Source organism: Erythrolamprus reginae, chromosome 1, assembly GCF_031021105.1.
Source record: "Erythrolamprus reginae isolate rEryReg1 chromosome 1, rEryReg1.hap1, whole genome shotgun sequence".
Classification (NCBI taxonomy): Eukaryota; Metazoa; Chordata; class Lepidosauria; order Squamata; family Dipsadidae; genus Erythrolamprus; species Erythrolamprus reginae.
This window is the reverse complement of record NC_091950.1, coordinates 48,434,698-48,578,876: the sequence shown is the minus strand read 5'-3', so window position 1 is coordinate 48,578,876 and position 144,179 is coordinate 48,434,698. Positions and strand designations below refer to the sequence as shown.

General features: G+C 40.7%; 1 protein-coding gene and 2 long non-coding RNA genes across 4 annotated transcripts; 2 read left to right on the top strand and 1 right to left on the bottom strand.

The window, feature by feature from the left end:
* The first annotated feature begins 49,882 nt into the window (after positions 1 to 49,882).
* Positions 49,883 to 60,651, top strand: LOC139157039 (uncharacterized). The gene is made up of 3 exons (XR_011557410.1): positions 49,883 to 49,946; positions 51,551 to 51,615; positions 60,406 to 60,651. It is a non-coding gene; the product is annotated as an uncharacterized lncRNA (long non-coding RNA).
* Positions 60,110 to 61,216, bottom strand: LOC139157043 (uncharacterized). The gene is made up of 3 exons (XR_011557411.1): positions 61,186 to 61,216; positions 60,597 to 60,734; positions 60,110 to 60,184 (listed from the first exon to the last, which is right to left on the bottom strand). It is a non-coding gene; the product is annotated as an uncharacterized lncRNA (long non-coding RNA).
* Positions 61,217 to 62,467: 1,251 nt separating this feature from the next.
* Positions 62,468 to 108,521, top strand: TNFAIP2 (TNF alpha induced protein 2). 2 transcript variants are annotated; one of them, XM_070751735.1, is made up of 12 exons: positions 62,468 to 62,549; positions 76,396 to 76,765; positions 79,722 to 80,334; positions 82,448 to 82,562; positions 84,665 to 84,787; positions 88,291 to 88,391; positions 88,488 to 88,586; positions 91,305 to 91,431; positions 93,854 to 93,976; positions 98,432 to 98,587; positions 102,042 to 102,163; positions 104,488 to 108,521. In XM_070751735.1, the coding sequence occupies exons 2-12, from the start codon at positions 76,414 to 76,416 to the stop codon at positions 104,636 to 104,638; spliced, it is 2,082 nt and encodes a 693-aa protein (XP_070607836.1). In that variant the 5' UTR covers positions 62,468 to 62,549; positions 76,396 to 76,413; the 3' UTR covers positions 104,639 to 108,521. The 2 variants fall into 2 exon arrangements, with proteins under 2 accessions (XP_070607836.1, XP_070607828.1); XM_070751727.1 differs by lacking the exon at positions 62,468 to 62,549 and adding an exon at positions 66,936 to 67,284.
* Positions 108,522 to 144,179: the final 35,658 nt, after the last annotated feature.

Below are 144,179 nucleotides of genomic sequence, written 5' to 3'. Positions count from 1 at the left end.
AAACAATGGAAGATGAAATCCTAAATCACTGATAAAAAAAGTGTTAGATATTAGACTTTATTGCATGCGTGCACATGAGAGAGAATATTTTCCAGCTAAATTCACTTGTAGCGATCGAAACAGCTAGATGGAACCATAGTGTACAACAATCATATTGTGAAATTACAATATATTCTTGTGATTAACTTTGATTGTAAGGAATATATTCATAATTTAGTATAAAAACAATGTACAAGAAGATGTTAATACTATGAGTATAATGAACTGGGGGCTACAATATGTAATTAACCAACAATGTATGTTTGATAATGTTTCTTTAAGAGCAAGAGGAAGCCAGCAGCATTTATCTTGGGGAAGAATTATTGTAAAATTGCTGTGTGTAGAAAACTGTGTATTCTGCTCTCGGTTTGTATTTGTATATGATTGATTGATATGTCTGTGAATGACTTGGATTGTTAAATTAGACTTTCTCATCTTTACACTTTTGAAATGTACTGCAGACTGCACTATAGGTCAGATCAAATGATCCATGGTTATTCTATCTGGCACCAAATCAAACTGAAGAGCAAAGTATGGATTTGTGGGACTTCTTTCAAAGTATTGATTTGTTGGACTTCTTCATCCCTCAGTAAAATACTGAGAATAATATTGATTGCATTCAATGAAGATCTAATGGGACGATTCCTGTATTTGGCATACACTGAACAGAGAATATAGTCAGTTTAAAAAGAACAAAAGGAATAAAAATAACAATTCAATATATTATCAACTCAATTTCAGTTCAATTTCAGCAACTTTATGTTACATGGCTTCTGGCTTCTACATATATGCTCTCTTGATGTCAATCCTGTATTATTTATTTTTGCTTTCAATTTTTTGTTTCTACTGTTACCTCTTTTGGAAGATAAATATTACCCAAAAAATAAAATAAAATTAAAACACTGTATGCGTAAAAATATCCAGTATGTACATTTAGAGAAAATTTGTTTGAAAAGGACTACTTTTGATCCGGCTTTAAGAACAGTCTCTATGGAAACCATAGAAAACCATTTCTGTGAGGAAAAATGAAAGGTGGCTTAGAACACGAAAAATCTGCAAAAGAAATGCAAATGATAGAAGTACAGGTTAAGCCATTTCAGGAACAGAAAAATGTGCACTATATCACAGCATCCCATTAAAAGTAGCTTTGGCTCCTGTTTTTTTGTGGTTATTGTTGTTTTTGCTGTTGTTGTCGTCTGTGTCAGCTTCTTAAAAAAGGAAAAGCAAAAATAGATTTACTAATGAATAAAAAGAATTATTTTCCTTTGACAAGAGAATTGCATTAGTCTATGGAACTGCAGCTCATGAAAATGGGTTTTTTAATAAAATAGATTTGTTGGAAAAGGGGCTATATATATTCTATTGACAGTTGTGGACACATCACATCTCATCACCTACATTATCCATAGTTCTGTTTCAAACAGCATCTGCATATGCTGTACCATTGGATAAGATGGGAGTATTTTGCTCGCCCATCTGAAAAAATCATGCAGGTGTTCTCAAAACTGACATAGTGAGCTTCCCTCAATCAAGAAAAATCTTGTTCGGTCTTTTATTAAACGTAACTCCAATTCCATATTTAATTATTTTATTTTATTTTATTTTTTAAAATTTTATTTTATTTATTTATTTTTTATTTATTTTTTATTTTATTTTATTTTATTTTATATTTTATTTTATTTTATTTTATATTTTATTTTATTTTATTTTATTTTATTTATTTTATATTTATTCATTCATTTGGATTTCTATGCCACCCTTTTCTGCAAACCTGGGGCGGCTTACAAAAATAGAAGTAAAATACAAAATACAATGAGAGAAACCCAAACATAAAATTAATACTAAAACCCCAAGAATTATTTAAAACCAATCATTCATTATTCATTCTAATCACAGTTCTCCATTCATGTTATCACTGGCCGGAGTAAGCTGTTAATACTCAATGGCCCCAAGTCTGCCAGCAAAGGTGAGTTTTTAAAACCTTGTGAAAGGCCAGGACTCAGGAGGGTGAGGGCAGTGTGAATCTCGGGGGGGAGTTGATTCCAGGGGGCCGGGGCTGCCACAGAGAAGGCTCTTCCCCCAGACCCTACCAGATGACATTGCTTAGCTGATGGAACCTGGAGAAGGTTGACTCTGTGGGACCTAATCAGCACTAGCATACATGAGGGACACATGAGGTAGAAGATGGTCTTGATATTCATGAAATCTCAAAATGATGCACAATGCAGGAAAAACATTCTCCATAAGAATCTGACTTTGTACAATTACTATCATTATTGTAATTATCATCATCAACACCAACTACTAGATTATTATTGTCTACTACAAATCATTATTGTTATTATCATTATCACCTACTACTAGATAAAATTGGGAAATGTGGGTTAGACAGCATCACCACCAGATGGATTCAAAACTGACTAATCAACCGCACTCAATGTGTAGTGCTCATTGGAACGACATCTACATGGAGGGATGTATGCAGTATAGTATCCCAAGGCTCTGCTTTAGGCCCAGTACTCTTCAACATCTTCATCAATGACTTGGACAAGGTAGATAGATGGGGAACAGATTACATGAAAGTGGCAAGAATAGCCAACTCTCCAGAAGACAGGCACAAATACAGGATCTTGACAGACTTGAATATTGGGTGCTATCAAACAAAATGAAATTTAATGGTAAAAAAAGTAAGGTTTAGGCAAGAAAAACCAAACGCACAGGTACAGTATATGTGGTACCTTGCTCAATAGTAGTAGTCATGAGAGGGATCTTGGAGTCCTAGTGGACAACCATTTAACCATACCAGTAGTGTGCAGCAGCTGTTAAAAAAGCCAACACAGTTTTAAGCTGCATTAACAGAGGGATAGAATAAAGATCACATGAAGTGTTAATATCACTTGGTAAGGCCACACTTGGAATACTGCATTCAGTTTTGGTTGCCACAATGTAAAAAGGATGTTGAGATTTTAGAAACAGTGATCTGAAGAGCAACAAAAATGATTAGGGGACTAAAGGCTAAAACATACAAAGAACGGTTTCAGGAACTGGATATGTCTAGTTTAATGAAAAGAAGGACCAGGGGAGACATGATAGCAGTGTTCCAATATCTTCGGGTTGCCATTATCTCCAGAAGTTGTAAAATCTCCAACACTTGAAGTTTTTCAGAAGATGTTAGATAACCATTTGTCTGAAAATAGTGTAAGGTTTCCTGCCTAAGCAGGGGGTTGGATTAGAAGACCTCCATGGTCCCTTCCAAATCTGTTGTTGTTGTTAATTATTATTATAATGATGATGATAACTGTTTTAACCCTCAAAAATGATATTTACTTGGAACTCATCAATGTGCCTACTGAGTTTTCAAATGGCATTAACTTATTTGGGGTAGTAAAACCCAAAACTAATAATTAAGGCCTTCAAAATTATTTAAATTTGGTGAGGGAATTGTGTCTCATCCCAAACTAGCAATTGTTCTGTCAGGCTCTCTGGTAGAATCCTCCCAAAAATTCACAGGTACAAATTTCAGTCACACGCACGTTTGAAAATTCAAAACAATGTTCTTTATAATGAAAATTCACTTAAACCAAGCCCTCTTTTGGTATAGCAAAGAGCACTCGTCTCCAAACAAACTGGTAATTTGTACAAGTCCCTTATCAGTTCTGTGATACTGAGCTTGCAGCTGTGAGGCAATTCACAGTCCTTCTTCTTTCACAAAGTGAAACACACTTTGCTCTGGTTTAGTTTCGAAGCGGGGAAAAATCAGCACACAAAAAGTCAGTCAGTAAAGCAGTCACAAAACACAACGATCAGATAATCCTCCACAATGGCCAAACCCACAGGCTGCTATTTATAGCAACCTCACTAATTACCACAGCCCCACCCAACCACAGGTGGCCTCATTTTCTTTGATAATAATCTCTCAGTTGTTGTTGCCTATGCATCGCTCTCCACATGCGTGGCTGTATCGTTAACTCTTGTTCTGAATCCAAGGAGGAGCTAGATAATTGATCTCCTTCTGAGCTGTCTGCCACACTCTCCTCCTCCCTGTCACTCATGTCTTCTTGGTCAGAGGAGCCTTCATCAGCAGATTCCACCGGGGGCAAAACAGGCCTGCAGCATGTGGATGTCTCCCCCATATCCACAGTCCTTGGGGCAGGAGCTGGGCCAGAGCTAACCACAACAGCAATGTACCCAAAGTCACTCTTAAATAGGGTAGTTGGAAATAGCAGAAAGAACAAATCAACAAGTCATCCCAGAGAAAGCAATTCTTTATTGCCATATACAAACATGTCTATGTTTTTTGCTATCCACTTTCACTGAATGTGGTGAAAAGGAATTTGTTCTTAATGTTCCTTTCAAAAGAGAACATTTGTGAAATGGTCACGTGGGAAGAGTGTAGTGTTTGTGCATTTATTTATTTAAGAGGCAGCCAAGGGTTTCATGGGACTCTTCAGCATTTGTTCTGCCATCATTTCTTCAGCGTTCTGGCTTCCCACACTTTAGTTAAATTGCAAGAGAAGGCATCTTAATGGAACTCTCATTGGGCTTGTTCACCTGAAGAATGAAGTCAAGAGGCTTCAGAGTGATGAAAAAGTATATAATTGAAAGCAACACCAATAGCTACATCTTCAACCACCTTCAACAATACTCAATATCACCCCAAGCTCCGAAAAAAATTCTCAAGCATCTGAGAAATTTGGAAAGGAAGGAATTGCAAGTGGATGTACAGAAACTCCAGAGCAGATTTGCAAAGATATAGCTCTTTATTAGTAATATCTAACTGGACTTTCCCCAGGAGGTTCTTCAAATTAATTCTCTGGCTCTTCATGTTATTTAGAAAATAGGCTATAATTGCAGGAGATTTAGCTGAATTTTTAATATTGGTACTGAAAGAAGCACATTTAATCTGTTTACAAAGGATTTAGCCCTATATATTATGTAAGCAAATGTAAATAAGTTGGTTTTATCTGATTTAAAAAATAAATGTTAAAAACATTAAATGATAAAAATAATTATTAAATGAATACTTTTTGATCAATTCAGTTGCATTGAAAGATGATTACAATTCCAAGCAATAGAAATAATTTGGTGAGTTATTTTGCATGCCCAGAAGCAAAAAACAAGATGGCGGTAATGGCACCACCAAGAGGACCAGCTTGGGGGCGTGGCATGCCTGGGCCGCTGTCTGTTCTAGCAACCCGGATCGCCAATTTACTAACAGTTCTATAGAATCAATACAAACCAGTAGGAACCCACCTCTGCTATACAGCATTGCCAAATTATGCTAGATATAACTTATAACCATCATAACCAGGGCAGTTCCATAGTTTGGCATAATATGGTTGCATTATAAAGAGAGCATAACATTTAACAAAAATATAGTGTGGATGGAAGTAAAAAGTAAATTAAATTGTTATTTTTAATTCATTTAGAACTGATTAATTTTTAATAGATCCACTACATTTTAACTGAACCATTTTACTTGGCCTAAGTTAGCCGCAGGAAGATTTAGATGTAGTTGTTATCTTCAGCTTCTCATCTGAAATGAACTCAAAGAAAACTGGCAGAATAGAACACATTTCCAGAAGGCAAATGTTTGTCTTTGTTTTTTTTAAGGAAATAATTAGAAGACCATAATCATGATCCAACTGCAATTGAGAGCCACCTGTGACCTCTCTGGGATAGCAGGACAAAGTTGGATGGTCTGCTCCAGGTACCTAATAGTTCTTATTGATTTCCAGGTGACATCTAGGGAGTTTCCTAGCTTTCTGACAGGCAATGGGGTTCAGTGCCTGGTAAAGCATTGGCTACAAGGCTCAGTCACCTTCATGTGACTTTTAGGATGCCATACCTTTTGTCCATTAGGGATCTCTACAAAAAGAAGCACCAGAAACACATGGCACACCAATGAAGAAGAATGAAAAGTGAATCTGACCAAGAATGTTCCATGGCAATAAGGGGGATGGAGTGGACTCACTTCTCTTCTTTGATTGCATCAGTGGGATGGCATTTCATGGCTTTGATTAATTCCCTTTTAAAAATCATGGTAGAGCATACTATGGCTCACATATAAACTCGCATATAAACTTAGGAAACAGAGGCAGTCAAAAATAATTAAAAAACTAGAAGATAAAGATGGAACAATAAGATATGACACGGAAGGAAAAGCAGATATAGTACAAAATTTTTTCAAAGAATTATATAAAAAAGAAAATATTAGTGAAGATGATGTTTTCAAATATTTAGAACATGCTGAGTTACCACAATTAACAGAAGAGCAACAGGCAAACATGGAAGAACCAATAACAATGGAAGAACTCCTTACAATAATTAAAAAACAGAAAAATAACAAAGCCACTGGACCAGATGCCATACCGGCAGAATGGTATAAAATAGAAAATGAGACAATAAGAAATAATATGTTAGAAATTTTTAATGAATGTAGACTTGATGGTAAAATCCCTAAATCTTGGTCTGAATCTTTAATAACCTTAATTCATAAACCGGGTACAGCAATTGAAAAAATTAAAAATTATAGACCCATATCATTACTAAATGTAGATTATAAGATATTTACAGCAATATATGCAAACAGACTAAAAAAGGTTATAAATGGCATAATCCATCAAGACCAGAATGGTTTTTTAGCAGGTAGACAAATTAAAAATAATCTTAGAATGGTTATCAATACATTAGAATATTATGAGCAACATCCTGGGAAAACATTATCATTAATGTTCCTAGATGCTCAAAAAGCCTTTGATAACGTCAATTGGCTATTTATAAAAATGCAATTGAATAAAATGAGATTTGGTCCTAAATTTTCAAATTTAATAGATGCTATTTATTCAAAACAAACTACAAAAATTATATTAAATAATGAACAATTGGACACATTCGAAATAAATAAAGGAGTTCACCAAGGATGTCCAATATCACCTTTATTATTTATTATGTCTCTAGAAACCCTATTAATCAAAATAAGAGCAGATCCAAATATAAACGGTCTGACTGTTGGAAAGGAGACATACAAAGTCCAAGCCTTTGCAGACGATCTGACTTTCATAATTGAAGATCCGATAACAACAGTCCCAATATTAATTCAGACAATAGAACAATTTGGAAAGGTAGCAGGTCTAAAAAGAAATAAAAGTAAAACACAATTTATAACAAAAAATATGAGTAAAATACAAGAAAGCAAACTGGAACACATCTCTGGAATACAAGTAGTCAAAAAGGTTAAATATTTGGGAATATGGCTAACAGCAAAAACAATAACATTAAAAAATGATAATTATACAAAATTATTGGTGGAAATTAAAAAAGACTTAGAAATTTGGAATAACTTAAAAATATCCTTTTTGGGAAGAGTGGCCACAATTAAGATGAATATTTTGCCTAAAATCTTATTTTTGTTTCAGGTGATCCCAATAAATCCAGGGGGGAACTTTTTTAAAGATTTAACAAATATAGTTAAAAAACTTTTATGGCAAGGGAAAAAAGCAAGAATAAAGATAAATATGTTAGAAGATATTAAAGAAAGGGGAGGATTCGCACTCCCCAATTGGAAATTATACTATCAGCCTTAACGTGGATTAGAGATTGGATAAACTTAGAGGATAAAAGAACACTAAATTTAGAAGGATATGACCTTCTGCTTGGCTGGCATGCCTTTGTATGGTATGACAAAGATAAAAATCACTCATATTTTAAAAGACATACTTTAAGAAAATATTTATTAGAAGTTTGGAAAGATATTAAAAAAAATCACTTTTTAACTATCCCTGAATGGGTCGCCCCTTTAGAAGCAATAATACACCCCAAGTCCATAAAAGATATGAAAACAATAAGATATAAGGATTTATTAGATGATCAAATGAAATTAAAACCCAGGATTAAATTACAAGAGGAAGCGACAATCATTGATTGGTGGCATTACGCACAGATTCGGTCTAGATACCAGAAAGATAGCAGGCTCTATATTTTTAACAAGAATAAAAATTTATTAAGTAATTTAATTACTACTAATCAAACTAAAACAATAGGGAAAACCTACAAATATTTGATAGCACATAAAAAATATAGAGCTGACCTTAAAAGACAATATGATAAGCTGGTGCAGAAATATTGGAAAAGAAATAGATATACCGTATTTTTCGCTCTATAAGACGCACCTGCTGATAAGACGCACCTAGATTTTAGAGGAGGAAAATAGAAAAAAAATATTTTGAGCCAAAAAGGGGAGAGGAAGAGAGGAAGGAGTGAAAGAAGGGAGTGAGGGAGGAAAGAAGGGAGGAAGGAAAAGGAAAGCAAGAAATGGAGGGAGGAAAGGAAGGAAGGAAGGAAAGAAAGAAAGAAAGAAAGAAAGAGGGAAGGAACAGGAACAGAGGAAGGAAGCAAGGAAACTTATGAAAGGGGAGAGTAAGAGAGGAAGGACTGAAGGGAGGGAGGGAGGGAAGAAGGTAGGAAGGAGAAAGAAAAGAAGAAATAGAGGAAGGGAAGGTAAAAGAGAGAAAGAAAAAGCAAGAAAGAAAGCAAGAAAGAGAGAAAGAAAATGAAAGAGAAATAAAAATAGAGAGGGGGAATGAAAGAAATGGAAGGAGGGAAGGAAGGAGAGAAAGCAAGAGAAAGAAAGAAAGAAAGAGAAAGAAAAAAGAATGAAAGAGCAAGAGAGCAAGAGAGAAAAAGAAAGAAAGAAAGAAAGAAAGAAAGGCAACTTCAAAGAAAGGCTCACTGAGCATCTCTCACTCTCTCTCTTTCTATCCCTCTTTCTTTCTTTCTCTTCCTTTCTCTCTCTCCTCTTCCTTTATCTCCTCTCTCTCCCTCCCTCTCTTTCTCTCCCCCCTCTCTCCCCCTTTCCCTCTCTCTTTCTCTCTCTCCCTCTCTTGCTATCTCTCCCCCTCTCCCTCTCTCTTTCTCTCCCCCCTTTCCCTCTCTCTTTCTCTCTCTCCCTCTCTTGCTAGCTCTCCCCCCTCTCCCACTCTCTTTCTCCCTCTCCCTCTCTCTCCCCCTCTCTCTTTCTCTCTCTCCCCCCCTTTCTCTCCCTCTCTCTTTCTCACTATCTTGCTGTCTGTTGCTCTCACTCACTCTCGTTCTCCGTTCTTCTTAGCGGTGACGCGCGCACGCCCTGCCCGCCTCACCTTTGCCGAGAGCTCTCAGCAAGGGGTTGTAGGAGAGGCGGGGCCGGCGGCAAAGGCGATATTCAATGTCGGGGGAGAACGGGTGGTTGCACGCGTTCCCTATCTCCCTGCTAGCCCACTCGGAATATTCAAAATAAGAAAAACCTTCGCCGGCAAAGGCTTTTCTTATTTTGAATATTCCGAGTGGGCTAGCAGGGAGATAGGGAACGCGCCAGCCGCCCGTGCGCCCCCGACATTGAATATCGCCTTCGCCGGCCTCCGCTGACAAAAGCCTTTGCCGGCATTTCCTCTCGGCACAGCGGCGGGCGGAGAGAAGGAAGGGGGGGCAGCGGCGTCCCTCCTGGCCTTGGCGGGCCGCCCGACCCTCCCCACCTCCTGCAAACGCGGCGGGCGGCGGGGGGAGAGCGAGGAGCCGGTTCCGGCGGGCGCGGGGCTTGGCTGGCTGGCTGGCGTGGGGAGCGCCGCTGGTGGTGAGGAGGGAGACCCTCCTCCGGGAGGGAGGGGGCCAGGCAGCAGCTAGCCAGCCAGCCGGCGGGATGGCGCTTCGGAGTTCGCAGCCTCCCCCCCCCCACCCTGCCTGCATCTTCGCTCCATAAGACGAGGCTGATTTTTCTTCCTACTTTGGGAGGAAAAAAACTGCGTCTTATGGAGCGAAAAATACGGTAGATACATGGGAGAAAGTTTGGACTTATAATTGGAAAATAACAAAATCAGTGTCCCTAAAAGAAAATCAAATTAAAATGTTTTATACATGGCACCTCCCACCAAATAGGATAGCAAAAATGTTCCCCAAAACCTCCCCGATGTGTTGGAAATGTAAAAAAGAGATAGGATCTTATTATCACCAATGGTGGACATGCAGTAAAGCTAGAATGTATTGGAAGATGATAGAGAAAATAATAAAAGAAATAGTAAAGCAAGACGTAGAAATTACTCCGGAATTCTATTTATTAGGAATTACAAATCAGAGTTACAAGAAAGAAATTTTATATTTCATTATACATATTTTAACTGCGGCTAGGATTATATATGCGCAAAATTGGAAAGGGGAAAATATCCCCAAAGAAGAAGAAGTCATCACAAAAATACTAGACTGCGCTGAGATGGATATGATGACAAGATGCTTAAATGATCAAGAAGATACAAAATTCTATGAAACATGGAACAAAGTTTATATATGGATAAATAAGAAAAAAATAATAGAAAATTAAGATATAAATGTGTAACTGTTTTGGTAAGGATAAGATTTCTTTTGGTTATAGTAGTAGTGTTAGATAAACAAAGTTTGGTTTTAGAAATATAGTAGAATTAGGTTATATATTAAGAATTGTTATGAGAAGAATTCTTTTTTTAAGATGAAAAGCTTAACAAATCAATTTTTCTAATATTCAATTATATACTCAATTTAAAAAAAAGCGTAGTATAGCTATTGTCATTAATATATAGAGTACATTCATTGAAGTCTTGATTTCTTAGGAGAGAAATAGTGACTAGGGCACCATTCTGCCATGTTATCTCCTTTCTACCATATTAATTCTAAGGAATTACGCTAGATATCATGCTGTCTAGCTGGTCCTAAACTGTTTTTAACAACTTTCAAGGCCCATTTCAATTCTTCATCTTGATTAAATAAAGACATATTTTATAAAGCTTACAGTATTTTAAAAATTATTATGCCATTTAAGTATTCTCTTGTAATGTAGATTGTAAAACAATCTAATGTAGATTGTAAAACAAGTACTGTATTTTTCAGAGTATAAGAAGCACTAGAGTAGAAAACGCACCTTAGTTTTGGAGGAGGAAAACAAGGGGGAAAGGCCTCTGTCTCCCAGAAATTTGCTAAACAGTAAACAGCAGGGATGATATACAGTATACTATTTACTATGTATTTCTGTGCATGTATGCCTGATCCATAGAAATCGCAAATAATTTGGAGAAATGTAAATTATGGCAGTATATTAATCGCAGAAAGTTTTCTTAAATGTAATCACACTAACTCTTCCTAATTATTTAAATAGATCTACTCCAAACATGACTAAGTGAGGGTTAATAATTGTCTTAATACTAATAGTTAATACAAATATCTAATAATAAAACAGGATATTTCAGATTATACTTTTACAGATCTTTAAAATTGCTTTGGCTTTCTGGAAGTATTCTCTGCTATTTAAAAGAAGATACAATAGCACTGGGACTCTTCTGATCAAGCATTTATTTTAAAAAAACTTCTTCATTTTGTTCAGTTAATAATCAAGCAGTCTTTAAAAATAAGTCTAATAATTTGAACATTCTATAGGCATTTATAGTTATTGAGTTACCTCCTTGCAGCAAAAAACAAACAGCCAGTTTCAGCACAGTCTGATCCTTCCAGCAATTTGCCTCCTTGCAGCTTTAGTTTCACGTTCATTTTAGCATGTGGCTTGCCAGCAACTTCAATCAATCAGCTGTGTGTTGGGAGGCAGATAATCAGTGGCTTGTGCTAAGCAGGCTCTTCTGTTGTGTGCTGCGAGGAGGTAATTTGCTGGCAAGCAGAGACCAAAGAGTGGGGGTGGGTAATTGGGACTACATTCGATGTATAAGATGCACCCAAGTTTTCACTCTCTTTTGGGGGGAGGTAAAAAGGTGTATCTTACACTCCAACATATATGGTATGTACCAAAGCATATCAGTAGAAAACACTAAATGCACACAGAAGAGAGATTCCAACTTGAAATTAAACTACACATTTGCTTAACTTTGTGATCATTTTAAATGCCCTTTTATAAAGATAGAAAGGTTACACAATATTAAAAACACATTTCTTTCTATTTCAATAGATACTTAATTTTATTTCTTAATTATCCTGGATCATTACAGGGGAGGAAATAGCAGAAAGCAGACTCTCCCTTAACCTTGGTATGTTTATCTAGCGGCTCAACTCCCAGTGTTGTTCAGGTTCCTTGTATCTGACAGATCCAAGGCTTTTGATGGATCTTTTGAATCAGTCAAATTGGATATAGTTTAAAAAGAACAAAAGAACAAGGATGAACAGATAATATCATTCTTCCTGATGGTGGCTGGAATTCCTGATATACAGTAATCCATTTATATTCATGGATGATGACAAAAATATCTTTAAATTTGAGGCCTAAAGTGTCCTGCAAAAAATGCAATGTATATTGAAAGGCAGGTCTTCAGGTCACACTTACAAAAGAAGACTGAGAGTTAAAAATCTAAAGAGCAGGTTTTGTGACTTTGTTACATTGACTGAATCTTTGACCAAAGAACAAATTGTTTTGGTCATTAGAAAAAGTGAGATCAAGCCTATTTTATTATAAATATAAGTTCTTCCTAGAAAATGTTAACGATATCTATAGTGAAAGAGAAATAAGTGATAATGATATTCTGTACTAAGGAAACAAGTAAATAGATTCATTTTATGGATATAGTTTATGAGAAAAATGGAAGGCTGAACACCAATGATTAAACAAATTGTATTCAGAAAGAACATTATCACGTATATGAGTGAATTCTTAGCAGAACTGTAACAGCCAGGTTTTGGTTCATACCACTAGACAAAAAAAAGCACATGCTTATTGTCAATTTATTATACCAAATGCTGGTAGGTCTTTAAAAGTATGCCCTCTGGTTATTTTCAGCTTCTGTAGTATTTTTCACACTGTTAAACAAAAGACAGAAGGCATTCCAGGAATCATGGTGAGGTGGATGCCATAAAACGCCACAGAAGAACACAATCACTTATGTTACTAAATGTGTCATCGAGTATTATATTGAATGAAAAAAAATGTTTTAAACTTGAAGATCCAGAACTGGCTGACCAACCCCACTCAACGTGTAGTCCTCAATGGAACTGCATCTACATGGAGAGAAGTACGCACTGGAGTACCCCAAAACCTCTGTTTTAGGCCCAATACTCTTCAAAAATCTTCATCAATTATTAGGACAAGGAGATAGATGAAGAACTTATCAACTTTGCAGGCAACACCTAGCTGGCAGGAATAGCCAATACTCCACAAGATAGGCTTAAGATACAAAAGGATCTTGACAGACTTAGAAACATAGAAGACTGACGGCAGAAAAAGACCTCATGGTCCATCTAGTCTGCCCTTATACTATTTCCTGTATCTTAGGATGGATATATGTTTGTCCCAGGCATGTTTAAATTCAGTTACTGTGGATTTACCAACCACGTCTGCTGGAAGTTTGTTCCAAGGATCTACTACTCTTTCAGTAAAATAATATTTTCTCATGTTGCTTTTGATCTTTCCCCCAACTAACTTCAGATTGTGTCCCCTTGTTCTTGTGTTCACTTTCCTATTAAAAACACTTCCCTCCTGGACCTTATTTAACCCTTTAACATATTTAAATGTTTCGATCATGTCCCCCCTTTTCCTTCTGTCCTCCAGACTATACAGATTGAGTTCATTAAGTCTTTCCTGATACATTTTATGCTTAAGACCTTCCACCATTCTTGTAACCTGTCTTTGGACCCGTTCAATTTTGTCAATATCTTTTTCTAGGTGAGGTCTCCAGAACTGAACACAGTATTCCAAATGTGGTCTCACCAGTGCTCTATATAAGGGGATCACAATCTCCCTCTTCCTGCTTGTTATACCTCTAGCTATGCAGCCAAGCATCCTACTTGCTTTTCCTACCACCCGACCACACTGCTCACCCATTTTGAGACTGTCAGAAATCACTACCCCTAAATCCTTCTCTTCTGAAGTTTTTGCTAACAGAGAACTGCCAATGCAATACTCAGATTGAGGATTCCTTTTCCCCAAGTGCATTATTTTACATTTGGAAACATTAAACTGCAGTTTCCATTGCTTTGACCATTTATCTAGTAAAGCTAAATCATTTACCATATTACAGACTTGAACATTGGGCGCTGTCAAACCAAATGAAATTCAATGGTGAAAAAAGTAAGGTTCTACATTTTGATAAGAAAAACAAAATGCACAGGTTCAGTCTATGTGGTACTTTGCTCAATAGTAGTATCTGTGAGAGGGATCTTGTTGTCCTACTGGACAATCATTTAAATATAAGCCAGCAAGGTGCATGAGCTGCCAAAAAAGGCAACACAGTTCTAGGCTGCACTAACAGAGGGATAAAATCAATACCATGTGAAGTGTTAATACCATTTTATAAGGGTTTGGTAAGGTCACACTGAGAATACTGCATCCAGTTTTGGGCACCACGATGTAAAAAATAAAAGTTGAGACTCTGGAAAGTGTGCAGAGATGAGCAGCAAAGATGATTAGGGACTGGTGGCTAAAACATATAAAGAACAGTTGTTGCAATTGGGTAATGTAGTTTGATGAAAAGAAGCACTAGGGGTGACATGATAGGAGCGTTCTAATATCTCAGAGGTTGCCACAAAGAAGAAGGGGTCATCCTGTTCTCCAAAGCATCTGAAGGCAGGACAAGAAGCAATGGATGGAAACTAATCAAGGAGAGAAGCAACCTAGAACTAAATAGACATTTCCTGACAGAACAATTAATCAATGGGACAACTTGCCTCCAGAAATTGCAAAGGCTCCAATATTGGAAGTTTTTAAGAAGAGATTGGATACCATTGTCTGAAATGGTATAGGGCAGTGATGGTGAACCTATGGCATAGGTGCCACAGGGGCACGCAGAGCCATATCTGCTTGGACGTGAGCCATTGCCTTAACTCAGCAACAACATGCTGGTGTGTGCCCGCCAGCTGATTTTTGGGTCACACACAGGCTCTGGGAGGGCGTTTTTGGCTTCCAGATAACTTCTGGGGGGGGAGGACATTTTTACCCTCCCCCAAAGCCTTTGGAGCCTGGGAACGGTGAAAACACAAGCCTACTGGGCCCACCAGAAGTTGGGGAACAGGTCATTTCCGGCCTCCAGAGGGCCTCCAGGGAGCAGGGGAAGGGTTTTTTTACCTTCCCTGGGCATTGAATTTTGGGTGTGGCCACTCGCGCACGCGGGATAGCACATGCCCAGGATTGGGAAACAAGTGGAATGGCATGAAACACTGTTCCACCAGCGGAAATGGAGCTGCATGCGCAGCTCTGTCACTGCCGGCCACATAAGATTCAGCTTCTGCGCATATGCAGCAGCTGAATCTCACCACCCCAGCCAGCAGCAACAGCGCCCCCATTAGGTGGACTCAGAGATCGTGGTGCACATCTGGCGGGTGTGGGGCACAACTGCCACTGCTGATGATGTGGTCGGCCGGCAGCTGCGGGACTGGGTCCTGCGAGGCACAGTGGTGGTCAGTCCTGGCCAGATGCCACCAACGGGAAGAAATCCACCAGGAATGAGAGCAGAAAAGTGGGTGATGTGGGAGCAATGTCATCTCCCCGATGAGCTGCTCTCCTTCCTAGAGGATTTCTTCCTACTGGTGGCTCTCGGGCGGTATTGACCATTGCCGCTGCCAGCTGGCTACAGCAGCAGTGGCAGAGGCGCCCCAGTCAGTCCCTCCCAAGAGCCACAAGCAGGAAGAAATCCTCCAGGAAAGAGAGCAGCTCGTTGGAAAGACGACGCTTTCCCATGTCGCCCGCTTGCCGGAGTCTCCCCAATGAGCTGCTCTCGTTCCTGGAAGATTTCTTCCCACTGGTGGCTCCCAGCTGGGACTGACCGGGGCACCTCTGCCACTGCTGCTGCTACTGTAGCCGGCCAAGGACAGCAGTGGTCAATGCTGGCCAGAAGCCACCAGCTCATCAGGGAGACTCTGGCAAGCGGGCAACAGGGGCGATGGGGGAGTGACGTCGTTTCCCCAACAAGCTGCTCTTCCCCCTGGTGGCTCCCAGGCTGAACTGCTTCGGGCATGATTATGAGCATATGCAGGAAGCTGAAGGGTGGAGGGACGCATGTGCTCCCCCCAGAGGGTTCCTGCAGGGCCGCGAAAGGCTGCCCTTTACTGCGCATTCCTATACTTTTTTGGTACCTGAGGAAAAAAAGGTTCGCCATCACTGGTATAGGGTTCCCTGCCTAAGCAAGCAGTTGAGCAGAAGACCTCCAAGGTCCTTTCTGTTCTGTTCTGATTCAATTCGATTCGATTCAGTTCTATTCTATTCTATTCTATTCTAAAGACAAACAGTATTTGGATAAATATGAAAGAAAAATATTAAATCAATCTGTTCTGTCTGGGTCACTCCAGAAGCCAATACCAACCCAAAAAGAGAAACCAGACACACCGGTAAAAGGCAAAGGCAGTTTATAAAATTCAAGAAAAACACAGGTAACAGAAAATGTCCTTACAAACAGGAAAATGCTGTATCTTCAAATAAATCCACGAAGGCAAAAGTCCATGCAGCAATACAGGATTCTTGCTGCCAAGACGAGGCTGTAGATAGCAGACCTACACCTCCCACGGATCTTCCAAACTGCTGGGCCACAAGCCAAGAACAGAGACACTGAGAACAAAGCAGGACACCGTAACTCCAACTGATAACACTCCACATGGCTTCAAGGGCTTGCCTGCCTTTTAAACCCTGCTAAGGAGGACCACACCCAAGCCCAGCTGTTCCTAATTCAGTGCTGATAATACTTCTTTAATTGCTCCTTTCTCTGATCTGAACGTCTCTGGCGCATGTCAATGACGGCTTGTGCTTCATCACCTAATGACTCCAAGCTACTGGCTGGGGAGAGGCTCCCCCCCCGGGGCTCTCATGCTGTTCTCCTTCATCCCATTCCTGACTTTCCTCTCCCCTGTCCTACTGTTCAGCCCCCTGCTCTTCGCTGTCATCCGCCTCCGGGCATGGAGCCAGCAGAGACACAGCCGGTCCCTGAGCAGCCTCAGGCTGAACCACAACACAATCTAGGCCAAAATAAAGGTAGTTATAGTTATACCGAAACTAACATACAAGAAAGAGTTTCTGAAGACAATGGAAGCCATGAATCGTATCTTAAAATTCATTTCAGTCTTGGGTGTGCCCAAGGCACAAATCTGAGCATATTACTCTGCAATGATACTGTTGTGATTCCGTCTGAGGCCCCTCAGGGAACGGCTGATCCTCTGCCGGCTTCCTGCTCAAAGGGGGAGGATGAGGAACAGGAGGTTCAGGCAGACGGGGAGGAGGAATCTCAGGCTGAGGGAGAGGGAGGACAGCCAGAGTCCCCCGAGGGGGAGCTCTCCCCAGCAAGCAGCCTGGATTCCTTAGATGAAAATGCACAAGCAATCATCGATCTCTGGCAGAGAAGAGCAACACAACGAAGGGGACAATTAGCCAGGTACTTTCAGCACTAAAGAGGCAACAGCTGGGTTTGGGTGTGGTGCTCTCTGGAAAGGCTGAAAAGGCAGACCCACCCTTCCTGGCTTGTGGAGTATTATCTTTGGGAGTCCTGGGACCTGGCTGTGATCTTTGGCATCTTGGAATTCTGGTTTGTGACTTTGAATACTGAAACCTTGGGGGGAAAAGGTGTGGGTCTTATTCTCTACAGTGGTGGGTGTGCCAGCAAGAAGTCTGCTGTATTGTCTGGCCATCAGGACTCTGCTGTGAAGTCTCATAGCCTGCCTGTTGGGAAGAACAGGTTTTTCTCTGTGTTTATTTTTCAAACTATAAAGTGCTTTTGCTTTTACCAGCGTGTCTGGATGCTTTTTCCAGTTGGTGTTGAAGTCTGGGGGCACCCAGACAGAACAGATACCAACTGGCAGTGGACTTTAACAAAGGACAAGAATATTCAGATGCTATTCTGGGAAATAATTTGGCGTGACTGTGCCATCAGAAAAGAATAATAAATTACATGTATAAATAACTAAAATAAAATAACTAAAAAAGTTATTTTGTTATGAAAGAGAAAAGGGTGAGGAACTTGCTATTTATTAATATTTGAAATTATCAGCAATATGATTATATGGTGTTGCTGCATTTATTTACTTGTTTGTTTGTTTGTTTGTTTGTTTGTTTATTTGATTTTTATGCCGCCCTTCTCCTTAGACTCAGGGCGGCTTACAATATGTTAGCAATAGCACTTTTTAACAGAGCCAGCATATTGCCCCCATAATCCGGGTCCTCATTTTACCCACCTCGGAAGGCTGGAAGGCTGAGTCAACCTTGAGCCGGTGATGAGATTTGAACCACTGACCTACAGATCTACAGTCAGCTTCACTGGCCTGCAGTACAGCACTCTACCTGCTGCACCACACCGGCTCATATATATTTAGAGAATTTTCTGTTAATTCTGCCTTAGGCAGTCCAAATATTTGCTCCTACATCCTGTGTGAATAGTACCATAAGACATCAAGCAATATTGACACTTATGACCTAATTGGATATCTAGGAGTATCCTAACTTCTTTCCCCACAGTGATGCCCCCTTTGTATTTTTTTAAATATAAAATTATTACATATACGCAGTAATGGGCAGCCAAACTTTTTACTGCCATACTGTGAGTGTGGCTTATTTTGGGGGTGTGGCTTAATGGTCATGTGATTGGTTAGGAGTAGCTTGCCGGCCAAGTGACCAGATGGGAGTGGCTTGAACAATCATCATCGTTCAAGTGAACTGTTAAGTCCTTGACTTACAACCTTACCAGTGTCGCTCACTGGGGTGACAATTTGCTTCACGTTTCCCACGCTCTCCTTCCTGGGTCACACACACCCCCACCTCAGACTGGGTAGCTAAGCAAACGGGTGCTGCCAGAAACATAAATGCTGCCAACGCCGCTTCCACCCACACCTTCTGCTTGCACCTCAGGCAGGAGGTGGCCGCCTGAGGCTGGAGGGGAGCCGGGCAGGAGAGCTTGTCCGAGGCCAGGAAGGAGGAAAGAGGAAAAAAGCAAGGAGTGCAGACACAGCAGCAGCAGCAGGGGAAAAAAGGAGAGCCGAGCTGAGTCTGGTAATCCAGGAAGTGACTTCCGCCGATCAGCTGTAGCTGTGCATGCAGCTTCATTTCCACCCCATCCTACCTACTGCCCGTCCCAAGTCTTCGGAGAGGGGCGGCATACAAATCTAATAAATTATTATTATTATTATTATTATTATTATTATTATTATTATTATTATTATTATTATTATATGTTTGCACACTGGCCTTCAGATTTAATATTCTCATATCAAATTCTCATAATAATTCCAGGATTATGCTGTTTAAAATTGTTCTGTGTATATAAGGATGTTATGCTTGAAATTCCTTGTTCATATCAAAATAGCCTGGCAGAGAAAAGGCTGGCCAAGAATTTTTCTCTCTGATCCTTCCCTTCCAGTACTACAGCCCAATTCCTAATCAGTGCATGGATATCCTACTGCAAAAAAAAGGAAATAACACAAAGTCCTACAGTGGACTTTAAGATAATCTTTTTGCTGTAACAGATGGACTAAAGTAGAAAACCATGAATTATCTATACTTTAAAAAAAACAGTTCACTGGGCCTTATCCAACTGGTGCCATCTCACTCTGAAATTAGAGCAAGGACTGGTTTATAAATTTATAAGCACCATTGCTTCTATTCCCTAAACCCTCAAAAGTTGTTTAAATTTAATCTGAAATTGTCTTTGCTTCTACATAAAAACAAAAAACAGAAGTTACTGCATTCCCTTGAGTTGCTATAGGTCAGAGAACAAGACTGCTCCATACTCTTTACTTCTGATTTGAAATAATTGAAATAAAATAAATTATCTCCACCACACCTTCCCCATAGTTGCTTCATGTTGCATGCATAAAATGAATAGCTCCTTTTGCCCAATCAAGATGACGGTATCATCTCACAAAATGCAGAGGTGATCCTAAGGCACTGATGGCGAACCTATGGCACAGGTGCCACAGGTGGTACACGGAACCATATTTGCTGGCACGTGAGCCGTTGCCCTAGTTCAGCTCCAACATGCATGTGTGTGCTGGCCAGCTGATTTTTGGCTAGCACAGAGGCTCTGAGAGGGCATTTTTGGCTTCCAGAGAACCTCCGAAGAGATGGGGGTGGGAGTTTTAACACTCCTCCAGCTACAGGGAAGCCTTTGGAGCCTGGGGAAAGCAATACACAAGCCTACTGGGACCACCAGAAGTTTGGAAAGAGGCCATTTTGGGCCTCCAGAGGGCCTCTGGGGGGTGGGGAAAGGTGTTTTCGCCCTCCCCAGACATTGAATTATGGGTGTGGGCACATGGGCAATAGCGCACAAGCATTATTTATTTATTTTTATTTTATTTATTAGATTTGTATGCCGCCACTTTCCGTAGACTCTTTTGGCATGCTCTTTTGGCACCCGAGGAAAAATAGGTTTGCCATCACTGTCCTAAGGTATCAGCAACAAAAGACGCTGGAGGCCTGTCAGTGGAGAGACCATTGCCTCACTCATAGAAAGAAAACTTATTGGTGCTTGCTTTCTCAAAATAGATGGGATGGCTAAAAAAAGTAGAGAAATTTATAAAAATACCAGACCATCCTCAATATCAAACTGGAAGAAGGCATTGAAATCAGCAATAGAAGCTTTAATCTAGTTTCATTTCTAGGAGCTTTACACGCGAGGAGAGGCTATCATGCAGAAAAATATATTTTGATAGGTCTAATAACTTCCCTAGGAAGATATTTTGGGAGAAAGACAAACAGCATGATGGTCACCCCAGAAGTCTCAATGTTTTTGAGTAGGTGCAGAGTGCTACTGCAAGATGCTGCACAGCATTTATATAAACAATTAAAATTATTTATTAAAAAGCAATTACCACTGTGCATGCGAGAGAAGCTCATGTTGTTCATTACCTTATATTAGCTTCCAGAAGGGCAGTTGTGTTAAGCTGTTATAACAACATCAACCAAAAGTCTTTTGACATCTGAAACTTTCATTAGGTCTTGGAGATGAAAATCTACTTCTGTCGCTTTGTCTTTGACATAACAAAAGTCAATCTACCATGTTGAACAACAGATATTGCGAAGCTCAAAAACTGCATTTGAAGAATGAAAAAATATAGTTGCATATGTATATTTATTTACTTTATTTATTTATTGGATTTGCATGCCGCCCCTCTCCTTTGACTCAAGGTGGCTCACAATAAACATAGAATACATAATAAAACCATTTGATCCAATTAATAACAGTTAAAAAACTTTTTAAAACATTCCGAGTCTACGGAAAGGGGCGGCATATAAATCCAATAAATCTAATCTAATCTAATCCTAAAAACTACAAATATTCAATTATCATTCACTCAACCAATAATTTATTCTATACACGTTTGTTGGTCGTGGGGGAAAGATCTAGTGGCCCCAGGCCTGGCGGCAAAGATGCGTCTTCAAACTTTTTTGAAAGCAAGGAGGGTGGGGGTGCTGCAAATCTCTGGGGGGGAGCTGGTTCCAGAGGGATGGGGCCCCACAGAGAAGGCTCTTCCCCTAGGCCCTGTCAGCTGATATTGTCTGGTTGACAGGACCCTGAGAAGACCAACTCTGTGGGACCTCACCGGGGGCTGCGATTCATGCGGCAGAAGACAGTCTTGGAGATATGCATGCAAATATATATATGCATGCAAATAAATAAAAGCTAGATCTCCCATTATTGCATCATTTCAGAAGTTTTCCTTGTTATTTAGATTACATTTGTGGGACTTCTAGTAAACCTCTTCTTAGAAAAAACAACATTTCATATATAGGAAAGTAGACAAGATGTCTCTTTTAAAGCAATACTCATTTATTTATTTATTTTAAATCCTTTAAAGTTATTTTTAAAAGCCTCCCCATTTATTATACAAAATAATGTTTTAAAAATTAATTTAACTATTCACTAAATATGCAGGTATTTAGTGTACGTAATACAGCTTTGATTTTCTCTGTTACAAAGTATGATACATGTGATATCCATTCCTACATATTATTCCTGCATGTTCAGTATTCAGAAGGGATACAATCAGCTGTTGCCTTAGTTAAATCCTAAAACATAGCTGGGTATTAGTTGTCTGCTAATGGCATGAAAGGAACACACTACATTTTAAAAATACTCCATTCCTCTATCTAGCTATATGCCATATTCCTCATATCTTCACTTGTAGTCACTCCACATCTCTCTAGACTCCACATTTTCCCACCTCCTCAATATTAGTAACTCTAAACCAGGTTAAGAAAAGAGGGAGTGGCAGAATATTTCCCTTCCGTCCAGGAATGGTACTTCAAATGTTTGGGTTCCCTCTGCCCTGTTCTAAAAATACAATATAGGATAGGAATGTTCTCCAAGCAGCCAGTAGTTTGTCTTCAGACAATTTTCTTTCCTTAGTTTAATTTAGTAATTTAATTTAGTTTAGTTTAGTTTAGTTTAGTTTAGTTTAGTTTAGTTTAGTTTAGTTTAGTTTAGTTTAGTTTAGTTTAATTTAATTTAATTTAATTTAATTTAATTTAATTTAATTTAATTTAATTTAATTTAATTTAATTTAATTTAATTTAATTTAATTTAATTTAATTTAATTTAATTTAATTTAATTTAATTTAATTTAATTATTAGATTTGTATGCCGCCCCTCTCCAAAGACTCAGGGCGGCTCACAACAACAATAAATACAGTAAACAATGATACAAATCCAATTAATAAAAGTAGAATTCAAACCCCTTAATATTAAAAACAATCAATACAATACAGTCATACATTCTCAAGTGCTATGGTCAGAAGAGAGGGGGGAGTTAGTCCCCCCATGCCTGGTGGCATAGGTGAGTCTTTAACATCTTGCTGAAGATGGGGAGGGTGGGGGCAATTCGAATCTCTGGGGGGGAGTTGATTCCAGAGAGCTGGGACCGCCACAGAGAAGGTTCTTCCCCTAGATCCCACCAAACGACATTGTTTAGTCGAAGGAACCCGAAGAAGGCCAACTCTGTGGGACCTAATCGGCCGCTGGGATTCGTGCGGCAGAAGGCAGTCCTGTAAGTAATGTATGTATGCCACCATTACAGAGTTTGACTGGAAATATTATTTTTGGTTCGTTATAGCCTCCATAAAATGTACAACTTCCATTATTAACCTATAGATTATTTTAAACACGTTTCACTGAATAAGACATGGCTATTTATATGTTCTCATATAAACATAAAGCGGTGTTTGCAAATCACACTTAAAAAATAAATAAATTTATATTATGCCCATCTGACTATCAAGTGACTCTGGACAGCTTACAACATTATAAAAACAAGTATGTAAAAATATTAAACTTTAAACAATGCTATTCTAATGAAGTAATTTCATTCAATTATATTATTTTTATAATACAGGCAATCCTTGAGTTATGGCCATTTATTCAGCATCTGTTTGGACAGTGCTAAAGGAAGGAATTCAGGATTGCTCCTTGAAATTTGATAAGACTTTCTGATATGTTGTTTGGATAATGAAGGGAAAAAAATGGAAAGCACTGACATATATTATTTCAGTTCTTTGCTAAGTTGTTTTCCTTTAGCTTAAATTTCAAAATTAACATCATCTTATCATCACTTAATATTTTAACATCATTACTAATGTGATGCTGCCACTAGGTGGTGTGCTATTCCTACAAGTATCAAAATACAAAGAGAATGCTGCAGGGGGAAAAACTACTGTACACCCCTTTTCCTGAGAAGAAATCCAAGCTGGCAACAATATTTAGTTACTTTTCAATTTTAAAAGATCTGTTTTAAAATTTAAGCATGAGGAATACATCTTTATCTTATTATTCCAGTTCACTTTTGGCCATTTGCGCTTCCATTTTAGGATGTTTCACCTTTGGGATTACAAGATATTATTTTGAGAACTTACTAAGTGGAATGCAATGAAGAAGTACTCGCATTAATATTTGTCTACAATGAAGTTATATAATTGTGATACAAAAATCCAGATGACTGTTAAATGGCAGGAACCTACTGCAGTCGTACCTCTACGTAAGAATGCCGCTATTTACAAACTTTTCTAGTTAAGAACCAGCTGTTCAAGATTTTTTTGCCTCTTCTCAAGAATCATTTTCCACTTACAAACCTGAGCCTCCGAAACTGTAACTGGAAAAGGCAGGGAGAAGCCTCTGTGGGCCCTCTCTAGGAATCTCCTGGGAGGAAGCAGGGCCGGAAAAGGCGGGGAGAAGCCTCTGTGTGGCCTCTCTAGGAACCTCCTGGGAGGAAACAGGGCCTCCACCCTCCTTGTGGTTTCCCCAGCCACATGCATTATTTGCTTTTACATTGATTCCTATGGGGAAAATTGCTTCTTCTTACAAACTTTTCTACTTAAGAACCTGGTCACGGAACGAGTTAAGTTCATAAGTAGAGGTACCACTGTATTCATCTAAAGGTGAAACACAGACTGTGGAAAAGTTACACTGGACCTCAAGTATTTTGCAGTGTGTGCCTCTCCAGTCTTCCTCCATTCTCTGGGTCCTTGGTTTCCAAACGAGATGCAAAAGTTTCCACAATCTGTGTTGATTTGGGGAGCTATGTCATCTGCTGGTATTCATCCACTGTGCTTCATTAAGTCCAGGGTCAAGCCAGCTGTCTACCGGGAGATTTTGGAGTGCTCCATGCTTCCATCTGCACACAAGCTTTATGGGGATGGTGACTTAAGTTTTCTAGCAGGACTTGCTACCTTGCCCACATTGCCCAAAGCACCAAAACCTACTTCAATGACCATGGGATTACTGTCCTTGATTGGCCAGCAAACCCTCCTGACCTGAACCCCATAGAGAATCTATGGGGCATTCCCAAGAGAAAGATGAAAGACATGACACAGAACAACACAGAAGAGCTGAAGGCCGCTATTGAAGCATCCAGGTCTTCCATAACATCTCAACAGTGCCACAGGCTGATAGCGTCCCTGCCACGCTGCATTGAGGCAGTAATTGTTGCAAAATGGGCCCAAATGAAGTACTGAGTACATATGCATGCTTATACTTTTCAGAAGTCCGATATTGTTCTATGTCAATCCTTGTTTTATTGATCACATCTAATATTCTAATTTTCTGAGATTGTAGATTTGGGATTTTCATGAGCTGTGCCCCATAATCATCACAATTATGATAAATCACAGCTTGAACTATCTTTCCCTGCATGTTATGAATATCTCTCATATGTTAGTCTCACCTTTTAAATTACATTACTGAAATAAAGAAACTTTTGCACAATACTCTAATTTTTTGAGTTTCACCTGTAAATGTTTTGCACCCACATCAGGCAGTACTAATATTTTATCCATTGGTTAAGTAATTGAGCCAGACAATTAAAAAAATACTGGACCTTTAAATTACATTACTGTGCAATCATGTTAACACAAAAAAGGATGTAATGACCTCTAGTGGTTTACTCCAACTACAAGAACCTTCATTTTATGACCATTTGTTCAGCAACTGTTTGAAGTTACAATAACACTGAATGCATGGTGTTCATTCACCAGATCTCAGAGTTCTAGTTGTCTCAGCCCCACATCCATGATTATATGATTACAATTTGCAACCTTTCCTGCCAGTTTCTCAGAAAGGCAGTGGGGAAGCCAGCAGAAAAGGTAAGTCTCCCCTAACTGCAAACCTTTCCTCAATCATTCTGCACTTAATAATAACAACAGAGTTGGAAGGGACCTTGGAGGTCTTCTAGTCCAATCGCTTGCTTAGGCAGGAAACCCTACACTACTTCAGACAGATGGTTATCCAACATATCTTAAAAACTTCCAGTGTTGGAGCATTCACAACTTCTGGAGGCAAGCTGTTGCACTGATTAATTGTTCTAACTGTCAGGAAATTTCTCCTTAGTTCTAACTTGCTTCTCTCCTTGTTCAGCTTCCACCCATTGCTTCTTGTCCTACCCTCAGGTGCTTTGGAGAATAGGTTGATTCCTTCTTCTTTGTGGCAACCCCTGAGATATTGGAACACTGCTATCATGTCTCCCCTGGTCCTTCTTTTCATTAAATTAGCCATGACCAGTTCCTGCAACCATTCTTCATATGTTTTAGCCTCCAGTCCCCTAATTATTTTTGTTGCTCTTCTCTGCACTCTTTCTAGAGTCTCAACATCCTTTTTGCATTGTGGCAACCAAAACTGAATGCAGTATTCCAAGTGTGGCCTTACCAAAGCCTTATAAAATGGTATTAACACTTCGTGAGATCTTGATTCCATCCCTCTGTTAATGCAGCCTAGAACTGTGTTGGCTTTTTTGGCAGCTGCTGCACACTGCTGGCTCATATTTAAATGGGTGTCCACTAGGACTCCAAGATCCCTCTCACAGTTACTACACTTGTATTGCATCAATCTCTTATATGCCCCTCACACTCAATGCACATCCTCTCTAACCGTTGCCATTCATGCATCTTACCTCACTATCCCCACATCTCACTCAAAGACCGTTGCACTCCTCATGTACCCTGTCCAACCCTTACCTTAGTGGCACAGTGGTTAGAGTGCAGTACTGCAAGCTGCTTCTGCTGACTGCTGACTGTAGTTCACCCATTCAAATCCCACCAGGCTCAAGGCTGACTCAGCCATCCATTCTTCTGAGGTGGGTAAAAGGATGAGCCATATTGTTGGCGGCAATATGCTGATTCTGTAAACCGCTTAGAGAGGTCTGTAAAGCACTGTGAAGAGGTATATAAGTCTAAGAGCTATTGCTATAACCTCATACATACCTTTGCACCCTTCTGCATTCTTGCACAACCTTGCACATCCTTGTGCATGCTCCATGACCCTCAATGAAGACAGATTGCAGGAACTGGGCATGGATAGCCTAGAGAAAAGGAGGGCCAGAGGGGACATGATAGCCGTATATAGGTATATGAGGGGTTGCCACAGAGAGGAGGGGGCTACTCTATTCTCCAGAGCACCAGAGGGCCGGACGAGGAACAATGGCTGGAAGCTGACCAAGGAGAGATTCAACCTAGAAGTAAGGAAGAACTTCCTGACGGTCAGAGCGATCAACCAATGGAACAACCTGCCTGCGGAGGTTGTGAACTCCCCAACTCTGGACACTTTCAAGAGGAGATTGGACTGCCATTTGGCTGGGGTGCTATAGGATTCCTGCTCAGGGAGGGGATTGGACTTGATGACCTGTATGGTCCCTTCCAACTCTAACAATAAATGAATGAATGAATGAATGAATGAATGAATGAATGAATGAATGAATGAATGAACGAACGAACGAACGAACGAACGAACGAACAAACAAACAAACAAACAAACACACTGTTCTTAGCTCACACTTACATAGCAGGAGCCTGCTATGCCATCCTACCCACAAACCACCTGGGATTTGCAACTTACTGCCAGGGTTTCTGCTCATTTGGTTGTGGGAAGCAGACAGGAAGTTGCCTTCTGTAATCACTGTAGCATTCAGTTAGCAATGTCAACCAGGACTTACGTTTGCAACTCAGGATTGCAGGGAAATTGGGTGCAAGGGGGAAAAGGCTGTAAGCTAAATAGCTACACTGCAGGATGCTAAACAGGCACAGATTGAGGAGAGATAGCGAAATCATTCCAGACTTGCTGACTCCAGGTTGTAGTTTAACTAAGTTCAACCATAAAAGTCAGGCAATGAGGGGGGGATGAGATGGAAAAAAGGTAACTAATTAAGGAGAAACATAAAGAGAGAGCTAGGTTGGAAACATAAAAATTTCAACTTTTGGACAAGCAAGGGAAAAGATGAGAGACAAGGAAGAGCATTTGACACTACAATAGCAGAAGAGGGAGCCATCCTCCTTCCACTTCCCAAAATACTACTTGTAAGCAAGAGATGAAAGAAAGAGGTCATGATGTACCAGAGCAATTCTTGGCAATTGACTCAATTGCTTTGAAAAGCTAGAAGTTTCACATGTGATGAGAGGCTAAGAAGCACTTTGGAGAGGACCAAGATGCTGGGATGGGAGAAGCAAAGAATGGAATGGAGTAGAATAGAAGAGAAGAGAAGAGAACAGAACAGAACAGAACAGAATAGAATAGAATTTTTTATTAGCCAAGTGTGATTGGACACACAAGGAATTTGTCTTGGTGCACATGCTCTCTGTGTATATAAAAGAAAAGATAAATTTGTCAAGAATCATAAGGTACAATACTTAATGATAATCTGGGTACATATAAGAAATCAAATCATAATAGGTACCAGTCAATATAAATTGTAAGGATACAAGCCATAAAGTTATAGACATACAGTCATTGGTGGGAGGAGATGGGTGATGGGGACGATGAGAAGATTAGTAGTAGTGCAGACTTAGTAAATAGTGTGGTGAGTGGTCCACGTCTGGTTCAGCTGGTCATGGATTTCGAGGACCAGGAGATGGATAAGTACTGGCATTGTAGGCCAGTGTTCTTGTCACCTGAGTCTGAAAGTGATTGTGAAGGGGAGTTGGAGACTGTGGAACCACCAGAGACTGTAGAGCCGCCAGGTAGGGTATTGTCTGACTCAGAGGATGATGGGGACTTTGAGGATCTGTTAGATGCAAGATAAAGAGGATGAGAGCGAGACATGAATATCTCTCAAGAAGGGGTTCTTGGCATTAAATAGACATATGGGACATTTGGCCACACTTTGGCAATATATAAGGACAAACTGATGGGAAAGGGGGTGTGACAGACAACGTTCCCCATTATGGAGGAAGGTGCCTTGAGGCTGAGAGACTTCTACTTCCACAGACTTCGATTCTTGTATGTGGTATGAGCTGTTTAAATTTTGTAGACCAGTGGTTCTCAACCTTTCTAATGTCGCGACCCCTTAATACAATTCCTCATGTTGTGTTGACCCCCAACCATAGGCCTAGCACCCATTCTCCTAACAGAACTTTAAGCTGATTGGCAGGAAGGTCAGATGGATACCCCCCACGGTAAACACCTGGTTGGTTGGATTGTAGAAATATGTTCCAAGGCACCAGAATAGAAACTTTAGTTCCTAACACTATGGGAACTTTGTCTTTTCCCATGGTCATAGGTGACCCATAGGTGAAATAGTTATTTGACTCTCAAAGGGGTCCTGACCTCCAGGTTGAGAACCACTGCTCTAGACTGTGTAAAAACCAAAGAAACATCATTAGTGAAGATTTATGACTCTATCTGGCTGGATCCTGGACTATCCTTATCTCCTGGTAATTAGAGAATCTCGGCCAGCATGGAATGCTCTCTACATGGGGCTACCTTTGAAAAATGTTCGGAAACTTCAGATCGTGCAGAATGCAGCTGCGAGAGCAATCATGGGCTTTCCCAAATATGCCCATGTTACACCAACACTCCGCAATCTGCATTGGTTGCCGATCAGTTTCCGGTCACAATTCAAAGTGTTGGTTATGACCTATAAAGCCCTTCATGGCACCGGACCAGATTACCTCAGGGACCGCCTTCTGCTGCACGAATCCCAGCGACCAGTTAGGTCCCACAGAGTGGATCTTCTCCGGGTCCCGTCAACTAAGCAATGTCGCCTGGCAGGACCCAGGGGAAGAGCCTTCTCTGTGGCGGCCCCGGCCCTCTGGAACCAACTCTCCCCAGAGATTAGAACTGCCCCCACCCTCCTTGCCTTTCGTAAACAACTTAAAACCCACCTCTGCCGCCAGGCATGGGGGAATTGAGATCCTCTTTCCCCCTAGGCCTTTATAATTCTATGCATGGTATGTATGTATGTATGTTTGGTTTTTATATTAATTGATTTTTAATCATCAATACCAAATTACTATTGTACACTGTTTTATTGTCGCTGTTAGCCACCCCGAGTCTCTGGAGAGGGGCGGCATACAAATCCAATAAATAAATAAATAAATAAATAAATTCCTTGTGTTTGTTTGTTTGTTTGTTTGTTTGTTTGTTCGTTCGTTCGTTCGTTCATTCATTCATTCGATTTTTATGCCGCCCTTCTCCTTAGACTCAGGGCGGCTTACAACCTGTTAGCTATAGCACTTTTTAACAGAGCTAGGCTATTGTCCCCACAATCCGGGTCCTCATTTTACCCACCTCGGAAGGATGGAAGGCTGAGTCAACCTTGAGCCGGTGATGAGATTTGAACAGCTGATCTTCAGATCTACAGTCAGCTTCAGTGGCCTGCAGTACAGCACTCTACCTGCTGCGCCACCCCGGCTCCCTGTTAAACCTTGTATTGCAGAAATAGTGCAACCAATAGACTTTTGCCTATGGGTGCTTTTGAACCAACGTGTGTGGGGGGGTCTTTATTTCTGATAATTGATCCAGCCGGACAGAACAAATAGTTTGACAGTGTTGAGGGAATTTTTTGTTTAGCAGAGGGATGGCGTTTGGGGAAAAAACTATTCTTGTGTTTAGTTGTCTTGGTGTAGAGTGCTCTATATCGTCGTTTCGAGGATAGGAGTTGAAGCAGTTTGTGTCCAGGATATGAGGAAATATTTCCACAGATTTCTTTTTGACTCATGCAGTATACCGGCCCTCAAGGGAAGGCAGGTTGGTAACAATTGTTTTTTTCTGCAGTTTAGCCTCATAAAGAGAGCAACAAGCAGCCAGCTAAGGAGACTGGCAGAAACAGACTGAACCCACTTGGGGAATTCATTTGGGGGTGGAAGAAAAAGTTGGGCTTTGTGGTTGAGATGAGAAAAAAAATAAAACTTTGATTTTGGTTTTATTGATTAGATTTATGTGTTGTTCTAGAAATGGCTAGTTTATATAGTTATGGAACAGTAAAATGTTGAGGTTCAATCTTAATGCTTTATTCTATTGCAACAGAGGGAGCCAGGAGTCATCACCCCTTTTTTTGTTTTCTCCCTTCCCTTCTCCCTTTTCTTTCCCCTTTCCCTCCCCACTGTGTCCTACTATTTGCTTTTGTATTCTTGTATTTTATTCTATAATCTAATGAAATTGTGTTTTTTTTAAAAAAAATCCTTTGCACTTTACATTTCCTATGGCTCATTGACCTGCTCTTCTATTTGACTAACCACCCCTTATTTACATTTATATTTGTTTTTGCTTCTATAATATCATTGCCATCTGGTGCAAAAGGTTTCTATTTGTATAGAGAGGAAAAAATTGGGGATTCGAAGAATTCAGAACACCGGGAGCCATACAAATCTCTTTGTTAAGCAAGCATAAACTTGTAAATGCATGCATGAATAGAGATTTGTACTATTGCCTTGGTATTTGTCAATCACCCAAGTAATGACTGTTCTCAAAGGTGCTTTTTCTTTTTTCCAAAAAACTTCTCGGATGAAAAGTATGAGATTTGGCTTCTGCGCATGCACACCAAGTGAAATCTCATGCAAGGATGCTGTCACGCATGAGATTTTGCCAATTTTCAGTGGATTTTGCTTTGCGCATGATTGTGTGGCTGCATTTTGATCCAGATGTAGTCTCCGAATGCTCTTCAAGGGTAGCCCCATGTAGAGTGTGTTGCAATAGTCCAGGCATGAGGTGATGAGGGCATGAATGACTGTATGAAGAGCCTCCTGGTCTAGGTAGGGCAGCAACTGGTGCACAAGATGGACATGTGCAAAAGTCCCCCTAGCCCAGGGGAAGGCAAAGTTGGCTCTTCTATGACATGTGGACTTCAACTCCCAGAATTCCTGAGTTAGCATGGTAGGTTCAAGACTTCTGGGAGTTGAAGTCCACAAGTCATAGAAGAGCCAACTTTGCCTACCCCTGCCCTAGCCATACCTGAGAGATGTTGCTCTAACTTCAGTTGTGGATCTAGGAAGACCCCCAAGTTGCGGACCCTTTCTCCCCCCCAATACCAAAGATGGACAGGCGCATATGATCTTTTGGGGGGCAAAACCCACAACTACTCAGTCTTGTCAGGGTTGAGTTTGGGCCTGTTGACTCCCATCCAGACCCTTACGGCTTCCAGGCACTGGCACATCACACCCACTGCTTCACTGAATTGACATGGGGTAGAAATGTACACCTGAGTATAATCAGTGTACTATTGGTAACTCATCCAGTGCCATCGGATTATCTCATCCAGTGGTTTCATGTAGATGTTGAAAAGGGGAGGAGAGAGGACCGAACCCTGCAGCATCCCACAAAGGAGGGGCCTAGGGGTCGATCGCTGTCCTCCCACTAACACTGACTACGATCGACCGGAGAGATAGGAGGAGAACCACTGTAAAGTGATGCCTCCCATTCCCAATCCCTCCAGCAGTCACAGAAGAATGTTGTTGTGCCTGTTGTTGTTGTTGTTGTTGTTATTATTATTAAGAAACAAAAATAGATGAATATGCAGCAATGGCAAAACTAATTGTATACATATCATATCAGAAGTTCAACAAAATTTAAGCAGGAATGGCTCCCTTATATAGATAGCAAGGCAGACAGAGACATTTTGTACATAGCTTCCAAGAAAAGAAAAAAGAGTGTACTCAAACAACAGATGAAATTATTTATACACATGTAAGAAGAAATCTCTAATGGTAAATATTATAAATGTAGGATAAATAATTCAGTAGTAGTTATGGTTGGAAGAAAATTATGGAAGGGGATGGAAAATGTATTATCAAAATTCTTTTTCACAATGTTTTTACTTAAGTTCTACTTTTCATTTTGCCTTTTATATTTTTTGTATTTTTGTATCTTACTCTTTTGTTCTTTTTAAGCTTATGCTCTCTCTCTCTCTCTCACACACACACACACACACACACACACACACACACAAACACACATACAGATAAAACCAGGCAAAGCTTCAATCACACCATTATGGCCACTGTTATGGCCACCAATTACTTAAATAATTCTGATAAAGGGGAATGATTCCATGTACCTGTTATATTCATTTTTTTCATGTAAAAAAAATCTCCAGAGGTTGCTTTTCAAAGCATAGTTTTTCAATATACGGTCCATACTTGAACTTCCTTTCTACGCATTTTCTCAAACTATTTATTGTGAGCTTTCCTTGGTTATTGAAAGAGAAAGAGGAAGAAATAACGGGTGGGGTTAACTATAATAGTTTCACGTGTTGCATATGACCGGGTCAGCAAGTGACTTGGAGGAAGTAAGAGTTATCATGTGATCCAAGATTAAGATTAAATTTAAGAAAACAAATAAGATGGCTATTGCAGTACAAAAATATAAACTTTTGGATAGCAAAAGAATGATGTACCACATCAGAAACAATTAAAAAATATGACCAACCATTTTGTTTGTTTGTTTGTTTGTTTATGTATTTATGTGTGTATTTATTTATTTACTTACTTACTTACTTACTTACTTACTTACTTACTTACTTACTTACTTACTTACCTACTTACTTACTTATTTATTTAATAGGATTTTGTATGCCGCCCCTCTCCGGCTCACAGCATGTATAGAAAAACAAAAAACAATAATAGCAATCCAATTAATATGTTAAAACAATCTTTAAAATTCTAATTAAAAATAAAAAGGAAAAGGAAAAAAACCTATCAATATCATTCATTCAGCAATCAAACTAAAACATTCATTGGTCAGGGGGGAAGATCTAAGGAACCCCAAGCCTGGTGGCAGAGATGAGTTTTTAAACTCTTTCGGAAGGCGAGGAGGGTGGGGACAGTGCGAATCTCCGGAGGGAGTTGATTCCAGAGGGCCGGGGCCCCCACAGAGAAGGCTTTTCCCCTAGGTCCTGCCAGCCAATATTGTTTGGTCCACGGGACCCAAAGGAGACCAACTCTGTGGGACCTCACCGGTCGCTGGGATTCGTGCGGCAGAATGCGGTCTTGATAGTCTGGTCCTATGCCATGTAGGGCTTTATAGGTCATAACCAACAATTTGAATTGTGTCTGGAAACAGATTGGTAGCCAATGCAGCCCGCGGAGTGATGGTGAGATGTGAGCATTTCTTGGAAGGCCCAAGTCTGCTTGCGTGGCTGCATTTTGGGCAAGTTGAAGTTTCTGAACACTCTTCAAGGGTAGCCCCATGTAGAGAGCATTGCAGTAGTCCAACCTCGAGGTGATAAGAATCCTCCAATCCAAACCCACTTTAAACTGGAGGTGCAGAGTTGCCCATCAACAGTTTACAATTTCTCTATCTATTTATTATTACTGAACATCCAAAATATACTATGTATATATGCCATATGTGTACATACCTATTGCACACAGGCACACAAAAATATACATTACCTACTATATAAACTGTATGTGTATGTACACACACATGCACGCATGCACAGCTCTTCTAAAATTATACACATTGAACATCATTTACTGCAATAGGCCAGAGCCCAGAAGGGAAAAATAAAAAAAAATCAATTTTTTTTCTACTGGTTCTGCGTACCCGTAGGATCCCATCACTACTTGTAAACCCTGGTTGATGGCTTGGTGTTAAATATGAACCCAGCCCTTGTGGTTTATTCATTCACACCCAATGGTTCAAACAAGCCATAGTTTAGAAGGATACTGTATATCAAATTCCCTCCATTTTTTTTCCTTTAGTAGTTCAAGGCTCTGCAACAGTAGAACAAACCAGGAAATAAAGTAAATAAATATTTTTTCTGGGAAACATTGCAGTCCTTACCTTAATATTTCACGTTGCTTTTTAAGATATGGACTCTGTTTTTCTATGTATTTTTCCCTGAGCCAACTAAGCAAAATTACAAAAGTTAGATGCTTTTCTACCAGGAAATAATTTAGTACAGAACAATGTTTCCATTATTCTAAAACTTTTGTGCCTTAGTGTTAAAAAAAGAAGTATAACCTTTTGGTTGACATCCTACATTCTTCCTTCTTCGTGTGCGAGTCATGGTGATTTCCAAATGAGTTATGCAAGAAAGAAAGGAAAAACTGTTTGTTAGGGGATTCCTTGGCATTTGGCTTTTGGGATTCCTTTAGTGCTTTAACAACAATTGAGAAAATATACAATAATGTCGGAAGCCTCTCTATTGAATGGCTAGGATTTCCTAGCTTTTTGTAAGGATATAATCTGGATCAGCCACTGCACCAAGTGAATGTACTGGTAGGAAGGGAGAGGTCTTAGTGCCTTTGCCAGATATTTTTTCCCCCTGTTTTGTATTGTGCTATTATAAATCTTGGTATATAGCTATTTCAATACAATGATATTAATATATTGCAATTCAAGTATAGATATTCTGTTATTTACATACCTTAACCTGAGCAAATTTAGTGCTCAGATTACAGCATTGGTGTCTAGATTACTGTCATTAGCTGATGTAGTTGTAAAGTGACCACGTTGCTTAGTCACGATTTCCAAAACCACCCATCAAAATCTATGACTTGGGGCAGTTTATAAGTTTGAAGATATATTACAATTAAAATACAAAAACATTTTAAAACAGTAAAAATCATATCACCAGGACTGTAGGTTGTTAAGTGGAAAGTGGCAGGAGTGTGGTCGACACATAACTAGAAACATAGAAACATAGAAACATAGAAACATAGAAGACTGACGGCAGAAAAAGACCTCATGGTCCATCTAGTCTGCCCTTATACTATTTCCTGTATTTTATCTTACAATGGATATATGTTTATCCCAGGCATGTTTAAATTCAGTTACTGTGGATTTACTAACCACATCTGCTGGAAGTTTGTTCCAAGGATCTACTACTCTTTCAGTAAAATAATATTTTCTCATGTTGCTTTTGATCTTTCCCCCAACTAACTTCAGATTGTGTCCCCTTGTTCTTGTGTTCACTTTCCTATTAAAAGCACTTCCCTCCTGAACCTTATTTAACCCTTTAAGATATTTAAATTTTTCGATCATGTCCCCCCTTTTCCTTCTGTCCTCCAGACTATACAGATTGAGTTCATTAAGTCTTTCCTGATAGATTTTATGCTTAAGACCTTCCACCATTCTTGTAGCCCGTCTTTGGACCCGTTTGGACTAGTTGCTAGAGAGTGTGAGTGGGCCAGCAGAAGCAATGGGCTGGTGTGGGTGCATGCGCAGAAGCAAAAAAATTGCTGAAAATTGTCAAAATCTCGCATGCAAGAGCACCCTCGCATGAGATTTTTCTTGCTGCCCATGCGCAGAAGTCAAATCTCATGTGTGCATGCGCATACACATCTAAATTTCCACCCCCGGAAGCCTGATCCCAGCCATTCTGGCTGCAACCCATTACTGGTGCTACAGAGTATGAGAACCCCTTGTACTCTGTAGTAGGGCTTCTCAGGAGAAAACTTGCGAGAGTTACTTGCAACATTTCCTTCCAGCTTCCTCACTGACTTTGCTTGTGACAAGCTGACAGGAAAAGTTGCAAATAACTATCATGTGGCTGCAGGTCATAAGTGTGATCCAGTTGCCAAGCATGCAAATTGAAGTGATGTGAGTACAGAGATAGGTTCCTCCCCGTTTGGACTGGTTCACCCGAACCAGTAGCGACCTGCTGGTGATATCACAACGGCATCACAAAACCGGTTTGGTCGGTGCGGGTCCATGGGCACCACCATCTTTTTAGTTTGTTTTTCTTCTGAGCATGTGCAGAAACCAAGTTTCCAGCACTGTACATGCAGTCGCCATCTTGTTTTCAGCTCCTCTCCCCCCCCTGAATTTTTATTTATTTCTTTATTTGTTTTTCTTCTGAGCATACGCAGAAGCTGAGTTCCTGGCACCCTAATGTGGTCACCATCTTGGGGGGTTTTTTTGGGGGGGTTGGATTTTTTGTCATTGTGCATGCATGCACCAAGTGCATGTCACCACACAGCACAGGAGGAAGTGAACCAACAGCGAGGTAAGTTAGAACTCACCCCTGGTGAGGTACCATGACAGTCGGAGCTCTAAGAATTAGTTAGAAATACCACTTATTTAGCACTGTTCAAATCTTCAGGCTGGTGTTTCTGTCCTTGTTCTAAGGCGAACACTGCGAGACCTAAGCTGCCTTCCTTCTATAAATATTGGTGGCTGGGTGTGGTTTGATGGCTCAGCAATTGCCTGCTGTGTAGAAACTTCCTGGTGAGTCTGTGGGGTAACATCTGGGGTCGTTGATGTAGCTGAAATATGCTGATTAGTTAATGGTTGTTGATTAGGCGTGATATCCTGAGTAGTTGTAGCTTGCAGGCTACTTGATTGTTTTGCAATATGTGTTCTGAGTCTAGTTTCTGTTTTTATGGCTGGGTTACGTTTGAGGGCTGGTTTCCAGATGTCTGGTAGGCGGGAGGTATCATACCGCTTGTTCATATTTTGGGGATGTTTTTCTATCTCGATGGCTTCCATTATTATTCTTTTGCTGTAGTGTTCTGTTTTGGAAATTAATTTAGTACTGTCAAAATCAATTTCATGTCCTGTAGTTTTTAAATGTTGGAAAAGGGAGGAGGTTTTTTCTTTTTTCCTTAATGCATTCTTATGTTCTGCAACACATGCATTTACTCTCCTGTTAGTTTGTCCAATATATGTGGCTGGGCAGATTTTACACGGTATTTGATAAACTCCCTGGTTTTCTAGCTGGATATTGTCTTTCAGAAACACCAGCCTGAAGATGATGAGTGGGACCTCATCGAAACGTCACCAGAAATTTCCAAATCCTACACGGGAAGAAACCCGAATATACCAAGACCGTCATACCTGTACCCGTGAAAATGTACGAAAACAAATATATATATATATGGGGGGGTTTTTATGTCAGATCACCCTGGTATATTGATCGAATCCCAGTAAGGAAGGGTGTGGCTAGCTGATGAGGCCAGAACAAGGCCGAAATGGGACCATCCTAGTCTCCCTTAATTTTAAAATTCCAGCTAAAAACATTTGACATATATATATATATATATGTAGATTGTTCTGAGTTCGGGTTTTGCCCTGTGTAATATTTTGCACGTCTATGCAACGTTTCGGTGAAATCACATTCACCATCATCAGGCTGAAGTTCCAAGCTTCGTGCTGTTGTAATATATATATATGTTTGTTTTCGTAGATTTTCACGGGTATATGTGTGTAGATTGTTCTGAGTTCGGGTTTTGCCCCGTGTAATATTTTGAGTGTCTATGCGACGTTTCGGTGAAATCACATTCACTATCATCAGGCTGAAGTTATAAACTTCGTGCTGCTGTAAATATAGTTGGATTTAAATATCCATTATATTTACAGCAGCACGAAGTTTATAACTTCAGCTTATATATATATATATATATATATATATTCTACTTATATTAATTACAATTTAGAATATTCCTATTCTATACGATATGATTATTTGTTGTTGTTGTTTTCAGTCAGGGTTAAATATAACATTGGAAAGGGAGAGATGCCAGGCATTGTGATCTAACATTTTCTCTTTCCTTAATTACCTTTTGCCACATTTTTCTGATTCTGATTTTCAAGAGCACTTGTCGTATTTTATACTAAGCCCACATTTACTTTTCAGGGTAAACTTTAATTGTTCTGTATGGTTTATAGTTTATTGTTTATTAGATTTGTATGCCGCCCCTCTCTGAAGTCTTGGGGCGGCTCACAATGTAACAGTGATACAATACATTACAAATCCAATAGTAGAAAATTAAATCAATTTAAAAAACATTAATAACGTATTAAAATCCCTAACTATACAATCATACACATTCAACCTATGTTGTATGTACAGTGGTCCCTCGATTTTCGCGGGTTCGAACTTTGCGAAACGGCTATACCACGGTTTTTCAAAAATATTAATTAAAAAATATTTGCGGGATTTTTCCCTATACCACGGTTTTTCCCGCCCAATGATGTCATACCTCATCGCCAAACTTTCGTCCGCCTTTAATAAATATTTTCTTAAATAAACTTTAATAAATAAACATGGTGAGTAATAATCTAAATGGTTGCTAAGGGAATGAGAAATTGCAGTTTAGGGGTTTAAAGTGTTACGGGAAGGCTTGTGATACTGTTCATAGCCAAAAATAGTGTATTTACTTCCACATCTCTACTTCGCGGAAATTCGACTTTCGTGGGCAGTCTCGGAACACATCCCCCACGAAAATCGAGGGAACACTATATGTTCTGCCAGAAGGCAAAAGTCTAAAAAGATTGCAAGCAGGATAAGAAGAGTCATATATTATTAGTATAGCGCATTAGAAAAAGGTAGAGATTGTCCAGTTGTGTGAAAATCTAAGGGGCATCTCCATTTCCTAGCTGAGGGAGACAACATTGTCCAAAGACATCATTATCCATGGCTGGCATGACAGTACCTCAAGGCCCACAGAATGATGTTCCCTTCCCACCGAAGGTATTTATTTATCTACTCACATTTCCATGCTTTCAAAAAGGTGGCAGGAGCTAAGGCAAGAACGGGAACTTACCCTATCATGTGGTGCTTAGGTCTCAAACTGCCAACTTTCCAGTCCACAAGCCCAGCATCTTAACCACTAAGCCACTGTACATAGATACCAATAAAACTCAGATAGAAGTGGAATTAAGACACAAAGTGTAACTATCTCCCTAGACTGTATCATGAAGATATTTTCCAATATCTGACAATCTGCCTGTTATATCCTGCCCTGAGTCCTCGGAGAGGGGTGGGATATAAATCCAATAAGTGAAATGAAATGAAATATATGAAATAGTACGATATTAAAAGGATTTATATAACATAATTCAGATGTTTTAAAATACAGAGCTGAAGTTCAACATACGTAATGAACAGGATTGTTTTATTATTTTATTTTACTATTTTGCTTGCTTGTATTTAGGACTGATTATTTGTGTTTTGCTGTGTTATCCAGCTGAATTAATACTTGGTGGAAAGGCAGCTGTTGTGGTTAGCTCTGGCCCAGCTCCTGCTCCAAGGACTGTGGATGTGGGGGAGACATCCACATGCTGCAGGCCTGTTTTGCCCCTGGTGGAATCTGCTGATGAAGGCTCCTCTGACCAAGAAGACATGAGTGACAGGGAGGAGGAGAGTGTGGCAGACAGCTCAGAAGGAGATCAATTATCTAGCTCCTCCTTGGATTCAGAACAAGAGTTAATGATACAGCCACGCATGCGGAGAGCGATGCATAGGCAACAACAACTGAAAGATTATTATCAAAGAAAATGAGGCCACCTGTGGTTGGGTGGGGCTGTGGTGATTAGTGAGGCTGCTATAAATAGCAGCCTGTGGGTTTGGCCATTGTGGAGGATTATCTGATCGTTGTGTTTCGTGACTGTTTTACTGACTTTGACCTTTTCTGTGCTGATTTTTCCCCGCTTTGAAACTAAACCAGGGCAAAGTGTGTTTCACTTTGTGAAAGAAGAAGGACTGTGAATTACCTCACAGCTGCAAGCTAAGTATCATAGAACTGATAAGGGACTTGTACAAATTACCAGTATGTTTGGAGACAAGTGCTCTTTGGTATAACAAAAGAGGGCTTAGGTTAAGTGAATTTTCATTATAAAGAACATTGTTTTGAATTTTTAAACGTGTGTGTGTCTGAAATTGGTACCTGTGAATTTTTGGGAGGAGTCTACCAGAGAGCCCGACAGAACAGGCAGCATACGATTTTAGCATTTAATAAAAGTTGAGACTTTATTTCAGGTAATTCAGGTATTTTATTTCAGGTAATTAAATAGCTCCTATACTAAATAAATTGGGACTTAGAAAACCTAGAGCTACATCGCCTTCGATCTAATCTAAATGTAGTTCATAAAATCATTTACCGCAATGTCCTATCGGTCAATGAATATTTCAGCTTCAATCGCAACAACACACATGCACAAAATAGATTCAAACTCAATGTAAACCACTCAAAACTCAACTGCAGAAAATACAAGTTCAGCAACAGGGTGATCAATGCATGGAATGCACTACCTGACTCTGTGGTTTCTTTCCCAAACCCCAAAAACTTTAACCTTAGACTGTCTACAATCAACCTCACCCTATTCCTAAGAGATCTGTAAGGGGCATATATCAGCAGACCATCGTGCCTACTGTCCCTGCCCTACTGTCCTATTGTCCAAATTTACCTATACCTACGTGCTTTTGTTTATGTTTATATCATACCTATTATCTTGTACATGTTTAGATAGATAGATAGGTAGGTAGGTAGGTATGTAGGTAGGTAGGATGGTAGGTAGGTAGGTTGGTTGGTAGGTAGGTAGGTAGGATGGTAGGTTGGTAGGTAGATAGGTAGATAGATAGGTAAGTTTAAGTTTAAGTTTAATCAGATTTGTATGCCGCCCCTCTCCGCAGACTCGGGGCGGCTCACAGCAATAACAATACAATGTAAAACAAATCTAATATTTAAGTTAATTTAAAAAACACCACAAATTAAAACCAATCATACACACTAGCGTACCATGCATAAATTTTATAAGCCTAGGGGGAGGGAACATGTCAATTCCCCCATGCCTGACGACAGAGGTGGGTTTTAAGGAGCTTACGAGGGTGGGGGCAACTCTGACATTTGTCTTAATACAAGAACAGAGAAGAACACAGCTCCTGCACTCTCTTGCCACCTTTCCTGTTCACATGCAAGGGTGAAGGTGACTTCCTCCCTATTGTTGCTAGCATCTGTTTTGCCAGTTTTTATCATTATTTGATTAACAATATCCATTCTCCATGGCGTACTTATTTCATGTTATTTTTTTGGACAGGACAACTGGAGAAATAATTAAACCTTTCATTTTCATACGAGCTAAATGCCTGTGTTAAGGTTGTTATGATTCAGTGGAATTTCTGCCTTACTTGTTCCCATTGCTAGTTTCCCAGCTAATCTCTTCTTAGAAGCTGAAATGTTGTTGTTGCTACAGTCAAACCAGTTGCTAGAATGTCAAGGTCTTAACTTGTTTTCTTGTTAGACCCCATTGTCCTGGATAAGATAAAAGGAACGAGAACGACATAGGTGTTTAGTAAGGTATCTGTATTGCTAGACTTGGGTAAGTACAGAGTATTTAAAAGGAATTTCCCACCTTTTGCTATAATGAGTTATTAAGACAACATCTGCTCCCTCTCTACTCCTTTGTCAGCTTCCATAATCTCTCACAACTCTCCCACCTCTCAAGCTGGTGTGGTGTAGTAAGCATTATACTTAGGTCAAATATTCACTTTTAGATTTTAAAAATGTATACTGTATTCCATTTAGAGATATGTACTAAAATTAATAACCTCCCCCACCAGCATGCATTCAGACTCAAATTGTAAATTAATAGGTACAGAAATACTGAAAGCCAATGTGGTTATTTTCAATTTGTTAAACTATCTGTTTTCTCTTTATTTGGTTATCAAGGTCAAAGACTCCCTGCTTTCACTTTCTCCAGACTTCTTCCGGATACAGTATACATATAAATTGAGGCGTGGGCCCACAGTAAGCCATGTTGTCTATAATAGCCTTGTTGATCCCCTTATATAGAGTGCTGGTGAGACCACATTTGGAATACTGTATTCAGTTCTGGAGACCTCACCTACAAAAAGATGCTGACAAAATTGAACGGGCTACAAGAATGGTGGAAGGTCTTAAGCATAAAACATATCAGGAAAGACTTAATGAACTCAATCTGTATAGTCTGGAGCAGTGTTTCCCAACCTTTTTGGAGCCGCGGCACATTTTTCATATTTTCAAAATCCTGGGGAACATTGAGGGGGGGGGGGCTAAAAAAGTTTGGACAAAAAAAATCTCTCTTCCTCCCTTTCGCTCTATTTCTCTCTCCCTCCCTCTTTCTCTCTCTTCCTTCCTTTCTCTCTCCATCCCTCTTTCTTTCTCTCTTCCTTCCTTCCTCTCTTTCTGTCTCCTCCTTCCTCTCTCATCTCTCTTTCCTTCCTCTCCCTCCCTTTCTCTCTTTCCTTTCTCTCCCTTTCTGTCTATCCTTTCTATCTCTCACCCCTTCTCCCTCTTTCATTCCCTTTCTCTCTCATTCCTTTCTCTCCCTCTTTCCTTTCTATCTCTTTCTTTTTCTCCCTCCTTCATATCTTCTTTCTCTCCCCCCTTCCTCCCTCTTTTCTTTCTCCCCCTCCCTTTCTCTTCCTTTTTCTCTATCCTTTCTACCTCTTACTCTTTCTTTCTCTCCCTCCTTCATTCAATTTTCTCTCCCTCCCTTTCTCTCTCTTTCCTTTCTCTCCCTCCCTTATTCTCCCCTGGGGCTGCCTGTGCCTGCCCTGCACCACCCAACACGGACGGACAGCCCCCGGTCATCGGTTCGTCGCCCCCTCCCACACGGAGGGAGATCAGGCTGGCGAGGGCGGTAGATCTGCGTCCCCAGCCACTGGAGGGAAATCGGGCTGGCGGGGGCGGTGAATCCACCTCCCCAGCCGGGTGGAGGGAGATCGGGCTGGCGAGGGCGATGGATCCGCGTCCCCAGCCACGCGGAGGGAAATTGGGCAGGCGGGCGGGTGGCCGCGGCTCCCTGCGCGCCCCTGGAAAAGGGTGCACAGGAGGGCATTTTGGGGTGCTCTGGCGCAGGCGTGCCCAGCCTACAGGGAATGGTGCCCGGGGCCGCTGCAGCTGGCAGCCTCCCGTTCCTGCTGCCATTGCCCTCCCGCCGGGCCCGAAAGGACACTTGTTGCCGCCTCCACTGGGAAGCTCCAGCTGGGTTTCCGGTCTCAGAAGCTGAGCTTCACGGCACACCTGATGATGTCTCGCGGCACACCAGTGTGCCGCGGCACACCGGTTGAAAAACACTGGTCTGGAGGACAGAAGGAAAAGGGGGGACATGATCAAAACATTTAAATATGTTAAAGGGTTAAATAAGGTTCAGGAGGGAAGTGTTTTTAATAGGAAAGTGAACACAAGAACAAGGGGACACAATCTGAAGTTAGTTGGGGGAAAGATCAAATGCAATGTGAGGAAATATTATTTCACTGAAAGAGTAGTAGATCCTTGGAACAAACTTCCAGCAGACGTGGTTGGTAAATCCACAGTAACTGAATTTAAACATGCCTGGGATAAACATATATCCATCCTAAGATAAAACACAGGAAATAGTATAAGGGCAGATTAGATGGACCATGAGGTCTTTTTCTGCCGTCAGTCTTCTATGTTTCTATGTTTCTATGTTTCTATGTTTCTAATTTCTTTCTCCTGAAGAGACTGGTGCCTATTTGTACTTATTAATTGGGCTAAAGATTGACTCCTAACCATCTGCTTGAGCTAGTATTTCAACCAGAGATACAAGTGGACACCAGCATAAATACATCTGAGAAAGGCAGAGAAATGCATTAACAACGGAGTGAGAAATTTGTCAGAGTGGAGAAATTTAGATTGGACCCCTTTTGATAAAGTGCAACACATGCACAATACAACAAAAATCATTACACTATGGCTTCAAAAATGTAGACGTATGGTATACCTGTTAAGATACTAGACTGGCCTTAGAAGATGCAGGTCCATCCTCAGTCACAGCAGCTCACTGAGTGACACTGGGCTACAGTAATCACTTTCTCTCAGGCCAACTATCTCATAATAATGCTACTGTGGAAAATTGAGAGAGAAGGGCGCTGTTTATCTGGCCTTGTGCTCCTGAAGAAAATGTAAGTTGCAAATAAATAAATAAGTTGCAAAATAACTGGATTGAATCAAAATTCAAGCATTGATTGAATTCAGTATAATCTGTCAAAATAATAAAAAAATGAATTTATTTATTTATTTATTTATTGGATTTCTATGACGCCCCTCTCCGAAGACAAGTTGGGGAGGCTCACAACATGTAAAAAACAGTAAATTACAATAAAATTAATCCAATTAAATTAAAACTACGTGGTTAACTAAAATCTCTAATTGTATTAGAAATCAATTCCAGTCATTCATACAGCAATCATGCAATCGTTTGTTGGCCAGGGGCTAAGATCTAATCGGCCCAAGCCTGAAAACATAAATGAGTCTTAAGACTGTTACGAAAGGCGAGAAGGGTGAGGGCAGTACGGCTCTCCGGGGGGAGTTGATTCCAGAGGTCCAGAGCCCCCACAAAGAAGGCTCTTCCCCTAGGCCCCACCAAATAACATTGTCTAGTTCAGTGTTTTTCAACCAGTGTGCCGTGGCACACTAGTATGCCGTGAGACAGGGTCAGGTGTGCCGCGAAGCTCAGAGAGAAAGAAAGCAAGAGAGAGAGAAAGCAAGAGAGAAAGAAAGCAAGAGAGAGAGAAAGCAAGAGAGAGAAAGAGCGAGAGAGAGGGAAAGAGAACAAAAGAGGGAGAAAGCAAGAGAGAGGGAAAGGGAACAAGAGAAAGAAAGAGAGGGAGAGCAAGAGAGAGAGAGAAAGAGAGGGAGGGAAGGAGAGAGAGAGAGAAAGACATAGAGGGTCATAGGGAGGGAGAGAGAAAGATAGCAAAATAGAGAGGAAGGAAGGAAGAGAAAGAAAGAAGGATGGAGAGAGAGAGAAAGAAAGAGGAAGGAAGGGAGAGAAAGAGGAAGGGAGAAAGAAATAGAGCAAAGGGTAAGAAGAGAGAGAGATAATTTTTTTGTCCAAACTTTTTTTAGCCTCCCCCCCCCCCCGGCTCAATGTTCCCCAGGGTTTCGTAAATGTAAAAAATGTGCCGCGGCTCAAAAAAGGTTGAAAATCACTGGTCTAGTTGACGGGACCTAGAGAAGGCCAACTCTGTGGAACCTAACCGGTTGCTGGGATTCATGTGGCAGTAGGCGGTCCCCAGGGATGGGCTACTGCCCGGACAGGGGGGAACGGAGTGGGATAGTGAAAATGGAGCTCCATCCCAGAGCACCCAATTTGTACTGAAAGATGTTGAAAGAAAATACATAAGTCACGCCCACAGTGTGGTAGTAAAAATTTTGGTAGCCCTTCACTAGCAGTCCCGTAAGTAATCTGGCCCAATGCCATGTAGGCTTTGGTCATAGACAACACTTTGAATTGTGTCTGGAAACCAATTGGCAGCCAGTGCAGAGACATGGGCATGCCTGGGCAGACCCATGACCGCTCACGCGGCCACATTCTATACAATTTGCAGTTTCCGAACACTCTTCAAAGGTAGCCCCATGTAGAGTACAGTAGTCGAATCTCAAGGTGATGAAAAGTTTTTACTAGCTTCCATTAATTATTGCTGAATTCCATATAGTCCAACAGAATGAGTGTTTGTGGACACTTATTGCATAGTGATCATCCAAGGGAGTTTAAGGAAATAACAGTCATGGAGATTAATGTCAGGTTTGAACTAAACTGACAACCTTTTGTGAATGTTCTGTAAATTCCAAAAGATAAAGTTAAAGAAACATCAGTATGTTGTAATTTCACCTTTTGTGGCACACTGCAAAACATTAACTAACCTTCACATAGGAATTTATACAGACTGAAAGACTTTTTCTATTTTTCAAAGGAGGAAGTTGAATGAGCATGAGAGAAGTAGGGAAGAAAATCAAAGTTTTTGACCATAGTTCCTCCAAAGGTCAATGATTGTACTGTATATTCCTATTATTTCCTCTGAAATTGATTGATACATTTTGTGGTAGCTCCGAGTTCCTAAAACCTAAAAAGAATGGGTTTCTGCCCTGGGGACCACCAACTGAATATTGCTGAGATATAGAGAAAGAAGAACCAAAGTCACGAGGACTAATGAGTCCTATGACTTTGATCTGTGTCATTACTGCTAACAGTAGTTTACATGCAGGAAATAGTTAAAGTGAAAGAAAGGAAATCAAAGTTTATTAGTTACTCATTTGAAACGGATTTTTACTTTTTGTTTCAACATTTAAATAAACATTAAGTGAAATGTTGTACATATTAACAATACAGTGTTCCCTCGATTTCCGCGGGGGGATGTGTTCCGAGACCACCCGCGAAAGTCAAATTTCTGCGAAGTAGAAATGCGGAAGTAAATACACAATTTTTGGCTATGGACAGTATCACAAGCCATCCCTTAACACTTTAAACCCCTAAATTACCATTTCCCATTCCCTTAACAACCATTTACTCACCATTATTACTGGTACTCACCATTGAATAAGACACTTAGTGATCCTGATATTTATAAACATAATTATTTATTAACAATAATTGTTTTTTTTGTTATTTATTTGCAAAAATTATTGGCGATGACATATGACGTCATTGGGTGGGGAAAACCGTGGTATAGGCTATTCGCGAAGTTCGAACCCGCAAAAATCGAGGGAACACTGTATATTGCCATTCACTTTTATATGCAAAAGGGGCAGAACTTCAATTGCATGGTTGTGGCTGCAATCTTGCTTCTTCTTTTTTTAACACAAGCAGGGGTGGGTTACTGCTTGGACAGAGGGGAATGCAGTGTGGTAGCAAAAATGGAGCTCCACCCCAGGGCACCCAATTTGCACTGAAAGATGTTGAAAGAAAATGCAGAGCATCCTGCATAAGCCACCCCCACAGTGTGATAATAAAAGTTTTGGTAGCCCTTCACTGAACACAAGGTAAACACCATTGATTTTTGAAAAATCAGTTCATTTTCAAGAAACAACTAAGGAGAGAGGAGGCATTTAAAATCTTTCAAATTACTATACAAAGGAAGATCTAATCTCAGTTATGAACAGGCCAAAAGAGCCATGTATTCAGAGGCTATTCAAAAGCAATCAACCAGAAAGGCTAGTATAACTTTCTATAGCAGTGTTTCCCAACCTTGGCAACTTGAAGATATCTGGACTTCAACCCCCAGAATTCTGGGAGTTGAAGTCCAAATATCTTCAAGTTGCCAAGGTTGGGAAACATTGTTCTATAGCATCAAATAGACTGATGGGGCTGTCATTTCCACTTTCTTGGGCCAGCACACAAACAACAGAAAATACAGGGGGTGGACAAAGAAATGGAAATACCTTGCAGCTATTCCGTGGAATCCAGATTTATGAAGCTCCCTTGGAACAGTTTTAGTGTAAACTGGGTTCTGTACGTGTCTATTGAGCTCTGCAGTGATTTTAGGAGCTGCGGTCTTGCGATCCGCTCTAACAATTTGCTTTAGAGTCCGACGGTCTCTCTCAGACAACTTCGACTTTTGGCCAGACCTGTGCTTGGCTGAGGATGTTTTTCCCTTCTCTTTCAAAAACAGTCATTACTTTTGAAACACCAAACATTTGGGCACTTTCTGTTACACTAGCGCCTGCCATTCGAGCACCAACAATTTGGCCTCTTTGGAAGTCTGAGAGGTCTGCCATTTCTAGAAGGTTATAACCAATTTCCTTAAATTTCTGTTTTAAAAAAGGTAGTTTTAAAAAACGTATCAAATAACAGAATTTTTTAAAAAACATTAAAATATGTCAAATTTTGATTGATTTGAACATGTTCAAACATTATGATGCCAAAACGTCATGTGTTTCCATTTTTTTGTCCACCCCCTGTAGTTCTTTCTATTGTTATGGATTTTGTAAGTGGCTGGTCTAGTCATTTTCTTCCACTATATCAGTGATGGCGAACCTTTTTTTCCTTGGGTGCCAAAAGCGTGTGTGTGTGCTATCGGGCATACGCAAGTGCCCACACCCATAATTCAATGCAGGGGGAGTGTGAAAATAGCCTCCCCTGCCCCCCAGAAGCCTTTGGAGACCAGAAACAGCCTGTTTCCCAACTTCTGGTGGGCCCAATAGGCCCTTTTTTCACAGGGCAAAAACACCCTCCTGTATTCCCCTCAGAGACCCCTCAGAGGAAGCTGAAAACACCCTCCCAGAGCCAAAAATGTGAGCCAAAAATCAGCTGGCCAGTGTGTACACACACGTTGGAGCTGAGTTAGGACAACAGTTTCAATTGCCAATTTGTTTCTCTTTTTCATCCCAGTCAGGACACTAAAATGCCATGATGCTGAACCTATAGCACGTGTGCCAGATTGCGATTTGAATGAATGTGGTTTCATGATTTTATGACCTGGGTTTTCAGATTGGTTTTAAATTTTATAACTTCTTATAATTGGGCTTTGGAATTGTCTACTGTATTATTTTATATGTTGTGAGCTGCCCAGAGTCTTCAGAGAAGGGTGGCATATAATTCCAATAAACAAACAAACAAACAAATAAATGAATGAATGAATAAATAAATAATAGTCCCTTTAATTGCTTTCATAAGTCAGACTTGCCTTTCAGGCCTGTAAAAGAAAAGAACAGTCAATATATAAGAGTCAATGTGATGAGAACTGCTTTCTCCTGCAGAGACCAAAGAGGCAGCTCTCACTGACAATGACCACCCCTGGGATGTGGGTACAACAGAGGTGGGATTCAGCAGGTTCTGACCAGTTCTGGAGAACCGGTAGTAGAAATTTTGAGTAGTTCAGAGAACCATTAAATACCCCCTCTGACTTGCCCCACTGCCATCTATTCTCTGCCGAGTCCCGGCTGATCTGGAGGAAATGGGAATTTTGCAGTAACCTTCCCCTGGAATGGGGAGGTGATGGAGATTTTACAGTATCCTTCCCCTGCCATGCCCACCAAGCCACACCATGCCCACCAGGCCATGCCCACAGTACCGGTAGTAAAAAAAATTGAATCCCACCACTGGGGTGCAAGATATCTATGGAGCCGTGGTGGCTCATTGGTTTGAAAGCAGCATTGCTGGGTAAATTTGCCCAAAGCCTGGAGTTAGGTCATGACAGACTCAAGGTTGACTCAGTCTTCTATCCATCAATATTGATTGCTTCCTCATTGCTTATTTGACCCCCTATGACAATAATTAAGTGTTGTACCTCATGATTCTTGACAAATGTATATTTTCTCTTATGTGCAATGAGAGCATATGCACCAAAGACAAATTCCTTGTGTGTCCAATCACACTTGACCAATAAAGAATTCTACTCTGTTCTATACAATAAAATGAGGACCCAGATTGTTGGGGGCAATATGCCAACTCTGTAAACCACTTAGAGAGGGCTGTAAAGCACTGTGAAGTGATATATAAATCAAAGTGCTATTGCTATTGCTATCTCCATCCTCAAACCAGCTGTATCCAACCACGTGGAAGCCCTTTGCACATATTTGGTTCTAGCCAGTCATAATCATGGGACTTTACTGGTGAATTTAAAACCTGTCAGTGTTACAGCCTTTATAGCCTACTTCTTGATCTGTTAAACCTTACTGCTGCTTAATAATTAAGCACAAGTTAGCTTTGTAACATCATAGGTGAGCCTATGAAGTATCATGCAGGAATAGGAAGGTAGCAATGCTGCAGAAATAATGTTTGGAGGAGGGCTTGTGCTTGAAGGTGAGTTTAGTATGAGTGAGGCCAGAGACAGGACAGGATGTTGTAAATTTCCTGAAAGCCTTTCATTACATTCCTGGAATGTACATGATGGGAAACGGACTGTGTTTATGTTTTTTATGGATATCCAGATACTGTACTTCTGAGAAATCTGTGCTTTCGTTTATGGATTCTGCTGGGACAAGGACTTCTCTATGACAGAACGGTTTTCCTGTTTTTAGTTGAAACAACTTTCATTCATAAACTGCTTAGAAATTAACTTTCTTCAGGCATATTTTATTAAAATATTTTATCCGTAATATTGATCCAAGTTGGTTTCAATGAATATCAAATGAGGAAATGTACCACGTATAGTTTTGGACAAGCCCTGTTGAAACAGTAAACTACTATGTGTTTGGGTTAGGTTATGTTGTTTATGTTGTATGGTTTTATGTACATTTGGTTTTGTATATATGTATATTCTGTGTACTGTATGTTGTTTTTTCTTAAAAACTTATTCAATAAAAACCTATTTTATTTTATTTTTAGAAAACTACTAGGAATCATTTATGAAAAATATGAAAAAGGACAGATATATCTAATTTTACATTGAATAAGGGCAGCAAGATTGATATATGTGCAATATTTAAAAAATGAAAAAATTCAAACAGAAGAAGAAATAATAGAAAAAATATTGACATGTGCAGAAATGAATAGATTAACACTGGAACTGAAGGACAAGGGAGAAACAGAATGCTATGTAATATGGGATAAATTTTATCAATGAGCAGAAAAGAAAAACAGTCAAATAAGTTGACAGCAAGAAGGGGTGGACAGAGAAGCTTCAGACAAAATTAAATATTGCATATGTAAGATCAAAAAATCTAATGTTTTCTGAACAATTATGGTATTTATTGTTTTGTAAATATTATATTTTTGGGGACATAACATTTTCTTTATTTTTCTCCAACATACAATAAAAAACAGTGTATGCAATAAAAAACACAGAGTCGATGCCTAAAGTGATAATACATAATATTTCTTTTTTACATTAAACATTCAAAAAGAAAGACCAAATATCTTAAATTACACTTTTTACTAAAGTGATTTGCTCTTCTCTGTTATGTAAATCTCATATAAGGGAATGAAAAAAGAGGATGATCACAAAATGTCCAATGCTTTTAAATGTTTGTTAATCGTTTGTGTAAATAAAGAAACTTTATATATTTTTTTAAAAAGAAACAATGTGGCTTATTTCTAAATAAATATGCACCATTTCTCCAGTGAGTCAGTGCAGGTGGGAGTGATTCGAGACCAACTCCCTGGTTAGAATTAATTTAGTTAGAGTCTTTCATTTGAATTCTTGCTGGAGTGTAATATGAATAAGAATGTCAAAACGTACGTGTCTTTTTAATTATCATGAAAAGATGGCTTGGTTGCTGCATTTTCACTGTATCTATTTTGGTGTAGTATTTTAATAGAAATCTATGAATTGGAAATATATGGGAGTTTCTTTTTGTTAATGTCATATCCTTGGCTTCCTTGTTCCCTTTATAATCCAACTTCCCTTTCCGTCTGGTTCCATATTTATTAGTATTTATTTGTGTTTTATTGTTCCTTTCCTTTAGGACTACAAGGCAGCACTCCCTCTTCTAGTTTTCCTCACAACTATTGTGGGATATGTTGGGCTAAGGTACAATAATAATTATTATTATTATTATTTATTATTATTTATTAGATTTGTATGCCGCCCCTCTCCACAGACTCGGGGTGACTCACAATAACAATAAAACAATGTACAACAAATCTAATAATTTAAGAATCACTAAAAACCCCTTATTAAAAAGCAAACATACACACAAACATACCATGCATAAATTGTATAGGCCTGGGGAGATGTCTCAATTCTCCCATGCCTGATGGCAGAGGTGGGTTTTAAGGAGTTTACGTAAGGCAAGGAGGGTGGGAGCAGTTCTAATCTCTGGGGGGAGCTGGTTCTAGAGGGTAGGGGCTCTTCCCCTGGGTCCCATCAAACGACATTGTTTAGTCGACGGGACCCGGAGAAGGCCAACTCTGTGGAACCTAACCGGTCACTGGGATTCGTGTGGCAGAAGGTGGTCCTGGAGATATTCTGGTCCAATGCCATGAAGGGCTTTATAGGTCATAACCAACACTTTAAATTGTGACCGGAAACTGATCGGCAACCAATGCAGATTGCGGAGTATTGGTGTAACATGGGCATACCAAGGGAAGCCCATGATTGCTCTCACAGCTGTATTCTGCACGATCTGAAGTTTCCAACCATTTTTCAGAGGTAGCCCCATGAAGAGAGCATTACAGTAGCCTAACCTCGAGGTGATGAGGGCCTGATTGACTGTGAGCAGTGAGTCCCGGTCCAGATAGGGCCGCAACTGGTGCACCAAGTGAACTTGGGCAAACGCCCCCCTCACCACAATTGAAAGATGGTTCTCTAATGTGAGCTGTAGATCAAGGAGGATGCCCAAGTTGCAGACCCTCTCTGAGGGGGTCAATAATTCCCCCCCCCCAGGGTTATGGATGGACAGATGAAATTGTCCCTGAGAGGCAAAACCCACAGCCACTCCATCTTATCAGGGTTGAGTTTGAGTCTGTTGACACCCATCCAAACCCTAACAGCCTCCAGGTACCGGCACATCACTTCCACTGCTTTGTTGACTGGACATGAGGTGGAGATGTACAGCTGAGTATCATCAGCCTACTGATGATACCTCACCCCAAGCCCCTGGATGATCTCACCCAGCGGTTTCATGTAGATATTGAATAGCAGGGTGGAGAGGACCGACCCCTGAGGCATCCCACAAGGGAGTAACCTAGAAATCGACCTCTGACACCACCCCCCCACTAACACCGACTGTGACCGACCGGATAGGTAGGAGGAGAACCACTGGAGAACAGTGCCTCTCACTCCCAAACCCTCCAGCTGGCTCAGAAGGATACCATGGTCGATGGTATCGAAAGCCACTGAGAGGTCAAGAAGCACCAGGACAGAGGATAAACGCTTGTCGCGGACCCGCCAGAGATCATCCATCAATGCGACCAAAGCATTTTCTGTGCTGTAGCCGGGCCTGAATCCTGACTGCTGAGGACCTAGATAATCAGCTTCTTCCAAGGACCGCTGGAGCTTGAGCGCCACCACCTTCTCGACAACCATCCCCATAAAGGGAAGGTTGGAGACTGGACAATAGTTATTAAGTATGGCTGGGTCCAGGGAAGGCTTCTTGAGGAGGGGGCTCACAAGCGCCTCTTTATACGGTGTTGGAAAGGACCCCCTCCCCAAAGAAGCATTGACAATCTCCTGGACCCAGCTCCGTGTCACCTCCCTGCTGGCCGAGACCAGCCAGGAGGGACATGGATCCAGTAAGCAGGTGGCGGAACTCACAGCTCCAATGGCCTTGTCCAGTTCATCAGATGTCACCAGATCAAACTCTTCCCAGACAGGTGGACAAATACGGGCCCCAGTCACCTCGACTGACTCGTTGTCAGTCGACTCTGTCATCCAATTGGAGTCGAGGTCCGCCTGCATCCGAGCGATTTTATCAGCGAAAAACGTGTTAAAATCCTCGGCACTACTCTGTAAGGGCTCCCCAATTCCCCCCTGGTTAAGAAGGGAGGGGGTCACCCTAAACAGAGCAGCCGGGCAGGATTCCGCTGATGCAATCAAGGTGGTATGATACGCGCATCTTGCCGCCTTGAACGCCACTTTGTAAGTCTTAATAAAAGCTCTTACAAGTTTATTATTTATGATTAGCTAATCAACCAGGGAAATTCCATGATTGTGAATAAACTTAAACCTGGTTCCCAAATCTTAGTTTACTATCTTAACTGTCATTCTACACTGGTGCTTTATTGATCATCCTCCTGTCTTCTTCAATTAGCTATCATACCCTATATATTTCTTGGGTTCAGCCCTGTCCTTATTCTGGCCTGCCTCTAAATTACACTCCAGTTTCCTAACTGGCAATCTATCTTTCTTAGATTATCATCGTAGGTGTGGCCAGTGCATTATGTATCCTGCCCACAGGCCACGAGCTTGACATCCCTGCTCTCAGTAAACCACAGTGAACAAGCTTAGGTGGCCGGCTACCTAGGCTAAGGCAGTATGTTTTTACATTATCTTGGTGTCTGTAGATTTTCATACAACAAGCTTTGTTTCTCCAATCATTGGATTTCTTTGTTTCTCCAATCATTGGATATCCACTATGAGGATATTGACCCAGAATTCTTCAAATATGTGTTTTGAATCCAAAATCCAAGTAACATTTTGTTTGAAGAAGCAAACAAGAAGAAAATATTGTTTTTGTAATTTTATTGTTGTATTGACTTTTAAAATTAATGTCATTTCTAATACTTTTGAACACTATTATCCAAAAAAGACTGCATGAACTTTAGTTTTCTAGATATTATAAATCTAGTAGGTAATAGCAAATTAAAAACAATTTCTTATAGCAGAATTCATTGTAAAAGATATGTAATTTTACCAATTTCTACAGAAACCTTCATCAAAAAGAATAATGCTGTTAGGGTTTTATATATTCCAATTCCTTCCTAAGGAAATGGTTTATCTTCAATAACTTGTCTTAATAACTTATCAAGATCTCTCCCACTCACAAGTATGTAGTTGCACGAATATCACCATTCCTACTTTTTCTTGCTGTACTTTTAAAATGGTTAACAGGACATTACTTGTCTGCTAGGGACATTAGCGTGGATTTGATAGAATTCAATAAGAACTCTAGCCCTTCTGTAACTCAACCTTTCTGAACTCAAATAAGATTCCTTGGCCTTTCTGAATCAGCAGTTGATTTTGCCAGCTCTAAATTTAGTTATACACAACAGCACTTAGAACACAAGTCAAGCCTGAGCGGTTGTATAAACTATCTGAGAAAAAGTGTTTACATGTGGGTATTCAAAAACAAGTCAGGAAGTTACTAAGGAAGGGAAAATGTCACAATTTTAAAACAATGGTAAAATATTTCACAATTAAATTTCTCTCAAGGAAAACATATGGTTTATTTTGAAATGTATGGTGTAAAATACCACAGCCATTCAATTGAAAGGTAATAGCGATATAAAACAATTAAATTGATTTAAATATAATAACAAAATGCCCAGCTTTTGGAAATGCATGGTGCCCAAACATTTCTCTCTCAAAGTATCCATCCCAAATCATCTTCGTATCATATGTTAACTTATTGAATAAATTGAGATCATCCAAGGAGGATGAATCTTTTGAGATTTAGGTTAAATAAAAGTATTTAGCACATTATTAAACAATGGAATTTGAAATATGAAGATGTGGGGATCTTTAAAAAGATAAAGATTGCTTCCATTCCTAGATGCCTGGGATAAACATAGATCCATCCTAAAATAAAATACAAAAAATAGTCTAAGGGCAGACTAGATGGATCATGAGGTCTTTTTCTGCCGTCAGTCTTCTATGTTTCTATACAACCATGCTTATTGGCAATGACCCAGGAGTGGTTTGTCAGTGCTTTGTGAAATGTTTACACTTTCAGACTGTTGGAATTTCCCAGTAGGGGTTTTTTGGGTGTGTGCAATTACTCTTCTGGTCTTAGACCGTCTTACTCTGTTTCCCTTTTGAGGGGGTAATCAAGCATAGCAGGGGACTTAATTTCACCTGACTGGCTATTAATGTAGATAGTTTAAATCAGCGGTCTCCAATCTTGGCAACTTTAAGACTTGTGGACTTCAACTCCCAGAATTCTTCAGCCAGCAAAACTTGAGTTGAAGTCTACAAGTCTTAATGTTGCCAAGGTTGGAGACCCCTGGTTTAAATTATCTGGCCATTGTGGGAATCAGAATGGCTGAAACCAGAAGAAGGTTTGAATCTCTAGGGGGAGTTCTAATCTCTGGGGGGAGTTGATTGAATCTTAGTTGTTGCAGGAGTCAGTGGAAATAATCAACTCCTTGAGAATCGGAAGGTTTCAAACATTTGCAGATTGCATCTACTTCAATATTTTGATGACATTTTAGTCATATCCAAAACAAATCAAAGTCCTACTAAATTTTGAAGAATGTGATAGACAGTTGGCTGGTAAGGAGAGTTGCCTATTTCTTTCTCAGAGCTTCAGACATCTTTTGATAGTCTATAGCCATACTTCTTCTCTCCATACTGAGATACAATATGATGAGTGATGTGATAACAATACATAGCTCTATTGTGCACGTGGATAGGTGCTTTGATTTTATTGTTTTTCCTGAAGTTGCAGGAGTAAGGAGTAAGTTGCAGGAGTAAGGTCTATTTTATGGCTATGTATTGTCATATTTATTTATTTATTGCTTCAAAACAATAAGGTTTCCAGGAGGAAGGGAGGTGCGAGGGAGGGAGGGGGAGAGAGAGAGAGAGAATTATTTAAGGGAATTGTTTACTCTTACTTTGCTATCATAGAACCAGAGGTTGGCTGCTGCCAGTTAATTAATTAATAATAATAATTTATTAGATTTGTATGCCGCCCCTCTCCAAAGACTCAGGGCGGCTCACAACAATAGTGAACAATATATGACAAATCCAATAATTAAAAACTCTGTCTAAAAAACCCTTGTCATTAAACAATAACCACACAACCCAATCATACCATACATGACTTTTATTAGTAAGGGGATACATGAGTTATCCCCTTGCTAATTATGGGTTTTGAGAGACTTATGAAAGGAGAGGAGGGTGGAGGCAGTTCTAATCTCTGGGGGGAGTTGATTCCAGAGGGCCGGGGCCGCCACAGAGAAGGCTCTTCCCCTGGGTCCCACCAGATGACATTGTTTTGTCGACGGGACCCGGAGAAGGCCAACTCCGTGGAACCTGATCGTCCGCTGAGATTCGTGCAGCAGAAGACGGTCCCGAGGGTATTCTGGTCCGATGGCATGTACTTGTTATAATTCTACACAGTTTGGCAAATGGCAAATCCCACCACTAGCTGGCCCCACCCACAAGCATGCCAGACGTGCTCTCACCCATCACCGAGAACGCACCAATAAGATGGGCAACAGGCAGCCCTTCACTGAACTGATTCATGAAAGCAGATTGGTAGCAGAAAATTGGCTCACTGGGGCATACTGATTATAGTAGCAACAACACAAATGCTAAAATTCAGAAATTGGAGAATTGTGAAAGAGCTCAAATGGTTATCCATTATGATTCCACATCTGCTGTGCAATGTGAAATTGCAATTTTGCACAAGCAATGTCCCTTCAAAAAAGCATGACTAGTAAATGTACAACAAGTAGTAACTGTGAGGAGGGATCTTGGAGTCCTAGTGAACAACCATTTAATTATGAGCCAGCAGTGTGCAGCGGCTGCCAAAAAAGCCAACACAGTTCTATGCTGCATTAACAGAGGGATAGAATCAGGATCATGTGAAGTGTTAATACCACTTTATCAGGCCTTGGAAAGGCCACACTTGGAATACTGCATTCACTTTTGGTCACCACAATGTAAAAAGGATGTTGAGACTCCAGAAAGAGTACAGAGAAGAGCAACAAAGATGATTAGAGGACCAGAGGCTACAACATATGAAGAATGGATTCAGGACAATGGTGGGTTCCTACCAGTGCAGTCCAATGCACTGCTCTGGTAGTGGCCCACTGATTGCGCAATTCTGGCACAACAGCTCCAGTCTGTCCTTGGTGGTCCGTATGCATCACCCTCAGTTCTTTGTAATTTTCCACAATTTTCGGCTCCCTGAGTGTATGCAAAAGGGAAATTGTCCCTCTGCACATGTGCAGAAGCAAAATCACACTGAGAACGCATGAGAGAAAGTGTAGCAAGCACACGCACCCACAAAACATCACAATGCACACACAGAGCACCAATAGGAAAAGGTAAGGAACTCACCCGTGGGTATGTCAAGTTTAATGAAAAGAAGGACCAAGGGAGACATTGTAGCAGTGTTCCAATATCTCAGGGGCTACCACAAAGAAGAAGGAGTCAAGCTATTCTCCAAAGCATCTGGGGGGGTAGGACAAGAAGCAATGGGTGGAAACTAAACAAGGAGAGAAGCAACTTAGAACTGAGGATAAATTTTCCTGGCAGTTAGAACAATTAATCAGTGGAACAGCTTGCCTACAGAAGTTGTAAATGCTCCAACCCTGGAAGTTTTAAAGAAGATGTTGGATAACCATCTATCTGAAGTACTGTAGGGCAGTGTTTCCCAACCTTGGTAACTTGAAGATACTGTATTTGGATTTCAACTCCCAGAATTCCCCAGCCAGCATTTGCTGGCTGGGGAATTCTGGGAGTTGAAGTCCAAATATCTTCAAGTTGCCAAGGTTGGGAAACACTGCTGTAGGGTTTCCTGCCTAAGCAGGGGGTTTGACTAGAAAACTCCAAGGTCCCTTCCAATTCTGTTATTCTATTCTATTCTATTCTATCCTATTCTAAATGCAATGAGGAGTATCAAAATATGAAATTTCATTTGGACTATATATCAACTCATACCTTTAGTAGTTAGAGAAGAATATACTTCACTAGTATATTTGAGCTAAGGTTTGTTGTTTAAAAGGGGGCACAACAGCTCGGTAGTTAAAGACACTAATCTTGTCAATTGGAAAACTGACAGCCTGGGTTCAGACCTGAGCACCATGAGATGGAGTGAGCATCCATTACTTGCCTCAGCTCCTGTCCACCAAGCAGTCTGAAAGCATGCAAATGCAAGTAGATAAATAGGGACCACTTCAGTGGGAAGGTAATAGCGTTCCAAGTGCCTCAGCGTATAGTCATGTTGGCCACATGACCACAAAAATGTCTCTAGACAATGCTGGCTCTCTCAGCTAAGAAACAGAGATAAGCATCACCCCAAAGAGTCAGACACGACTGGACATATGATACTTTTACCTTTACCTTTTTGTTGTTGTTATGGTACATAACAGAGTTCAAGTGGTAAATATGGTAAAAATGGGGGGAGAAATTAAAGGCCTATACAAATGCAATTGTAATTACCATCATCTGATTTGCAAATAGAAAAGAAAGAAAAGAGAAAGAATTCCCACACCCTTAAAGCCAAAAATGGAGCAGTGATGTCTCATTGGGTGATTCTTTCATTATCTGATGCATTTTGGTCCATAATTTGAAAAACCTACTCTAATTCTTTGGGAGGCAGGCAAAGGGAAGTTAGATGACTGAGTCATCACGCATTTAACTGTTTAAATTTGCAGGCAGCAGTCCATGGGGATTTCAGAGAAGTGTCGTTTTTAATCCTGCCAAACACGTCCTTGTCACGGAGTTTTTATCCTTCCCTCTTGGCAGTTGGTGTCACACCCTCTGCAAACAGGGCAGTATTCAATGGATAAAGGATTCATATTGGTGGCATAGTTGTACACCGCTGATACATTTTATTTATTTTTATTTATTAATCAGATTTATATAGCTGCCTGAGTCACCAATGGTGGCTCGTTAACGTTTGTGAACTGCGTGAAAGTTGTGTTATTTCATTTTTAAATTAAATTTATTGGATGCTCATCTTACCACAAGATATGGATAATGTATGCTAAAAGTTTATGATAAAGCAATTATAGAAACTGCCATCCAAAGGTAAGCAAAGGAAAGAATTTTTAAAATCTAGAGTAGATACAAAGAAACAACCTTGAAAAAAATATGGTTGATGTTAGGAAAAAAATAACAATTTGGTACTAGAAGCAAATATCAATATTTTAGAGGTGTGTCACCCTTTGGGATTTTGCATTTGCATTTCTATTTTAAAAATGTGCAACTTTGATCTTCTTAAGCCATATAATTTCTATTGAGACATTAACTTTGTTTTTTAGCCTCTTGAATAATGTATTTTTTAAAGTTCCTTATCAAATAGTACTACTGATTCTTCATCTTTTTTTAGGAAGCAACAGATGTAAAAATAAATATATGAGAGGTGCTTCATTATCCAAACTATGTAACATCATCAGGACTAGCACTAATTATGTTACCTAGTTTGGTTAATGAAACATCTGCAAGAAAACAACCAAGCTCAGAGAGGACTAAGAATCCTTCATTTCAACTCTGAGCTACAATTATTATCCTTTATTTGTAAATAAAGCTTAACTTTACATTATTTTTAATTTACTCATGGGATTTCCCAGATAGGAAGGAATAATCCTTTGGAAAGTCTAATCTTTATTTTTAAAGTGCATAATCATTCCACTAGATAATCAAACATGATAAATTAACCTCAGGTCTGAAGGAACTTCATTCAGATTTCTTAATTGATTTGGATGCCCTTTGTAAAAAGAAAAAAAGAGAGAAGTCATAAGAAACAAACAGCTCAGGAACTGAAACTATAAAACACAATAAACTTTCTGTAACAGTTAAAAGTCTACTTAGCAAATGTGGAAACTGGAAATTTTAAAAGAACAATACCAAAAGTACAATTATCTTTGGAGAAGAAGAAATGCAATTGTGTAATGTTAAATAACAATTTAAGCCTTCTTCATTTCACAGGGTTCCTGCTTCTCACAGTCAGATCCACCCAATTGCCTTACAAAAGAGATTCTAAGAAAGTACGTGGACCTCTCCCTCTTGTCCAGTTTTTTTTTTTTTAACCACCCCATTGCTACATCCACATTTGGAACTGATCAGAAACAAAGAATTAATACTGCGATTCTTTTCAAGAAAAGTACAGGAAACCTTACCAAAGATCATGGCTTCAGGGCTTGATGCAAAATCCAGCTTCACTAAATGGCACGTTCAAACCCTCTCCTTTGATACAGTTTTGTTTCATAAATATTTCATAATTTAATGCAGGATCTGATTCCATGTACCGAGAAACTCTTTTTAAAAAAAAAAATATTTTTATTAAATTTCATAGACAAACATGACATACATAACATGCAACACTTAGTGGAGCTACAGTTGCTCCGCTTAGAGTAGAAGCCATCTTTATATTTAAGCATAGAAAAAATGAAAAGAAAAAATCTTGTCGTTGTTTAACACAGTCTATAAAATACTTTAAAATATCAATTATAAAGTGGTAAATAAGAACACATCTAAAATATTTAGCAACATATGTAAAAAATTTAAAATTCTAACTTAAATTGAGCTAAAATAAAAGGAAAAAAGGAAGAAAAAAAGACGAAAGAATAAGGGTAGAAGAAAAAAGGAGTTCACATTTATATTGTGAATAATCATCATCTACTACAATATAACTACTAAATGCTGATATATTTAAAGTAAAATAACAATAAAATTATCCATGTACTGAGAAACTCTTAACTGACCCACCAAGTAGAAACAGATGGGATAGTTGTGCAGGATTTGGCTTTTTCTAAAGAAGTGAACTAATGCCACTGTTATGCAAGACAATAAACATTTAGTTGCGACAGTCATGACAAGAATTTCTTTTCCAGGATTAGCTACATAGCAATAGCACTTAGACACACACCCCTTTAGAGTGCCGTACATCCCTCTCTATGCGGTTTACAGAGTCAGCATATTGCCCCCAACAATTTGTGTCCTCATTTTACCAATCTCAGATGGATGGAAGGCTGAGTCAACCCTGAGCCTGGTGAGATTTAAACTGGCAAATTGCAGACAGACGGCAGGCAGCAGAAGTAGCCTGCAGTACTGTACTGTGCCACTGTAGCTCATAAGGATCAAAACAACCTTTCCTAAGCCTGTTATTGTGCAGTTGTGCTGGACCGCAGTACTTATCATCTAGAGCTATTGAAGACACATGAATCATGGCGTCAGTCACCCAAACTATTTTGAGAAGTCCATGGCTGGAGATAGTTAAATAAGATTACTGCAACTTCTATCGATTTGCTAAATTCTAATAATTAACTTTCTCCATGTTGTGGTTGGCTCTGGCCCAGCTCCTGCCCCAGGGAATGGGGAGGTGGATGCAGGAGAAAATTCAACATGTCACAGGCCTGTGTTATTGCTGATAGAATCAGATCAGAGTTTAGTTTCCTCGGACGAAGAAGAAGGTGGGAGCGACTCGGCAGAGGAGGGCTTGGCACACAGCCAAGGCAGTCAATCTTCCTTATCTTCTATAGCTTCAGATGATGACATTTTGGATCCACGCAAGTGCAGAATTATGCGTAGAAGAGACCAAGTAAGAACATATTACAGGAAATAAGGGAGGCCACCTGTGTTTGGGTGGGGCTCCAGTAATTAGGGCTGCTGCTATAAAGAGCAGCATGTGGGTTTGGCCATTGTGGAAGAATATCTGTTGCAGTTTCGTCAGGAATCTTGTGTGCTGGACTTTGTTGCTTTTTGACGCCTTTGAAACCAAAGCAGAGCAGCGTGTGTGTGTGTCTCCCTTCGTTGGAAGAAGAAGGGGTGTGAAGTTTCTCCACAGCTGCTGGCTAAGTACTTAATGACTGCTTAAGGGACATTGTACAGATTTGGGAAGAGTGCTCTTTGCAATACAAAAAGAGTGCTTAGTTTATTTTGACTTTTGTGATAAAGAACATTGTTTTGAATTTTCAAACATGTGTGTGTCTGAAATTTGTATCCTTGAATTTTCGGGAGGCTCCTATCAGAGAGCCTGACAGAACACTCCATAGGAAGGAACTGAAAATTCCCCAAAATAGACTGCCAGATCCTTTTGACTGGAAATAATTATGCATGTTATTTTATTTAAGGTAAGGATCTTCATCGATAGTCACATAAATTGACATCAAACAGATGGGTGGCACTGTCAGTTCTGTCATTGCTGAAGTAGACAGTTCAGGAATAAGTTTTAGTTTGATGGAGAAGAGGGCATTAATTCTTTTCTTCTTGCCACATGGATCATGTGATTCCTCCCTTCTTTCCATCCCCACCTCCCATTCATATGGTAGCTGCATCAACCCCAGAGGCAAAGCTCCTCTTGGTATTATGGGACATTTATACTTAAGAGTAAAGATAAGGTTGGGGTACAGTTTTGATTAGATTTATGCTAGGCAAACAGCTTAAAGAATGACTTTTGACAAGGGCCCAGTGAACCTGTAAATGCACTGCTCAAAAAAATAAATAAAGAGAACACTTAAACAACAGAATATAATTCCAAGTAAATCAAACTTCTGTGAAATCAAACTGTCCACTTAGGAAGCAATCAATTTCACATGCTGTTGTGCAAATGGAATAATTGTGCAATTGAAATATTCCATGAGACTACTTCATTCATTCAGATCTAGGATGTGTTTTGAGTGTTCCCTTTATTTTTTTGAGCAGTATATAAGGACCAATATACTGAAGAAAAACCAATCCATGCTGGGATGCAATTAACTGATGGAGGGTATTTCTTTTTGCTTTGAGTCTACTATACAAAAGCAACTTTAAATTTCCATGCCAGACTGACCTAAATGTGTGGAAGTCATGACCAGGTGATTGTAGCTTCTTGAAGATCAACAGCAGACAAAAACTGGTAACTGAAACTTTTGTAAGTCAAGAACTTGCAATAGCACTTAGACTTATATAACACTTTACAGTGCTTCACAGCCCTCTCTAAGCGGGTTAGAGAGTCAGCATATTATCCCCAACAATTTGGGTTGCTCATTAGACTCACCTCGGAAGGATGGAAGACTGAGTCAATCTTGAGCCTGGTGAGATTTGAACTGCCAAATTGCAGGCAAACAGCAGAAGTAGCCTGCAAGTACTGCATTCTAATCACTGTGCCACTGCGGCTCATGCCTGTAGGCTTTCATACCATACATTCTCCTCTTAGAAACATAGAAACATAGAAGTCTGACGGCAGAAAAAGACCTCATGGTCCATCTAGTCTGCCCTTATACTATTTTCTGTATTTTATCTTAGGATGGATATATGTTTATCCCAGGCATGTTTAAATTCAGTTACTGTGGATTTATCTACCACGTCTGCTGGAAGTTTGTTCCAAGGATCTACTACTCTTTCAGTAAAATAATATTTTCTCATGTTGCTTTTGATCTTTCCCCCAACTAACTTCAGATTGTGTCCCCTTGTTCTTGTGTTCACTTTCCTATTAAAAACACTTCCCTCCTGGACTTTATTTAACCCTTATTTAACCCCTCTTGACCACACAAAGGAGTTTGAAAAGAATAATCTGTGTGCTCTACCATCTGGGACAGGGTTTTCTACCTGGTGGCCTGCAGGCTAGATATGTCCTGCGCAGGCCACTCCCACCCCAACTCCGCAAAGGGGGAAAACGTCACAAAACATCACGTGGCAGCAACGTGACGCCACAAGTTTGACACCCATAATCCAGATCTTTATATCCTTGATCTTAAATATTCTCTCGCATGATTGATAAAAATATATTGATTAGATATTATAAATAATAAGCCACTGTTCCTACAGGATAGGAGAGCATTTGAGGCATCCCACAATTATCTCTAATTGAATTCACTTAAATAGCTATGCAGTTGTTCACATTTTGTGGGAATTTCCATCACCACCCCCTAATTCATTCAACAGTGCATTAAGTAAAGTTGGAGCGCATGATATGATTCATAAGGATTTCTAATAATGTTGTGGGTACCGCAGATGAACAGAGCTTCAGCCTGTGAGTAAAAGAGGCAGGCAGGATCAAAGGGAACGGCAGCTGTCCTGTCTTATTCATAACCTTCATTATGTGCCAATAAATAGGAGGTGAAAAATAGCAAGGTGTCTCACCTCCAACTTCCTCCACCACTCTAATACTAGCCAGAAAATATGGAAGACACAAATTGATCTTTAGGACATAAATAAATCTGAACTTATTTTCTCATCTGAACTAGACCCACCCTTTTCTAAAAACACCACAGTAATTTATCCTTCTTCTATTGTCTTGGCTATAGTTCCCATTATCCTGAATTGGTAACAGGAAATAGTACACCCTGGAATGCAACCCATCTAGAGAGAATCAGGGCAAGGAAAGGCAATAAGAGACCTATGGTTTTAAAGTCAGCACAGTTCTAGTTACAAAGAATTTTGGCCTGCCATCCTGTTGATCACCTGTTGGTGGGTTTTTCATTCATTCATTCATTCATTCATTCATTCATTCATTCATTCATTCATTCTGCTGCCCAGTCCCTGGACTCAGGGCAGCTTACAACAGTAAGATAATAAAACAATATAATAATCAATTAAAACATTTCATAGTAATAAAAACCCTTAAATCTAATCACTACATTCATACTATCAGACATCCCAATCAATTCGTGTCTAAGCGGGAATATATCCTTCCACAGCTATATTGCCTAAGAAAGGAGAAGAAAGAATACTAAGGTTATTAGATGACAGAATTTAGTATTTATTGATAAAGGAGTATTTGTAGGTCAGGGTTGAAATGAGGGGTCCTGGGTCCCCTCCAAGTTAGGTTCTGTTCTTGCAGATGTTTCATTAACCAGACTAGTGCTTACTGATGGTGATGTTACCTAGTTTGTATAATGCAGTGTTTCTCAAATAGTGCGACGGGGCCCCCTGGGTATTGGAGCGATGCCAGAGGGCACGTGACCCCAGGAAATGTCCTTTTTTTGCTGCAGGGAATAGGGAGCTTTTTGCACTGAACAATAGCACACAGCACAGAGCAGCAGATATGAAGTACATATAACAAACCCTTAAGAGACATCATGGAAAAATATACTGCTCAAAAAAATAAAGGGAACACTTAAACAACACAATATAACTCCAAGTAAATCAAACTTCTATGAAATCAAACTGTCCACTTAGGAAGCAACACCGATGGACAATCAATTTCACCTGCTGTTGTGCACATCCAACTTTGTACAGAACAAAGTATTCAATGAGAATATTTCATTCATTCAGATCTAGAATGTGTTCTTTGAGTGTTCCCTTTATTTTTTGAGCACTATATTTAACAGGGATGAAAAGAAAGGAGGAGAGAGATGGAGATAATGAGACAAACGTAAGTCTCCCGAAAGTGGAAATATGACAAAGAGTATGCAATGTTTGGCTTCACTGTGTTTACTGGGTCTAAAAATATTGGCAGCGGACAGCATGAAGCCAAATAAATTAAGGTGTCACTTAAACACATTACACCACAATCATGCTGATAAGCCGCTTGAGTTTTTTCAGCAAAAACCTGCCTAATATTGCAAACAAACATCTGGGTGGGGAGATTGGGGGGGACACAAAATAGAAACATAGAAGATTGACGGCAGAAAAAGACCTCATGATCCATCTAGTCTGCCCTTATACTATTTCTTGTATTTTATCTTAGAATGGATATATGTTTATCCCAGGCATGTTTAAATTCAATTACTGTGGATTTACCAACTACGTCTGCTGAAAGTGTGTTCCAAGCATCTACTACTTTCAGCAAAATAATATTTTCTCACGTTACTTCTAATCTTTCCCCCAACTCACCTCAGATTGTGCCCCCTTTTCTTGTGTTTACTTCTTCCTGGGGAGGGGCTTAATAGAAAATAATTTAGAAACACTGGTATAATGTAACATTCGCAGGAAAACCACCCAGCTCAGAGAGCACCAAGGAGCCCCTCTAGTATTTTTTGGATGCCTGCTGCGGAAAGAAACGGGGTGGGGGAGGAGTTTGAATAGATCCTGTGGTTTTTATCTGAAAGGTTTGGTTTTCTGCAGAGGAAAACAACTGTATCTTTAGAAAATAACTGTATCTCTGACCAAGTACATCTTCAAGAGAAAACCACTCAGGATAGACACGTCATGGTCTTTCCAGCATGTGGCTACTGCCACTTTTTTTTAAAACCAAACCAATCAACCTACACTCCAAATCAGTTGGAGGTGCAAGCCTGCTACTCCTGCTTGGGGAGAAGTGAGTAAGCAAGGTTGAGTAGAAAAGCGGCTATTTCTTTAGTCGCGCGCTTTTGTTCTTGTCTTTTGGTTTCCTTTTTCGGCGGACACCAACGGCTTGGCAACGCCTAGCCTGCCCTCTCCATGTTTGGGGCGGTGAAGTAGGGGGACGGAGTGAGGGGGGGATTGTCCAAGCCTCACTGTTGAAGCGTCGGAGTAGAGGAAACAAAAGGCGCCCGGACGCGGTAACCTCGGTCCCCTCGCTCTCACTCCTCAAAAACGTGCGGAAGCGCAAAGGGTGTTTTTTTTTCTTTCTTTCTTTCCTATGATAGTAATTTTTCCCCCGGAGATGTAATCTCTCCCTCGAGTGAGCGCTGCTCGACTTGCTCTCCCAGGGAGAAGGGAAGCCAGGACCGCTGATTGGAAATTCCACACTTTCCGGGAAACTTCCCCAGAGCCAGGCGGAGTTTCCAAGCCATTTAACGCCCACATCCCACCTCAGGACTGAGTGAGGCCCGCCTCCCTGCAGCTTCCCTGGGTATATAAAGCCGGAGCGTTGGCAATCGCTACCAAAAGTAAGAGCGCGTGTATCAACTGTCCGCCGGTGGAAAAAGACGGTTCGCCTGCCAGCTTTGATTTCCAGACCCTGTAAGTTGTCTTTGCGCGCTTCTTTTCGCCGTCTTACCCTTCGTACTGGCTCACCCATTTCTGATAAAAAAAGAACTAGCCCTTGGGTTGTGTTTGCGCCACCTATTCTAATAATTTTTACTTTTCACCTTGGTTTTTTTTTTTAAATTATTATTTCAACAATACCACACAGCAAACGAGACCACTATGCTGGATTTCGTATTTTATTACCAGTCGGATGCTTCCCAAGCACCTAGGACTGCGTTATGTGTGCCGATCCCAATTGACAGATGGAGATTTTGTCAATTCCGATGGTTTTCAAATGTCCGCTGAGATCCTTTGGCACTGCCCCCAGCGTGCCAAGGACCACTGGGACCACTTTCACTGGCTTATGCCAGAGTCGTTGCAGCTCAATTTTCGGATCTTTGTATTTTGCATTTATTAATATTATTATTGTTGTTGTTGTTGTTGTCGTCGTCGTCGTTGTAGTCATCATCATCATCATTTTATAAACAAGAAAACAGTAATGCACAGCAAACAAGGTTGATATGCTGGATTTCGTATCACAATATCAAGTCGAACACTTCCCAAGCTGTGTGATGTATTTTCGCATGATGCATGCAGATTCAAGTGTGTGGCCTTTTGCAACTGACCGTGATTTTGTCAATGTTTATTGTTTTCAAATGCTGTCTGAGGCCCTTTGGCACAGCACCTAGTGTGCTGATTATTACTGGGACCACCTGTATTGGTTTATGCCAGAGTGTTGTTGTTGTGATTTGCATCTTCTGCCACTTCAGCCCCTTGGTTAGTTTATGATTTAGGGGCAAGTCCAGAAAGGGAGTGTAATGTATGAAAGCAATGGAAGTGGTGGATCTTGCAAAAGTTGCCCCTCTCCAAGAAAAAAATCTGCTAATTGTCGCCTTATCATTTCTTTTTTTAAAAAATAATCCTTATTGAATATATACATAAAAGGGAAAAAATACAAGTAATCCACCATACAAAGTAATCCGACATACAAACACATTAAATAAATGTACATGTATACATTTATAATTGTGCATTCACTTATAAATTACTCTGCATTAACTTTTCCTTTCTGTATCTGCTACCCTTTTCCTTCTCGGAACTGCCCAAGAGAGGGCCAAGTAAACATCGGACGTGAGTTTATGCAACTGCAAATTCTTTATTTACAGTAATAGACTTTCCGGGAAGATTCATTCCCTAGCCTCTCCCTGTCTTCTGTCTGGGTCCAGTTTCTCTTTGGAAAAACTACAAGCCAAGGGAATTGACTTCCAGAGATTTCTGGATTGACGTCAATTAAAAATAAGGCCTCCCGTCCCGGGTTTTAGGGGAGCTCCTGCTAATCTATTAAGTGTGTTATGGTAACTATGGCCAAGGAATTCCCATGGCCTTGAATTTACAGAATTGGAAACTACATGCTTAAAAAAAACACCCTATAAAATTTAGGCTTTTGTGCAAATCCAGCTAATGAGGGCTTATAAACTGTGACTTATGGGTCACCTTTTCTGATCTTATGATTTCCAGATGTGTTGTGCTGGCAATTTCCAATGTTATAATTTTATTTATTATTAATACCCACACATTCAGTGGAAAGACTTGCTGAATATAACATATGAATTCTGTCATGTATAGCTTATTCAATCTTAACAGTTAACAAACAATGGCTTTACAACATTCAAACAAAATTGCAGTATTTCAGTAAAGATTAAAAATTGAGTTCAGAGGCAAGTCAGTGTTGATGGATTTTTAAATATTTGATTCAACCAACAGGTGTGTAAATCACAGGTACACAGTGTATTCAGATCTTATATTACATATTTTATTTACACATGACAAGAAAATCTAAATTTGTGGTGTGTTTAGGATTTTAACCAAACCAGGCTAATTGAATTGTCTTATAATTCAAAATTGTCTCTCTCTTTTTTTTTTTTAGTTTGAAAGGTGTTTTTTTAATTAAATAGTTTTTATTGAATTGTTTTTAAAACATAACCAAAACATTACGCATTTGCAAAATATTAAAAAAGAAGAAAAATACAAACCAAAAACCCCCCAAGAAAAATAAATAAATAAATAAATTACAATCATCAACAACATCAACAATAACAATAAATAAACAAATAGCAAAATATGTATCATTTGTATCCTCTTGTGAGGAGGAAAAATACAATCTCTTCTAGTATCAAATTATTTTCTGGTGAAAAGCAATCGGTATTCACTGTTATTCCTTTTGGTTGTCAATGTCTTATGTCAATGACAATTCAAAATTGTCTCATGCAAGATTTGGCTTGTAAGAATAATCTGTCAGAGATCATGGTTTGATTAAAGCACCAGAGACAAATCATAGATGGGTAGAGGTTAGTAGAGGCTAGGGAAGGTTGGGGCAGCTGTTGGGGCGTAGAAAGAAATCTGCTTATCACAGAATTTCATCTGTCTCCAAATATCCTCTCACATCAGCGCAGTCCAAAAAACCACAGAATTCCAACTCCCATGGGCAGTGATCCAATCAAGCAAGTGAGCCAAGCCATAGAACACAGATGAGGCCGAAGATAAAAGGTCATCTTTAGGACTGGAGATTATTTTTTTTTTAGATTCTTTCAGGAGGCTTGAAATGCTAGGTTTATTTCTTTTCATTTTAAAAGTGTATATTTTTGTCTGAAATAGGATGAAATAACACTTTCATTTGTGTTTAGAATTCCTTCATATTCATAACCCAAAGTGCAGATAATCAGCTTGATACTGTTTTCCTTATCTGATGATGTTTCAAGCAATTCCATTTATATTGTTTGATGAAAAACACTCAAACCCCTGAACAATACTGTACTATAGTTGAAATTAGTGAAATTTATTAAAGTATTTATTTATTTGACTGGAATGTGTTCAAGTAAAGACTTTGTTCTGATGTCAAATGCTTTTTCAATTTCTTGAATACGCCTCCCTTTCTTTTTGCACGCAATATGCTAAAACCAAATTTTAAAATAGCAACAGAACAGAATAGAATAGAATAGAATAAAGACTAGAATAGAATAGAAAATAGAATAGAATGGACACACAAGGAATTAGTCTTTGGTGCATTTGCTCTCAGTGTACATAAAGAAAAATAAAATACAGTGGCACCTCTACTTAAGAACTTAATTTGTTCTGTGACCAGGTTCTTAAGTAGAAAATTTTGTAAGAAGAAGCAATTTTACCCATAGGAATCAATGTAAAAGCAAATAATGCAAACCCATTAGGAAAGAAATAAAAGTTCGGAATTTGGGTCGGAGGAGGAGGAAGACAGTCGCTGCCGAAGGAAGAAGGTGAGGTGAGGGGAATTAAAAAAAATCCATAACTTTAAGGCTTTAAAAAAAATGAGGGATTCTGAGGCGGTGAGGAGGAGCATGAGTGAGGCTGCCTTCCATACACTGCGCCAGAGAGAGAAACCCAGGGGGAATGGCAGGAAACTGGCCAGGCCTTCCGTGCCACTCTCAAATTTCCTGGAAAATTTTTCCAGGCTCGGTTTCTTAAGTAGAAAATGGTTCTTAAGAAGAGGCAAAAAAATCTTGAACACCCGGTTCTTATCTAGAAAAGTTCTTAAGTAGAGGTGTTCTTAAGTAGAGGTACCACTGTACATTATGATAGTCCTAGGTTACTAATAAGCAACAAAGCATACCAGGAAAACAGAGAAGGCTTGTCAACTTTGGTGCTACCAGTGTGCCCTCGGAGGCCGTCACAGTGCATGAGCGCCTGGTGACATGAGATTTGGCTGCTGCACATTCACAGCAAGCAAAATTTTGCATGAGGATGTGTGCGCAAGCAAGATTTTAGCAATTTTTCTTGATATTCTGCATGCGCAGAAGCAAAAAACCCATCAAATTGCCCAAATCTCAGTCACGTGAGCATCTTCACCAAGATCTCGCTTGTTGCGCATGTGCAGTAGCCAAATCTTGTGCGGGGGTATGCGTGCATGCATCGGGGGCATGCAGCTGTGCGGACATCTCCAAAGAGGGCATGCAGCTGTGCGGGCATCTCCAAAATTGCTACCGCAACATAGCATCTTTCCATAACAGCAAGACTTCACTGCAGGAAATGAATAAAAGAATATAAATTGTAAAGCTCAAGGCAACATGGTTATAGTCATAAGTGGGAAGAGATAGTTACTAGGAAGGATGTAATAGCAATACAGTATTTACAGTATTTGACAGTATTTAGCAGAGTTATGGTATTTGGGAAAAAACAGTCCTATTGTCTAGTTGTTCTAGTGTGCAGTGCCCTATAGCGTTGTTTTGAGGGTAGAAGTTGAAACAATTTATGCCCAAGATGTGAGGGATCTGTAGATATATTCGCAGCTCTTTTTGATTCGTTCAGTATACTAAATAAAACCGATTTAATGCATTTCCATCGCTTATATTTTGAACAGATTTTTATTTAAACTTAATGTTTTTCATTTGTGACATGATTTGTTTAATAACAGTTCATATTAACAATGGTTTCATAAAGGGTGCACCACTGACCATCACAAAACATTGCACCAAACCCTCCCAATCATATGATCAGAATGCCAGGCAACTGTTCACATTTATTTGCCAAGTTCCCTGTGAACATGTGATTGCCATTTGCACCCCTTCCTTAGAAAGTTGGTGGAGAAACCATCTGAGAAAGATGTAGAGTTGTTGCTGGCAGCTAAGAGTATACTGTCTTTCATAAACTATTCAAGACTCACTTATACCGCCAAGCATTGGGGGAGTTGAGACACCTTTCTCCAGGCTTTTTTATACTTTGTTTTATGTTTGGTATGAATGTGCTGTTTGGTTTTTTAAATAATGATAGGGTTTTATATGTTTTTAATATTAGATTTGTTCCACTGCTATATTGTTTTTATTGCTGTTGTGAGCCGCCCCGAGTCTTCGGAGAGGGGCGGCATACAAATCTAATAAATAATAATAAAATAATAATAATACTCTGTCTAGGGCTGGTCTCAGCTTGCACAGAGCTGAAATTCTTCAACAGAAAATCAGCTTTGTCTAGTGCAGCGGTTTTCAACCTGTAGCTCATTGCCCCTTTGGGAGGGTCAAACAACCCTTTGACAGGAGTCACCTAAGACCATCAAAAAACACAATCTCAACCTTCGCACTGACAATTGGCTTTTTTGCATACTGTCACAAAATGTAGCAATGTAGTTTACTGTTATTATGTTAATACAGTTACCCATGCTGTGCAAGACAAAATTTCATTTACTTGTAATTAGAAATAAATATTTCACAATATAGAATTACATGTTTTTTTGTGATTAATCACTGTGCTTTAATTAAGTTCAATTTCTAACAATGAAAATGCAGTCTGCATATCAGATATTTACATTATGATTCATGACAGTAGCAAAATTACAGTTATGAAGTAGCAATGAAAGTAATGGTTGGGGGTCACCATAGCATGAGGAACTGTATTGAAGGGTCACGGCATTAGGAAAGTGGAGAACCACTGGTCTAATGCTTAGGGCCCCAGGCTAGAAACTGCTAGCACCCAGGGAATTCTAGTCCATGCATGAAAACCAGTTGAGTCATAGCCAGCTCTGTCACTCTCTCTTCATTTAACCCACCTCGGGGTGGTTATTGGGGGGAAATAGAAGGAAGGAGTGTTAGGCATGTTCACCACTTTTGAGTTATTTATAAAAAAAATAATGAAAACTAGGGGACTAGAGGCTAAAACATATAAAGAACAGTTACAAGAACTGGGCATGGCTTGTTTAATGAAAAGAAGAACCGGGGAGACATTTGTTTTTGATTTGATTTGATTTGATTTGCGTGTTTTCAATATTTTGGGGTTGTTTTTTATGAATTTTTTAGTTTAAAAATTGTAATTGGATTGGTGGGTATTGGATTTGTTATTATGTATTGTTTTTACCTTGTTGTGAGCCGCCCCGAGTTTGCGGAGAGGGGCGGCATATAAATCCAATAAATCTAATCTGATTTGATTTGATTTGATTTGATTTCTATGCCGCCCCTCTCCGAAGACTCGGGGCGGCTCACAACTTATAACAAACAATACACAATATCTTGAATCCAATTAATTAATTAAAAATCTAAAACACCAAAAAAAAGCATAAACACTGATAGCAGTGTTCTCAGGGGTTGCCACAAAGAAGAGGGAGTCAACCTATTCTCCAAAACACCAGAGGGCAGAACAAGAAGCAATGGGTGGAAACTGAACAAGGAGCGAAGTAACTTAGAACTAAGGAGAAATTTCCTGACAGTTAGAAGAATTAATCAGTGGAACAGCTTGCCTCCAGAAGTTGTGAATGCTCCAACTCTGGAAGCGTTTAAGAAGATATTGGATAACCATTTGTCTCAAGTAGTGTAGGGTCTCCTGCCTAAGCAGGGGGTTCGACCAGATGACTTCCAAGGTCTCTTCCAACTCTGTTGTTGTTGTTGTTGTTGTTGTTATGCAAAATAAATTTGTAGTCTTTTCAAACTAATTAAATTGAATGACTTGTGAAAGCATACATTCTTTTGGAACAGCATTCCTCAACCTTCCTGGCTTTACAGGCCCACATGGGGCTGAGGGGATGGTTCTGTATGAGCTGCGCACACATACAGTCCATGGCCCTGGAGGTTGGGGAGCCCTGTCTTAGAATGTATAGATGGGATGTGGGGGGAAATGCAATTCACTAGGATGGATTGACAATCCAGTGTTTAATTGTAATGGTTTTTAATCTAAACTATGCGGTTATCCAGATGTTTTAGACTTCAGTTTCAACCATCCCCTGCAGTTTAATGTTTCCAAATGTAAAATAATGCACTTGGGGAAAAGGAATCCTCAATCTGAGTATTGTATTGGCAGTTCTGTGTTAGCAATAACTTCAGAAGAAAAGGATTTAGGGGTAGTGATTTCTGACAGTCTCAAAATGGGTGAACAGTGCAGTCAGGCGGTAGGGAAAGCAAGTAGGATGCTTGGCTGCATAGCTAGAGGTATAACAAGCAGGAAGAGGGAGATTATGATCCCGCTATATAGAATGCTGGTGAGACCACATTTGGAATACTGTGTTCAGTTCTGGAGACCTCACCTACAAAAAGATATTGACAAAATTGAACGGGTCCAAAGACGGGCTACAAGAATGGTGGAAGGTCTTAAGCATAAAACGTATCAGGAAAGACTTAATGAACTCAATCTGTATAGTCTGGAGGACAGAAGGAAAAGGGGGGACATGATCAAAACATTTAAATATATTAAAGGGTTAAATAAGGTCCAGGAGGGAAGTGTTTTTAATAGGAAAGTATACACAAGAACAAGGGGACACAATCTGAAGTTAGTTGTGGGAAAGATCAAGAGCAACATGAGAAAATATTATTTTACTGAAAGAGTAGTAGATCCTTGGAACAAACTTCCAGCAGACGTGGTAGATAAATCCACAGTAACTGAATTTAAACATGCCTGGGATAAACATATATCCATCCTAAGATAAAATACAGAAAATAGTATAAGGGCAGACTCGATGGGCCATGAGGTCTTTTTCTGCCGTCAGACTTCTATGTTTCTATCAGTTCCAGATAGCAAAATCAATGGCAAGGAATTGTTTCACTCTATAATCCAAAGAAATCACCATTGCTCTGAAGTAATTTTTAAAAAAACTCTGCATTCATAGACATTCTGGAGTATAGTTTGGGAAAGGAAACATTTCACATCACGTGTACTTTCCCCATAATACTTAGGTAGCATTTTAAACTTGGAAAATTATAGACCTATTGTTTCTAAGATGCAGTTAGACTTAGATTATGGTTGTATTCCTCCCTTGAGAGACCTGCTGTCAATATTTCTTTTTTTTCCTTCCGAAGAAAAATAAACAATAGATTAAAAATAATAAGTGTTGCTCTGTGGTGGCTACTGCTCATGTATTTTTCAGTCGTCATTTTGCTTTAGGTCACTATAGATTTTCTCTGGCTTACGGGGAAATTTTGTCTTGCAAATCTTATCAGTTGTGCATGGATTTAGCAAGGGAAAACATAAACCTTTTGAATAGATAATTGAGAATACACGGATATTTTCCATGTATTATTTGTAGTGGAGGTGGATCAAAGTCAGCATTATTTATCAGAATTGGCTATAGTCACCCACAAAAGTCTTTCATCAGCTGAACATATCCTTGATGGGATCATCTGCTTTCGTTGCAAATGTTTAGGGTTAAGCAAAGATACATGGCTGAGATGGAGCAAACATTGCAATGTATCCTTGCTTCACAGTCACAGTCACTCGAATAACCATTGGGGTTGCTGGAAGTGGAACATGGTCTAGGGCAGTGTTTCCCAACCATGGCAACTTGAAGATATTTGGACTTCAACTCCCAGAATTCCCGAGCCAGCGAATGCTGGCTGGGGAATTCTGGGAGTTGAAGTCCAAATATCTTCAAGTTGCCAAGGTTGGGAAACACTGGTCTAGGGAACATGGTCTTGTAACATGAGTTGCTTAGTGATAATAATTCCAGCCCCAGTTGCTGTTGTAACCTGAGGACTGTCTGCACATTACTGAAATATTTTAACTCATAATATAATATAAAATATTAAAGATATTTTATAAACCTACAGTATTTTATCCATTTTTCTCACTTACATTGTAAAATACCATAGAATCCAAATACCATCACATAGTGGTTCCCAACCTGGGGGTTAGGACCCCTTTGGGGTTCGAACGACCGTTTCACAGGGGTCGCCTAAGACCATGGGAAAAAAGAAATTTCCCATGGTGATAGGAACTAAAGCTTCTATTCTGGCACTTTGGAACATATTTTTACAGTCCGACCAATCAGGCGTATACAGTGGGGGTGTCCCTCTGGTCTTCCTGCCAATCAGTTTAAAGCTCTGTTGGGAGAATTGGTGCTAGACTTATGGTTGGGGGTCACCACAACATGAGGAACTTTATTAAGGGGTCGCAGCATTAGAAAGGTTCACAGCCACTGCTGTAATATAATGTTAAACATTATTATTTAAAGCCTTAGAATATTTTTACTTTCTTAAATAATGGGAATACATTGGCATAATATATTGGGAATGTTTTATCTCTGTTTTTCCTATAGTATTACTTGCCTTTTTATTTACTGAATGAAAATTATGGAGTGTGATAATTTCTTTATATAATTTACAGGATCTTCCATAGAAGAAGATGCTAAAATCAAGGGCCCTTTTCTATAGCAGTCCTCCAAAACCTGCTAAAGAGATGGGAAAAAAGAAGACAGCCAAAGCTTCAACATCTTCGGAATCAGAACCTGATTCATTGTCATTTGAATCATCCTCTGAAGAAGCCCATCCAAAGAACCACATGAGAACTGAGGACCACAAGAAGATTCCTCCCCTTGAATGTTTTCCTCAATCACCTTTGGAACTCACTGGGACAGACCATGATAAGGACAAGCGGAAAAAAGGACTAGGAAAAAAAATTGTTCGTTATTTATTTGACAAAGGTGGGAAAACAAAAGAAAAGAAACCTCAGGAGGAAAACTCTCAGCCGATTACAGGTACAGAATGATAATCATATGGTAGGACAGCCTGTCACTATATATTAGGGGTCTCCAAACTTGACACCTTTAAGCCTTGTGGACTTCAACTCTCAGAATTCCTCAGCCAGCCAAGTTTGGAAGCTCCTGCTATATGTTATAGTCCAGGTTGTAGATTTGGAAGAAGAATTGGCTAGGTAGGAATCAAGCACTCAAAGTATTCTAAGTGTCATCCACAAAATCTCAAAACCGAAAATGTTTTAAATTGGTGAAATACAAAGTTTCAAAGGTGAATTGGCTGAAATTTCTCTAGAATTTGCCATCTTGAAAATTTCACTCTGTTTTATAAAATTACCTCTGCCACCATCTGAAGTAGTTAGTGGGCTTTATGTAGACAATAAGGGTCATGTAGACTACAATGTCCAATTTGATGCTTAATATATGAGCCTTTTTCATCCTTCAGGAATAACATAGAATAGAATAGAATAGAATATTATTGGCCAAGTGTGATTGGACACACAAGGAATTTGTCTTGGTGCATATGTTCTCAACCTACGTAAAAGAAAAAGATACATTTGTCAAGAATCATGTGGTACAACACTTAATGATTGTCATAGGGGTAAAATAAGCAATGAAGAAACAATCAATATTAATAAAAATTTTAGGATACAAGCAACAAGTTACAGTCATACAGTCCTAAGTGGGAGGAAAAGGATGATAGGAATGATGATAAAAACTAGTAGAATAGAAGTGCAGATTTAGTAAAAAGTCTGACAGGGTTGAGGGAATTATTTGTTTAGTAGAGTGATGGCATTCGGAGAAAAACTGTTTTTCATTATCTACATGATCTACAAAAGAGAAGGGGCTTCCTTTTAATTACGTGTTCCTACATCAAACTCTTACTAACTTTTAGAAATATGTTTTTAGTATTTACCACAATTCTTCCACTTGGATCAATTAAAAACAGACTTCAAATAGTCTCATTCCATCTGAAATATCAGCATACCCCCTCTTGAATATCCCATCTATCCACTCATCCACTGCCCTTTCGCAAGATATTAAATCTGATTTTACCATCTGGCCTGAAGTCTTGATTTATTTATTTATTGGATTTGTATGCCGCCCCTCTCCGTAGACTCACTGATAATATCAGTGAGCTCACTTCATGGCTAATTGGAATGTAGGAGTGTTCTCAGTTGTTATTTTATGTTGTTGATATTTTTTTTAATTTTGGCTTCTTAAAATTTTGTTACTAATTGCTTAGGGAGGAAGGGAGAGAGGGAAGGGAAGGATTCATCCATGATTTTCCAATTATAGAGTTACTGGGTGGCTGCTGGGTAGAGGTGCTTGCATTAATTCCTTGCCAAAGAGATTTTCCTGATGTTATTACTATCAATGTTCTTTTGATTATGTGCCATCAAGTCTGTGTCAACTATGATCACACAGATTTCCTCCATGATGATCTGTCCCTAACCTGATCCTTTCAGCAATGTACTCATTGCTACTGGTTGTCCTTGTATTCTCTTTTCTTCTAGCCTTCTTAGCATCTTAGAGCCTTCAGTAGTCTTCCACAAACTGTGGAAACATTACACTGGACCTCAAGCATCTTGCAGTGTGTGCCTCTTCATTCTTCCTCCATACTCTGGGTCCTTTGTTGCCAAATGAGATGCAAATGTTTCCACAGTCTGTGTTGATTTTGGGAACCATGCCATCTGCTGGTATTCATCCACAGTGCTTTATTAAGTCCAGGCTCAACACAGCCGTCTACTGGGAGATTTTGGAGCACTCCATGCTTTATTTTATTTATTTATTTATTTATTTATTTATTTATTTATTTATTTATTTATTTATTTATTGGATTTGTATGCCGCCCCCCTCGTAGACTCTATCCGCATACAAGATTTATGGGGATGGTGACTTAAATTTTCTAGCAGCACTTGGCACCCATCCACACTGCCCAAACCACCAAAACTTGCTTCAATGATTGTGGGATTACTGTCCTTGATTGGCCAGCAAACTTGCCTGACCTGAACCCCATAGAGAATCTATGGGGCATTGCCAAGAGAAAGATGAGAGACACGACACGGAACAATGCAGAAGAGCTGAAGGCCGCTATTGATGCATCCTGACCATCACTCCCAAATAACAGAAATACTTTTGTATTCAAGGAATATAAATTCTTTGTAGTAAGACAGAGCAATCAAATGCATGTAAATTACATATTGAAATAATTATGCAAATAATCTTAATTGATTAAAATACTTTTATTAGATTTCTAACATGCCTTTCATTCAAGAGCTATTGGCACTATTTGTACAATAATGTCCTAGTGCAAATGATATAAATCTCTACAAATGAGATACTTTGGATTCAGTAGACATCCAGAATAACAGATACTTTCTGAATGGTGTATTTTAAAAATGGACTGATCAGTTCAAAAAAATAAGGTAACAGAAATGTTTAGACTAACAATGAGAAATGAAGAATTAGCAAGATATAAGGCTCCTAGACCAGTCTTTTGCCTGCTTATTTCAGTTTTTACTTAGAGAGAATTTGTATCCTTGAGAAGTCCAAAATGATATTAAAAGCTTACTAAAGAAGAAACCCTGACCCTCCTTTTTCTTTGTTGAGATTCCATAAAGGGGAGCTCACACCTGATTTTCCATGGTTGATGTAGTATAAGTTGAGGATGATCCCTCAACTGGGAAGTACAACAATCATCCCAACATAGCATACTGAGAAAGTATTTTTCCTCATATTCAAAATGAAAAATTGAAGTCACGAAGAACAAATTTAGTTGCTACAAAGACCAATCCCAATTTGTTATCTTGTTGAAAAAACCACTACATACACTTTTAGACTATGAATTGCTCTGAGTAGACTTCAGTTGAAATTGGGGGAATATAACTTGAATGAATTAGTAACCTATCAATCACGTGACATTGATGACCATTGTGTTTCTACTTTGTTTTGCCAGTCGAGGAGCTGATTAAGAGCCAACATTTTTACGAAGCCACTCAACATCTCATCATGCAAAAAAAATCCAACAGCAACCTGGACAGCAGAAATGATGAGAAAACATTGGGCAATGCGACTGAAATTGAGTATTTATTTGAACTTTTACAGCAAGAGGTTCTCAACACCATAGAGTCATCTATCAGCATAGCAAAAGCAAAACCAGAATTGCTGAAAAATGCAGTGAGAGCAGTTGTTATGTGGGTGGAGGAGGAGGAGGGGGAGGAGGAGGAGAGATCTATTTATTCCCCGTTCAACATATGGAAAGAGGAATGGACGAACACTATCCAGAAATCTGTAGAAGAACGAATGAACGCACCTCCTTTGCTTGAGAACAAGAACCTCTCTACCACTGGCAAAAATTTCTTGCATATGGGCAAGACTATGAAGAATGACATGATCACAGTGGTGCGGCATATTAAACACCATTACCCTGAGCATTTTCAGGTGTGCAACACTTACGCCAAGTTCTACCACCATTACTTTTCATCTCATTTGGAGATGTTTGCTGAGTTTGAATTGAGCAAAGATGACAATTACCTTCTTCTCCACTGGGTGCAAAATTTATATCCAAAGTAAGTAATAATTTATATTGTATCTGGGTTTTTCTGCAAGTCTTGCCAATTTAGACACCGATCAATTCCAGGCAAGGTACAATAAAACTGACATGCAATAGTAATAGCACTTAGATTTACATACTGCTTCACAGCTATCTCTAAGCTATCTCTAAGTGGTTGATCCAGGACAAGACACGAAGGCCACACAGCCAGCTGAAAGTTCAAACACCCCTTTAATGCTCCAAATTTTCCCTAAACACTCCCACATTCTTGACAAGTTCCAGAGCAAAACACATACACACATGGAAGCCTCTGACTCTGCCACAGTCCAGCAAAGGAAAGAAACTGGGGAATGAGTTCCTGAAGCAAGGAAGAAACAAGCAGTACTGCAAACTCCAGGCGTCTGCAAAGGCACACAAAACTCTACAAATTCAGTGTTTGTTGCTGACCAACGACCCTCCCCAGATCATCTCCTTAAATCTCAGTCCCCAGGTATCCCTTGTGAAGAGGGGCAGCGTGCTCTCCTCCCTAGTTTTCAGGGCATCCTGCCTTCTCTCCACTCTCAGTACTCTGGGATCAGGAGGGGGCGGCCTTGTTCATTGCCAGAGCTCCACCGCTCCTCATTTCCACTTCTTGCCTTCTTGGTCATTCTGCCCCCATTCCTCCCTGCTAACAATCCTGAGGGACACTGGGCTGCCTCGTCCTGCTCCTCTCCACCTTCTTACAAAGCCACCCCCTCGATCTCAGTCAGCTTCAGTTCTGGCTCGTCCTCCACAGATTCAGGCTTTGACGGTATGACAGTCCCCAACAATCTGGGTCCTCATTTTACCAACCTCAGAAGGATGAAAGGCTACGTCAACCTTGAACCATTGAGAATGGAATTGCTGGCACTCAGCAGAATTAGCTTGCAATACTGTATTCTGACCGCTGTGCCACCATGGCTCTTAATAAGCTATAATAATAAAAGAGAAAACAAATGCTGATGGTGGGTCTGATTATAATTTTACATAATTTAGCAGTGGCCCAACCAACATAACCTTAAAGCCTAGGGCAGTGATGGCAAATCTTTTTTTCCTCAGGTGCCAAAAGAGCATGCCCACACATATAATTTAATGCCTGGAGAAGGCAAAAATACCTTCCCCCCCCCTCCCGAGGCACTTTGAAGGCCAAAAACGGCCTGTTTCCCAACTTCTGGTGGGCCCAGTAGGTTTAGGCCTTGACCTCCCCAGGCTCCATAGACTTCCCTAGAGCTGAAGGAAGGTAAAAAGGCCCTCCCCTAGCACCCCAGAGGCTCTCTGGAAGCCAAAAACGCCTTCCCAGAGCCTCTGTGTGAGCCAAAAATCAGCTGGTCAGCACACACATGCACATTGAAGCTGAGCTAGGACAATGGCTTGCGTGCCAACAGATATGGCTCCGTATGCCACCTGTGGCACCTGTGCCATATGTTCGCCACCACTGGCCTAGGAGAATAATTAGGTTATTACGGCTTTCCACAACGCCAGCAGGATGGAGACCACACAAATATCACAGGGAATATTCTAGTTTCAGGGCATCACTCCAGAGAGATAGACTTCTGTGGTCTTGTTAGACAACATTGTTTAACTGAATGGACTTGTAGTCCATCCAAATTTATTGCATTAAATTAGTTAGTATGATATCATGGAAGATAAGTAGTCAAATAATCACGCCCTACACAATATAGGGCTCCATAGGTCATAATCGACATATTGAATCACTCCAGAAACATACAAGTAATCTATCCAATAATTCCTTGATTTGAAAAGTAATTGGCTTTCAATTTTGAGATTCCTATTAAAAATGCATGCGAAAATGGAAGGATGAAGAGAAAGTTCCATTAGAAATAGGTCTTAGAGAAAATTGTTTGCCAAAATGCACATTAACAGGGAAATATGAAAATGCCAGTATCAATTATTTTTTTAAGATTAGGAATCTTCAAAAGTCAAATGTTAAATGTTGGTCATACAGTAGGGGCGGTTTTCATATTGGAATCCAAGTATCCTGCAACAAATGGCCTACTTTCACATCTGCTTTATATTGAGAATTTTTGGGAAATTGAATCAAACAATGAGGAAAGTATACCAGCTGATGAAATATTTTTTGACTATTTCAGAGACATTAAAAACAACAGTGTTTTAGTTAAAGAGCTGGATGAAGCTAATCTTGGAAACTTGTTGCCATTGGGAAAGATCAAACAGCTTGAACAAACTTATCTGACTAATGAAGTGGTAAGAATTCTGCTTATCTTTTACTGCCATAGCTTTTTAAGTTAGTTATGTTCATGTAGGAATTTGTGCAATGTTCTCATATTTTACCCATTTGAGGGTCAAAAAAAAATCGAGGTAGCGGGTTCAACCTCATGATCAAAACCCTGCTTATTTTTAATACATAAGGATTAAGCTTAGCTTCTGTATTCATACCTTCCACATTGATTTTCTGGTTTTTCCCACCCCCAAGGCCCATGCAGCATTGTTTTGTTTCTTTAGCTTTGATTTAATGTGGTATGTGAACGAAACCACTGTGGTTTGTAAACTGCTTCTAATTTAATATTACACTTGAAAACTTGATTATTGTCAGCTCCCCAAGTGGACCAGACAAGAAACGGAACAATGTGAGCTAATCCTACTTCATTACAAGGAGACATTAATGGAATCTTGCAAGTCTGAAAGTACGACTCTCCCACTGTCTCTTTTTACCACCTGATTAATTAGAGCAGATCCTTTCTAAGTTTGTTTCTCTGCCCATTGCTCAGTTGTGGACTACTGCCCTTTTTATTTAATTGTTCCCTATGCAGCATTGCTTCCTCTCTCCCATCTTTAGGGCAATTCTCACGTTCCATTACAGCTATTACAGGTTATTCAGTATTGCACTGCTAATACAATGGGGAAAGAAGAACTATGCAATCCCTGTTTTGATACAATTATCATGTTTTTTCTCATTGCTCTTGGGTAATTTATTAGCTTTTATTCCATAGCCCCTACATGGCTCAATTGGGTAGAAAAAGACCTATTAAACTGAAGCCCAGCATTCAAAATCCTTGTTTATGAACTACTTTTTCACTTAATGGAGGAATTTCATTTATTTATTTGTCAAATACATACAAGATAGCTGGTATAGGTATAAACATAAACATAAACAAAATAAATAAAGATAAATGAGGGCAGTAGGACAGAGAAAGTAGGCACACTGGTGCACATATATACTGCTCAAAAAATAAATAAATAAATAAATAAAGGGAACACTCGAATAACACATCCTAGATCTGAATGAATGAAATACTCCCATTGAATACTTTGTTCTGTACAAAGTTGAATATGCACAACAGCATGTGAAATTGAGTCAGTGTTGCTTCCTAAGTGGAAAGTTTGATTTCACAGAAGTTTGATTTACTTGGAGTTATATTGTGTTGTTTATTTTGTCCCTTTATTTTTTTGAGCAGTGTATATATACAGTGTGTGTATGTGTATGCATATACACCCACCCCCCCACACACGCACACACACGCACACACACACAGAGTGTGTATATATACACTACTCAAACAAATAAAGGGAATACTTAAACAACACAATATAACTCTAAGTATTCAATGAGAATATTTCATTCATTCAGATCTAGGATGTGTTATTTGAGTGTTCCCCCCTTTTTTTGGAAAGAGAAAGAGAGAGAGAGAGAATATTACAGCAGAGTTACTATTCAGTCATTTTAAAAACACTTTAGATTTAAATATATGGGCATTTCTAGAGAGAGATCGGCTAATTTGCTGCCAACCTGCCTTCCATTGAGGACCTGTGTGCTGCACCAGTCAAAAAGAGGACTGTGAAAATATTTGCTGACCCCTCCCATCCTGGACATAAAGTGTTTCAACTCCTATCCTCAAAATGTCGCTACAGAGCACTGCACACCAAGACAATTAGACACAATAACACCATCACTCTGCTAAACAAATAATCCCGAACGCCATCACTCTGCTAAACAAATAATCCCCTCAACACTGTCAAACTATTTACTAAGACTGCACTACTATTACTACTAGTTTTTTCTCATCATTCCTATCACCCATTTTCTCCCCTTATGACTGTATTACTGTAACTTGTTGCTTGTATCCTTAAGATTTTATTAATATTGATTGTTTCTTCATTGCTTATTTGACCCCTATGACAATCATTAAGTGTTGTACCACATGATTCTTGACAAATGTATATTTTCTTTTATGTACACTGAGGGCACATGCACCAAAAACAAATTCCTTGTGTGTCCAATCACACTTGGCCAATAAAGAATTCTATTCTATTCTCTTCTAATTGTATATTTTTCTTTTCGCACAAAGGATTTTATTAGATGTTGTCTGAACAAATGTTTGAAAATTGAAGTCAAGAGCTGGACACAAGTGGTAGCACCAAGGATAATGGATGATTATTATCATAGTGAATTATCAATAGATGTCATAAGGGTAAGTAACAAATGTTTTATGTTTATCTAAGTATTCAACTCCTGAAAAATTGTTCCAGTGCTCCAGCATTCCTGTGGAAAGATCCATAATTATAGATCTACCCTGACAGTGGAAGAGCCTCAAGAAGGCATTTGTGGACATCCAGAGTAATCCTAGTTCCACTGGATCTTTTTTTCCCATCAGTGCATTCCCATTTTAGCACACTACTATAGTCGAATCTGACAGAGTAATTGTCAGCTAATTTCAGTGGGAGAATTAAAAGGAAAATATATACCAAGACAAAAACTGGAAGGCAAAACTATTTTTGTTTCTACTCTAAGTACAACTTTCAAATAGTTCTACTCTAATTAAAGTTTTCAAATGAAACTTTGAAATAATGGATGGCCTGATGTGGAACTTTCTAATTACTAGTAAGGTCACTGGTACATTTGAAATACTCCTACATTCAACCATTTCATTCCAGATCTTTGGACTGCCTCATAAAATCTTAGGTTGGTTTATTATTGAGAATTGTGCGGATTCCAGATGATCTTTTCCATGGATCTGACTAAGACCATTTTAAATCCATTTTTTCTATGATTTGAACCCTGTTCTTTTGACACACACATTCTCATATTCTCACACCATTATTACTATTACTGCTACTGCTACTACTACCCAAAATAACACTACATAGACCTACAGATCCTGGGAAGTCTCCCATCTATAGCTTTCCTCATTTCATGTCAGAATGAAAATTAAAGATAGAAAACTAAAATAGATTTCGTCTGTTTTACCAGAGAAAAGCAAGCAAATTTCACTAATACAATGGTTTACTGACTGTTCTGTCGAGCTCTCTGGTAGAATCCTCCTGAAAATTCACAGATACAAATTTCAGACACACACACACACACACACATTTGAAAATTCAAAACAATGTTCTTTACACCGAAAATTCAAATAAACTAAGCATTCTTTGTAACGCGAAGAGCACTTGTCTCCAAACAAACTGGTAATTTGTACAAGTCCCTTATCAGTTCTGAGATACTTAGCTTGCAGCTGTGAGGCAATTGCACAGTCCTTCTTCTTTCCCAAAGTGAAACACACTTTGATCTGGTTTAGTTTCAAAGTGGGGAAAAATCAGCACACAAAGGTCGAAGTCAGCAAGGCAGGCACGAAACACAACAATCAGATAATCCTCCACAATGGCCAAACCCACAGGCTGCTATTTATAGCAGCCTCACTAATTACCAAAGCCCCACCCAACCACAGGTGGCCTCATTTTCTTTGATAATAATCTCTCAGTTGTTGCTTCCTATGCATCGCTCTCCACATGCGTGGCTGTATCATTAACTCTTGTTCCCAATCCAAGGAGGAGCTAGATAATTGATCTCCTTCTGAGCTGTCTGCCACACTCTCCTCCTCCCTGTCACTCATGTCTTCTTGGTCAGAGGAGCCTTCATCAGCAGATTCCACTGGGAGCAAAACAGGCCTGCAGCATGTGGATGTCTCCCCCACATCCATAGTCCTTGGGGCAGGAGCTGGGCCAGAGCTAACCACAACACTGACAAGAAATAGTTTTTTCCCCTCTATGTAGAGTTTCCTTTTAACAAGAGTTCAAGTAAATTACCCGTAACTAAAATGTATATTCCAGTTAAGGGACTAATCCTAACAATTAGATTAGTTGTAAATGCAGATACAGAAAGTGGCTGAGATCAGAGGGTGGGGATATGCATGACCACTAGATTCTTGCCCACAATAGCCTTCTTCTTACCTATTAATGTCTCGCTTCCTCAACCCATCCTTTCTGATTTAGACTTTTTGATTGGCTCTTTACTTTGGCTGCTTTTTGCCTTTTTTCTTCCTAAAATGGTAATATTACATCCCTACCTCAAGATTGCTCAGGTTTAGTGCTTACTCCAGGCAACCAAGAAATGTTACAATAGCACTGCAAGCTTCCTCCTGTGATCTTCACACCTGCTTCCTGCTTTACCTCAATATACAGATTCTGTAGAACTTCAACCAAATAGGATTTCCCTGTTTTGTATCACCTGACAGTGGGACAAACCACATTCTATTGCAACTTTTAACTTGGCAGGTTTAAAGAAACAAAGTTGCAGCTCCAAAATATGCTTTAAATATTAAACAATAGGCATTAAAACATAGCAAAACAGTGCAAACTCCAAAAATTCAATTCCAGATTTGTTCTGGTCCAAGGGCAGGATTGCTTTACTCAGACAGATCAAACTCAATGCTGACGGGAAATCATGCAGATTACATTTATTGTCTGGTATCATCATCATAGATTCACGTTTCAAGATGAAGTTCTTCAGGATATTCATAATCTGTCCCATTACACATGGGTAAAACGCGATTCATTTCTCTCCATCCTTGGGCTGCTGCATGGTCCTTTGTTAAGACTTTAAAATAACCGCTGATCTGCATGGCACAATTACCCAGCAGTAGAGGTATAGCTCGATGGCCAATAAGAACACACAGATGTGGTCACGTGTTATGGATTACATTACCCAGAGTGCAGTCTCTTAAAGAGACAACTTTTAATCCAAGCTAAAAGTCCCTCTACTCCAGTGATAGCAAACCTTTTTTGGTTCACATGCCAAAAGGGGGGGAGAGTGTATGTGTGGGTCACGCGTGCACGTGCCCACACTCCTAATTCCATGAGGGATTGCCAACTTCCGGAAGTGGGCAAATGGTCATTTCCAGCCTAGGAGCATGGGGAAGGCCATTTTCGCCCTCCCCTGGCTCCTAGAAAGGCTCTGGAGTTTAGGAGAATAAAAGCTGGCCTTTCCCTCCCCCTGGAGGATGGAAACAGCGTTTTTCCCAACTCCCAGTGGGCCCAGAAGGCCCAAAAATCAGCCAGCTAGCCCACTCATACACACTGGACCTGAGCTTCTGTGCCACCAATATGTTTCCACGTACCACAGGTTCCCCATCACTGCTCTAGTCTATCAGCACAAGTTTTCTCAGCATCGTAACTAATAAGGTTACTCTGTTTTTGCTTTGAAAGTGTGTTGACATATACTCTCATGATTATTGGAGTGGAGTCACACAGCATAAGCAGGAAGTACTTAATTACAGAACTGGGAAACCTTGTCATTCTGGAATAGAAATGTGGAAACTGTCACAAAATATCCATTGTCACTTTAACACCCTTAGGAATTTCCTGGTTTCAGTCAGCCTGGAAAAGGAAGCTTGCAGTACTAATCAGATGGGATTGGAGGAGTGGACTGAAAAACATGGACAAAAAGTAACATTTGAAGGGCAAAAACAGAAGTTGTACTCTGTTTGTTTCCGGAAATTTTTTATTATTTAATTTTCAAATGGCATGCATTTCTTAGTGTTCTTTGAGGTTATCACATTTTGCTTACTAATAAATCATCTAGGTATCCTGTTGGAGGGCATGTTTGTACAGTATTTATGATTATGCTTGTAGAATAGGAAAGTTATAGATTAAAAAGTTAAAAGTACTAATTCTTTGATTTTGTGGGGGATGCATCTTTTAGGCTATCCATGCAGTACAAACGCGCGCGAAGGACATCACTCCAGAGGTGGGCCACGAAATGTCAGCATTACTTTTGACAGAATTCTTGACTTTTATGCAATGGTAAGTTAGCAAATTGTTGGTAAAGTGACATGATGGCCTGCTTGGCTACCAGTGTAAAGTTACTAATGATTGTTTTCATTTTTATGATCTCTCTAGCTACAAGAGTGAACTGGAGATATTCATTAAACAAAATAAACAGAATAAATATTTTGAAGCGATAATAATTGCAAACATTAACAATTTTGAGAATTTCCGGTAAGAACAGAATCATAGTATACAAATGTGTTTCCTTCCTTCCTTCCTTCCTTCCTTCCTTCCTTCCTTCCTTCCTTCCTTCCTTCCTTCCTTACTTACTTACTTACTTACTTACTTACTTACTTACTTACTTACTTACTTACTTACTTGGATTTATATGCCGCCCCTCTCCGAGGACTCGGGGCGGTTTACAACATATAAAAACAACAGAATACAATAGTTAAATCCAATTGATTAAAACTAGACAAACAGTCTAAAATCCCCAGTTATGCTAAAAATCAGTCATACACATTCAAACAACAACCATGCAAACATTTGTCTGCCAGGGAGCTGAGATCTAATCGCCTCAATCCTGGCAGCATAAATGAGTCTTAAGACTCTTGTGAAAGGCGAGGAGGGTAGGGATGGTGCAAATCTCTGGGGGGAGCTGATTCCAGAGTGCCGGGGCTCCCACAGAAAAGGCCCTTCCCCTAGATCCCACCAAGTGATATTGTCTAGTAGACGGAGAAGGCCAACTCTGTGGGACCTAATCAGTCGCTGGGACTGATACGCAGAAGGCAGTCCTGCAAGTAATGTCTTACATAGTAGGTTGTGCAAAATATTTGAACCTTCTCGGGGGTTTTTTTTATCCATAATCTCTTTCACTGCATTATTACCCTCAAACATTCTCCTTCATATTTCCCACTGGCATATAATTACACATTTCCATAAAAGTTCATAATGTAATTCTTTCATTCTCTTACAAGCCACTTCACTATTCCTATCCTTTTCTTACATCTATTTTTCATCCATTTTCTTAGGACATTCATCCTATACTCTTTGTAAACAGAATTTACAATCATTGTACTTTCTCTCTAGTTTCTTTCATTTCCTCTCCTTTTCATCCATGTCCATTTCCATAAGATACCTTGTTATTTTCAGAAAATTGTCTATCAAACCATCTGGTCTCATCCATATATATCTGTGTTTTACAGCAATATGGAAGCAGTTTCCATTGTTCTATTCTGGATTTTATTTTAATTTGCCAGTCAACTTGACCTGAAGTCCTAATATTCCCTAGATGTCTACTCTCAAAGTGCTAACGTGCAGTAATGGGCAGCCAAAATTTTGACTGCCACACTGTGGGGCGTGGCTTATTTTGTGGGTGTGGCTTAATGGTCATGTGACTAGATAGGAATGGCTTGTCAGTCATGTGGCCAGGCGTGAGTGGCTTGAACGATTATCATCATTAAGGTGAACTGTTATTGCCGCACAATGCCTTTTCATCTCAGCTGTGGGCCAAGTGAGGGCTTCATGAGGGGAAAAAGACCGCAGCCCAGACTGCTTCGGCGTGGCGCGGCTCTCCTGGCCTTGGGAGGTGGCCGCTTGAGGCTGGAGGGGAGCCGGGCAGGAGAGAGGGAAGCTCGTCTGAGGCCAAGAAGGAGGAAAGAGGAAAAAAGCTAGGAGCACAGATGCAGCAGCAGCAGGGGGGAAAAGGAGAGCTGAGCTACGGCCGGTAATCCATAATGTTACTGCCGCTGGTCAGCTGGAGCTGTACATGCAGCTACATTTCTGCTGGTGGAACTGTGTTCCACCCCATCCTGCCTGATGCCCAGCCCTGCTAACGTGACCCAGTTCTGCATAGCTTCCAGGCACAAACATTAGCTAGGTCAGTGATGGTGAACCTTTTTTGGTTTGTGTGCCAAAAGGGTTTGTGTACATGAGCCCACACACATGTGCACCCCCCATACTCCCCCCCCCCGCACATTGCACATTCCTGAAGCCTGGTACATGAAAAAAAAAATGCCCAAACGGGCAAACTGAGAGTTTGGAAAAATGGACATCCAGTTTGCCATTGTGCTGTTTTTCGCACTCCTGAGAATTCAGGGAAGTTTCTTGAAACTCCATAGTCCAAAAAGCAGCACAACGGCAAACCGGAAGTATGTTTTTCCAAACTTCCGGTTTGTCCATTGGGCGATTATTATTTTTGCCTCCAAGACTTCAGGGAAGCTTCCCTGAAGTATCCAGAAGGCGAAAGCGCCTTTCTCAAAACCGAAAATCAGCTGACCAGCACCTACATGTATGCTGGAGCTGACACAGGGCAAAGTTTCGCGTGTCCTCTGATATGGCTCCGTGTGCCATTTGTGGCACATGTGCCATAGGTTCGCCATCACAGAACTAGGTGCTGCTTCCTTTTGAGATTGAATGCTAAACAGGTGCAATTTATGCAGAGTTATATTCAGAGTTGCCTGAAATTGGAAGGCATCTAAATTGAATAGATTACATTAGTATTAGCAACCATCATGATTATTGTTGCTGTTATTATTCTGATTTGTTACATATTGTATACTTTTTTGGTTAAGAATTACATAGCGGTGTTTTCAATGGATTTTGTAAGCTGCTATAAGCAAAAAGAACTGATGTTTTAAAATAGCTGAAGAACAAGGTCTTTATTTTATTTTATTTATTTATTCAATTTTTTTTTATGCCGCTCTTCTCCTTAAACTCAGGGCAGCTTACAACATGTTAGCAATAGCACTTTTTAACAGAGCCAGCATATTTTCCCCACAATCCGGGTCCTCATTTTACCCACCATGGAAGGCTGAGTCAACCTTGAGCCAGTGATGAGATTTGAACCGCTGACCTACAGATCTACAGTCAGCTTTAGTGGCCTGCAGTACTGTACTCTACCCACTGTGCCACCTCGGCTCATTAATTTGTTGTTAATTGGATTTTCAGGATCCATACGGAGGAAAGCACAGATTCAACTGAGAGTGATGTTAAAACGAAGATCTTTTCCATACTCGATGACCTTCAGACGATTGGGTTTTATGTTTTCCTTGAACCCTTGTTTTCAGAGATAAAGGTATTCTTACAGACATATACTACAAAGCTGCCTACCCAGCTCATTCGAGATCCTTTGCTGCCTGAGGCAAAGCATAAGATGAAACTTAAACCTTCTCTATTCATTGAAGGTAAAAGGATGACTTTCTCTGGAGTTCTAAGGATTCAACCTACTATACTACAAAAAGGAAACTATGTTTTATAATAGTTTAGTTTATTTAGATTTGTATGCTGCCCCTTTCCGAAGACTCGGGGCGGCTAACAACAATAAAAAATAATGTAACAAATCTAATATTAAAAAGTAACCTAAAAAGCCCCAATTTAAAAAACCAATCATACCAACAAACATACCATGTATAAATTCTATAAGCCTAGGGGGAAGGGAGAAAAAATTTTCAATTCCCCCATGCCTGACAATAGTGGGTTTTAAGGAGCTTGCGAAAGGCAAGGAGGGTGGGGGCAACTCTGATATCTGGGGGGAGCTGGTTCCAGAGGGTCGGGGCCACCACAGAGAAGGCTCTTCTTCTGGGTCCCGCCAAATGACATTGTTTAGTCGACGGAACCCGAAGAAGACCGACTCTGTGGGATCTAACTGGTCGCTGGGATTCGTGTGGCAGAAGGCGGTCCCGGAGATATTCTGGTCCGGTGCCATGAAGGGCTTTATAGGTCATAACCAATAATTTTCTCTTCCAGTGGAAGGCAACAGCGGAGTGGGGGTGGGGGTGGATGGGCATGGATTAAGAAGAATAGCCACAGGCCTGTCAGCCTGCCAGAAAACTACTGGAATAATTATCTTTGCTCTTTAATCTTCAGTGGGAAAATAGTATCTCCCACTGGAAAACATTTTTAGAAAGTGAACAAAGTTAAACAAATTCATAACCATCTTAATTTAATTTAATTTAACTTAATTGACTTCTATGCCACCCAATTCCATGGGACTCAGGGTGGCTTACAATGCAGTGATACAAAAGTCAAATATAAATAATAAAAAATAGTAAAAACCACATCATAAAAATCCTAGCGAACTGTCCAGTCAAACACACATACATACCAAGTCGATCACAGTTTGGCTGCGACTAGATATTAATGTTCACCTTCATCTTAAGAATGTTTGGGGAAAGTTGCATAAAAATGCTTATACAGTATTCCCTCAATTTTCGTGGGGGATGCGTTCCAAGACCGCCCGCAAAAGTCACATTTCCGCAAAGTAGAGATGCGGAAGTAAATACACTATTTTTGGCTATGAACAGTATCACAAGCCTTCCCTTAACACTTTAAACCCCTAAACTGCAATTTCTCATTCTCTTAGCAACCATTTATATTATTACTCACCATGTTTATTTATTAAACTTTATTAAAAAAAATATTTATTAAAGGCGGATGAAAATTTGGCGATGACGTATGACGTCATTGGGTGGGAAAAACTGGTATAGGGAAAAAAACCACAAAGTATTTTTTAATTAATATTTTTGAAAAACCGTGGTATAGCCGTTTCGCGAAGTTTGAACCCACGAAAATCGAGGGACCACTGTATTTATTTAATGAATTATATATATATTATAATTAATTATAATTAACATTAAGGGAGAAATGGAACCCACTGTGTGATAGCCTGAGCTATGAAGGAGAAAGGACAGCAAAAGTGTCTTCGTTTGTAATTTTTTCCCCAGTCACATTTATCTATTTATTTATTTGTTTGTTTGTTTGTCTATTTATTGATTTGATTTGATTTGATTTGATTTGATTTGATTTGATTTGATTTGATTTGATTTGAATGCCGCCCCTCTCTGCAGACTCGGTGCGGCTAACAACAATAATGAAACAACATATAACAAATCTAATATTTAAAATATTTTTTTAAAAAAAACCCTAATTTAAAAAAACAAACATACACACAAACATACCATGCATAAATTGTATAGGCCTAGGGGGAAGGTCATATCTCAGTTCCCCCATGCCTGACGACAGAGGTGCGTTTTAAGGAGCTTACAAAAGGCGAGGAGGGTGGGGGCAATTCTGATCTCTGGGGGGAGTTGGTTCCAGAGGGTCAAGGCCGCCACAGAGAAGGCTCTTCCCCTGGGTCCCGCCAAATGACATTGTTTAGTCGACGGGACCCAGAAAAGGCCAACTCTGTGGGACCTAACTGGTCGCTGAGATTCGTGCGGCAGAAGGCGGTCCCGGAGATATTCTGGTCCAATGCCATGAAGGGCTTTATAGGTCATAACCAATGCTTTGAATTGTGACCGGAAACTGATCGACAACCAATGCAGACTGCGGAGTGTTGGTGTAACATGGGCATACTTAGGGAAGCCTATGATTGCTTAAACTTAAACAAGCAGAATTAGTTGCTGCTTGAAAAATACCTAATCAAGTTTTTCCTCAAAGAAAGAGGATGGGAATTTATTTTTGAAAAAACTGAATAATTTTTAAAATGTGTTCCTTAGGCACTTTTTGGAAAGTTTAATGAGAGGAAATGGGATTCCTATGGTGGCATTGTGGATGACGTAATTAAAGCCACGGATGCCCGTATCCGTGTGTTCAAGATGCTTAAAAACCCCCATCGCCAGGTGAGCTGATGCAAGGGACTGCAAGTGCAAACATTTTTGTGTTTTTCAAAATTTAATGCTAAGAATGAAGTGAGCCCATTCATGCAACCTAAACCTTGAGGTGGACAGTATAAGAGTTAAATATGGGTGGTGGCGGTTGTTTAATCATTTTTCATGATGTACATAGATGTGTATATAGATATACACATCATGTGTATATAGATATATACCCACTAAAACCCTCATTGTGTATTGGACAAAGTAAATAAATAAATAAAGTATGCACATGTATTTCCAGTACCTGTTTCCCTTTATAAACATGTTTTACATGGTTTTGAAACATTACAAAAGCCTGTCCCAGAGGTGCTATTTCAGGAGGCAATTGGACTTTCTTGTTTTTTTCTTTTGAACACATTTCACTTCTCATCCAAGAAGTGAATAGGAGGATAGTGGGGAATAGAAGGATTTATATTTATTTCAGGCAACTGGTGATTTGCATCATTTTAGAGCAGTGTTTCTCAACCTTGGCGGTTTGAAGATGGGTGGACTTCAACTCCCAGAATCCCCCAGCCAGTGTTGCTGGCTGGGGAATTCTGGGAGTTGAAGTCCACCCATCTTCAAACTGCCAAGGTTGAGAAACACTGTTTTAGAGGGTTGTTGAAGCAATTGGAGGTTAATCTGTGTCCTCAGGTTCATCCTACACCCCCACACCCACAAGTTCATCACGAGACCCAATCCAGGGGAGGGATTACACCAACTTTCTCTTTTCTTTCAGTTGATGCAGAACAAAAGGTGACCTTGGCTCAAAGAAAGGAATTTGTTGTGTCTAGTAACTTTCCCTCTCACTCACTGCCCCTCCCAATGCCCTTAATGCTAAACTACGGTGGCAGGCCAAAGTCTCTGAATCCACACGATGGCTTCAGCCTGACAACTAGATTGACAGGAACTGGGACAACAACAGAAGCTCACCTGGGCACATGGTGCTGAGGCAGTGAAGGGCTACCAAAATTTTTACTACCACACTGTGGACATGGCTTATGCAAGATGCCCTGCATTTTATTTTATTTTTATTTATTTTTATTTGTCATACAAATATAGTATTGTATTGTAGTATGTTTAACATAATATAAGAAGGAAAAGGAAAACATGATCGAAACATTTAAATATGTTAAAGGGTTAAATAAGGTCCAGGAGGGACCTTTAATAGGAAAGTGAACACAAGAACAAGGGGACACAATCTGAAGTTAGTTGGGGGAAAGATCAAAAGCAACATGAGAAAATATTATTTTACTGAAAGAGTAGTAGATCCTTGGGACAAACTTCCAGCAGACGTAGTTGGTAAATCCACAGTAACTGCATTTAAACATGCCTGAGATAAACATATATCCATCCTAAGATAAAATACAGGAAATAGTATAAGGGCAGACTAGATGGACCATGAGGTCTTTTTCTGCCGTCAGTCTTCTATGTTTCTAAGGATAAAGTAGAGATAGTAGGATAAAAACACATTAGGACAGGAACGGTAGGCACAAAGGTGCACTTATGCACGCCCCTTACGCCTCTTAGAAAAGGGGAGAGGTCTATTGTAGATAATGTAAGGTTGAAGATTTTGGGATTGGATGAAGAAACAACAGAGTCCAGTAGTGAATTCCAGGCGTTGACCACTCTATTGCTGAAATCGTATTTACTGCAGTCTAGTTTGGAGCGATTTACATTTACGTAGTTTGTATCTATTGCATGCTCTTGTGTTGTTGTTGTTAAAGGTGAAGTAGTTGCCAACAGGGAGTACATTGTGATGTATGATTTTATGAACAACAGTTAAATCAGTTCGGAAGCGCCGTAGCTGTATATTTTCTAAACATAGTAATTGAAGTCTGGAAGAGTAAGGTAATTTGTTGCGTGAGGAGGAGTATTTCTGGACTCCTTCAATTGTATTAATGTCTGTTATGCAGTGAGGATTCCATACAGGTGAGCTGTATTCAAGAATTGGTCTGACAAATGTTTTGTATGCTCTGGTTAGTAGATCGGTGCTTCTAGAGAAGAAGCTGTGTACAATTAAGTTTTTCAACATCTTTCAGTGCAAATTGGGCGCTCTGGGGTGGAGCTCCATTTTTACTACCCCACTGCGTCCCCCCTCCCCCCGTCTGGGCAGTAACCCACCCCTGTCTCAAACTGAGAACCTTACAGTCGACAAGCCTAGCTTCTTAACAGCTAAGCCACCACGCCCATCACTTGGGGTCCAATTCTATAACTCCAACACAGGAGCCTCTTTTTTGTCTTCTAGAAGATTTTGGCTTCTTTTTTTCAAGATTGACCCAATGCTCTTGTCTTTCCATTCCACTCATTTAATCCCTCATTTAGTAATTGACTTACTCAGCAGAAGGCTCATGGAAATGACATGGTTTGTATCTTTATTGTGGTGAAAATGCCATGGATTAAAAAAATACTTCCCTGCTTCAATCCGTAACAGTTAAACCCTCTATATAGAATCTGTGCTTGAGGTTTAAGTACCTCAAGAATTTATGGCTCCTGACGAGGCAGTGACTGATAAGAAGATTTAGCTTCTACCATTTGTTTCCTAAATCCAATACAAATTCCCAAGCAAAAACCTATTTGTTTCATCTCCTAATTCTAGACAGAAAATCTGCAGCATAGTGTTCTGCAGCAGTCAGAATGTGTGCATACATAAACTCTGCCTATAATTTTATGCATATGTAAAGTACGCGTGAATAAAATCTCAATTCTATTTTATGCATGCATAAAATATGTAAAATAGCCATGAATAAATTACATACAAAATACCTGATTAAATTCCAATCAGAGTTAGTAGACATTCCAGTTTAACATACAACCCTTTCCTTTATTAGCTCATCAAATTGATGATTAATGGGATTTTTATCTGGTTGGTGAGCAACATAAACAGTTCTACTGTTTATTTCTCATCTTTCACAATCATAACCCTCTCAATACTTTCAAATCAAATAATAAAAAAAATAACAGACATACATCCAAGTACATGAGATGTTCATTAGACTATGAGGTAACTGCAGTGTACGTACCAAGTAAGAAACTGTGTGAATTATTAATAATAATAACTTGGTGGCAGACTTCATATTATGCATTACAAAGTTTCCAGACCTCATCCTCTTCAGGTAATGCTAGAAAACAAACTGAAACTGTATAGTGCTCACTAGGTAGTGTAGATTAGAAGTGAACCATATAGGCCATTGATGGTGAACCTATGGCACGGATGTCACAGGTGGCACACAGAGCCATATCTGCCAGCACGCGAGCCATTGCCCTAGCTCAGCTCCAGCACATATGTGCGCGCTGGTCAGCTGATTTTTGGCTCATACAGAGGCTCTGGGAGGGCATTTTTGGCTTCCGTAGGGCCTCTGGGGAGATGGGGGAGGGCGTTTTGCTCTCCCCAGGCTCCAGGGAAGCCTCTGGAGCCTGAAGAGGGTGAAAAACAGACCTACTGGGCCCACCAGAAATTGGGAAATTGGCTGTTTTGGCCCTCCCCAGGCTTGAATTATGGGTGTGGGCACTCGCAGAGGCATGATAGTGTTTGCGCACATGCTTTCGGCACCTGAGGGTAACAACCAAGCACCTGAGTGTCCAATATCAATGATATAGGACCTTCCATATATTATTGAACTATGAATCCCAGGACCAAGCACTATTTGTCTGAATTAAGTTGCTGGGAATTGTTTACTGAAGAATAGTCCACATATGGCTCCTTGCTGAAATATCCAATATTGGATACTTATCCCAATCCCAAAATCTTCAACCTTCCGTTATCTACAATAGACCTCTCCCCTTTTCTAAGAGGTCTGTGAGGGGCGTGCCTAAGTCCACCTTTGTGCCTACCGTTCCTGTCCTAATGTGTTTTTATCTTTTCTATCTCTACTTTATACTTATATTATGTTAAACATGCTACAATACAATACTTTATTTGTATGACAAATAAAATAAATAAAATAAATTTGATTTATTCCTTCATTGACTTTGCTTGTTGGAAGGTCGCAAATGGAGATAAATTGCAGATTCTGCAATCATTGTAAATTGTAAATACATGCTGGTAGCCAAGTGACCAAATTTTTGACTATGGGGATGCTGCAGGGATCAATTGTTATTTGTTAAGTGTTTTTTTTTTCAGTGCCATAGTAGTTTTGAATGATTGTAAGTTGAGGATTTCCTGTAATATGTAACCCCAAGAGATTTTTGTAAAGCAAATACATTAAAAATCTTTTCTTAACATTTGCTGGTTGAGGAATTCTGGGAGTTGATGTCCACAACTCTTAAAGTTGCCAAGGTTGGAGACTCCTGCACCTCTCCCCAGGCCATAAGGAACTATTTTGGTCTTAAGAGAAACCAGTTATGTACAGGTTGATGGCATTTTTATAACTCTGGCAGAATTTGTTCTCTCCCCTGTAACTAATCTAAGAAAATTAACCTCTGCTTCTTCTGTTATAGGTTATCATGGAAAAAATTCACCTCCACCTAGTCCAAAAATACATTCGAATGCTTATGTGGAGAAAAACCACACTCAAAACTCCTGAGAAACAAAATCAATTGTCTGAATTTATCCTAAATCATGCCTCCATTTTGTACAGATTTTGCACAGAGAATGTAAGTCTGCATCTCCATTCCTGTAATACCAGTCCAGATACCTGGTTGACCTTGCGGCATCCAGTAATGGTCACTTTAGAGTTTAACAAATAGATGACTTGAAAAAATAGATAATAGGCTTAAACTCAGGTAACCAACTGGTATCTATGCTGCGAAGTAATATTTTGACAGTAAAGGAGGATAGGCAGAGTTGGAGGATAGGCAGAGTTGAATCTTTGGTAAGCCTACTCTCATCTCTTTCCAACCTAAATTCCACGATCTGCTGAAAAGTTCCTGCTAGAATAAGAACTATACACTAGTTCAGTGCAGCATTACATGCTTTGCGTACAGACATTCTCTACATGAAAGATTCCTATATGAAAGCTACCAGTCTGTGCAGAACAATGATTTAGATTATTTTAATTGCATGTTTCAAGTCCAGTACTCTTGGCTGTTCTAGAGGCTGTTCTAAAGAGTAATAAAGAAATATATAGAAGCATCAGGGAAACTATGTACACAATGCTGCAGTCCACTTCCCTAAGACAGGGAAGGTTCTACCACTTTCTATCCAATGATTATTTCTGGAACAGGAGCAAGAAATTAGGGAAATACACCTTTTGTTGTTGCTGCTGCTGCTGCTGCTATTGTTGTTATCTCCCTTATTCATTAAATATGAAACTGAACATTTTAAATGTATCGTAAATACTGACACATGTAATGGTTGATGTGGGTTACTGCCAGCATCCTAGGTACTAACCAAGTATCTTCTTAAAATTTACGAAGTTCCAAGTAGCAGTTTTTGCAGTGCCACTGGTGTTATTTCAGCAAGCTGCAATTTCTTGATGTATTTTGTAAAATTCTTGGATATACAGTAGTACCAAGTACCCCGATGACAGTGGGTAGCACTGTTACATGTTTCATCCATAATTACATAGTTTGGATGGCCAGGTCGCAATATTTATTTATTTATTTATTTATTTATTTGTTGGACTTGTATGCCGCCCCTCTCCGAAGACTCGGGGCGGCTCACAACATGTAAAAACAGTCACAACAATCCAATTAATTAAAATTTAACGATTTAAGAAAAGAAACCCCATATGATAACAGACACACACACAAGCATACCATGCATAAATTGACGTGCCCAGGGGAGATGTTTAGTTTCCCCATGCCTGACGACAAAGGTGGGTTTTGAGGAGTTTTCGGAAGGCAGGAAGAGTAGGGGCAGTTCTAATCTCTGGGGGGAGCTGGTTCCAGAGAGCCGGTGCCGCCACAGAGAAGGCTCTTCCCCTGGGACCCGCCAACCGGCATTGTTTGGTTGACGGGACCCGGAGAAGGCCCACTCTGTGGGACCTAATCGGTCGCTGGGATTCGTGCAGCAGGAGGCGGTCTCGGAGATATTCTGGTCCGATGCCATGAAGGGCTTTAAAGGTCATAACCAACACTTTGAATTGTGACCGGAAATTGATCGGCAGCCAATGCAGACTGCGGAGTGTTGGTGAAACATGGGCGTACCTAGGTAAGCCCATGACTGCTCTCGCAGCTGCATTCTGCACGATCTGAAGTTTCCGAACACTTTTCAAAGGTAGCCCCATGTAGAGAGCATTACAGTAGTCGAACCTCGAGGTGATGAGGGCATGAGTGACTGTGAGCAATGAGTCCCGGTCCAGATAGGGCCGCAACTGGTGCACCAGGCGAACCTGGGCAAACGCCCCCCTCGCCACAGCTGAGAGATGGTTTTCTAATGTGAGCTGTGGATCGAGGAGGACGCCCAAGTTGCGGACCCTCTCTGAGGGGGTCAATAATTCCCCCCCCAGGGTGATGGACGGACAGATGGGATTGTCCTTGGGAGGCAGAACCCACAGCCACTCCGTCTTATCCGGGTTGAGTTTGAGTCTGTTGACACCCATCCAGGCCCCGACAGCCTCCAGGCACCGGCACATCACTTCCACCGCTTCGTTGATGATGATGATGATGATGATGATGATGATGATGATGATGATGATTCAATAATACTAATTAATAATACTAATTAATAATTTAATAATAATCATTTCAATTCTGGCTTTGACAGCATTTGTTCTAATGGCGGCACAAGAACAGGCCATTAGAACAAATGCTGTCAAAGCCAGAATTGAAAAATCAACAGACGATCCAAAGTGCAGACTCTGTAAAGAAACAGATGAAACAATCGATCACATGCTCAGCTGCTGCAAAAAGATCGCACAGACTGATTACAAGCATAGACATGATGCTGTGGCACAGATGATCCACTGGAACTTGTGCCGGAACTACCATTTACCAGTGGCAAAGAACTGGTGGGATCATAAGCCCGAAAAAGTGGTCGAAAATGAGCAAGCAAAACTACTGTGGGACTTCCGACTTCAGACTGACCGAATTCTGAAGCATAACACACCAGACATCCTGATTGTGGAGAAAAAGAAAGTATGGATCATCGACATCGCAATCCCAGGGGACAGCAGAATTGAGAAGAAGCAGCTAGAGAAATTAGTGAAATACGAAGATCTAAAAATTGAGCTGCAACGACTGGCATAAGCCAGTGAAAATGGTCCCAGTGGTACTTGGCATGCTGGGCGCAGTGCAAAAGGATCTCAGCGGACATTTGAAAACCATAGGAATTGACAAAATCTCCATCTGTCAATTGCAAAAGGCTGCTTTACTGGGATTGGCAAACATAATTCGCCACTACATCACACAGTCCTAGGTGCTTGGGAAGCAACCGACTGGTAATGAAATACGAAATCCAGCATAATGATCTCGTTTGCTGAGTTGTATTGACATAATAATAATAATAATAATAATAATAATAATAATAATAATAATAATAATAATAATAATATACAACCATAGTCAAGTTACATCATTGGAGCGGGTGCTGCTGAAATTTTCAGTACCACCTACAATTTCAGGAATGTGGTTGTTTATTGAAGCAAAATGTGTGTGCCCTTGGGTTGTGTTTGCGCCACCTATTCTAATCATTTTTACTTTTCACCTTGTTTTTTTTTATTATTATTTGAACAATACCACACAGCAAACGAGATCATTATGCTGGATTTCATATTTTATTACCAGTCGGGCGCTTCCCAAGCACCTAGGACTGCGTTATGTGTGCCGATCCCAGTAAAGTGGCCTTTTGCAATTGACAGATGGAGATTTTGTCAATTCCGATGGTTTTCAATTGCTTCTATTGTTTAGGCAGGGGGTTGGACTAGATGGCCTGCAAGGTCTTCTCCAATTCTGTTAATTAAATAAAACAGTAAAAGCATGATTACAAAATTATCTCTTACTATATAAAAAGTGGTCTTGAGGTTGCAAAAAAATATAATACAGATGGGGACTTCAGGTTGCCCATCTTCTATTTTGAGCATTATTTCAAAGTATATGAGTGAGAGAACTTACAATTGGTAGGAATTTGCTGAATGAAATATTTAAACAGTCTATTTTATTCTGTTAGGGGTCTAAAGCCACGTGGCTGGAATTTGCTCTCCCAAGCATGGCTGAAATAATCAGGCTTCAAGATCCAGATGCTATTAAGATTGAAGTCAGTGCACTTGCCAGTAGATATCCTGAGGTCAGGTAAGGGCGGAAAGTAACCCAATAATAATTGATTCCTCTGACTTTGTGCCACTAACATTACCATCTACACTAGAATGGGCAGTGTGTGCATTTTCCACCATCCCATTTGAAACCACAGAATCCAGGTGCCTTTTGGTGCCACTAAATGCAGTTTCCAAAAGCCAGTTTCCAAAAGTTTCTTGAAATCTCAACAGGTTTTGAGAACTAGTTGCATATTGCATCTAGAGCTAAATTTAAATTTAAATGAAAAATGAACATTCCCATTGCACTGATTTGAGCCACGCTTATTGTATCTTTGGTGGCTCCTAGGCAGGACAGAAGCAGAAAGAAAGGATTCCCCTTCAATTATCCTATGAAATACAGTGTTCCCTCAAATTCTGCGGGGGATGAGTTCCGAGACCGCCCGCGAAAGTCGAATTTCCGCGAAGTAGAGATGCGGAAGTAAATACACCATTTTTGGCTATGAACAGTATCACAAGCCTTCCCTTAACACTTTAAACCTCTAAATTACCATTTCCCATTCCCTTAACAACTATTTACTCACCATTATTGCTGGTACTCACCATTGAATAGTGATCCTGATATTTATAGACATAATTATTTATTAACAATAAATTTTTTTGGTTATTTATTTGCAAAAATTATTAGTTTGGCGATGGCATATGACGTCATCGGATGGGAAAAAAACATGGTATAGGGAAAAAAACTGTGAAGTGTTTTTAAATTAATATTTTTTGGAAAAACGTATTGGCTATCCGCGAAGTTTGAACCCGCGAAAATCGAGGGAACACTGTATACCATGTTTCCCCAAAAATAAGACCCTGCCTTATATTTTTTTGAACCCTGAAATAACGATTTGGCCTTATTGCTATGCACTCAAAAGCCTGATTGGGCATACTATCGGGGCAGGTCTTATTTTGAGGGCAAACGGAGTACGTCAAAATTTGCTGCAGTTAGATGGTATACAGGTAGCTCTTGACTTACAATCGGTTGCTCAGCAACCATTTGAAGTTACAACCTACCTTAAAAAAAGGATTTACAATCCAGATTTAAGTTCCAATTGTCACCTCCCGCCCACAGTATGTTCACATTTATGGCCATTTGCAGCCTTTAACAATCAGATGACCATATTTTACAGAGATTTGCTGAAAACCAGCACTTCTCGCTTTCGACAAAACCTTACCACAGCAAAACAGTGGGTTTGCTCAAGACCCGCAACTTTCGCCTTATGATTGCCACATTCACTTCACCGCCACCACAAGTAACAGATGTAAAATCAGATCTGTCACTGACCTGTTTTACAACCGTTAGAACTTACAACAACCATAACGGTGAAACATACTCTCAATGAAGGTATGAATACTTCTCAGTTAAGAAACTGATATAATGAATAACAATGGAATGAGAAATGCAGCTTCTATCCTGGAAAAAACAAGCAGCACTCCAAAGGAAATAGGTGTTGCTGAGCTTCTTCCTTTTTTATTTTTTCCTGTGCTATTTTTGCACAGGGGCACGTTGAAGTGTGCTTCCAATTGCTTTGAATATAAAGGGTTTTTAGTTTAGTTTAGTTTAGTTTAGTTTATTTAGATTTGTATGCCGCCCCTCTCCGAAGACTCGGGGCGGCTAACAACAATAAAAAACAATGTAACAAATCTAATATTAAAAAGTAATCTTAAAAAACCCAATTTAAGAGACCAATCATACCAACAAACATGCCATGTATAAATTCTATAAGCCTAGGGGGATGGGAGAAAACATTTTCAATTCCCCCATGCCTGACGACAGAGGTGGGTTTTAAGGAGCTTGCGAAAGGCGAGGAGGGTGGGGGCAACTCTGATATCTGGGGGGAGCTGGTTCCAGAAGGTCAGGGCCACCACAGAGAAGGCTCTTCTCCTGGGTGCCGCCAAATGACATTGTTTAGTCGACGGGAGCCGGAGAAGGCCAACTCTGTGAGACCTAACCGGTCGCTGGGATTCGTGCGGCAGAAGGCGGTCCCGGAGATATTCTGGTCCGGTGCCATGAAGGGCTTTATAGGTCATAACCAACACTTTTTTCCCCCTTCCATTCAGTTATGTCTACTTTTCAGAGTTTTCTTGGCAGAGTTTTTCAGAAGTAGTTTGCCATTACGTCCTTCCTACAGCTGACAGAAAAAAAACACCTGAACCAACCTAGATAGTTTTAGGCCTAAGGTGGGACTAGACTAACCACTACACCACACCAATCTGGCTCCTTATAACTGTACACAAAGCTGAAATGACTGCTTCTCGTCTCATCCTTTGTCTTGCCTCATGTTTTGTTTTTGTTTTGTTTTCTTTCCTATACAGACGGTCACCAATTGCTTACCTCTTGTACATTAAGTGCTTATCCTATAACAACATTGAAAGCATTGTGAGTGTGCTAAACATTCCTGAAAATGCTCCACTGCCACCACCATCATCGCTGTTTGCAGGCGTTAGGGTGCCGTTTGCACGTTGATTTGAACTACGCATACATAGTGTACCTTTTGTAACTTTTAGATAGGATAGAAGCAGAAAGAAAAGCTGGATGCTTCTTGAACTATCCTGTGCAATATATATATCAAAATTTGCTGCCGTTGAATGGTATACAGGTAGCCCTTGACTTATGACCGGATTTTCAGAAGTACAGTAATTTGCATTGCCTCCTTCCTACACTGACAGGAAAAGACTGACCCAAGATCATCTAGATAGCTTTGTGCCTATGTTGGGCCTAGAACTCACTATCACCCAGTTTCTAGCCTGATTCTTTAACCACTACACCAGTCTGGCTCCTTATAACTACATACAAAACTAACATTTCTGTTTCTCATCTTATCTCACCATTTTTCTTGCTACTTTACTCTGTCATTTCTCATCTTGGGTTTTTTTTTCCCTTCTCTTTTTGTGATACAGAAAGAAACATCTCTCTGCCATCTTGAACATTAAGCCCTTATCCCATGCCCAGATTAAAAGCATTATGAGCGTGCTAAAGAGTCATGGAGATGCCACGCTGCCATAATTATCACTGTTTTTCAAGCATCAAGAGTACCATTTAAATAACTGGGATAGTTTCCATTTGTGATAAAAATTGTATTTAACGAAGTCCTGCTGATGGCATAATTCTATAACTCAATATTCAATCAACCCTGGGGAAAAAACCAGTGAAGTTTAGATGGAATGTAACACCCAATTACAGTTAGTCCTCGTTTTTTGGGCATAAGTGGGACCGGACTTTCTGTTGCTAAGTGAGTCACATCAGAGTCTATGACTTCTTTTGCCATGATTAATTGTCTACAAATGTTGAAATTGACGAGCAGGTGACCATGGAATGCTCCAACCATTATAAATACATGCTGGTTGCCAAGTACCTGAATTTTGATCATGTGACCATGGGGATGCAACGACAGTTGTTTTCAGTGCCATTGTAGCTTCAAATAGTCACTAAACGAATGGTTGCAAGTTGAGGACTACCTGTATATAAATCAGGAAGCATCCAGTACAGTACCTTCATGCTGGCTCATTTTCCCCTATAAAAGCTAAGGTCTATATCTCCTGCAATCGACCTCATATAGGTGGTACAGACAGGATGTTCAAAGATTGTTTCATTTTTCTGCTATTATTTAAAGCATTTGCCTGGAAGAACACACATTTTGCATATGATTCCTCTGGCACAGATGGAGTTAAGAGAACAAAAACCTTTGTGAAATTACAGAGGATGCAGAATGAGAAGAGCACTTTAGACACAGCCTTTGTTAAGAAACAAAACCCAGCTAAAGCTCTCCCAAATGAAACAAATGACGATAGGAAAATCAAATGTAAATCGAGCTTTCTCTATTAACCTATGGTTACCAAATGCCAGTTTTAACTCAGCATTTTCTTTACAGCTGCTGAGAAAACAGCTAGTGTGGTGCAGCATCACAGAACTGACTAGAGTAGGAATGTCAAACTCAAGGCCCAAGGGCCAGATTCAGCCCGCAGGATGCTTACATCAGGCCCACTGGGCTGCCCTGGAAACAGCAAAGGACGAGCAGCAAAAATGGGCTCCCAGTCTCCATTTCTGGATGGGATGGCCTCCTGCAACCCTCTGCCAGTGAAAACGGAGCTTGGGAGGGTCGCATGCGGAGATTGGAAGCCCGTTTTTGCTGACAGAGCACACTCGAGCCACCAGGGGGCCTCTGACATGAATAATGTCAAGTTGGCCACGCCCACCCTGGGCATATCCACCCAGGCCCCCCAAGGGAAACACAACCCTGATGCAGCCTTCAATGAAATTGAGTTTGAGACCTCTGGCTGCATTCAAATTCTTACTCACCATATAAAATGCAGTAGGTCAGTGATGGCGAACTTTTTTTTCCTCAGGTGCCAAAAAAGCATGGTGTGCAATGTATGAGTGCCACCACCCATGATTTAATGCCTGGGGAAGGCAAAAACAGCTCCCCCCCCTTTGGAGGCCCTCTGGAGGCTGGAAATAGCCTGTTTCCCAGCTTCTGGGGGGCCCAGTAGGCTCATATTTCACCCTCCCCAGGCTCCAAAGGCTTCCCTGGAGCTGGGGAGGATAAAAATGCCCTCCCCATCACCACAAAACACCCTCCAAGAGCCACTATGTGAGCCAAAAATCAGCTGGTCAGCACACATATGCATGTTGGAGCTGAGCTAGGACAACAGCTCGCATGCCAGCAGATATGGCTTTGCGTGCCACCTGTGGCACCCGTTCCATCGGTTCACCAACACTGCAGTAGGTGATTTGGAGCTATTCATTCCTTTCCCCTTTCACTTACCTCACAAGGTTGTTGTGATGAAATTAACACTGGGCCTCGAACAGCAGAAAGATATTACTAATAGTCCTCAACTTATGACCACACTTAAGCCCAAAATTTATGTTGCTAAATGAGAAATTAGTTAAAGTGTTCCATTTTACAACTGTTCTTGTCACATTTGTTAAGTGAATCACTGCAGTTGTTAAATTAGCAACGTGATTGTTAAGTGAACCTGGTTTCCCCATTGACTTTGTCAGAATGTTGCAAAAGGCGATCACATGACACACACACCCAGTGACAGTTGTGACCATCATAAATGTAAATCAGTTGTCAAACATCCAAATATAAATCATGTGACTATGCGCATGCTGCAACAATCATAAGTATGGAAAATGGTCACAAGTTACTTTTCTCAGAGCTGTTGTAACTTCGGTTATTAAGCGAACTGTTGTAAGTCAAGGACTACCTATACATACGGATTAATAATATTTGTACACAATAGTTGTAAATACAAGCATGTTGCTGTGTATAGTGTTCTTTATTTTTAACTATGACATTGTTTTTCTAATTAAGACATATTTCCATGAATTAATTTTTTAAAATATGTATTAAAATGTAATTATTATCAGATAGTTTGTGTTTGTCCCATTTCCAGGACATAGACACATACAAATGTAGTCAAAAGTGAAGATTTAAAAACAAGGGGATAGATGCTGGTGCTCCACAAGAAAGAACATTATTGTGAACATGTTTTTATTAAATTACAAAGTATTATAAAATACAAAAGCAAATAAGAGGACAGTGAGTGAAAAGGGAAAGAAATTGAGGAAGGAGAGGGAAAGAAAAAGAAACATTGACTTCCCACTTTCTCTGTTACAGTAGAATAAGGTATTAACAACAGGTCATAACTTTTTGTTTTACCATAATAGTACGGACTAGTCATTTCTATAAAGGTCTATTGATCTAATTTGTAAAACCCAAAATCAGTTTCATTCTAAGAACATCCATGTAGCTATTGTAGATTCTACCAGCGGTCTAATCATGGATACTTCATATTCTGGAATCAGGATGGTAGGAGAAAAAAACTAAAACCGATAGAGACAGAATAGAAGTATGGGCTCAAAGAACAGGGCTTAGATTCCCACCCCTCAAAAAAAATAATTTTTTATATTATATTTTTATACTATAGAAAATAGACTGTAGATTGCACTTTCTTTCCAAGGACATAGCAGATCACAGAACACATTTAAAACGTTTGTGTTTTTCTTTTTATGTTCTTCTGTTTAGCATCACAAATAGATCAAAATATTAAGTCAGTATTTTTCTCAAAATGTTGTACCAAGTTAAGGTTTTATCATGGTCTTTTTTATTACAATCCACATGGATTTTAGCATGCTGTATTGATCTCAGTTGACTTAATTTTGCCCTTCTCAGGGCAATAGTATGAATTGCCATCACAGTTTTCTCCAAACAGAAGATAAAAATAAAATCAATGTGTGAATATGTTTATAATCCATGCACAATTTTGTATTTGTTTATATTTGTTGAAAATGGATGAATATCAAGGAAGGTTGAATAAATAGATGCAATTATTAAATGAAAAAATAATTGTTCTGAATTGTGTTCGACGTAATCTGAAAATTCTAGGTGGTCATTCTTATTAATTTTTTAAAAAACCTTCATAGTTAATGATTTGATTCAGGTTCATTGCTTGAAGGATTCTAAAAACACATACAAAGTCACTTTAGGAACAATCAATCAATTTATTACAGTCCTAGATAAGAAACCAGAACAAATTTAAACACTCAGTAAACATACAATTAAAAATTCTAGTACTGTATAAAATAATAAATTTCTATTCTAGTCTATTCTAAATAACTAAAATCTATAATAAAATCCAGTCTGCCAATTATACATGTTGTAGATTTAATGCTAAAAGGAAAAGGACTAAGCCAATGCAAAGGGTTTGCCACATTTGTTGTATAACATAACTATGGTGGCAAAGACACATGTTTGTGATAAATCCCCATGGTTGCTGCACAGAATCTGGCCACCTGCACTGTAGTTATGAACGATTCATCCTTAAGCAGCTACTGAAGGTAAGTAGTGTTGGAACAGTCAGGATACCTAGCAATTATTGGCAGAATATGTTTTTTCCTAATCTCTGTGTAAAAGGAGCTTGTGACCCACAATTTCCAACTCTCCTGAGCCGTAAGAATAGAGTCTTTCCGTCAATGTTATCATTTTATACTTGCCATACAGGAAGGCCAATGGAAGCGCCATGTAAGCGAAAATGCTTTCCGATGGTTTGCTGACTCCAACTGACTAAAATAGGTGGCTGGAGCAACAATGCATCTAATGGCATCTCGAGCCAGAAACAGCAGAGGTTTCCCTAAGTCCACTGTCTTTCAGTGTCTTTCACCCTTTGTCACTAGGTTTGTCTTGCTAGATCGTCCATTTTGAGTATTGAACCTGGGGAGAGGCCTAGTTTGGCAAGGTTGGACTTGACAGCTTTTATCCATGACTTGCGGAAAATTTGTCCTCCAAAAATCTTGGATCCTGCACTGCATAACAAACATTAATACAATTGAGGAATCCAGAGATATTTTATGAGAAGAGTCCTCAACTCCTCTGCTCGCAACAAAATACCATATATTTGAAATTTTTGGCTTAGACAACTTAGAACTCTGCTGTCTGCGATATACGTCTAAGTGTAGCACATAAAATTATCTGCTACAATATCCTAGCAGTCAATGAATACTTTAGCCTCAATCACAACAATACATGAAGACATAATAGATAGTTCCAAAGTTGATTGCAGAAAATACAACAACAATTGACAATGCCTGGAATGCACTACCTGACTCTGGTTTCTGGATTGATGGGTGGATAGATATAGATAGATAGATAGATAGATAGATAGATAGATAGATAGATAGATAGATAGATAGATAGATAGATAGATAGATAAGCAAGCCCTTGCAGAAAGAAGTTAAGCTTTAGCCAGAGATTTAATGAAATTATACAGATTCTTGCTTCGACTTCGATTAAAAGGCCATTTCCCTCCAGCAATCATTTCCCCTCAACAAGGTATCCTAAGCAAGAAATTACTCTTCCTGTTAGTCACTTCCTTGCCTTTTCCCCTTGAAGCAAGATCCATGCAGAACCTGGAGACATAAATCTTTTGCAAATGCAGGTCATCGTCCCCTTCCTCCTCTACAAAATCACATTCTTAGCATATCTGAATAAACTGGCAGTCACAAGAAGGAAGGAAGTAACAGCATCTTATCAGAACTAGTTGTGATGATGACTTCAGCAATTATACTAAATCCAAATTAAGGTAATATATTACATGTTTTGGAGGAACTGTTTGCATGTTTACATGGCAGAAATGCCAGCTTGTCTAGTAGTAGGTGTTCCTGGTTGTAATATCATTTTGTATGTGGTTAACATTCCATGACTAGTGTAGCTTTTCTTACTGTAAAATATCAGATGGAACATGAGCCTGTTTTTGTCCATTTTTGCTTCAACAAATATATTTTGGGAACCACAGACTGAAAAATAACCAGCAATATTGGATCAAATCTCATTTATGTAACTGAGCTAGAATTGACTAATGCATGAAAGATTCTAATACAGCAGAACGTGAGAAGAATGTGAACCTTCTAAAGAATAACTGAATTTTCAAAAAGATCCATGAGAAGTACTGTATATCAGTGATTTTCAACCTTTTTTGAGCCGCGGCACATTTTTTACATTTATGAAACCCTGGGGCACATTGAGCGGGGAGGGGGGCGCTAAAAAAGTTTAGACAAAAAAATTCTCTCTCTCTCTCTTCCTCCCCTTCACTCTCTTTCTTTCTCCCTCCCTCTTTCTCTCCCTTCCTTCCTCTTTCTCCCTCTCTCTCTCCATCCCTCTTTCTTTCTCTTCCTTCCTCTCTTTTTTGCTCTCTTTCTCTCTCCCTCCCTGCCTCCCTCTATGTCTTTCTCTCTCTCTCCTTCCCTCCCTCTCTTTCTCTCTCTCTCTTGCTTTCTTTCTCTCTCTTTCTCTCTCTCTCTTTCTCTCTCTCTTGCTTTCTTTCTCTCTCTCCCTTGCTTTCTTTCTCTCTTTCTCTCTCTCTTGCTTTCTCTCTCTCTTGCTTTCTTTCTCTCTGAGCTTCGCGGCACACCTGACCATGTCTCGCGGCACACTAGTGTGCCACGGCACACTGGTTGAAAAACACTGCTGTATATAATAGTCAAAAGGATGGAATGACCTTACTTGCACCAAAACATAGATGGGAAAATATTGTTCCTGGAGAATGTCTACATACATCACTACATTAGTGGAGACTCTGTACTGTAAATGACTCTAGACCAGGGGTGGATTCCTCCCAGATTACACCAGTTCGTCCAAACCAGTAGCAACCCACTGGTGATGTCACAATGATGTCACTAAACCAGATTGGTCACTGCCATATTAAAACATAGAAACATAGAAGATTGACGGCAGAAAAAGACCTCATGACCCATCTAGTCTGCCCTTATACTATTTTCTGTATTTTATCTTAGGATGGATATATGTTTATCCCAGGCATGTTTAAATTCAGTTACTGTGGATTTACCAACCACGTCTGCTGGAAGTTTGTTCCAAGGATCTACTACTCTTTCAGGAAAATAATATTTTCTCATGTTGCTTTTGATCTTTCCCCCAACTTTCCCATTTGTGGGCGCCGCCATATTTTTTTTAAAAAAATATTTTTTTCCTGGTTTTCTTTCTTCTGTAGATGCAGATGAGTTTCTTCTGTAGATGCAGATGAGTTTCTGGCACTGTGCATGCACCACTATCTTGTTTTTGCCTTTTTTGGCACATATGCAGAAGTAGAGGTTTAGGCAGGGAGGTGAAGGAGCTTGCCCAACTACTCCCTCCCTAAGCAACCTTGGAAGTTTGTTTGTTTTATTTATTTATTTATTTATTTATTTAGTTAGTTAGTTAGTTAGTTAGTTAGTTAGTTAGTCCAATACACAATGAGAGTTTTCGTGGGTAAATATCTATATACACATAGTAAAATACATGATGAGGATTATAGAGGAGATACTCATAGTAAAATATATTTAAGAGATAATAGAAAAGAAGATATAGTAATAGAACATATTAATGAAAGAATAGAAGAGATATAGGAATAGAAGAAAGGTATAGGAGATATGGGAGAGCAATAGGACAGGGGACGGAAGGCACTCTAGTGCACTTGTACTCGCCCCTTACTGACCTCTTAGGAATCTGGATAGGTCAAGCGTAGATAATCTAAGGGTAAAGTGTTGGGGGTTTGGGGATGACACTATGGAATCCGGTAATGAGTTCCACGCTTCGACAACTCGGTTACTGAAGTCATATTTTTTACAGTCAAGTTTGTCTAGAGATGCTTTAAAAAAAAATAAAGAACACCACAAGATCGGAGCTGAAGGTCTCCTGGAAGATGCACATCTCATGGCAAATTTTCACCAGTTTTGTGTGCGTAGTGGGGGGCATACAATGAAGAGCTACCAAAATTTTTACTGCCACACTGTGGACCAGGCTTATGCATTTTCTTTCAACATCTTTCAGTGCAAATTGGGTGCTATGGGGTGGAAGTCTTGGTATGCCAGATTGGAAATTGTATCAAATTGCAGCAACATTGGCTTGGATTAGAGATTGGGTTAATTTGAATAACAACAGAATTTTGACATTAGAAAGCCATGACCTAGAAACAGGTTGGCATCCCTTCCTATGGAATGAAGGGAAAGTCCCAACCTACCTTAGGAAACACTCAATCAGAGGCGCAATTATTACAATATGGGCAGAAATAAAAAGAAAGCATTACTATAAAATAATATATTTGAATGTACTAGATAAAGAGAAAATAAAAAGCTATAAAGATATATTGGATGGGACTGGGAAACTAAAAACTAGAACAGAATAAGGTGCTCAAAATATAAACATTGATTGGTGGCCATACATTCAGATACAATCCAGGAATAAAAAGGACATGGAGGAATATGGGATAAACATAACACCAAGTATAATAGATAAACTTCTAACCGGACCTGAAAATAAAATCGTTTCCAAAATATATAATTATTTACTACAATATGAAAGACCCGAAGATGTGGTAAAAGTGCCTATGGTTATAATATTCACTTGACAAACGGGGGACAAATATAGAATAGACATTTTAAAATATCAAAATCAGTATCTTATAAGGAAAATTATTATAAAATATGTTATTGATGGTATTTGGCACTGACCCAATTAGCTAAAATATATCCATAATTGAGCCCAAATTGTTGGCAGTGTAAAAAAAAACAATGGCACCTTCTTCCACATATGGTGGTTGTGTTCTGAGATGAAAAAATTATGTACAAAAATCCACAAATGGTTACAAGAGATAATAGAAACAAAGATAGAATTCTTACCAGAATTGTTCTTCTTGGGAATAATAAAAAAGCAATACAGTAAAGCCAAAAAATATTTAATACTATATATTATGATTGCAGTGAACTTGATGGGGGAAACTGACAACTAAACAGCAGCAGAAAGTTCTGCAGCACAGATGGTGTTACCTAATAAAAATGTATCTGAATTGATTTTAAAAATGAAGTTTCAACTGAGAGTGAATAAGAGATATAATCTGAATTTTTTAAAATTTATGTATTTGTTCACATGCCACCTATCTTACTATCCAAAGCATCTCTGTATATCAAAATATATCTGCAAGAGAGCTGTCTAAGCAGATGGAAATTCCTTTCTTTTTCGTCACTCTTCTTCACACAACCAAAGAAACAAGTTCCTGCTTCCTTTTATCCCGGATGCCTTAGGGATGATTTACTGTAACATTACACATTGTCAGGAAGCAGAGACAATTATGGGTACACCCATTATCTCATATATTGTAATAGGTTATTTGGCTTAGTTATCATTCTATGAAATCATTCACTGCTCTGGCTAAATCAAAACTGAAGAATCACAACAACGAACAAATGTAATCTATAGAATAAAATAGGGTAGGGTAGGATAGGATAGGAAAGGGTAGGGTAGGATAGGATAGGATAGGAGTCAAGTATGCTTCCATTCAAAATCCAGGAACGAAAACCCCCAACTTCATAATGATAAAGAAGAGTACTTTTACTATACTGCTCAAAAAAAAATAAAGGGAACACTCAAATAACACATCCTAGATCTGAATGAATGAAATATTTTCATTGAATACTTTGTTCTGTACAAAGTTGAATGTGCACAACAGCATGTGAAATTGATTGTCAATCAGTGTTGCTTCCTAAGTGGACAGTTTGATTTCACAGAAATTTGATTTACTTGGAGTTATATTGTGTTGTTCAAGTGTTCCCTTTATTTTTTTGAGTAGTGTATATATACAGTTTTTATTTTCACATGAAAGGACCTCCCTTTGCTTGCAGTGGTGCTGCAGCGTTCTTTTTTGTAAAAATAAATTATTATTTTTTTACATGAAAACACCTCCCTTTGAAGGAGCTGGGAAATCCCTCCCACAAAGAGATTCTGGGGGCGGAGGTTTGACATCACGTATACCGGCAGGTTGCTAAGGACGCCGAAGTGATCACAGTAACTGAATTTAAACATGTCTGGGATAAACATATATCCTTCCTAAGATAAAATACACGAAATAGTATAAGGGCAGACTAGATGGACCATGAGGTCTTTTTCTGCCGTCAATCTTCTATGTTTCTATGTTTTTGAGAAAAGTTATCCAATTATCCAGCTGATCGGCAGATGTCACTTCCTGGACTACTGGTCTCAGCTCGGCTCTCCTTTTTTCCCCTGCTGCTGCTGTTGCTGCTACTGCGGCTGCGCTTCTTGCTTTTTTCCTCTTTCCTCCTTCCTGGCACCGTTCACCCAGCCTGGGGTGGGGAGGCAACCCAGGAAGGAGAGCACGGGAAACACGAAGCAAATTGTCACCCTAGCGAGCAACAGTGATAAATTGAGGACTTAACAGTTGACTTGAATAATGATGATCATTCAAGCCATTCCCACCTGGTCACATGGCCAGCAAGCCACTCCTATCCAGTCACGTGACCATTAAGCCACACCCACAAAATAAGCCAACCCACAGTGTGGCTGTAAAAATTTTGGTTGCCCATTATTGGGTGACATCGTTGTGATGTCACCAGCAGGTCGCTACTGGTTCGGATGAAATGGGCTGAACCGGGAGGAACCCACCCCTGGCATAAAGTATGAAATGATCACAATTTCAGTGGACCTCAAATAGGATTGGATGAATTCATGAGGTTTAAGTTATCAACAGTTAGGAATTTTAATATATTACGGCCTACAAAGTTCCTGGATTACCTTTAATATCAGTTCTAGGGACAAACAGTGGAAATGTTGAACGGGTCCAAAGACGGACTACAAGAATGGTGGAAGGTCTTAAGCATAAAACGTATCAGGAAAGACTTAATGAACTCAATCTGTATAGTCTGGAGGACAGAAGGAAAAGGGGGGACATGATTGAAACATTTAAATATGTTAAAGGGTTAAATAAGGTCCAGGAGGGAAGTGTTTTTAATAGGAAAGTGAACACAAGAACAAGGGGGCACAATCTGAAGTTAGTTGGGGGAAAAATCAAAAGCAACATGAGAAAATATTATTTTACTGAAAGAGTAGTAGATCCTTGGAACAAACTTCCAGCAGACGTGGTAGATAAATCCACAGTAACTGAATTTAAACATGCCTGGGATAAACATATATCCATCCTAAGATAAAATACAGAAAATAGTATAAGGGCAGACTAGATGGACCATGAGGTCTTTTTCTGCCGTCAGACTTCTATGTTTCTATGTTTCTATGTATATCACCCTCCTATTCGTGTTGCTGAGCTTCCAAATGAACCTAGTTGGGTATTACATGAGACAAATATTGAATCCAACAGGTTGTTTTCTATGTTCTTACAGGTGTTTTTTTTAATTGAGTTGGAGCTCTTAATTTATTTTTCTTCAGGAGCAATTATCCAAACATACTCCAACTCTTTACTCAAATAGCTCTGCCATGAACTTCCAGTGTATTGCAGCTTCTAGTCTAATGGCCACCAAGAGAAAGTTTATTACCCCTGATGATTGTTGTTTTTTTTTTTTAAATGCTGGTCTTTTACAACAGAGGGAAAAAAATAAGTCATCACAACAAATAACTTTCTTCTTTTATGCCTCATGTGGAAAAACATGGGGCCAAAGCATCACAACAAAAAAGGGATTCAAGCCAAATTTCATAATATTTTCCATTTCATATCTTTTCAATTTTTCCCCCAGCATCACAGAGCAGCATTTTCAGTATTGGTGTGAAAAGGGCCCGTGATCTTGCTGACAGGGTTAATATCAGCCTGACATTGCTAAATTCCTCCTTTTCCTAAAACCAGCTCATCACAGTGTGGAAATTCAGCCCCAGTAGAAAAGCCTGAGAAACAAGATAGGCTGCAATAGGAAACCAAATGCTGTTTAGGGAAAAACCCATCCTGTCTAAGGTAAAGGGCATAACTCATCCTTGAAATGTGAATCATAGATAAAGAAAGTAATTTTAAAGAAATCATGTGACACTTTCTGAATATTTTCCAAATATGATGTGTTTCAAATTCTTTGCACATTATTTTTGGTTAGCCCCTAGATAATCTTCCCTCCTTTCTATTTTTTTATTTTTTTATTTATTTGTCAATCAAGTACAGTGATACCTTGTCTTACAAACTTAATTGGTTCCAGGACAAGGTTCTTAAGGTGAAAAGTTTGTAAGACGAAACAATGTTTCCCATAGGAATCAATGGAAAAGCGATTACAGTGATCCCTCGAGTTTCGCGATCTCGATCTTCGCGAAAACGCTATATCGCGATTTTTCAGCAATTGTTACCATCTCGATCTTCGCGAACACTATATCGCGATTTTCCCCACCCGATCAGGTCACTCTCTTCCTTCCTTTCTCATCTTTCTTTCTCTCTCTCTATGTTGCTTCTTCCTCTCTCACACTCTCTTCCTCCCTCTCTCATCTCTTTCTTTCCTTCTCTCTCTTTCTCTCCCCCTCTTGCTCTCGAGCGGCCGCCTAGCAGCTGATCTGCTCGGCAGCGCAGCAGCAGCGAGGAGCCGAAGATCTTCGGCTCCTCGCTGGTGCTGCGCTGCCGAGCAGATCAACTGCTAGGCGGCCGAAGGAACGTTCCCTGGGTCTTCCCCGCCGCCTCGGATCATCGCTGATGCCCACCCGCCGTTTGCCGCTCGCCCCGTTCGGCGGCCGCACGTCCCGTTCGCCCGCCGCTCGCCCCCGTTCGCCCGCCGCTCGCCCCGTTCGCCAGCTGCTCCCCTCGTTCGCCCCCCACTCCCCTCGTTCGCCCGCCGCTTGCCTCATTCGCCCGCCGCTCCCCTCGTTCGCCCCCCACTCCCCTCGTTCGCCCGCCGCTCCCCTCGTTCGCCCCCCACTCCCCTCGTTCGCCCGCCGCTCGCCTCGTTCGCCCGCCGCTATCGAACTTGCTATCGAGCCTGCTAATGAAATCCAACCCGCAGCGGCCCTTTCCCTCTCCAGGCTGCGGGAGGGGTCCGGAGAACAATGCCTGGCGCCGCGCTCCCGGCTGGGCTTTTTTCCCCCATTTCCCCTCAGGTGGAATTTCAGACCCTCCGCCGGTTGGATTTCATTAGCAGGCTCGATAGCAAGTTCTTCCTCCCTTTAGAAAGCCCCGCAGCCTCCTCCGCCCGGCGAGGCCGCCAGCGAGGACCCGCAAAGCCGCCGCCGCAGCGAGGCCAAGCCGCCCGCTCCCACGGCATGGGCTCCCAACACAGCGCCGCTCAGCCCGCCCTCGCCGATGCCTCCGCGGATCTGCAAGCCCAGCCGAGCGACGCCTCTGGTCTGGGCGAAGGCAGTGGGCAGGCCCCGCCGCAGCAGGCCCCGCGGGCACTGCGCGCCAAGGGCCGGCCAGGCCGCCGGCCAACAAAGGGGCTCCCTCGCCTCCCTCGGGCAGGTTTACAAAGGCAGCGTGGCCGGCAGAAGAGCGGGGATAGGCAGGAGGAGGTTATGCCGACCACGGGCGATGAGTGGGACAGAGGGGTGGGGTTAAGCCTCCTTTGGCGGCTGGGGAGCTGCGCGGCTTTGCCTTTTGCTGGGAGGGCAAGTGAAGGGCCGGATCTCCTGCCTCCTGCCTCCCCCCCCAAATGTCTCCGCTGTAGCAGCTGCTACAATAGACTTCCACGCCTTTCGTCCGTGCCTGGCGGGAGGTGAAGAGTTCTTTGCCCAGTGCAAAGTTGACAGCAAGCAGTTCCGCAGTCGCCGAAGGAGGCTTAACCCGCCCGGTTTCAGTGGGGTTTCCCCGTTGCCCAGGGATTCCTGAACCCACCACAGCCACCTCCGTTCGGGCGAAGGAATCCCTGGGCAACGGGGAAACCCCACTGAAACCGGGCGGTTTGGACTTTCCATTCCTCCAAGTCACTTCGCCGCTCGTGTCCTGGGTAAACCGGGCGGCAGGATACAGGCTTTGAGTTTTTGGCTGCAGGGGGAGGGAGTTAGGAAAATCCTACTTCTCCCCCCGCAGCCAAAAACTCGCAAGGTAAGGTTCGGGGCGGGGCGGGCGGGGCCCTTTTGTGCCAGTCGGGGAGGCGGCGGCGGCTGCAGCAGAGGCGGGCGGGGGAGGCCGGCCCGCCGGAGGGGCGATGCTGGCGGCGGAGACAGGCGAAGTCCCGCCCGCCCCACGCCCGCTTGGCCCCGGGGGGCTGAAGGGAGCCGGGCGGGGGAGGGCGGGGGCTACTCGGTTCTTCCTCAGCCGGGGGTAGCCGGAGCGCCGGCCAGGCGGGGGCGGGCGAGGCGAGGGCTGCGGGGCGTGCCGGGCTCCAAGTTGCCGCGCTGCCTTTGTAAACCTGCCCGAGGGAGGCGAGGGAGCCCCTTTGTTGGCCGGCGGCCTGGCCGGCCCTTGGCGCGCGGTGCCCGCGGGGACTGCTGCGGCGGGGCCTGCCCACTGCCTTCGCCCAGACCAGAGGCGTCGCTCAGCTGGGTTTGCAGATCCGCGGAGGCATCGCCGAGGGCGGGCTGAGCGGCGCTGTGTTGGGAGCCCGTGCCGTGGGAGCGGGCGGCTTGGCCTCGCTGCGGCGGCGGCGGCGGCTTTGCGGGTCCTCGCTGGCGGCCTCGCCGGGCGGAGGAGGCTGCGGGGCTTTCTAAAGGGAGGAAGAACTTGCTATCGAGCCTGCTAATGAAATCCAACCGGCGGAGGGTCTGAAATTCCACCCGAGGGGAAATGGGGGAAAAAAGCCCAGCCGGGAGCGCGGCGCCAGGCATTGTTCTCCGGACCCCTCCCGCAGCCTGGAGAGGGAAAGGGCCGCTGCGGGTTGGATTTCATTAGCAGGCTCGATAGCAAGTTCGATAGCGGCGGGCGAACGAGGCGAGCGGCGGGCGAACGAGGGGAGTGGGGGGGCGAACGAGGGGAGCGGCAGGCGAACGAGGGGAATGGGGGGGAGAACGAGGGGAGCGGCGGGCGAACGGGGCGAGCGGCGGGCGAACGGGATGTGCGGCCGCCGAACGGGGCGAGCGGCAAACGGCGGGCGGGCATCAGCGAGGATCCGAGGCGGCGGGGAAGACCCAGGGAACGTTCCTTCGGCTGCCCAACAGCTGATCTGCTCGGTAGCGCGGCAGCAGCGAGGAGCCGAAGATGAGGTTTCCCCGTTGCCCAGGCAAAGGGGAAACCCCATCTTCGGCTCCTCGCTGCTGCCGCGCTACCGAGCAGATCAGCTGTTGGGCGGCTGAAGGAACCTTCCCTTGGTCTTCCCCACCGCCCACACGCAAACTTCACCATCTGCGCATGTGCGGCCATGAAAAAATGGCCGCACATGCGCAGATGGTGTTTTTACTTCCGCACCGCTATATCGCAAAAAATCGAGTTTCGCGAGGGGTCTTGGAACGGAACCCTCGCGAAACTCGAGGGATCACTGTAATGCGTGCAAGCCCAAAATTCACCCCTTTTGCCAGCTGAAGCGCCCGTTTTTACGCTGCTGGGATTCCCCTGAGGCTCCCCTCCATGGGAAACCCCACCTCTGGACTTCTGTGTTTTTGCGATGCTGCAGGGGAATCCCAGCATCGCAAAAACGAGTGCTTTACTGGCAACGGAAGTCCAGAGGTGGGGTTTCCCAGTGAAGGGATCATCAGTGAAATTGCAGCATCACAAAAACACCAAAGTCCTCGAAACCCCACCTCCGGACCTGTGTTTTTGCGCTGCTGGGATTCCCCTGAGGCTCCCCTCGCTTGGAAATCCCACCTCCAGACTTCCGTTGCCAGCAAAGCGCCAGTTTTTCCACTGCTGGGATTCCCCTGCTGGGATTCCCCTGCAGCATCACAAAAACACGGAAGTCCGGAGGTGCGGTTTCCCAGCGGCGGCAGTGGGTTTGTAAGGTGAAAATAGTTTGTAAGATGAGGCAAAAAAATCTTAAACCCCGGGTTTGTATCTCGAAAAGTTTGTACGACGAGGTGTTTGTAAGATGAGGTATCATTGTATAGGATTGTAGTTTATATAAACATAACATAGAAAGTAATGATAAGCAGACAATAGGACAGTAGGACAGGGATGGTAGGCACAGTGGTGCGCTTACGCACGCCCCTTACAGACCTCTTAGGGGAGAGGTCAACTGTAGACAATCTAAGGTTGAAGATTTTGGGGCTGGGGGAAGAAACAACAGAGTCAAGTAGTAAATTCCAAGTGTTGATGACTCGATTGCTAAAGTCGTATTTTCTGCAGTCTAATTTGGAGTGGTTTAAATTTATTTTAAATCTATTACGTGCTCATGTGTTGTTGCAGTTAAAGCTGAATTAGTTATTAACAAAAAGGACGTGATCAGTTTGGAGGCGACGAAGTTGTAAATTGTCTAATTTCAGTATTTCAAGTCTGGTGGAGTAAGGTATTTTGTTGTGGGAGGAAGAGTGGAGGACTCTTCTTGTGAAATATTTCTGGACACTCTCAATTGTATTAATGCAATGCGGGTTCCATACAGGTGAGCTGGATTCTAAAACTGGACAAATATTTTGTAAGTATATTCTCCTGAATACAGAAGTATTCTCCTTATGAAAACAAGAGATGGTGAAGATCTGTACAATATTTGATTCATGTTATGCTTGAGTTGAGAATAAAGACAAATGTTTTGTGATGGCTTTCCCAGCCTTTCTCTGTGGTAGGTTCCAGTTGATGTTGGGGAGGGAGGAAAGGCAGGTTACATTTGAGGTGTAGGGTGCCTCCTTGCTCAGATCTTTCATTGTTCCTCTTCAGTATCTGTTTCAGACTATTGGAAAAGGCAGCATGGAATGCGGAATCTTCAATACGCTGATGATAACTGGCTATACGTATCCCATGTTATAGTAATATTATCCAATATTGGCAGAATGCATAGGACCATAAGGTTATAACCTATCCATAAGGTTTGGATAGGAAATAACCAGCTTTGATTCAAACTGAACTTTTGGCTCTAGGTATTTGGCCTCTTGGTTCTGGTGAGGTGTCATCTTCATTTCTTGCTGGAGTAACATTCCAATTGAAAAGAGCTATTGTGCAATTTAGGGATCCTCCTGGATTATTCACTCTTGCTTGCAGAGAAGTGGCAGCCCTAGCTAGAATGACCTTTACACATACCATATTTTTCAGAGTATAAGACGCATCTGAGTTTTGGGCAGTAATGGGCAGCCAAACTTTTTACTGTGGGTGTGGCTTATTTTGTGGGTGTGGCTTAATGGTCATGTGACTGGGTAGGAATGGCTTGCCGGCCATGTGATCAGGTGGAAGCGGCTTGAATGATCATCATGTAAGTCCTTGACTTACAAATTTACCAGTGTCACTCGCTGGAGTGACAATTTGCTTTGTTTCCCGCGCTGTCCTTCCTGGGTAGTTAGGTGAACGGGAGCTGCCAGAAGCATAAATGCTGCCAGCGCGGCTTCCACCCACACCTTGCACCTCAAGCAGGAGTTGGACGTGTGATGCTGGAGGGGAGCCCGGTAGGAGAGTGGGAAGCTCGGCCAAGACCAGGAAGGAGGAAAGAAGAAAAAAGCAAGGAGCGTGGACGCAGCAGCAGCAACAGGGGGGAAAAGGACAGCCAAGCCAAGACCAGTAATCCAGGAAGTGACAGCCGCCGATCAGCTAGAGCTGATCTTCATTTCCTGCCTGCTGCCCACTCCTGGTTTTGGGGGAGGAAAATAAGGGAAAAAATATACCAACCAGGTGTTCATCTGGCTAGTGTTCTTAGTCTGGTCAGCTCATTTCGTGGCCCACCCCACTTAACCTGCCACCCCCAAATTACACCCCACCATGAGACGTACATCCTACCTGACACTTGTATCGGCACCTCCATTGCGTTCCCTGATGTTGTTTCCAGGGCAGCCCATTCTAAAATAAAACACCTCACGAGTTTGAGAAGTTTGATTGAACTCATGAGATGTTTTCTTTTAGAATGGACTACCCTGGACACAACGCCAAGGAACGCGACAGAGGTATGGATACAAGTGTCAGGTAGTACACACAACTTATTCCCTGTGGCAAAAAAATACATGTTCCCTGGGGTCACATAGACCCCTGGCACTCCCCACTAATTGAGAAGCACTGCTATAGTGGAACATATATTGTAGGAATGCATCAAGTGGGGTAAGTCTAAATATTGTTTATTCTAGCAAATTTTACCTGTGCTTTGATATTTTAATTATGCTTTGATTCTGACGGTTTGTTCTTTTTATTTTTGAGTTATGTGTTATGTGTCTCGACTAATTATTCTGCTAGCACCTTAAGTGAGAGGGGCGGCATACATATCTAATAAATAAATAAAGCAATTTAAAGAATCGTTCTACTAGCAACCATTTTGTAAGGCTAAGAAAGCAAGCTCCCAATGATAAAAGCAGATGTTGTATCCAGAGTTCTGTATGCATTGAAATACCACCATCTAGTGGAAAGATTTTAATCTTAGCTGATGATGTAATCCACTTAGAAGAAGTAATCGCCTTAAACCCAGGCACTAAAAAAAGTTCTTTCAAGGTAGATAGAAAAAGTAGATCATTGCCTTTGGAGAAAATAAGTCTGCTAGGCTTAAATATAGCTATTCTCTTTTCCCCCTGCCACATGATTCTTTGCCTGGAGTTAGATATTACAGAAAAGCTAAGATGGAAATAAAATTTGGATTTGTCTACAAAGTCCAAGGTTCAAGTCCACTTTTAATCTTCTCCTATGCTCTCCCATCTCCAGTGCAGTGATATCAACCATAGGCAGAGGTGGGTTCCTGCTTGTTCAGACCGGTTTTATAGAACCGTTAGTAACTTGGCAGCCTGGGTTGCAGGAATCAGCAGCCGGTTCCCTTGTTTTTTTGCTTCTGCACATGCGCAGAAGCTTTTTTTTTTTTTAAGTACTGTGCATGAGCAAAGGATTATTTTCCAGAAAGGGATGCACACACACAAAACGTACACTTCTGTTGCGATGTGAAGTGATGGGGAAGGTAAGTAGAACCCACCCCGGACTGTAGGACATGATTGTGAAGAACACATCGACCCAGTGACTTGGGGAATTTAGTGGCAGAACCCTGGAGTTCCCTTTGGTCAAAAACTTGAATGAGCAAAAACAATATTCCCCAAAATGCTGGTTATCTCTCACTAGAGTAAAATTCAGTGAGATTATAGGGTGGGGGACAATGTTTGCTTTCCTTCTGCTCTTTCGTGTTTAGGCCATCCAATGAGATTGCATGGCAACACAAAGTTTGATTTAGACTTTTAGATCAACCTAGAGTTAACCAGCCTGCAGTCATCATGTACCATATTTTTCGGAGTAAAAGATGCACCAGAGTATAAGATGCATCTTAGTTTTTGGAAAGGAAAATTAGGGGAAATCTGCCTACCAGGTATTCATCTGGCTAGTGTCCTTAGTCTGGTCAGCTTCAGCTCATTATTTTATTCCCTAGTTAGTGTTATGCCGGGATTCACATTACGAGCTCGAATTAAGTCAGAAATGTAATTCAAACACACACGCTGTTGTAAACAGTTTACCAAAATAAAGCTGTGTACACACACTTTAAACTGAGCAAATTACAGATAGCAGTCTTTGAAAGTTGCAAGAACAAAAACAAGCAAAGCAGATAAAAGCAGCTGTGGAAGCGACACAGCCAGACCTCTTCCAGTCAGTCCCCAAGTTTTTACATAGCTGTGAAATATCCCCAAGAGTCTGTGAAAAACCAGGAACAAAATGCAAACAAGACGTCTCCTTCTCTAAACGGATAATCTTCCACATGCGCTTCCTGCAACGCTGGCAATTTATCAGCAGCCCCATTAGCCTAATTGCCTCAGCCACAGGTGTTCTCCCTTATCTCCGACAATACCTATGCAGTTGGTCCCTTCTAGCCATGAGCCTGCGCGTTCTGGCATCTATCCACTGATCCTCCTCCTGCGGGTCTGATTACCACTAATGGGGTCAATAACTAATGGGCTGGCTGCATCCATCTCTCTATCTGATCCTTCTTCTCCTTCTCCAGCATCTGACCTAGGCAAGGAATCCTCACTGTCCGAAGCTGATGGCAGTAAAACAAGTCTCTGGGAACTTGAGGACTCTCCTAAGCCAACATCCAAATTCCCCATTGCAGGATCTGGCCCAGAGCCAACCACAACAGTTAGGGCTTAAACAAACCTTATTCGGAGTGAGCAGCAATGAAAAAAAGCCTGCAAAGACTTAGGGTTAGAAAAAAAACCCCTTCTTCGGAGAGATTAGCAGTGAAAAATCCTGCAAGCCAGTAAGAGCTGGGAAGTTCATTAGCAACTTGTTAGGGCTTTAAAAAACCTTATTCAGAGCAAGTAGCAATGAAAAAAAGCCTGTAAAGACTTAGGGCTGGGGAAAAAACTTCTTTGGAGTAGCAACAAAAAAATCCTACAAGCCAGGAAGATCATTAGCACCTTGTTATAGCTAAAAAAAACCTACATTCAAAGTCAAAAAGTCAAAGAGTCAAAAAGAGGGCGGGGAAAATATTTACTGACCCTTCACATCCTGGACACAAACTGTTTCAACTCCTACCCTCAAAACGTCGCTACAGAGTACTGCACACCAAGACAACTAGACACAAGAACAGTTTTTTTCCAAACGCCATCACTCTACTAAACAAATAATTCCCTCAAAACTGTCAGACTTTCTACTTAATCTGCACTTCTATTTTACTAGTTTTTCTCATCATTCCTATCACCCATTTCCTCCCATGTTGACTTTATGACTGTAACTTGTTGCTTATATTCTAAGATTTTTATTAATATTGCTTCTTCATTGCTTATTTGACCCCTATGACAATCATTAAGTGTCGTACCACATGATTCTTGACAAATGTGTATTTTATTTTATGTACCCTGAGAGCATATGCACCAAGACAAATTCCTTGTGTGTCCAATCACACTTGGCCAATAAAATTCTATTCTACTCTATTCTAAGACACATTTACATTTTCAGCCTCTTTTGGGGGGGAGGTGTGTTTTATACTCCAAAGAATACGGTAATTAACTTTTTTTTTACTTTTATGCTACTGCCCAGTTTACTTGGGCCTGATATATACAGAAATGTCCAGGCCAATTTGCACCACTCAGGTGACCCTGATGACAGATATAAAACTCCAAGTGACCTTCATGACCCATTAAAAGAATGTAAATGTCCAGCTATTTCCAAGGAGTATATAATCCTTCCATTCCCCACCCTCCCATCAGAGTTGAAGAACCTTTTTTGGATTAGAAGCGAAACGTCTTCAAAGAAAAACCAGAAAGTCCATTTGCCTTTTGAAAAAGCACCTTTGGGATGATCACTAGTCTGATGATGTTACCTACGGTAGTTTGGTTAATGAAACGTCTGCAGGAAAATAACCATGCTCAGAGACTACCAAGAACCATCAGCTCTGAGCTCCAAATGTTTTTCTTTATTAGTAAAATAGGTTGGCTCTGTAAAATCTGGGGTTCCTCTGTGCTTGCCAGTTCTCCTGTTTGTATACAGAGGGTCCCATACTGGCCAATATTTCATCTGTGTTGTTGTTATTAATGTAATATCTGTCCTGGGAGCCCTGAGAATTTCCCAAGTTTTTTTAAATAATATCCAACTGTTTGCCTCCTTCTCGTATTCAGCATCATTTCGGGGAATCAAAACTGAAACCATTGGCTTTGGCATGCTCTGATATTCTTATACCCTAATTTGGAGGAAAGTCTGCAGAGCTTTTACCTGAGGTCACCCTTTCCATGCTTGCTGGAAAAACATCTATGGTGGACCAATGAGAGATAAAAGAAAGCTGTAAATCTCAAGTACAAAAACAATCCTTCCTTTTTTGCAAGTTCACTGCTCTGTTTTAAACCATGAGCGACACAGGTCTGATTTAGGGCAAGGGAGTTGAAAACTAAGCCAAATGACATCATGCTTTTATTTCTGGTATCAGCAACTAAAATGTGAAATGTGGGGTTTTTGTAGAGGAGTTATTAACACACTTGGCCAAGCTCTTTTCTCACTTTTTTTTTAATAAACTTTATTGATTTTCAGTAAAAAAGACATACAAACTTACAAACATTTAAACACATATTAGGGATTACAATTACCCCTCTTTTCTTGAAGTCAATTTTTAATACAGAAAAAAGAATAAAATCTTAAATCTTTAAATCAAACTAATATTCTAATTGAAAAGAACTTTGTTTACATATTCTAATAAACATAGAGTTAAATTGATAAAAAAAAGAAGAAGCCAACAACACTAACAACAGCAAAAAATATCACTAACATTTAATTATATTCATATCTTTCCTCACTTTTGATTTCAAATTATTATTATTTTTCTTTATTTATTTATTTATTTATTTATTTGATTTGATTTGATTTGATTTGATTTGATTTGTATGCCGCCCCTCCCCAAAGACTCGGGGCGGCTAACAATATAAAAAGACAATGTAACAAATCTAATATTAAAAATAATCTAAAAAACCCCAATTTAAAGAACCACTCATACATACAAGCATACCATGTATAAATTCTATAAGCCTAGGGGGAAGGGAAATTTCAATTCCCCCATGCCTGATGACTGTGCAAATGTGCTTGCACTGAGGTCAATGTCAGCAACATTTAAGCAAAACATTTTACAGATGGCAGCCCCCAGCTAATAATAATAATAATTTATTAGATTTGTATGCCACCCCTCTCCGAAGACTCGGGGCGGCTTGACTTATGTTGGAAAGTAGGATCAGGCCAGAGAGAGTGAGGTGTTGTAGTGGTTAGAGTGCAGTACTTGCAAGCTACTTCAGCTGACTGCTAGCTGCAGTTCGGCAGTTCAAATCTCATCTGCTCAAGGTTGACTCAGCCTTCCTTCCTTCCAAGGTGGATAAAATGGGGACCCAGATTATTGGGGGCAATATGCTGACTCTGTAAACTGCTTAGAGAGGGCTGTAAAAGCACTATGAAGCAGTATATTAGTCTAAGTGCTACTGCTATCAGATTGGTTAACCAAGATGGGAGACCACCCTAATATCCCCTAATTGTTGGCTAGAATGGAAACTTGAAAAACCCTGGAATACATTTAAATACCATTGCCAAAAGAACATCAGGGGCACGCATGCAATCACTAGAGCAGGGGTCCCCAACCGCCGGGCCACGGACCAGTACCGGGCCGTGGGGCATGATGCACTGGGCCGCGGAGTCAGCAGCTGCTGTGGAGCTGGCAAGTGCCAAGCGTTGATCCAGGACCTGCTAGCCGGCTCCACAACACTGACACTCATCGGGATAAGGTGCGGGGTTGAGCTGAGACCCGCTGTATGTCTGGGATTCTAGTACTATGCCTAGGACATGCAGCGGGTTTTGGCTCCACCCCGCATTCGCCCACCAAACTTTGGGCAACTACATTACATGTCACTTGTCCCTGTGACTGTAACGTAGCTGCTACATTACACGTCACAGGGACAAGTGTAGCAGCTACGTTACAGTCACAGGGACAAGTGGAGAGAAGCAGAAGCATGCTTAATCCCGCCCCCAACCACACCCCTTTCCGCCCCCACCGGGCCATAGAAAAATTGTCTTGCTGAAACTGGTCCCTGGTGGAAAAAAGGTTGGGGACCACTGCACTAGAGGATGAGCTTGGCTAAAAGTAGATTTTATTTTGCAAGGGTCAAATGTGCAAAGAGTAGGAAGACAAAAAAAATTTCAGCTCAATCATTAGAATACAATCAAGGGAAGCATATATTTAGGGCACTTCTACACAGATATTTAGTTGGAAACTAAACAAGGAGAGAATTCACTTAGAACTAAGGAGAAATTTCCTGACAGTTAGAACAATTAATCAGTAGAACAGCTTGCCTCCAGAAGTTGCGAATGCTCCAACACTGGAAGTTTTAAAGAAGATGATGGATAACCATTTGTCCAAAGTGGTGTAGGGTTTCCTGCTTAAGAAGGGGTTGGACTAGAAGACCTCCAAGGTCCCTTCCAATTCTGTTATTCTATTCTATTCTATTCTATTCTATTCCTTTCTTCTATTCAAGTCACTCTTTGAAATCAATAGAAAAACAAATGAACTGACAAATAAATACACAAAGAAATACAACATTTAAAAATGGACTATGTAACAAATGGAAATAGTAAAAGTACAATTAATTTAGAAAGCATCAGTTCTTTTCTCTTTGCACTCCTCTCTCTCTCTCCCTCCCTCCCTCCCTCCCCCTTCTTTCTCTGTCTCTTTACATATATATCTGCAAAAATTACAGGCACCTGTTGAGTCCATTTGTAGTGGCCCCTGTGTGATCTATCACTGAATTGAAGAAGGCATCTATGGACTGCTTTCACTCATACAGTGAATACTGCTCCTACTGAAAAGGAATATAAAACATTGCTTAATCAAGATCTTCCATATGTTCTTCAGATCGAGGTCTTCATGTATCCTTGATTCCTCTGTACTAATCCCCTTTTCTTGTTCCTTGGCCCTGTTTCCAAAGCAGTGGAGACACAGGTTGGACTAGAAGACCTCTGAGGTCCCTTCTAACTGTTTTATTTTATGTTCTATGTTAAGGTGACCAGACGTCCCACTTTTGGCAGGACAGTCCCACTTTTGAGCAATTTGTCCCGCGTCCCGTGGCATTTTTAAAAAGTCCCGATTTTTTAAAAAATGAGACGTCTTGTCACCTTAGCTTTGGAGAATATAACGTACGGTGATTTAATGTGCATTCAAAGTGACAATAAAATTATTTCTAAAATTTATTAAAAGTTTTCTAAAAGTACTACGGGTAACTCCGGGAGTTGGGAGTCCCCACAAGCCTGTAACGCCACCAAGGTTGAGGAAAAAGATGGCATGAGGGAACGCGAGAAACCCCAGGTGACTTTCCCCTTCCCCCCACCTGCCTCCTCAAAGAAGATATCCCTTACCCGCCCGGCCCTCCTGCTCGCGGATGCTGTCGAAGCTGCCACCCTCCTCAGGGTTAAATCAGAGGCTAGAGGCCGATGAAGAGGATAACAGCTCTTTATTTAAGAAATCAGGAACATCTGAAGTGACTTAAAAAACAAGCGGCCAAAACCGCACCTTATATACATTGTTACTAGCGCAGGGATTGGTGACAATGTTTCAAGACTTCGCGCTGGAGCTTCCTATCGGTTGAGCCCAGAGGCTCCTTATTGGTCGCGCCCAGGCTTCCCATTGGTTGCGCTAGCAGGCTTCTTATTGGTCGCCCTGCTCCAATCAGCGATCACCTTTATTCTAGCAACTTGCAAACATAACACTCAGTACAACAGGAAGAACCACACCCCCGCCCACGGCCGCTGTCCTAAAGGTATTTTACAGTGAGAGAGTAAAGAAAAGTCATCCTCCCCACCGCCCCAGCAATGGTGCCCCGCTTTAGCTAAATTATAATCTGGTCACTTTATTCTATGTATGCCTCGAGAATTCTGACACTGGTTTCCATTATTAAACCAAACCAGTATTTACTTCACAGTTCATCTTTCACGGATTCGCTACTTCACGGGTTTTCAAAGGGGACTTAAATCCATTAAAAAAAATTAAATCCATTAAAAATTCATAAAATTCTTCTACAGTACTGCTGTACTCTATTAAAGAAACTGGTAGGATATCACATGTAGTTCCAGCTGAGAAACATTATAGAATGACTGTTTAATGCAAAGGGTGGGTTTTAAAAGTCCAGATACTCGTTAAATACATTAAAAAAAATATTTCCTCTACTTCACGGAAATTTGTTTTTCACGGGTGGTCTTGGAATGCATCCCCTGCGAAAAATGAGGGATCACTGTACTTGGTTCACCTTAGCCCAGCTCTAATACAGTATCTGGCAAAACAAATCAAATAATTGAGGATTTTTTTCTTCCTCAATGTGATGCATAATACTTAACTACACAACATTTCATCTATGATAATCCTAACTTTTCTGGCAATGCAGTACAAACATTGGGTATAAATTAGCAGGATTTTCTCTAGGCTTAATTGACATAAACAGTACTGTTTTCACAAACAGTGCTCTTTGTGGCAAAATAGTATCCAAGCACTTAAGTATGCTTTGCTTAAGGCAGAGGTCAGTTACTTTTACAGATGCCAGATACCACAATATGATTTAATGCAAAGTTGCAGGGGTTAAAAAGCAGTTTTTAAAAACGATGTAAAAATGCCTTAAATTTCATTGTGGGATTGTGATGTCTCCTTTGGATGACTCCTCTGACTCATCCAGGCTCGAGGGGGAATGAGCGCATTCCTGGCACATCAGTAATGGGGTTAATGACTCTGAACTGCTGGGTGGAAGATATTTACAGGCTTCGGCTGGAGAGAGCTTGCAAATCAGTGAAAAGGATGGGGAGGAGCTGCCTTCCGTGGTGTATCTCAGAGCACGCAGGGCAGAAATAAGAGAACTGGAGAAGCCCCCATTGGTCTTGAAGGGCTACATCAGAAAGCCATTTATCATGGCAAACAGGGGGAGGTGTTGCTGGGAACAATATGTTTTGATTATGGCTGTGTGCCTTTGTTCTGTGTGCTTCCTGCCTTGGAGACCCTGAACTTCTCTTGCAAAGTGAGTTCTCATGGATATACTTTCAGTTTTGTTTGGTGGATTTAAGGTTTTTTTTTAATGAACTTACTTTTTAGAGCAGCTTTCCATTTGTTTTGTGGACTATTGGCCATTGCCTTGTGGACTAATCATGGCCTGTTTATGGCTGCCTTTATTTGGGACAGTTCTGCGGCTGGATTAATGTTTTCCAAACCCTGTTTTTGTAGTGTTATGATAGTTTCTACGGTAGTTTTCCAAATCTTTTTCCCGTTTCTCCAAATCTATAGTATGTCCCAAAACTTTTGCCTATCTTATAGTTGTGTACTTAACCACCTCCTTTTCCATTTATTAGAAATTTAAAGATTTTTTAAAAGAGTATTATCTTATCAAGGTCATTAGGGTTTTTTTTGAAATTCATATTATCGCTATGATATTTGACTTGGACTTGTGTATAAGTACCCTCAGCCATTTTATATGGCTTCCCACCTCAAAGGAAATCAGGATAACCATCTTGCAAATCAGTGAGTGCTATCTAGCATAACAATACCTTAGAACAGTGATGGCGAACCTATGGCATGGGTGCCACAGGTGGCACGCAGAGCCATATTTGCTGGCACACGAGCCGTTGCCCTAGCTCAGCTCCAACATACATGTGTGTGCCAGCCAGTTGATTTTTGGCTCGCACAGAAACTCTGGGAGGGCGTTTTTGGCTTCCAGAGAACCTCTGGAGCAGAGGTCCCCAAACTTTTTACACAGGGGGCCAGTTCACTGTCCCTCAGACTGTTGGAGGGCTGGAATATAAAAAAAACTATGAACAAATCCCTATGTACACTGCACATACCTTATTTTAAAGTAAAAAACAAAATGGGAACGTACTATTTAGAGGGGGGGAAGAAGTCTGAAATTCATATATGTTTATGTTTTGTTTTTAATTTTCTTTTGTTAACATCTGATTGTAGGTTTTCTTGGCTTATAGAAAAATGTATAAAGAAAGAAGGAAGCACTTTGGCATAATGGTTAATAAGTTAGAATATAATTGGTGTACTTTTTGAAGGAACATTAAGGAGGGAATTTAATTAAAAGAAAATGAATGTAACTGGATGACAAAATTAGAAAAAAAAACTTTTGCAACTTTTTTGATGATTGATATTAGTTACTAACAAAATACCGCATTTTATTCATAGAAAATTAGATGGAACACTGTGTTGTGTCACTCACCCACGGGCCAGATAAATGGCCTCAGTGGGCCACATGCGGCCCGCAGGCCGTAGTTTGGGGACCGCTGCTCTGGAGGGATGGAGGAAGGTATTTTTACCCTACCCCGGCTCTAGGGAAGCCTTTGGAGCATGAGGAAGGCAAAACATGCGTCTACTGGCCCCACCAGAAGTTGGGAAACGGGGCAAGCAGTTTTCGCCCTCCTCAGGCATTGAATTATGGGTGTGGGCACTCACGCATGTGCAATAGCACGCCCACACAATCTTTCAGCACCCGATGGAAAAAAAGGTTCGCCATCACTGCCTTAGATGGATAAATACATCTTTTGAAAGATAACAATAGCTATAGTGCTTTTGGGTATTAAGAACAGATGTACTGTACTTCATTTAGGGGCCTTCCCAAATATATACAATAAATTTTCAGCATTTTATTCCAGTGATGTTTCCTGAAAAGCAAAAACTAGAATTTTCCTCAAGGCAAATCAGAAGAATCATAAGCTCAGATACCTCTATGGTTATTGATCTATTAATGATTATTAGGTGTCACAATTTCCAGGTGAATAAGTAAATACCCATTAATGAGCATAAAGCAACACAGCAATCAGAATACTTCAGTCCAAAAATAATCTTGGAAATCAACATTGAGCCCTGGTCATGCAGTGGATAGAATGCAATATTGCAGGCAAACTCTGCCCACAGCCATGAGTTCAATCCTGACTGGGCTCAAGATTGACTCAGCCTACCATCCTTCTGAGGTCAGTAAAATTAGGACCTGATTGTTGAGGGTGATATGCAAATATGAGGGTGATTTGCAAATAATGCTCTACATTGTAAACTGCCTGGTGAGTGATATAAAGTGTGATATATAAGCCTAAATACTATTGCTAATGTTATTATTATTGCTAATTCTATCCTGATTTAGTGAAGGAACACAATGCAAACTTTCTAGCATAAGCATTCTAACTGGTGACTATATAGATTCTCCCTCCAATAAAGGAAAACCTACAAAGACAGTGTGCAGCCCTGGGTCAGCTGTATAATTAGCTAGATGAGTGCCGGGATTTTTATACAGTTCTGTACATGTCATATGTTTATATGTTCTGGTCCAGCGCTGAAGACCCAATACACACAAAGTTACAATCGTTGTTTGTTTTTAGAAATTAAATGCAAAGACTCCTAATAGACCTTTTAGGAGCCCAAAACACAAAAAGTACACTTTAATGTACAAATAGTTCAAAGCAAACAAAGACAAGGAATAACAAGGAAGTCCAGTTATCTTACTGAGTCTTCAAGAGTTGGCAAAGTTCCTAGAAATTACTCCTTGAAAACATCAAAGCCAAATAAAGCAAATAAATTAGGATCACTGAGCAGACCACCAACAGAGAGGCTTTCTCAAAGCTTCTTAAGAACCACAGAAGTCAAGATTCAAATCATGATACAGACCGGAAAACACAGAGGTTAAATATTCGGGAACTATTCAGGCAAATGTCAAGATTCAGGATGCAAGACTTCTTGAACTAGGAGTTGTTCCCAACCAGCCTCAGCTGGGTTAAGACTTAAGTAGTCTCAGGGTGTGGCCAATTAGCCTGTAGTTCTACTCTCGAGTAGACCTTACTGCCTTTTGGCAGCTCTACTCTCAAGTAGACCTCTACCAGAGTAGACCTTACTGCATTTCTGCAGTTACTGCATTTTGGCCTCATTTAAGCAAAGGAGTAGCCCCTCCTTTCTTAGCCCTGCCAAGAGGCACCGCAGATTTCCCAAATGCTCTGGCCTCACAGACTGCTAGACAGGCCACAACAGGTCCTGAATTGCTTTTGGGGGTGAATGGGTTGTGCAATGAAGGGATTTGTGTTCTGAAACAGTGTTGGGCAATTCCTGTTGTGGCTGGTGGCTTTCATCCTCTGCTGGATCCTGGGTGAGGGGCTGCTGTACTAATCCTACCATTCTGCTTTTGTTAGCTGTCAAATTTTACTGCAAGGAATTTAGAATGGATTTCTGCCTGCACTGCTTGCCTTGCTAATGAATAGAACCATCTAGTTCATTGGCTTCCTCTTTCTATAAGCTCTTTATCTCCTTGAGTGCTGGCATCTGCTGTGGGCTATTAAGAAAGACTGGAGGCTGCTTTCTGCCTCTAAAAACATATTTCTAAATTTCTCCTTTAAGGAAATATAATATTCTGCCTTTTTAAATGTTTACCAAAGTATTTCATTCTTCTGCGGGATGATCTTCCCACACTGTTACATGACATCCATTTAATTCTGAGGAGGTTTCTTATTATTTAGCATAATTTGGATACCTGATAATTTTTATCAGATTCCAGCTTTATTTTTTATAGTTTTTTTTTAAATTATTCATTACTATTTTTTAAAAAATTACCTCCCATCTCTCAGTTTGAGGTGGTGTTTTTGTAATGGAATGTTAGGAAATATAAGGCTTCCTATTCTTCAGAGACATTTATTCACCAAGACCAATCCAACAATTAAATAAAATATCCTCACTATATTAATAAAATGCATATTTGTCTATATGTATATTAGTATTCCCAAGGAAGTCTAAATGTCCTTCCCTTCCAAAGGAGAACAAAGCAATAAAAATGTGAATGTAACTCATGATCTAATCCCTTAGAAAACCAAAATCAAACAAAAATAAACCATATTCTGTTGCTGGATTTCTCTATTCAAGTCTGTATAAATTTCCTAAATTTTTAAAGAGACCTGGCCTTAAAACAGCTCAGACAGGGATTGGAAGGATTTCCATCCATGCTCGCTACATGGGGCTACCTTTGAAGAGTGTTCGGAAACTTCAGATCATGCAGAATGCAGCCGCGAGAGCAATGCCCATGTTACACCAACACTCCGCAGTCTGCATTGGTTGCCGATCAGTTTCCAGTCACAATTCAAAGTGTTGGTTATGACCTATAAAGCCCTTCATCGCATCGGACCAGAATATCTCCAGGACCGCCTTCTGCCGCACGAATCCCAGCGACCAGTTAGGTCCCACAGAGTTGGCCTTCTCCGGGTCCCATCAACTAAACAATGTCGTTTGGCGGGGCCCAGGGGAAGAGCTTTCTCTGTGGTTGCCCCGACCCTCTAGAACCAACTCCCCCCCCCCAGAGATCAGAATTGCCCCCACCCTCCTCATCTTTCGTAAGCTCCTTAAAACCCACCTCTGTCATCAGGCATGGGGGAATTGAGATATACCTTCCCCCTAGGCCTATACAATTTATGCATGGTATGTTTGTGTGTATGTTTGGTTTTTAATAAGGGCTTTTAGTAATTTAAATATTAGATTTGTTTTATGCTGTTTCTTATTATTGTTGTTAATCTACGGAGAGGGGCAGCATACAAATCTAATAAATGAATGAATGAATGAATGAATGAATGAATGAATGAATGAATGAATGAATGAATGAATGAATGGAATGCCAGGTGAAAGAAAACAAATTAACTACTCTAAAGGAACATATCTGCAGCTGCAGAAGTCTGCATTCCAAGCTCAGATGTTGAAGAGAAAAAATGTAAAAGGAGAAATTTCCTTCTGCCTTTCTTTCATTATTTATTCACCTTTTTAGCCATTACAGCTTGATTTCATAATTTGACAGAGTGGAGCTACAGGGGAGACTGTATAATATTTGTTTTAAAAACACTGTCCCTGAGAGTTTAAAAGAGAAGATGTGAATAAATTAATTCGTTTTTTCTATTTATTTGTCCAAAAATGGCCTTCTGACACTTGCAACTGCTTCTCTGCTCCCCACTTCTCTGCATAAAGGGCTATAATACAGTAGAAAGGGAGTTCTCTTCAGCATCTTTTAGATTCCACTAGGTGGTGCTTGTGTGTTTTCCCTAGATAGTCCTTCACCTGTGACACATCATATGCAGCCCACAACCCATTAGATATCAAGATCCTCTTCTAACAGGATGGACAAACATCATCATGGCTGGAATCTCTGCAAAGTGCTTGTGACTGCAGCCTTAATTCTCTGTTTATTTGCTACCAGAAGAGATTCAAGAAGCCTGTAAAAAAGGTTATTATAGGTCTGTCTGCTTTCAGTCATTCTCTTTGTGTATGTGTATTTATTTATTAATTGGATTTGTAAAAAACATAATAACACATCTAAATCCAATTAATACAATTAAAAACCCTAAAAATCCTAATATGATTTAAAACATTCATTATCATTCACTCCACGAAACACACTAAAAAACACTCGTTGTTCAGGGGGAAAGATCTAATGACCCCAGGCCTGGCGGCAAAGATGAGTCTTTAAGCTTTTTCGGAAGGCAAGGAGGGTGGGGGCAGTGCGACTCTCCAGGGAGAGCTGATTTCAGAAGGCCAGGGCCCCCACAGAGAAGGCTCTTCCCCAGGTCCCGCCAGCCGACATTGTCTGGCCAATGGGACTCTGACAAGGCCAACTCTGTGGGACCTGACCGGATGCTCTATGAAGGTATTCACAGCTAATTTGTCCATAATCTAAAAGTACATAAGAATCTGACTTGTGTACATCTAAGGCAGGGCTCTCAGCTGCAACCTTACTCTTTTCATCCCTAGACTGCAACACACTTGGTTGTACAAACAGATAATGAGCAGCCATTTCAATAATATGGTAGCTGGAAATGGGAGTCCAAGTAGCCATCTTTTTGCAAAATGAAGGTTTTTATATTAGTTTAGATTAGACTATATTTATTGGATTTATATGCCGCCCCTCTCCGCAAACTCGGGGTGGCTCACAACAATAATAAAAACAGTACATAGTAACAAATCCAATACCCACCAATCTAATTACAATTTTAAGTTTAAAAAATTCATAAAACAATCCCAATATATATAAAAAACAGGCACACAGCCAATCAATCAAACGGCAAAACAACATGGGCAAGGGGGAGATGATTTAGTTCCCCCATGCCTGACGACAGAGGTGGGTTTTAAGGAGTTTACGAAAGGCAGGGAGGGTAGGGACAATCCTAATCTCAGGGGGGAGCTGGTTCCAGAGGGTCAGAGGCCCCACAGAGAAGGCTCTTCCCCTGGGTCCCGCCAGACGACATTGTTTAGTCGACGGGACCCGAAGAAGGCCGACTCTGTGCGACCTAACCAGTCGCTGGGATTCGTGCGGCAGGAGGCGGTCCCGAAGATATTCTGGTCCGGTGCCATGAAGGGCTTTATAGGTCATAACCAACACTTTGAATTGTGACCGGAAACTGATCGGCAGCCAATGCAGACTGCGGAGTGTTGGAGTGATATGGGCATACTTAGAGAAGCCCATAATTGCTCTCGCAGCTGCATTCTGCACGATCTGAAGTTTCCGAACACTTTTCAAAGGTAGCCCCATGTAGAGAGCGTTACAGTAATCGAGACTCGAGGTGATGAGGGCATGAGTGACTGTGAGTAATGACTCTCGGTCCAAATAGGGCCGCAACTGGCGCACCAGGCGAACCTGGGCAAACGCCCCTCTCGCCACAGCTGAAAGGTGTTTCTCTAATGTGAGCTGTGGATCGAGGAGGACGCCCAAGTTGTGGACCCTCTCTGAGGGGGTCAATAATTCCCCCCCAGGGTAATGGATGGACAGATAGAATTGTCCTTGGGAGGTAAGACCCACAGCCACTCCGTCTTGTCTGGGTTGAGTTTGAGTTTGTTGACACCCATCCAGGCCCCAACAGCCTCCAGGCACCGGCACATCACTTCCACTGCTTCGTTGACTGGACATGGGGTGGAGATGTACAACTGGGTATCATCGGCGTATTAATGATACCTCACCCCATGCCCTTGGATGATCTCTCCCATATTGCTCCAATGAACTTCTCAGGATTACCGGATGAAAAATCCCATCCATTCTGCATTCCTCCTTACATCTCTTTTCTCAAGCTCCCTTTCTCCTGTTGGATTTGAGTCTTCATTGCCCCTGATAGCAGAGTGCCAGGTAAGAAAACAAATGAAAGGAATTAATGGATTGAGAAATAATTTAGAACCTCCTTGATTGAACATTGTGGAGAAAGAGGCACTTCTTAAAATTAGAGGGCCTATCCCAACTTTATAATTGGAACAAACACTTATTTTCAAAGATAGGTCAAGTGGGGGTTATGGTTAGAGTTTATTTCAATGGTGAAAAAGGAAAGGGAAACTTTTCTCTTCCATCAAAAAACTGGAGCTTTTGATTTGTGGGGCACCAGCATGCTCCCTCTGGTGCCTTAAGGATGGGATTTCGAAGTTAAACTAGACTCCACCCAGATGAATGGGCAAGAGGGTAGTAAACCCCAGTTAGACTGCCTTATGTTTTAAAGTAACTGATGTACATTAACATCTAAAGCAGTGAATAGAACAATGGTGGTACATAGCTACTCTTATGAGTGTTCCTTGTCCACCTCAGGTCATGTCAGATTCTGAGGTAGATGAATCAGGCCCCTATGGATACCCTGGGCCAGGGGGGCCGCAGCTGATGCAGAGAGATAGACAGACAGACAGACAGACAGACAGACAGACAGACAGACAGACAGACAGATAATTTTAAAAAAACTACAATGGTACCTCTACTTAAGAACTTAATTTGTTCCGTGACCAGGTTCTTAAGTAGAAAAGTTTGTAAGTAGAATCTATTTTTCCCATAGGAATCAATGTAAAAGCAAATAGTGCATGCAAACCCATTAGGAAAGAAATAAAAGCTTGGAATTTGGGTGGGAGGAGGAGGAAGAAGGAGGAGGACAGTCGCTGCCCAGAGCAAAGGGAGCATTTCTTTTCTCTGGGCACTGGCAGAGGTTTATTGCCTCTCCAAGGGCCCAGAGAAAGGAAAATGCTTTGTTCGCTCTGGACTGCCAAAGCCTTCTTAAGCGCTACTAGAAGGCTCCTCTGGTAGCCCAGAAAAGCCCGAGATGGCCGGGATTAAAGGGGGAATGGCAGGAAACCGGCCTGGCCTTCATGCTGCTCTCAAATTTCCTGGGAAATTTTTCCGGGCTCAGGTTCTTAAGTAGAAAATGGTTCTTAAGTAGAAGCAAAAAAATCTTGAACACCCAGTTCTTATTTAGAAAAGTTCTTAAGAAGAGGCGTTCTTAGGTAGAGGTACCACTGTATTCCAAAAGTTAACACTCTTCTTTTCACAATCTATACATTCCAAACAATCCAGGATTACTATGATTTGGAAGCTGGATATGTTGCAAGGCCTTGTTTCCAGGGGTTGGGTTCTACTTACCTTCCCCATTGGTTCATATCACAACAGAAGTGCATATTTTGCACGCCTATGTCACTTCCGAAAAATGACCTTCTGTGCATATGCAGAGGGGTTTTTTGGAATCCATGGTGGCCGGATGACCGGTTTGGAGTTTGGGCCTCTGATCATGGTTGCTGGTTCAGCGAGTGGCACCAAATTTCCGCCACTAGTTCTAAAGAACTTATCCAAAAGGGCAGCAACCCACCTCTGCTTGTTTCCCAAAAACTACATAAAGGGAGGCAGTTAAAATAATGACAGACTTTTCCATATGCATATCAGGAAATGGAGCAAGTGGGCACGACAATCCAGCAAGCTCTTTACTAATCAAAGCCATAGTTCCCTCTAAGCTGAGCAGTGAGCAATCGCTACTTAAAAATCATCATCAACTCAGAGTTTTCCAAACCTGCCTAGAAGCCGAGAGGGAAAGAGTGAGAGGGAAGGAGAGAGAGAGGAAGAGAGGAAGAGAGAGAAACAGATAGAAAAAAGAGAGGAAGGAAAAGAGAAAGAAAAAGAATGGGAGTAAGGAAGAGAGAAAGAAAATCAAAATCTAGTTTGAAACTAGCTCAACTATTTAAGTGGCATTTTGATATTGATAGAGTTGCCCTATTATGAGCTCACTGTTATAGACACACAGTACAGTATTTTATTTTGAAATTCTCTGAGGCAAAACAGGGTGGGGTTTTTTTTTGTTTATTTATTTATTTATTTATTTATTTATTTACTTATTTATTTATTATTTCTGTGCCGCCCAGTCCCGAAGGGACTGCCGCTCGAACACTATACTTTTCCGCCCACCCCCCCCCCAAAAAAAAAATTAGAGGGAACACTGATCAAAGCCGTTTCGAGTGGGGAGGACTTACATATGTATGCTGTGCAGCAGAGGTCGTGTGAACGGGTCTTTTTAACTGTTTTTCAATGATATCAAAGACATTCACTCCTTAATATGCAGTCCATCAAAGCCACTGTGTGAACAGCACATGGCCTTTCAATATGCAAAGGGACTCTCTGAATCCAGGCTCTTCTATAGCTTGGCGTCTTATGATGGAGAATAAGATTCTGAAGAATGAATGGCCTTGAAAAAAAAAGTTGGGTACTTATTAAGACACTGGAATTGTCACATCCCACACCCTGGGTGTGTGGAGTTAAGAATAACAATTTGTACTTGCTGTATAATTACCCACCAAAAAGAAAAAAAAGAATGACAATTGAGAGTGGCGGAGGAAAGTCTCAAAGAAGCGCCAATATAGCAAGCTGAGGGACAAAAATTTTGCCGTGTCAGCTGGACTGTTAAGGAGAAAGGGGCAGTTGCCTCAGGCAGTGGATACCGTAGCAGAGGGCAGAGATGGGAGTCCCCTATTTATTCTGAGATTTTTTCCTATTTGTGTGGAAAGCCAGCATTATGAGTACCACACTGTCCCACAGAGTGGGCCTTCTCCAGGTCCCGTCGACTAAGTAATGTCGTCTGGCAGGGCCCAGGGGAAGAGCCTTCTCTGTGGTGGCCCCAGCTCTCTGGAACCAACTCCCCCCAGAGATCAGAACTGTCCCCACCCTCCTTGCCTTTCGTAAATTGTTGAAAACTCACCTTTGCCGCCAGGCTTGGGGAAATTGACACCTCTCCTAACTACTGCTTTATGTATGGTTTGATTGGGTTGTGTGATTATTTTATTAATAAGGGTTTTTAAATTGTGTTTTTAAATATTGGATTTGTACATTGTTATTATTGTTGTGAACCACCCCAAGTTCTCGGAAAGGGGCGGCATACAAATCTAATAAATTATTATTATTAATTATTTCCTTGGATCCGTAAACACTCTTCTGTAGTGTTGGGTGAACCGAACCTGCACAATTCGGGTCCGTACCATATTTTGTGATGTTCGGCATGCCGGACCCAAACCCAATTTTTTTTAAAAAAATTGTGCTTTAGTTCAGCGTTCCTGCCGCACATCGCAAAAGCCACGGCCCAGCTGTCATCTGCTGAGAAGAGGAGGAGGAGCCTGGCGCTGGTGGCGGTGAAGGAAAGCGAACACCGGGGAGCTGTCAGCTGGAAGGGAGGCTGGGAGGGAGGCACAAAAGTAGCTGGGGAACCCCATGAAGAGATTCCAGGGGCGGAGCTTTGACATCACGTACACTGGCAGGTTGCTAAGGACGCCAAAGTGATCACTTCCTGGATTCCATGGAATCCAGGAAGTGATCACCTTGGCATCCTTAGCAACCTGCCGGTATACCTGATGTTAAATCTCTGCCCCCGGAATTTCTTCGTGGGAGGGATTCCCCAGCTCCTTCAAAGGGAGGTCTTTTCATGTAAATTTTTTTTTTTATTTTTACGAAAAAGGACACCGCAGCGGCGTTGAAAGCAAAGGGAGGTCTTTTCATGTAAAGATAAAAGCTTTTATTTTCACGTGAAAGAACCTCACTTTGCTTGCAGTGCCGCTGCGGCGTCCTTTTTCGTAAAAGTAAATAAAAATAAAAAATCCGTAAAAATAAAAAATGATGGGATTCCGGGGGCAGAATTTTGGTGCTACGAACTGTTCGGGTTCTGCCAAATTTTGCGCAAAGTTCATCTGAACTTGCCGAACCCGAACACCGTTGGGTTCGCCCATCACTACTCTTCTGCCTGGTGTGATGGAGGCCACAGTTTTATGGCCAGGATTGGAGAAGGTTCAATCAGCTTCAAGATACGGACTGAGGAGGAGTTGCCTTCTTGTCTTTTGACCCATAGATGAAATTTTTGTTGTAATTTTGAGACAACTGATGGTGCAAGTGGGGCTTGCTTGAAACACATTTATGTATCTATATGTCAAGTGTCATCATATATTACAGATTCAGTATTGCAACTATTCATCAAGGGATGGACTTTACTAGTAAAAAAAAATGTACCTTCTAACCATTTGGATCCATATGAAGTGGAAGCCCTAACTTTGTAAACCTAATTTTGGCTGACATAATGCTTTGATTATTAACTAAGTTTAATACTTTTTGTGAAAAGTGTTTAGCTAACAAAAGGAGGTGGGGGTCTGTGGCCATTGAAAATGTTCAAAATCCTGTCTCTAAAATGCCAGAATGCTTCATTTGTTTGTTTATGCTTTGCCCATTCATTTGCTAGACTCACAGAGGATCACAAAGCATTCTTTGTAGTGGAGGGCAGAGAAAGGGAATTACCAATTCAGGACTGATTTTCCCTACCAATCCCCAGCAAGAACAAAAGACCCTTTTCAGCATTAGCTGTTCTTTCCAAATATCCACCCAAAGGACAAGCTCTTTTATGTCTAAAAGGGAATTCACAAAGCAAAGGAGAAAAGGGTAGCAAAGAACTGGGACTTTGAAGTTCACATGGGTTTCCCTTCCTATGAGCAACATTTTAAAAACATGTTTTATAATTGTAGCCTTTTATAGTTACATATTTACCAACCAAATATGCTTGTACACGTTTACAACCCAAATGATCCTGTAAATTGGGGTTGACATACAGATGACATATAGATGTTAGGATTGAGCAGGGATAGATAATGTCACATCTGGGGGAAAATACAGAGGCTTGTGACTTCCATCTAACAAAATACCTTGATGTTTCTTGTGACATGGTCTTTCTCTTTCTGTATCAGTGGTGAAATTGTCCCCTACCGGTTCTGTGGCCGTGGCTTATTTTGTGGTCATGGCTTAGAGGCCAGGTGGGTGTGGCTTCATGTGAGCATGGTCATGTGACTGGGTGGGTGCAGCCAATTTAACAGTCCATTTTGCCAGGGAGCAGGGGGTTGGACTAAGTGACCTCTGAAGTCACTTCCAGCCTTTAATGTGCTGTTTCAAAGCATCCAAATATCAGTTGAGGAGATGGATTTGCTGATTTCTCCCACTTCAAGTCATTGGACCAAAATCTCACAACCCATAAGCCAAAGGTGTTCAAACCTGGTCACAATTCAAAGTGTTGGTTATGACCTATAAAGCCCTTCATGGCACCGGACCAGATTATCTCAGGGACCGCCTTCTGCTGCACGAATCCCAGCGACCAGTTAGGTCCCACAGAGTGGATTTTCTCCGGGTCCCGTCAACTAAACAATGTTGTTTGGCGGGACCCAGGGGAAGAGCCTTCTCTGTGGCGGCCCCGGCCCTTTGTAACCAACTCCCCCCAGAGATTAGAATTGCCCCTACCCTCCTCGCCTTTCGTAAGCTTCTTAAAACCCACCTCTGCCGTCAGGCATGGGGGGACTGAGATATTCTTTTCCCCTAGGCCTTTACAATTTACACATGGTATGTCTGTATGTATGTTTGGTTTTTATAATAAGGGTTTTGTTTAGTTATTTTAGTATTGGATTGGATTGTTACATGTTGTTTTTATCACTGTTGTTAGCCGCCCCGAGTCTACGGAGAGGGGCGGCATACAAATCCAATAAATAAATAAATAAACTTTAAGACCTATGGACATTAACCCCCAGAATTCTAGGAGCTGAAGTCCATAAGTCTAAAAGTTGGCAATTTTGGGGACCCCTGCTTTTGACTATCATGAGATTCTAAGGTACATCCCTGCAGTTGTTAAGTGACACAGTTTTTAAATGAATCTAGCTTTACTTGTCAGAAGGTTGCTAAAAGGATCACATGATCCGAGACATTGCTATGGTCATAAATATGAATGAGTTGCCAAATGTCTGAATTTTGATCACATGACTCTGGGGATGCTGGAACAGTCGTTACGTATGAAAAATGTCATAGGCTGCTGCTTGGATGGGGGGTGGGGCAATGCAGTGGGGTAGCAAAAATGGAGCTCCACCCCAGAGCACCCAATTTGCATGAAAGATGTTGAAAGAAAATGCAGGGCATCCTGCATAAGCCAGGCCCACAGTGTGGTAGTAAAAAAATGGGTAGCCCTTCATTAGTCATAAGTCA

Coding starts and splice junctions, on each gene's coding strand:
- TNFAIP2 (XM_070751735.1), top strand. CDS start 76,414: ATGCTAAAATCAAGGGCCCTTTTCTATAGCAGTCCTCCAAAACCTGCT. Junction 93,977..98,431: donor TTAAAAACCCCCATCGCCAG/GTGAGCTGATGC, acceptor CTTCTGTTATAG/GTTATCATGGAAAAAATTCA. Junction 102,164..104,487: donor AGTAGATATCCTGAGGTCAG/GTAAGGGCGGAA, acceptor TTTCCTATACAG/ACGGTCACCAATTGCTTACC.